Source organism: Heterodontus francisci, chromosome 37 (genome assembly GCF_036365525.1).
Source record: "Heterodontus francisci isolate sHetFra1 chromosome 37, sHetFra1.hap1, whole genome shotgun sequence".
In the NCBI taxonomy this organism is placed as follows: Eukaryota; Metazoa; Chordata; class Chondrichthyes; order Heterodontiformes; family Heterodontidae; genus Heterodontus; species Heterodontus francisci.
Window position 1 is genome coordinate 20790198 of NC_090407.1, and position 128564 is coordinate 20918761.

The 128564-nt window shown below is 44.4% G+C and overlaps 1 protein-coding gene and 1 long non-coding RNA gene across 5 annotated transcripts; one reads left to right on the plus strand and one right to left on the minus strand.

Annotated features, from left to right (window-relative positions):
* Positions 1–61521: 61521 nt before the first annotated feature.
* Positions 61522–101708, minus strand: LOC137352121 (uncharacterized). 2 transcript variants are annotated; one of them, XR_010969644.1, is made up of 3 exons: positions 101660–101708; positions 70895–71020; positions 61522–62198 (listed from the first exon to the last, which is right to left on the minus strand). It is a non-coding gene; the product is annotated as an uncharacterized lncRNA (long non-coding RNA). The 2 variants fall into 2 exon arrangements; XR_010969643.1 differs by lacking the exon at positions 101660–101708 and adding an exon at positions 79982–80157.
* Positions 100117–111619, plus strand: errfi1a (ERBB receptor feedback inhibitor 1a). 3 transcript variants are annotated; one of them, XM_068017234.1, is made up of 4 exons: positions 100117–100320; positions 106539–106730; positions 107741–107826; positions 108582–111619. In XM_068017234.1, the coding sequence occupies exons 2-4, from the start codon at positions 106609–106611 to the stop codon at positions 109745–109747; spliced, it is 1374 nt and encodes a 457-aa protein (XP_067873335.1). In that variant the 5' UTR covers positions 100117–100320; positions 106539–106608; the 3' UTR covers positions 109748–111619. The 3 variants fall into 3 exon arrangements, with proteins under 3 accessions (XP_067873335.1, XP_067873334.1, XP_067873336.1); XM_068017233.1 differs by having other exon boundaries at positions 100117–100316; XM_068017235.1 differs by lacking the exon at positions 100117–100320 and adding an exon at positions 105777–105925.
* The last annotated feature ends 16945 nt before the right edge of the window (positions 111620–128564 follow it).

A 128564-nucleotide genomic window follows, 5' to 3' on the forward strand; every position in this document is an offset into this window, starting at 1 on the left:
TTTCCTGTTTTCTCTCCCTCCCTTTTTAAATAGTGGGGTGACATTTGTGACCTTCCAATCTGCAGGAACCCTCCAGAATCTATAGAATTTTGGAAGATGATCACCAATGCATCCACTATCTCCATAGCTATCTCTTTCAACACTCTGAGATGTAGAATATCAGGTCCTGGGGACTTACCAACCTTCAGCCCCATTAATTTCTCCAATACAACCTTCTTACTAACATAATTTCCTTCAATTCCTCATTCTTTCTAATTGCTTGGATCTCTAATTCTGGGAGATTTCTTGTATCTTCCTCAGTGAAAACAGACACAAAGTAATCATTTAGCTTCTCTGCCATTTCTCTATTCCCCATTATAAATTCTCCTGATTCTGCCAGTAATGGACCCAAATTTGACTTAGCCAAACATTTCCTTTTTATGTATCTATAGAAGGTTTTACAGTCTGTTTTTATATTTTTTGCTAGCTTACATTCATATTCTATTCTCCCTTTGTGTAGCAGTTTCTTGGTTCTCCTTTGCTGTATTCTAAAATCCTCCCAATCCTCAGGTTTACTACTACTTCTGGCAACTTTATCGGCTTTTTCATTTAATCTTATATAATCCTTAACTTCCTTTATTATCCATGGTTGACTGCCTTTACTTTTGGGGTTTTTGTGCCTTGAAAGAATGTATAGTTGCTGTAAACTATGTAATATTTCTTTAAAGACTATCCATCGCCTATGTACTGTCATACCTTTTAATGTATTTTCCCAATCCACCTCAGTCAATTTGCCCCTCATACCTTCATAATTTCCTTTGCTTAAATTTAACACCCTGGCTTCAGATTGAACTACCTCACTTTCAAACATTATGTACAATTCTATCATATTATGGTCACTCATCCCTAAAGGTTCTTTTATAATAAGATTATTAATTAGCCCTTTCTCATTACATAATACTAGATCTAAAATAGCCTGTTCTTTAGTCAGTTCCTCAAAATACTGCTTTAGAAAACTATCCCAAACACACTCCAGAAACTCATCCTCCACAGCATTAGTGCTCATTAAGTTTACCCAGTCTATATGCAAGTTGAGGTCACCCATGATTACTGTATTACCTATGGTACATACATCTCTAATCTCCTGATTAATACCATGCCCCACACCACTACTACTGTTTAATAGCCTATAAACAACTCCTACCAATGTTTTCTGCCCCTTGCTGTTTCCTAGCTTCCCCCAAACAAATTCCACATTTTGTTCTCCGATCTGAGATCCTCCCTTACTAATGTACTGATCCCATCCCTTATTATCAGCGCAACACCACCTCCTTTTCCTTTTTGCCTGTCCTTCCTAAATGTCGAATATCCTTGAATATTCAGTTCCCAGTCTTGGTCACCCTGTAGCCACGTTTCCATTATGGCAATTAGATCATACCCATTTACCTCTTTTTGGGCCTTTAAATCATCTACCTTGTTGCGAGTGCTGCGTGCATTCAGGTAGAGTGCCCTTAACATTGTCTTCTTGACATTCTGCATTCTAAGCCTAGTTGACGCTCGCCATTGTTTCGCCTGCCTTCTAATGTCACTTGCTACTTTTCTACCTCCTGTTACCAGTTTTACTTCCTTCAATTTGAGCTTCCCCTCAGGTTCCCACCCCTGACAAGCTAGTTTCAACCCTCCGCAACTGCACTAGCAAGTCTCCCCGTGAGGATGTTAGTTCTGGTCCAGTTAAGGTGTCGCCCATCCATCTTGTACAGGTTCCACCTGCCCCAGAACCGGTCACAATGCCTCAGAAATCTGATGCCTTCCCTCCTACACCAATTCTTCAGCCACGTGTTCAATCGATCAATCCTCCTATTCTTCTGCTCACTAGCATGTGGCACTGGGAGTAATCCTGAGATTACTGCTTTGGAGGCCCTGCTTTTTAATTTCCTTCCTAACTCCCTAAAATCTACTCTCAGGACCTTATCCCTCTTCCTACCTCTGTCATTGGTACCAATGTGGACCATGACCCCTGGCTGTTCACCCTGCCCAGAAGGGTTACATTTGTGTCTACCAGGAACTGGACTGTAATTACCCCAGACTTCAACACAATTAGCAGAGAAGTGATTTGATCCCATCAGCCTGAGCTCTGCTCCAAACCCAGTCCCTGAGGTGAATGGGCTCTGCTCAAAGCCCTGTCCCAGAGGTGAATAGGCTTTGCTCTGCTCAAACCCATTTCCCCGCCCAGCTCACTCAATATTTCATTGAGACTGAAATCATTCGACTCGGTCACAAAGACTTCAGTGGGGCATCACCTGGTGTGAAGCGAGCAATCACATCACAGCCTTTATAAAGCGCATATGATGGATGTGATATTGCAATTTGGCTTCAAACGCAAAGGCGCTGTGTACTATAGCCACAGAGTGCCAATGCCAATGAATGGCAAGAGTAACATGCTTGCCAACCAAAAAGTCCTTAGTTTAAATCAGCTGCTTTTATAATCCACTCCAATTAAGTCAGTAACATATTTGAAGAGCCTGTAACTCACTCTCAGGCATCCATTATTATTATTATTTTTATGGGTATGTCGAACATTCCTTGTTCCAGTCCTGCTTAGGCCCCCTTCCCCAACTCTTTTTCCGTTACTTTAATGATTGTATCAGTGCCGCTTCCTGCTCTCTCCCTGAACTGGAAAATTTAATCAACTTTGCTTCCAATTTCCACCCTTTTCTCACCTTCACATGGTCTATCTCCAACACTTCCCTTCCCTTCCTCGATTTCTCTGTCTCCATTTCTGGGGATAGGCTGTCCACTAGTATTTATTATAAGCCCACTGACTCCCAGGCTACCTTGACTACACTTCCTCACACCCTGCCCCCTGTAAGAACACGTTCTCCCAGTTTCTTTGTCTCTGATGCATCTGTTCTGATGATGCAACCTTCCAGAACAGCGCCTCTAATATGTCTTCCTTTTTCCTCCACTGAGGATTCTTCCGCACCATGGTTGACCAGGCCCTCGACCGTTTCCGACCCATTTCTCACACTTCTGCCCTCACCCCTTCCCCTCCCTCCCAGAACTGTGACAGGGTTCCCCTTGTCCTCATTTTCCACCACCCTCCAGCCTCCACATCCAAAGGATCATCCTCCGCCATTTCCGCCACCTCCAGTATGATGCCACCACCAAACACATCTTCCCCTCCTCTCCCCTATCAGCATTCCGAAGGGACTGTTCCTTCCACAACACCCTGGTCTACTCCTTCATCACCGCCAACACCACGTCCCTTTCCCAAGGCACCTTCCCATGCAATCGGAATACCTGTCCATTTGCCTCCTCTCTCCTCATTACCCAAGGCTCCAAACACTCCTTCCCAGGTGAAGCAGTGATTTACTTGTACTTCTTTCAATTTAGTATACCGTATTCGCTGTTCACCGTGTGGTCTCGTCTACATTGGGGAGACCGAACACAGATTGAGTGACTGCTTTGCAAAACATGCCCGCTCGGTCCGCAAGCATGATCCCGAGCTTCCGGTTGCTTGCCATTTTAATTCACGACCTTGTTATCATGCACACATTTCTGTCCTTGGCCTGCTGCAGTGTTACAGTAAACATCAATCTCATCTTCCAATTAGGCACTCTACAGCCTTCTGGACTCAATACTGAGTTAAATAATTTCAGACCATGAGGCCCATTATTTTTTGTTTGTTTATTTTATTTTATATATATTTTCTTATTTTTTAATTATTCATTTTTTAACCATTTGCCAGTCTTAAACTTATTTTTCATGTTTTTGCTTTCGTACAGAGATGTTCATTATTCTGCCATTAGCGCTGTCTCTGGACTCATGCTTTGTCTTTCACTACAACTATTTAGCACTCCATTTGCATTCTGTTCCATGACATCTCTGTCATTTAATCTCTTTCCCCTCCATCCTATAATAGTCCTTCCTTCTTGTTCTTCTTCCCCCTCCCCCCTTTCACTTGCTCAAAGCCAGTTACATTTCTAACTTTTGCCAGTTCTGGTGAAGAGTCACAGACCTGAAATGTTAACACTGTTTCTCTCTACATTGATGCTGCCAGACCGGCTGAGTATTTCTGGCACTTTCTGTTCTCATTTCAGAGTTCCAGCATCCACAGTATTTTGCTCTTATCCATTATTCCATATGTAAACAACCTGAATACATTGATTGGATTCCAGCCTGTAACTCACTCTGTCCCTGTTATTCTTTACATAAATCATCAAATCACTCAATTAGATTTCAACCTGTAACTCACTTAATGTGCAATGAGAAAAGGTTAATCAACAATCTTGCAGTAAAGAGACCTCTTGGGAATAGTGATCATAATATAATAGAATTTTATATTGAGTTTGAAAGTGATTGAGTTAAGTCAGAAACTAGGGACTTAAATCTGAACAAAGAAAACTATGTAGTTATGAAGGGCGAGATGGCTAAGGTAGATTGAGAGGCTACATTAAAAGATATGTCAGTAGATAAGTAACGGCAAACATTTAAAGAATGAAATCATAATTTGCAATAAATACACATTCCCTGAAGGAATAAAAATCCCACAGGAAAGGTGGTCCAACCATGGCTAACAAGAGAAGTTAAAAATAGTATTAGGTTAAAGGAAGAGACTTTTACTGTTGCCAAGAAGAATAGTAAGCTTGAGGATTGGGAGGATTTTCGAAATCACCAAAGGATAACCAATAAATTGATAAAGAAAGAGAAAAGAGAATACGAGAGTAAGTTACCAAGAGAAACAAAAATAGATTGTAAAAGCTTCCATAGGTATGTAAAAAGGGAAAAAAACAACAAAAGTAAACATGGCAGAGGCAGGAGAAATTATAATGGGGAATAAGGAAATGGCAGAGACATTAAACAAATGCCTTGTATATATCTTCATGGTAGAAGATACAAATTCCAGAAATAGTGAGAAACCAACGGTCTTGTGAAAAATAATCCACTTTGGTAGAAAAATCAGAAAGACAGCATATTTTTTAAATGGTGAGAGGTTGGGAAGTGTTGATGTCCAAAGGGACCTGGGTATCCTTGTTCATGAGTCACTAAAGGCTAGTATGCAGGTGCAGCAATCAATTAGGAAGGCAAATGGTATGTTGGCCTTCATTGCAAGGGGATTTGAGTACAGGAGTAAATATGGCTTGCTGCAATTATATAAAGCCTTGGTGAGACCGCAGCTGGACTACTGCGTACAGTTTTGGTCTCCTTATCTAAGGAAGGATATACTTGCCATAAAGGGAGTGCAACAGAGGTTCACCAGAATAATCCCTGGGATGGTGGATCTCTTGCCCAAAACCTTAAATCTGTGTCCCCTTATCCTTGTACCATCAGTTAATGGGAAGTTTTTCCTTGTCTATCTTCTCTAAGCCTGTCATAATCTTGTACACCTTTATCAAATCTCCCCTCAATCTCCTTTCCTCCAGGGAGAACAACCCCAGCTTTTCCAACTTATCCTTGTATCTAAAATCCCCCATCCCTGGAACCATTCTGGTAAATCTCCTCTGCACCCTCTCAAGGACCCTCATATCCTTCCTAACGTGTGGTGACCTGAACTGGACGCAATACTCTAGTTGGGGCCTTACCAGAGTTTTATAAAGGTTCAGCATAACTTCCCTGCTTTTATACTCCATGTCTCTATTTATGAAGTCAAGATCTATATGCCTTGCTAACCACTCTTTCAATATGTCCTGCCACCTTCAAAGATCGATGCACATGCACCCCCAGGTCCCTCTGTTCCTGCACACTCTTTAGAACTGCGCCATTAAGTCTATATTGCCTCACCCTGTCATTTCTGCAAAATGCATCACCTCATACTTTTGCCAAATCACATCTCAGTTTAACAAAACTGGTCTTTTCCCACAGCTGTTTTGTAAGCAATAGCTGCTATCCTGCTTTCTTTTAATCTGTTTTTGGTTGAGGGATGATGTTGGCCTGGACACTGAGATAATTCCATGCTTTTCTTCAAAAAAAATGCCATGGGAAATTTTGGGAGTGAAATTGGTCTTGGGCAGATGGACGATAGAAAATTAGCAGCTCGATTCACACCATTTCCTTTTCCACTGAGGTCAACAGAAAACGAAATAAAAAGAAGTAAGATGTATAGTATATTGCCATGCGAAGGGCCCAAGATCATTTCAGTGGGAGAAGTGAGAAACAGCCAGTTAAGAATTCTGATAATATTATGTATTTTGTATTGAGAAAGTAAGGTGAAGGACCAAGGCCCACAGTGCACGACAGTAATCCGACTGGAAAGAGCAGGAGAGAAGGTAAGGCATAAAAACATAGAAAATAGGAGCAGGAATAGGCCATTCGGCACTTCGAGCCTGCTCCACCATTCATTATGATCATGGCTGATCATCCAACTCAGTAACCTGTTCCCGCTTTCACCCCATACCCTTTGATCCCTTTAGACCCAACAGCTATATCTAACTCCTTCTTGAAACATACAATGTTCTGGCCTCAACTGCTTTCTGTGGGAGCGAATTCCACAGGCTCACCACTCTCTGGGTGAAGAAATTTCTCCTCATCTCAGTCCTGAAAGGTTTACCCCGTATCCTGAGACTATGACCCCTGGTTCTGGACTCCCCCACCATCGGGAACATCCTTCCTGCATCTAACCTGTCAAGTCCTGTTAGAATTTTATAGGTTTCTATGAGATCCCCCCCCTCACTCTTCTGAACTCCAGCGAATATAATCCTAACCGACTCAATCTCTCCTCATACGTCAGTCCCGCCATCCCAGGAATCAGTCTGGTAAACCTTCGCTGCACTCCCTCTATAGCAAGAACATTCTTCCTCAGATAAAGAGACCAAAACAGCAGACAATGTTCCAGGTGTGGCCTCACCAAGACCATGTATAATTTCAGCAAGACATCCCTGCTCCTGTACTCAAATCCTCTTGCTATGAAGGCCAACATACCATTTGCCTTTTTTTACCGCCTGCAGCACCTGCATGCTTACCTTCAGCGACTGGTGCACGAGAACACTCGCTGCATATTCCCCTCTCTCAGTTTATAGCCGTTCAGATAATAATCTGCCTTCCTGTTTTTGCTACCAAAGTGAATAACCTCACATTTATCCACATTATACTGCATCTGCCATGGATTAGCCCACTCACTCAATTGTCCAAATCACCCTGAAGTCTCTCTGCATCCCCCTCACAACTCACCCTCCCACCCAGTTTTGTGTCATCTGCAAATTTGGAGATATTACATTTAGTTCCTTCATCTAAATCATTAATATATATTGTGAATAGCTGGGGTCCTCGCACCGATCCCTGCGGTACCCCACTAGTCACTGCCTGCCATTCGGGAAAAAGACCCATTTATCCCTACTCTTTGTTTCCTGTCTGCCAACCAATTTTCTATCCATCGCAATACACTACCCCTAATCCCATGTGCTTTAATATTACATGCTAATCTCTTATGTGGGACTTTGTCAAAAGCCTTCTGAAAGTCCAAATAAACTACATTCACTGGCTCCCCCTCATCAACTCTACCAGTTACATCCTCGAAGAATTCGAGTAGATTTGTCAAGCATGATTTCCCTTTCGTAAATCCATGCTGACTCTGCCCGATTCTACCACTGTTCTCTAAGTGCTCTGCTATAAAATCTTTGATAAAGGACTCTAGAATTTTCCCCACTACCGTCGTCAGGCTGATTGGTCTATAATTCCCTGTTTTCTCTCTACCTCCCTTTTTAAATAGTGGGGTTACATTAGCTACCCTCCAATCTGTAGGAACTGTTCCAGAGTCTTTAGAATCTTGGAAGATGACCACCAATGCATCCACTATTTGTAGGGCCACTTCCTTTAGTGCATCTGGGATGCATACCATCAGGCCCTGGGGATTTATCGGCCTTCAATCCCATCAATTTCCCCAACACCATTTCTCTACTAACACTGATTTCCTTCAGTTCCTCTCTCTCACTAAGCCCTGTGTTGCCCAACATTTCTGGTATGATATTTGTGTCCTCCTGAAGACAAAACCAAAGTATGCATTTAGTTTTTCAGCCATTTCTTTGATCTCCATAATAACTTCCCCTGTTTCTGACTGTAAGGGATCTACATTTGTCTTCACCAATCTTTTTCTCTTCACATACCTATAGAAACTTTTACAGTCAGTTTTTATGTTCCCCGCAAGCTTGCTCTCGTACTCTATTTTCCCCTTCTTAATCAATTCCTTGGTCCTCCTTTGCTGAATTCTTAACTGCTCCCAATCCGCACGTCTGTTGTTTTTTCTGGTGAATTTATATGCCTCTTCCTTGGATCTAATGCTATCTGTAATTTCCCTTGTAAGCCATGGTTTGGCTACCTTTCCCGTTTTACTTTTGCGCCAGACAGGGATAAACAATTGTTGCAGTTCATCCATGCGCTCTTTAAATGTTTGCCATTGCCTATCCACCGTCATCTCTTTAAGTAACGTTTCCCAATCCATCATAGCCAACTCGTGCCTCATACCTTCATAGTTTCCTTTACTAAGATTCAGGACCCTAGTCTCAGAATCAACTACGTCACTCGCCATCTTGATGAAGAATTCTATCATATTATGGTCGCTCATCCCCAAGGGGTCTCGCACCACTAGACTGTCAATTATTCCTCTCTCATTACACAATACCCAGTCTAGGATGGCCTGTTCTCTAGTTGGTTCCTCAACGTATTGGTCCAGAGAACCATCCTGTGTACACTCAAATAATTCCTCCTCTACGGTATTGTAACTAGTTTGATTTGCCCAATCTATATGCAGATCAAAGTCACCCATAATTACAGATGTTCCTTTATTGCATGCGTCTCTAATTTCCTGTTTAATGCCATTCCCAACATCACCACAGTTTGGGGGTCTATGTGCAACTCCCACTAACATTTTTTGCCCCTTGGTGTTTCTCAGCTCTACCCATACAGATTCCACATTGTCAAAGCTAATATCTTTCCTCACGATTGCGTTAATTTCCTCTTTAACCAGCAATGCAACTCCACTGCCTTTTGTTTTTTGTCTGTCCTTCCTAAATACTGAATACCCCTGGATGTTCATTTCCCATCCCTGGTCACCTTGCATCCATGCCTCCGTAATCCCGACTATATCATACCCGTTTACATCTATTGCGCGATTAATTCATCCACTTTATTGCGAATGCTCCGCGCATTAAGGCACAAAGCCTTGAGGCTAATCTTTTTAACATTACTGGTTCCCTTCCCACTATTTCTCAGTGGCCCTGTTGATTCCGGCCCTTGATCTCTCTCCCTAAGTTTTCTTATTCCCCTTACTGTCTTTTGTTCTTGTCTTTGATCCCCCCTCCTCTCACTCCTTGCAAAGGTTCCCATCACCCCTGCCATTTTACTTTAAACCCTCCCCAACCACTCTAGCAAATACTCCCCCTAGGACATCAGTCCTAGTCCTGCCCAGGTGTAACCCGTCCAGTTTGTACTTGTCCCACCTCCCCCAGAACTGGTCCCAATGTCCCAGGTATCTAAAACCCTCCCCATCACACCATTTCTTCATCCGATATATCCTGCTATTTCTACTCTGACTAGCACATGGCACTGGTAGTAATCCTGAGATCACTACCTTTGAGGTCCTACTTTTCAACTTACTTCCTAGCTCCCTATATTCTGCTTTTAGGACCTCATCCTTTTTTTTTTAACCTATGTCGTTTGTACCAATGTGTACCACAACCACTGGTCAAGAGGGTGTCTGCAATTACACAATTCAAAACAATGACAGCAAAAGGACTGGGAGAGATTGAAAATAGTAGCAAAAACAAAAAGTGCTGGAAATACTCAGCAGGTCCGGCAGCATCTGTGGAGAGAGAAGCAAAGTTAATGTTTCAGGTCAGTGACCTTTCATCAGAACTGGCAAAGGTTAAAAAAGAATTAGGTTTTAAGCAAGTAAAGGGGAGGGGGGTAGGGGAGAGAACAATGGGAAAGGTATTTGATAGGGCAGGAGCTTTAGTAGCACTGGGAGGTGTCAGAAGCAGAGTGAAATATGACATGTGTTGATGCCAAATACCAAAGCCAGCGGCTGGTCTGAAATTTTCGTGAAATTATGTGGACAATCCAGTTTCTGGAACTGACATTATTCGGAAGAGGAGCATGCATTGAGCAAAGAGGCTGCTGGGATAGAAACAATGAAAATATTCATCGGTTGGGTGTGTCTGAATTAGCGAGGGTGTGTATGGCAGGAACCTATCGATCTGACACTTTGACAGGTATGCCTTGTATGGAGCGCAGTTTATGGCATGTTTGTTCTAACCTTAGTTTTTCTTTTCTTTGTTTTCGCCTCTTTGAAGCTGCTGAATTTTATTTCTCCAGGTGCCCTCCTGTAGCTCACCCAAGTGGTATTCTTCTTGTGCAAGGCTTTGTTTTTACCATGGGGAGCATCACAGTTGAGCCCAATCATACTCTCACTCAATGTCCATACTTTCCAATAGGGTTCACTTGATAGTGACCAGGGTCAGGAACGCTGGCTAATCTTCCTTCACTAGCCCCAGGGAGCCGAGTCCATCTGTATCAACCCAATGCCACCTCAGCTGAGAATAGCTAACTCCACACCGACTGGAACCTTATTTCCAAAATTCATTTTCAGAATCTGGCCATCACTAATGAGTCCAATATTAATTGCTCGTCCCTTGTTGCTCCTGAGAAGGTGGTGGTGAACCACCGTCTTGAACTGCTGATGATGAATATGCTCCCACGAGTTGGGATTCCTTAGATTCTGACGCAGCGATGATATGTGCACAACTGTAACGTATATGCAAGACAGGATGGTATGTGACCTGGAGGGGAACTTGGAGGTGATGGTGCTTACATGTTCCTGCTGTCCTTGTCCTTCTAGGTAGTAGCAGCTGCTGGTATGGACGATGCTCTTTAAAAAACCATGGAGAGTTGCTGTCGTGTATCCTATAGATCAGGGTGTCCAACCTTTTCGCGTGGGGGGGGGGGCCACATTAAAATTTTTGTCTTCCATGGGGGCCAGTGAGACAATTTTGGAAAGATAAAGGCATTAAAAAGTTATCTTACTATTAATCAAAACAATAATAAATGCATTTTTGTGAAGAAGCTTTAAATGAGAAGATTAATTTATTGACTTACTTTCTCATCACTATGTTGGGCACTGATTTAGTGTGATATCTGACATTATTTTGCTTGCACAAGTAGTCAATGTCTGCCCGCACACTTGTAGCGATGTGGAGTATTCCAGATAGATATCCATCTGTCATGAGTAATCATGATCTCTTTCTCTCCCTGTGTTCCCTCCTCTTTGTGTTGTTTCCCCCTTCTCTGTGTTGTCATCGTTCTCCTGTGTCCTGCCCTCTGTCCCTCCTTTCTCTGCGCATCTCTCTTTCTGTCCCCCTCTCTCTGTGTCCCCTTCTCTCTCTCTGTCCTACCTCTCTCTGTCACCCCTCTCTCTCTCTCTGTTCTCCCCTCTCCCTCTCTCTGACAGTTGCAGGGAGCAGGAGCGCTCAGCACAGCAGCTTTGTGCTTGGTCTGTTTGTTTAAAAACATCTCGCTGTCAGTTTCACAGCTCATAGCTGCTGAAGCAGGAAACTGTCTGAAGTTGCAAAGCGTGTTCCTGCTTCAGCAGCTGTCAGCTGTGAAACTGATAGCACGATGCTTTTAAAAAGGCTGCTCTGCAAGAAGAAGACAAAGGGAAATTTCCCATCTCCAGTCATGGACCCCTGGTGAGGATGAGGAACGGCCCTGGGTACAGTTTACATCCGCATGCTGGATGGAAACCTTTGGCCGGCCGGATCCTGGCCCGCAGGCTGTATGTTGGACAAGCCTACTATAGATAGTATACACTGCCAGAAACAGATTGAACCCCAGTTTCCTGCCCCTCCCCCACTCCCACACTGCCAGATTTCTGCCCCTCAACACAGCACAATTTCCACGTTTTTATTCTAAGCAAGTAGTTATTTGGAGCACAATAATCAGTGAATATCCAAAATACAAACATGCAGATAGCATAAAGAAACTGAGAATATTCATAATGTGTTAATTACCCTTCTTAAGCTTCATATTTAGTTCATGGAGGTGAAATTCGCCTTGGACGTCTTGACTTCCACATCAAAGAATATCAGGTGTGGTGTAAGTTGAGCTTCTGATGCGCTATCACCCATTATAGGCAGCTACCCTAGATGAATTTCACTCCCTGTGTGTCTCTGTCTATTTGACAAAGTCCTTGATTTCAAACAGATCTAACCAAACAATATTCTTGCAACTTTCTGCTTAGAACAGGACATTGGTGTTGTGTTATTTATTTCTCAACCCAAACATACCAAACAATGAGGCTGAATGGTAAGTTGAATGAAGGGTTCTTTTTACAAAATTAGCAGTCTTACAGGAGAGCTTGAAGATACATGTGCTGACTGTTGACTAACACTGTTCCAACTGCTATATCACATATTGGCTTACATCACTTCCTGTGATGATGTATACTAAACTACTTACATATTAAACAGTATGTTAACTTATACTCAAACAGTTAAAGCAATATCACAACATCTCCCTTTCCTTAAATGGAAATGTCATAAATTATGAGTTATGTACATAATGAAGGTACCACATAAAAAGGTTATTGCGCAAAGTAGGAGCTCATTGTGTAGGGGGTAACATATTAGTATGGGTAGAAGATTGAATGGCAGGACGTGACGAATGGAGTCCCGCAGGGTCTGTGCTGAGGCTTCAACTTTTTACTATTTATATCAATGACTTAGATGAGGGAAGCGATGGCGTGGTAGATAAATTTGCAGATGACACAAAGATAGGTAGGAAAGTATGTTGTGAAGAGGACATAAGGAGCTTGCAGACCGATATAGATAGGTTGAGTGAGTGGGCAAAAATCTGGCAGATGGAGTATAATGTGGGAAAATGTGAAGTTGTTCACTTTTGTAGGAAGAATAAAAAAGCAGAGTATTTCTTAAACAGGGAACTACTGCAGAATTTCAAGGTGCAGAGGGATCTAGGTGTTCTAGTGCATGAGTCACAAAAAGTATGCAGAAACAGCAAGTAATAAAGAAGGCTAATGGAATGCTATCCTTTATTACGAGCGGAATTGAAAATAAAAGTAAGGATGTTATGCTTCAATTATACAGGGCATTGGTGAGACCACATCTCAAATACTGTGTGCAGTTTTGATCTCCTTATTTAAGGAAGGATGTGAATGTGTTGGAGGCAGTTCAGAGGAGGTTTACTAGATTGATACCTGGAATGAGTGGGTTGTCTTATGAGGAAAGGTTGGACAGACTGGGCTTGTTTTCACTGGAGTTCAGAAGAGTGAGGGGAGATTTGATTGAAGTATATAAGATTCTGAATGGTCTTGACAAGGTGGATGTGGACAGGATGTTTCCTCTTGCGGGTGAGTCCAGAATTAGGGGGCACTGTTTTAAAATTAGGACAGAGACGAAGAGAAATGTTTTCTCTCAGAGGGTTGTGCGACTTTGGAATTCTCTATCTCAGAAGGTTGTGCATGTCATTTACTTATTGTCATTCTTAGGATTTGAATATGAACGTGTTCTTGATGATACAGGAGTGTCAGGCATGATGTTGTTGACTAACACTCTCAGTTAACATCTATTCCATCTCAACGTTGCTCTGTTCGGTGTGGTTACTTCGTATGACTGTGGCTTGTTACAGATTTTTGACACTTCTGCAGGGAACCATGCTTTTCTTGTTGATGGATCACTCTCACCATTTGTAGGAGGTAATTCCACAACTGCATGCCTGTCATGTGTGATTTCCATCTTTTCCTGTCTCTCCAACAGTTTATCTTGGATTGACGATGATCTTATCAAGCGATGACTCGGAAGAGCTGTCTTGACTTGCCTTCTGAACATGATCTCTGCTGGGGATGGTAGTCCTGTGTCTAGAGGTGTTGCTCGTAGGTGCAACACTGCCACCTGGAAATCTTGATTAGTTTCTCTGCATTTCAGAATTAATGACTTTTGTTACTCAGGCATCCCTTTTGCCCTTTCTCTGGTTTGACTACAACAGAGTTTATCTTTTAAACACAGTGGTTTAACTTACCAACTCAGTGAGTACTTGCTCCTGTTACTCTAATTACAATTGCAAATGAACCAATCAGACAGGTTTTCTTGAGTTTAAACAAGAAAGATGTAAGTATATTAACCTTATCGCTCTAAACCGGTTAAAATTACTAAAATATGCAACGCATCCGCGCTCACATTCATACGAGAGGCACACACAGACACACAAATAGATACAGAGGGGAATAGATAGAGTTGGGAGGTTGACGTTAAGTCCGTAATAAATGGAATTCAAATACTGAGTTTGAATGTCCTTAGTTGAAATTAAAGTCTTAAAGCCCTTGCTGGGGCCACGTGCACAATTCAGGCTTGCTTCTCTAGTTCTGGAAGGCCGAAGAGAGGCTTTATCCATCTTCTTGGTTGTTGTCTGTAAGGTTATGTAGTCTTGAGGCTTAGTAGCTGCCACCGAGGTTTCCCTGGAACTTTGCTGGAGAGACAGGAGAGAGCGACGTTCCTTTTCTCTTTCTGAGGCACAATTCACAAAACTCAGTGTTACACCAGCGGGTATATCATGTGACCACCTCTTTGTTTGAAAACAGAAGTTTCTGGAAGGTTGTTTGAAATTCAAAGTTCTTCAGACATACTTGGTAGTGGGTGGTGGTGGTTGACTCTTTGAAAGTCAAAGGGTGTCGATGGCTTTTAATCACCACTATTGACAAAACCTTTCTTGTTAAGTGAATCAGGGAGCACCCCCATTGTTCCAGCTAGTCTGGGTGATTTACCACCATCTTCCAGCCAGCCTTTTGGCTTCTCATATGCAAAGGTGCGTGGCCATCTTTAGCTGTTCTGTTCTGCTTTTTAAAAAAAAAGTTGTTTGTGATAAAGTCCAGTAAAAAGTTCTAAGTTTCAGACTATGAAATTAATATTTTCCATTTGGCATGCGTGTTTTTCTGTCACACCTCCGTACCACACCGAATGAAATGCGACAATGGGGAGCATTTCATTTTAAGTTAAAAAGAAGAGAAAATACAGGAAAATACAGATGCATTTCTCTCATTCATTCAGAAATCTTAAAATTGTTGCAGCCTGTCTTTTCTCTGCAGCAGTACTGCTTTAAACTTCCTTTTTTCCATGAGGTGGGTCTGAGATGGTTAGGTGTTGCCCAATGGGTTTAACGTTTCTATAGTATCAGCATGTGATAAGCTGGGATTGAGCATCCCAATAAACATGTGGATTTTGGGGGAGCTTGGTGTCTGCAAATGTCCATAATTGTCTAGGGTGAGTTCTTCTTTGTGCACCAACTGTAACCAGCTGCTGTTTCTGCAACATGTGGTTCTAACTCTTTGGGTTCCAGTACCTTGTTAGTTTCTCTCCCCATGATAGTAGTGGGTAATAAATTCGTTTTAACCCCTGTGAGATGCTTGAGATTTCCTCTGGGTCTTTGTTCTTGTTGGGGTCTGCAGAGAGATTGTTGGATTTAATTAGCACTGGGCTTGAGCTCTGATCATGGGAGTCTGTAGTGGGTGGATCCACTCTGAACTCACTTTCAGTGTTCTGGTGAGTCATACGAGAGTTACTCACTTGAGGGCATTTTTGTTTCCCTTTTCTCCTGACTGTGGGGGTGGATTCTTTGCTAATCTCCCCTATGTCCCCTGCACCATTCCTGCCCACAGGCATCTGTCCAGATTCCACTGCATTCCCTGCTGCAGCACTTCGACTAGGTGAGGCATCACCCTCACTGTTGCTCTGCCCTTTTGGGGATTTTCTTTGTCCCTGCAGGTTTCTGCAAATGCTGTTTGCAGCCCTGGTATGGTGCTCCTTTTGTCTGTATTTACGTAGGAGGGAGTGGGGGTCTAATTTTTCCAACATTTCAGGGTTGGCTGACCGGACAGTAGGGGTATTCATTTGAGAATCCTCCTTTAACCTGTCCTCACTGTCCCCTTCCTCCCTAACCATCTGCCAGACCTGTGCTTGTCTGTACCCTTCTGTTCTCGGCAGGGTTACCTCACAATTCACCAGCCCTCCACTGGAGGGTTTCCCAGAAGCCAGTACAGGACTTAGGGGTGCAGATTTCACTGCAGGTTGGGGTATCCCCTCAACCTGGCACATGTGGCAACTCCTACAGTACTCCACTACATCTTTGTGGCGTTTTGGCCAGTCAAACTGCTGTCTTATGCGGGCTTTGGTTTCTCGTATACTGACATGTACAGCCACTGTAAGCTCATGAGCCATTCTTAATATTTCTCTCCGGTACCACTAACTGGTGAACTACTGTCCACTCTTTGTCCTCCAGTCTGTGAGGAGAGTTCCACTTCCTCATCAGTACCTCATTCTTTACATAGTAGGAATCAGGGACTCACTCTGCTTCAGTTTCAGTTTGGGCAGCCTGTGCTAACCTTCTTAATAATGGGTCAGCTTGCTGAGCCTCAACTAGGGAAGATTAATTTAATCCATTCCCTGAGTCCTTTAACCTTCCAAAGAACTAGACAGCATGATCATCTGTCTGCAGTGCCAGTTCAGTCTCCTCTGGGGGAACTGGTTTGGCCATGACCCGGGTCACTACATGTTCAGGGGAACTGCAAGGGACCATCTCCTACCACTTCCCTGTCTCTTTGACTTCCTTCGGTCTCTCTATCACTACTGGGCAAGCTACCACCTTCAGTACTCTGTCAGATCATTACCTAGGAGCAGGTCAACCCCATACACAGGCAAACTAGGGACAATCCCTACGGTCACCGGTCCCGAAACTAGATTGCACTCCAAGTGCACCTGATGTAAAGGTACACTGCCCTCTGATACCATTTACTATCATCCTTGCATTTACTGCACTTTCTGGGGGAAAGGTCATGCCTTTTCCCAGCAAAAGGAATCTGGTGGCCCCTGTATCCCTGAGTATGATGATCGGCTTGCTTGCCCCACTCGAGGGGTATGGGGTTACTTTCCCTTTGGACACAAAACCCTGATAACCTTCAGGGATCTCATTAAATTTTCCTGCACCCACAGCAGTATTTTTCCTGGGCCTTACTGCTGCTGCAGTTAAAGCCATGGCCTGTTGTGCTGTGCTTTCCATCAGGGTCCCTTCTCCTGCACTGAGCGATTTCCCCATAGTTTCCAGCAGTCAGCTTTGAGGTGACCTATCTTATTACAATGGAAGCACACAGGTCGCCGGATCTCAATCCTGCTTTCAGTACTATCTCTTTTGGCTTGAGGAAGGCCCCGTGTGTCCAATTTTTCTCTCTCTCCCAGGACTGTTTGGGCTCCTATCATCCTCCCACTTTTCCTTTTTGGTGTTGGAGAGTGACTAGGAAAGGTCTTTCCTTGGGGAACCGGCTTGTAAATGAGAGTGAACACATCAGCCAGAACTGCAATTTGCTTCGCTCTGTCACCTTTTGTTGCTCCACATGGGTCTTTATAGAGAGTGGGAGAGAGTTTTTTAATTCCTCGAAAAGAATGAACTCTTTGAGGTTCTTGTATGAGGGCTGTACTTTAAGGGCCATTACCCACTGGTCAAAAGCCAGCTGCTTACTTCTCTCAAACTCCAGGTAAGTTTGATCAGCTTGTTTCCGGAGGGTCCGGAATTTCTGGCGGTAGGCTTCTGGTACTAGCTCATATGCCACGAGGATTGCATTTTTAGTCAGTTTATAATTTAATAAACTTCTGTCTGCAACAAGGAATAAACCTCATGGGTTTTTCCTGTTAGCTTGTTTTGTAGCAGGAGGGTCCAGCTCTCAGCCGGCCATTTTAACTGTCAAGCAAGCTTTTCAAAAGTTACAGAAAATGCTCCTATGTCTCCCTCATTGAACTTTGGGATCAATTGGGAGAAGTTTTAAAGCTCAGCACATGGCCCTGAGTTAAGTGTAGCCTCCATATTGGCCATGCTTTTACTAAGGATTACTCGTCACCCCTAGCTAACTCAAGCCACCACAGTTCCCTTTCTACCTGCTCCTTCTGCAAAGTTCTTTCTCTCTCTGTTGTCTGCCAATTCAAGTTTCCTTTGTTCCAATTGTACCTTAGCTAACATTATCCTGTCTGACTCTAATTCCAACCCTGTCTCTGCCTATTCAGGTTCGAGGGAAAAATGGTTAGCCACAAGTCTTCAGAGTTCAGATTTCTTAGCTTTGGCACTGAAAGCTTGATTGGCACCTCATCCACAAACATTCACTCCCTCCACCACCGATGCACAGTGGCAGCAGCGTGTACCATCTTCAAGATGCACAGCAGCAACGCACCAAGGCTCCTTAGACAGCACCTTCCAAACCCACGACCTCTACTACCTAGAAAAACAAGGGCAGCAGATGCATGGGAACACCACCATATGCAAGCTCCCCTCCAAGCAACACATCATCCTGACTTGGAACTATATCGCCGTTCCTTCACTGTCGCTGGGTCAAAATCCTGGAATTCCCTTCCTAACAGCACTGTAGTTGTACCTACCCCACAGGGACTTCAGCGGTTCAAGAAGGCAGCTCACCAACACCTTCTCAAGGGCAATTAGGGATTGGTAATAAATGCTGGCCTAGCCAGCGATGCCCACATCCCAGGAACGAATAACAAAAAAGTGATCCCACATTGCCCAGCCATAGTCCTCAACTCTTGCATAGATAGTGCCTTTAACTTATCCCAAATTACTTCGCCCTAGCTTGGGTAGGTACTGGCTTCAGACACAGACATGTTAGTATTCTAGCAACACAAACCACAAGAAAACCTGTATTGAAATCTTTTCTTTCCTTTTTTGATTGGGATCAATTTGATTTCCCACTTCCAATTTCTCATTTGTCCGTGGGTCAAATGTCAGACTAGAGCCCCCAAATTTCTATTACGACCAGGTGAGGAAGGGGTCTCAGGCTCCCCTTTTGCCCCTTCTCTGGTTTGACCACAACAAGGTTTACTTTTAAACAGTGGTTTAACTTACCAATTCAGTGAGCACTTGCTCCTGTTACTCTAATTACAATTGCAAATGAACCAATCAGACACGTTTTCTTGAGTTTAAACAAGAAATATGTAAGTTTATTAACCTTATCACTCTAAGCCGGTTAAAATTACAAAAGTAGGCGATGCATCCACGCTCACATTCATACGAGAGGCACACACACACACAAATAGATTACAGAGGGGAAAAGATAGAGTTGGGAGGTGAAGTAAGGTCTGTAATAAATGGAATTCAAATACTGAGTTTGAATGTCCTTAGTTGAAGTTAAAGTTTTGAAGTCCTCGCTGGGGTCACGTGCACAATTCAGGCTTGCTTCTCTGGTTCTGGAAGGTCGAAGAGAGGCTTTATCCATTTTCTTGGTTATTGTCTGTAAGGTTCTGTAATCTTGATGCTTAGTAGCTGCCACCAAGGTTTCCCTGGGACTTTGCTGGAGAGACAGGAAAGAACGATGCTCCTTTCTTCTTCGAGTTCAGTTACTGTCTTTTTTGGCACAATTCACAAAACTCAGTGTTACACCAGTAGGTATGTCATGTCTCCACCTCAACTTGAAAACAGAAGTTTCTGGAAGGTTGTTTGAAATTCAAAGTTCTTCAGACATACTTGGTAGGGCATGTTAGTGGTTGGCCCTTTCAAAGTCAAAGGGTGTTGATGGCTTTTGATCACCACTATTGACAAAGCCATTCCTGTTAATTGAATCAGGGAGCACCCCCATTGTTCTCGCTAGACTGGGTAATTTACCTCTGTCTCCCAGCCAGCCTTTTGGCTTCGCATATGGAAGTGTGCGTGACCATCTTTAGCTGTTCTATTCTGCTTTTAAAAAAAAGTTACTTGTGATAATGTCCAGTAAAAAGTTCTAAGTTTCGTATGACAACATTAATATTTTCCATTTGGCACATGGGTTTTTCCTTCACACTTTACTATACGAGCCATCCTTTCTGCCAGGCCGTTTCACCTAGAGTAATGTAAGGATGATGAAACATGATTCACAGCCGACTTTGCGCATATGTCTTGAAATGGCTTACCAGTGTACTATGGACAGTTATCCGACACTATCTCCTCCAGGGAACTGAAGAGACTAAAGATTGCACTCATTGTGTTTGCTACCAATGTGCTTGGCAAATGCTAGGAAACTTGGAGATGTAATCGGTGATCAATAAGAATTGACACTTTTGACGGTAAATAGGTCAGTGGCTATTCTTGACCACGGATGTGATGGAACATCATGAAGTTGAAGTGGTTCTCTGTGTTGGCTTGGTTGATGCACTTGGCATAGATTGCACATCCTCACTGCTTGCTCTATGTCACCATTGATTCCTGGCCAGTAAACTGTCTCACATGCACGTCGTCTGGACTTTTCAATGTCCATGTGACTTTGATGCAGTTGTGTAAGGGTATCTTGATGAAGCATTTGCAGAATCAACATTTGTCTTCCTTTAAAAATAATGCCACTGGATAATGCAACTCATCCCGGTATGGCCAAAAGATTCTGAGATCTGTGGAAACCTCTTGCCACTGGATAATAAGCTGCTATAATGCCTTCCAAACAGGATCTTCGGAAGTTTCCTCTTGGAGCTCTTCACGTTTCTTCTGTCCAAGTTGCATTAGGTCAATATTGTACACATCTTCTAGCTCTATATTGATTTCATCTACTTGGACATCTAGCGGTATGTCTTCTTGCTTCTTGGGGTTGGGTAATCTGCTCAGTGTGCCAAACATAATCATGAGGTTTCCAGCTTTATATCGAATCTCAGTCATACCCTTGTACCTTAATTAATAGCCTTTGTAGTTAAGGTGGCGTGCTGTTGAGTGGTTTTTAGCCAAATCATTGCCAATGGCTTGTGATCTGTCTCGACAACAAAACATTTACCAAAAAGGTATGTATGAAACCTTGTAATGCCAAATACTAGTGCTCGCTTTTATCATTCTATGTTTAAATAGTTCACCTGAGTGGGTGACAAACTTTTGGAACCAAATGCAATTGATCTACCTTCTTGTAATAGACATGCCCCAAGACCCTTTTGCGAAGTATCTACTTCAAATGTAGTTTCTTTTCCTGGGACATAATATTGCAAACATGCTTCCGTAGAAAGAGGCCATTTCTGTAAATCGAATGCGTACTGTTAATCCTCATGCCACAAAAATGTTGCATCTTTCTTGAAAAACTCACACAGTGATGATGCTTTCTCAGCAAAACTCGAGATATATGGTACTAGAAAATTGAATAGACCTAAATGTCTCTGTAAATCTTCCTTGTCTTGAGTAGGCATTGATTGCACATCCTCAACTTTACTGGGATCAGGTCTTATCCCTGTATTAGAGTAGGCTGAGCCGAAAAAGTTGATGTGGCGCACATTAATAGCACATTTTTTGCTATTAAACACAAGTCTCTTCTGGCTGTTTCCATTAAGATGTGAAAACTCTTGTCGTGCTCTTGTTTAGTACTTCCCATGACTGCTATGTCATCTGCTATGCAAACACATCCAAGAATATTTTTAGTGATGTGATCCATATGCTGTTGGAACAGGTCTTGACTATTGACAGACCAAATGGTAAGCGTAAAAAGTAATACCTTCCAAAAGTTGTTAGCTCCTATGAATCTTCAGCAAGGTGAACCAACCAGTATCCATGTTTTGCGTCCAACTTCGAGAAAAACTTGGCTCTCGCAAATCTTGGATTTAACTCTTCCAAAGTAGGAATTTTGTGAGGACATCTTTTGAGTGTTCAGTTTAACCATCTCGGATCGAGACGTACTCTGATGGTACCGTCTTTCTTGATCACGGTGGTTATAGAGCTGCAACAATCAGTGTTGCTGAACACAGTGGGTGGCACAGTGGTTAGCACCGCAGCCTCACAGCTCCAGCAACCCGGGTTCGGTTCTAGGTATTGCCTGTGCGGAGTTTGCAAATTCTCCCTGTGACCGTGTGGGTTTCTGCCGGGTGCTCTGGTTTCCTCCCACAGCCAAAGACTTGCAGGTTGATAGGTAAATTGGCCATTGTAAATTGCCCCTAGTGTAGGTAGGTGGTAGGAAAATTGAGGGAAGGTGGGAATGTAGGATTAGTATAAATGGTGGTTTATGGTTGGCACAGACTCAGTGGACTGAAGGGCCTGTTTCAGTGCTGTATCACTCTATGACAGTGAATGATCCCGTGCTGTTCCATCATGTCCAGTTCAGCTTTTGGCTTGTCCTTGATGTGGACACTGCACTTCCAAAGTGGATCTACGGAGGGAAATGCACATTTTTCAAATGAAGAACAGCATCTCCTCTAAAACTGCCCACGGTATCAAATCTGTCTAGGTACTTCTGTTGTAAATCTTGAACGGACTCCATGGGGGTCACATTTGCCTTGGTTGTGTAGTGGTGGCACATTGCTGATCTTGTGAATGGTTATGATCTGGAGTAAACTGCATGTTGGTATTCCTGCTACCACTGGACCATTGGTGTCAACTACAGAGAAGACATGTGGTGATCATGCACAATTTCCATATCTACACTCCAACGTCAATCCTCCCACACAGCATATTGGCGAACCATTACATGCAGTGATTCTAGCTCTTGTTGGCTGCAGCATAGATTCCCATTTAGCCAGGTACTTATCCTTTAGAATCCGAAGAGGTAAAACATCGGTGCTTGCCCAGTATCAACCTTTAGCCACAGTTTGTGCTTGCCATTCTTGTTCGGGCATATGATTTTGATTGTAGTGAAGGCTTTCAGCTGTGTAACTGCACCAATGTGGTGTGCAACTGTCACCATGTTAAAGGCTTGTTCGCTTTCAGTGCCTTCTTTGCTATACAGGTCCTTACCTACCTCATGAACATGCTTGTGTTTTAAAATGGAATTTGCTGAACTCTTCTCTCTTTTTCCACGAGATGGTGTCTGTTTTGTATTGAGTTATGGCTTCGGATTGCTTCTTCATTGCCAGACCTTCTGCACAGTCTTGCCCAATAACCCTTTAGACCACACACCTTGCACGTATCCCTGAATGCAAGACAATTTCTTGGCTGGTGCATCAGACCACATTTGCCGTATGCCTTGCCTTGTCAAGGTGGCTTGGCTACCTCGCCTATGGTTGCTGCTGCTACAAGCGCATGTATGCAGTGCCTGATTGCAACTATGACTTCGTACTTCCTACCTTCCTTAAGGAGACTTTCGGTGTTGTATTCTTTTTTTTTGTCCAACAGGTCTTTTTGGAATGCCTCTATTGGGGTTGACACAATAACTAGCTCCCTTATCTTCTTGGACAATTCTGCATCTGGAAAATCACTGACTTTCCCTTTCTCCCAGCACTTGCTGACAAATTGATCAATGGTTTCTTTGGTCTGTTGGTCTGTGTGCCATCAGCTCCAATTGACAGATTTTGAAATTAACCTTGACCTTCAGTTGGTTTTCTAACATTGTCCACAGTTTCGATGAGTCCTTCTGGTCTGCTTCTGACAGTCCAGAAGTGTTGATGCAATGGAGTCCCTCGTTGCCAATTTCAATTTTTATCTTAATTGCTTGTTTGTGAAACTCTGTGCAGGCAAGATCCAAAAAGCACAACTCCATGCACTGTTTGAAAAGCTGGAACTTGTGGAGGAGATCTTGAACCTTCCAGTTTATCGCTGGGTATTTTGTGGTCATGGTGCCAAATTTATTGTATATAAGAATTCTCTGTTGGAGCTTTCCTCTTTAATTGCTTTCTTTTTTAAAACGCTTCCCTTGAAGGAAAAAGCAGTGCAGGTCTGCTGTGCCTGCAGTGTTGGACTTCTACCACGCCCTGAAGTCTTTGGCTGCAGCGTGGGCTTTCAGCCTGTGATCAGGGAAACTCCACCCACAAAGACTTTTTGATGGGAAAACGACGGGTAATGCTGGTGCCGTACCGCAGCCCCGACTCGAGCCGACACTCTTTCCATTTTGCGAGCCCAATTACTGCCTTTCCTGTCAGCTATCATTCGAACAAACTACCCCCTTTGTGTACTCACACTTTCCTGGAGTACCGATTTTTTTTGAGGATGATCTTCGAATTTGACCCTGTGTTGCACTGCCGCTGCTCCCTCCATTGATCCGCAGTGTCGTCCCAAGCTTTATGGCTTTCCACAGGAAAAAACATTGTCCACTGTTACGACCGAGGCAGGAGGAGTGCAGTGTTGGACTTCTGCCACGCCCTGAACTCTTTGGCTGCAGCGTGTTAATTCAGTCCCACTTCTCCACGGGTTACAGCATATCAATAAATTTTCCCATCTACTGAAAAACAGCCAATTATATACTCTATTTGTCTCCCAGAATAAAGCACACCAAACAGGTTTCTTTAAGCAACAAAATTAACTGTTTATTATAAAATTAAGTCTTAACCAATAATGAGGAAAATCTATATACGAAAAGCTCATTATTTCCCTAGCGCTCATGCACACACACGTACATTTTTAAAAAACGGTTAACCGGGGGAAAGAGATTTTAGTTTACAGCTGTTTCTTAGGAATAGAAGGAATAATAAAATAACTTTATTTGTCACTTTCTGGTAGGAAGTTCTTCGGTTGGGTAAGGTGTCTCAGAGTCGAATAGGCAGATGCCACTTGAAGTCTCTCCAGGCGAGGTTGATGAACAGTCTGTGATGGGTAGACATTCAAGGCAATTCAACTGCAGCAGGCTTCACATAGGTCTGTCATCAGGGGTGTAGCAACAGGTCTGCTTAGGTCTTACAGCGCAGGATAGCAGTAGAAGATTTCTTCAGATTTCAGGATTTCTTAAAAACACAAGAGGCAACAGGAACCACACTTGTTGCAGGGATTCTTCAGGGACAGGGGGCAATAAGTATCTGCCACCTTTGAAATATAGGATTTCTTCTCAAGAGATGCAGGATTCCTTTACAGAGAGAGGTAATACCTTTTTCTGAGTCTTCCTCTCTGATCTCCAGGCAGGTCAAAAACCAAATTTCAAATGCCTGCTCTTTGTCCAACTCACTGGGTTTTTAAAGGGTCCAAAGTGAAAGCAAAACCGTCCTGAACAGGTCACATGTCCAGACATAGAGTCTCCCTTGTAATTCAAAGAGTTGCTCTGAGGAGGTCAAACCCCTTGCTAGTTTCCTTGAAATTGCCTACTTTCCTGTCCTTGTATACAAAGTCAGCTTCCTTTCAAAACATCCTAAAATTTCAGCTATTTGCAGGTGTCAATGTCCACTGAAAAATCCTTTTTCAGTTTTTTAAAACACACAGCATTCTAAGTTTTTAATACAAAAATAAAAACCTTGTAACACTCGATGTCATGCTGGTGATCTCCGTCCCACGTTAAACACCGTTACTGGCATGCTGAGCACTTCTGCAATGCTGCTACTCTGTTGTGTTCTGCTGCCACCATATTGCATTATTGATTTATCAACACAAACGTACCAAACAATCTGAAGCTGAATGGTAAATTGAATGAAGGGTTCTTTATTACAAAATAACAGACTTACAGGAAGCTTTAAGATACACATGCTTACTGTTGCCTAACACTGCTCCAACTGCTTTATCACATGTTAGCTTACATGGCTTCCTGTAATGATGTGTACTAAACTACTTATATATCCAAAAGTATGTTAACTAATGCTCAAACAGTTAAATCAATATCACAACAATTGGTATAACAGATTAAATAATACTTTTGGGTTAAATTCATGCTCTGTCACAATAATCACACTTAGGTTATTACTGTTAAAATAGTGGAGAATTAAATCCATGCCCTTTAGCACATTCATTGCAATTATTGAACAATACTATTTATAATTAAACACAGGAGACAGATTTCACAAAATGCAAATCCTCATTTACAGGATGCCAGTGGAGAGATATGAACACTTTGCATGTCTGTGTCAAATGTATATGCTCTTACCATAGAACAACCTAGTCTTCAGATCAAAGGAACGATCTACCAATTAAATCACTAAACCAATCTGATCTAGGCTGTGAGGCAACCATTGAAGTTAAAGTCTGGCAACTAACAATTACAGTATCTGAAAGGAAAAAGGGTAGCTTGGTGTTTTGGAAATAGTACCACTCCTTCCATATTCCTGCCTGTCAGAATTGTGTTTTCATAATATACAGGAGTCCTAGAGATATGGGGTCAGTCAGTAACATTTCCCAGCAAGGTTTTCTCCGGGTGCTCCGGTTTCCTCCCACAAGCCAAAAGACTTGCAGGTTGATAGGTAAATTGGCCATTATAAATTGTCACTAGTATAGGTAGGTGGTAGGGACAGGTGGGGATGTTTGGTAGGAATATGGGATTAGTGTTGGATTAGTATAAATGGGTGGTTGATGTTCGGCACAGACTCGGTGGGCCGAAGGGCCTGTTTCAGTGCTGTATCTCTAATCTAATCTAATCTAAAAAGCTGCACATTCATCCCAAACCAAAGTATTTGAGCTGGACCAAAACTTTATTTGTCCTGTCCTTCTCCACACACTTTGCTCATGTCTTCTCCAGGATGTGTCAGTTACTAGGATAAAGTTTCCAAGTTCTTCTTCACAAAGAGTTAATAAGCGTTGGTCTCAGAGAATAAGAGTGCTACTAAATAAGCCGGGATGTTGCAATTGGATGCTGTCTTGGAGGCACTGCAGGGTAAACGAAAATTGGCTAAATGATCTTGCTCATCTGTATCAATCTTGTAAGCCCTTTCACTATCAGGACCAAGGCCAGTTTTAGCAGTCCAGACCAAGCCCCCAGGCTGAGATCAGTTCCATCAGCACAGACTAAGGAATAAGATCCAGGGGAACCCAGTTTGTACTCTAATGTTGACTGTAATTGACCTATTCAAAACCTCCTGCTCAAATATCAGGTGTGCTATCTCTGCTCCTCCCCAACTCTCGTCAGTCCATGCATACCATTTGGATCCAGTTGTTCAGCAATCAATTTGGCATGTCTTATGAATTTGTAACTTTCATACAATGATTTCTTTACAAACTCATGCACTCAGTTGAAGCTCAGTCATTGAATGATGCTTTCTGTGAGAGAGAAGTTGTACTCTGAATTCACCAGACCGTAGCCTGTGTCTTTGGGAATCAAAAATGAAAACATATGTTTCTAAATACCTGACTGATTTATCAAGCAAAGAGAAAAAAAAACACTCCTGCCTGAATCTTCTCACTGGAGGAGGTCCAGTTACAGGCCCAAAGAGTAGATGCACAGCAAAGCATATAAATGGGAGGGTGGGCAGGGAGAGAGAGGGTTGGCAGCTACAGGGAATACATTTGAGATTCATTTTGAGTTACAGGCTGCAATTCAATTGAGGGGTCAGGTGATATATATGGAAGTGAGCTAAAGGCTGGAATCTAATAGATGGGTTCTTTTGATCTATATATAGAGTAAAATCCCTGGGAGAGTATTACAGGCTGTAATCTAATCGAGGGGTTCAGGTGGTTTGTACACTGTGATGGAAACCCCACATGCCAAATGGAAATATTAATTTTATTGTGTGGAACTTTGCCTGAGACTTTTACTATACATTATTACAAATAACTTTAAAACAAAACAACTGGCGGCCAAGATGGCCACGCACAATTAACATACGAAAAAAGCTAAAGAATCAGACTGGAGAAAGATGTGATTCCCCAACCTAGCCAGAATAATGGGGGTGCTCTCTGATTCACTTATCTGAAATAGCTTTGTCAATATAGATCATCAAAAGCCATCGACACCCCTTGACTTTGAAAGAGCCAAGCCCCCCTGCCAAGTATGTCTGAACAGCTTTAAATTTCAAAGACCACTCCAGAAGATACTGTTTCAAACAAAGCGGTGGTCACATCACATGACTGCTTGTGTAACTCTGGGAGTTTGTGAATTGTGTCTCAGAAGGGAGACTGTAACTGTAAGCCAGCAAGAGAGCTGCAATCTCTCTCTCTCTCTCTCCCTCCCTCTCTCCAGTAAAGTTCCAGCGAAACCACAGCTGCAAACCTACAGCCCTGCACAGCCAGCAACCAGGGGACACAGATAAAGCCCCTCTTCTGCCTTCCGGAACCTGAGAAGCAAGGTTGAACTGTGTGTGGCCCAGTGAGGACTTCAAGACTACAACTTCAACTAAGGACTCTGGGACTAAACTTCAGTATTTAAATTCAATTTTTATTAAGGACTCTACTCCAACCTTCCAACTTTGTTTCTTCCCTCTGTAATCAATTTGTCTGTGTGTGTGTGTGTGTGCACGCCCGTGTGTGTGCCTCTCGTGTGAATGTGAGTGTGGATGTGTCACGTATTTTAGTCATTTTAACTGGTTTAGAATGATAAGGTTAATAAACTTACATCTTTCTTGTTTAAACCCAGGAAAACCTGCCTGATTGGTTCATTTGCAATTATATTTGAGGAACAGGAGCAAGTGCTCACTGAGGTGGTAAGCTAAATCACTGTGTTAAAAGAATAAACCCTGTTGCGGTCAAACCAGAGAAGGGGCGAAAGGGGAGCCTGAAATCCCTACCTCACCTGGTCATAAAAACACAGAATAGCAGATACCCAGAAGTAAACATAAAACCATAAGAAATAGCAGCAGGAATAGGCCATTTAGCCCTTCGAGCCTACATCACCATTCAGTAAGATCATGGCTGACTATCTACTTCAACTCCACCTTTCCACACAATCTCCATATCCCTTAATTCCTTTACTACCCCAAAACCTATCGCTCTCGGACTTGAATATACTCAATGATGGAGCATCCACAGATCTCTGGGGGAAAGATATGGCCTCAGAAGATTATGAAGTAGCATCAGTATGGGTGGAAATAAGGAATAGCAACAATCAGAAAACACTGGTGGGAGTAGTTTATGGGCCCCCTAACAGTAGTTATACCATTGGTAAGAGCATTAAACAAGAAATTATTGGAGCTTGTAACAAAGGTAATGTAATAATTGTGGGGGAGTTTAAACTTCATATCAACTGGGACAATGAAATTGGCAGCAGTGGTCTAGAAGATGAGTTTATAGAATGTTTTCGGGACAGTTTCTTCGAGCAATACATGTGCAGCCAACTAAGGATAAAGCTATCATAGATCTAGTATTGTATAATGAAGCAGGATTAATTAGTGATATCATAGTAAAAGATCCACTGGGAAATAGTGATCATAATACTATTGAATTCCATGTTACGTTTGAAAGTGACATGCTCTAATCACAAACAAGAATCTTAAACTTAAACAAAGCCAATTACATAGGCATGAGAGGAGAACTGGTTATGATTGGGTAAATAGACTAAAAGGTATGGCGGTAAATGAACAGTGGGAAACCTTTAATTGTATTGCTGAAAATAGAGACATTTTATCGAAGCTTTTTGTCTTGCATTCATCAGGACAATTCGCAAGAATAGCAATGTAAGGGAAAGCAATAAATTTATACTGTATGAGAAAAGAGGGCTGATTGGTTAGCTGGTCCACTCCTCCATTACCCTCAACACCTTGTCCCCTTCCCACAGCACCTTCCCATGCAATTGCAGGAGGTGTAATACCTGCACTTTTACGTCCTCTCTCCTCACTATCCAAGGCCCCAAACACTCCTTTCAGGTGAAGCAGCGATTTATTTGTACTTCTTTTATTTAGTATACTGCATTCGCTGCTAACAATGCTGTCTGCTCTACATTGGGGAAACCAAATGCAGATTGGGTTGACCGCTTTGCGGAACACCTCCGCTCAGTCTGTAAGCATGACCCCAAGCTTCTGGTTGCTTGCCATTTCAACAACCCACCCCCCTCCCCCCTGCTCTCATATCTATCCTGGGCTTGCTGCAGTGTTCCAGTGAACATCAAAGCAAGCTCCAGGAATAGCATCTCATTTACCGATTAGACACGTTACAGTCTGCCGGACTGAACATTGAGTTCAATAATTTCAGAGCATGACAGGCCCCCGCTTTTTATTTTCAATTATTTTTTTCTTTTTATTTTAGTTTGTTTCATCATTCATTTTTCTTACCATGTGCCTGCCCACTGTTTTTTTCATGTTTGTGCTTGGGGCCAGGGCTGTTCATTTTTCTGTCCATTAACACCCTCTCTGCACTAATGCTTTGTCTTTCAACACACCATTAACGTACCGTTTGCCTTTGCTCCGTGACCTTCTGGTCAGTTATTCTCTGTGACCTTGTCTTATGAACACCTTGCCTTTTGTTATCTCTTGCCCCACCCCTGCTTTATTTGCTTAAAACTTATTACATTTCTAACCTTTGCCAGTTCTGATGAAGGGTCACTGACCTGAAACATTAACTCTGCTTCTCTCTCCACAGATGCTGCCAGGTCTGCTGAGTATTTCCAGCATTTCTTGTTTTTATTTCAGATTTCCAGCATCTGCAGTATTTTGCTTTTATTGATCGGTTGGCAAGTGGACTGTGATTGGTAGAGGTGTTGCCATGGAGAATGCCTTGACCAATCAGAGTCAAGCTGCCTGGTTTAAATTTCAAACAAAGCTTGGCAGTTAATTGTCAGTCACCATAAACTGGTGCACTCATTTACATGCCAATACCCTCTGCTTAGTTACAATTCAGTCCTACCTGCCAGATTAAGTGAATGGCGAGCGCTATTCCCATGCCACAAGGTTCACATTTGTTTCACCATGACGTGCAACACTCGGATTTGTGCAGCTGAGTCTCAGGTCTGTGTTCTTCTCTTGTTAACTCATCGGCAAAACGAACGCCAGCATTGGAATGGATGTTTGGCTTCAGGCTCAGCACCAGCAAAGGTGATTCTTCTCAGGGGATGGCGGCAAAGGCATGGGGGTATCTGCATGGAGGTGCAGGGGAGGGAGGAATGGAGGACAAAGGTTGAGGTGATCGGGTGCATAGAGGAGCAGGGGAGATATTGCGCAGAAAACAAAGGATGGAGTGACTGGATGCATGGTGGAGCAGGGGACGGTACTCGGGGGGTCTGGGTGAGGTGATTGGGTGCATGGAGGAGCAGGAGAGGGTGGAGCGGAGCATCCAAGGTGTGTATTGGTTGCTATTGCTGCTGAAACTGGATGTGGACAGCTGCGGGGGTGGTGGGTTGATTAGAGTATTAGAGTCAGAAGATAGTCGGCAATGGCCTAAAGGGAGGGATGAGTGCTGTCAACGTCAGGGACCTGAGGACAAATTGAGAGTACTGGCTGGCAGAAGGAATGGTCACAGTCAATGGGGGCAAATTGATTCTGTAGGGAGAAAGGTCAAGACTTATGGTTAGGTATTCTACAACATCATAGGGAAGGGAATGGAACTCGGCAACAATATTCAGGCCGATTTGAAGTGGATCAAGGGTCAGAGTTGGCATGTCGATGGTAACTGGAGTAGGAATGGGGGGAAGATGGATGGCATGAATAAATTGACTATTACACTGTGCACGGTGATGGGGAAGGTTCAAAGGTAATGGAGGGAATCGGCAACAGTAACATTGGGTGGGTCAAGTGTGATGGGTCCAGGCTGGAAGGGTGCAGGAGGAGATTGGAAGGTGGGGAGACTTGCCCTGAATTCTAAATGCACCATTTTCTCCAAAGACAAACCATGTGGCCACTCAAGAATTGCAAGGAGAGTGGGAGGAGACAAACGATAGTGGGTGAGTCTTCCATCTGGCTGGAATTTTAAGACAGATATAAAGGAATTGCTCATTGCCTCAATGTTTTAGCTCACTCGCAACAGAGGGCTGAATTGTACGCTCTGCTTATTTACTGTTCAGAAAACTCTAACGACATGGGTCTCATACACCCAATTTGTCTAGTACTATGGGAAGAGGAGCAAAGGGAGAGACGAAGAGGGGTCTTTTCCCTTAACTCATGATGCCTGAGTGTCAGCAACAGGCAGAAGAAGAAGATGAGGATACTCCACATGATAACATCCAGGAATTGCATTATCGAAGACGGGCATTGGCACATCATCACATCCTCAAGACAAGGACAAATTACCTTCAAATGTCACAGAGGCAATGCCAGAGACGCCTAAGGATGTCACGTGAAATGGTCACAGAAACTTTTAGGAACCTACGGCATGACCTGCAACTGCTTGGGTTTGGTGGGAATCCCATGCCAGTTGCCCTCAAGGTGACTGCTGCACTCAATTAGTTTGCTAGCTGGTCCTTCCAGGGATCCACGGGCGACATATGTGGCATATCACAGTCTGCGACCCATAGGTACATCAAAGAGGTGACCAATTCCCTTCTTTGATGTGCCAATGATTTCATCTACTTACCTGTAGACGAGGACAGCAGACAGCAAGGTCTGTGGCCTTCGGCGCCATCGCTGGGTTCCCCAGAGTGAAAGGGGTGATTGACTGTACTCATGTGACCATTAGAGATTCCTGGGACCAGGTTGCTTTATTTGTGAATCGCAAAGGCTTCCACTCTTTAAATGTACAATTAGTTTGTGACCTCAAATCTAAATTGGGGGACATAATCACTGACCAACGCAAACAGATGGACCGCTGGGTTGAGCACTACCTAGAACTGTACTCCAGGGAGAATGCTGTCACTGAGACTGCCCTCAATGCAGCCCAGCCTCTACCAGTCATGGATGAGCTGGACATACAGCCAACCAAATCGGAACTCAGTGATGCCATTGATTCCCTAGCCAGCGGAAAAGCCCCTGGGAAGGACAGCATTACCCCTGAAATAATCAAGAGTGCCAAGCCTGCTACACTCTCAGCACTACATGAACTGCTATGCCTGTGCTGGGACGAGGGAGCAGTACCCCAGGACATGCGCGATGCCAACATCATCACCCTCTATAAAAACAAAGGTGACCGCGGTGACTGCAACAACTACCGTGGAATCTCCCTGCTCAGCATAGTGGGAAAAGTCTTTGCTCGAGTCGCTCTGAACAGGCTCCAGAAGCTGGCCGAGCGCGTCTACCCTGAGGCACAGTGTGGCTTTCGTGCAGAGAGATCGACTATTGACATGCTGTTCTCCCTTCGTCAGATACAGGAGAAATGCCGTGAACAACAGATGCCCCTCTACATTGCTTTCATTGATCTCACCAAAGCCTTTGACCTCGTCAGCAGACGTGGTCTCTTCAGACTACTAGAAAAGATCGGATGTCCACCAAAGCTACTAAGTATCATCACCTCATTCCATGACAATATGAAAGGCACAATTCAACATGGTGGCTCCTCATCAGAGCCCTTTCCTATCCTGAGTGGTGTGAAACAGGGCTGTGTTCTCGCACCCACACTTTTTGGGATTTTCTTCTCCCTGCTGCTTTCACATGTGTTCAAATCCTCTGAAGAAGGAATTTTCCTCCACACAAGATCAGGGGGCAGGTTGTTCAACCTTGCCCGTCTAAGAGCGAAGTCCAAAGTACGGAAAGTCCTCATCAGAGAACTCCTCTTTGCTGACGATGCTGCTTTAACATCTCACACTGAAGAATGCCTGCAGAGTCTCATCGACAGGTTTGCGTCTGCCTGCAATGAATTTGGCCTAACCATCAGCCTCAAGAAAACGAACATCATGGGGCAGGATGTCAGAAATGCTCCATCCATCAATATTGGCGACCACGCTCTGGAAGTGGTTCAAGAGTTCACCTACCTAGGCTCAACTATCACCAGTAACCTGTCTCTAGATGCAGAAATCAACAAGCGCATGGGTAAGGCTTCCACTGCTATGTTCAGACTGGCCAAGAGAGTGTGGGAAAATGGCGCACTGACACGGAACACAAAAGTCCGAGTGTATCAGGCCTGTGTCCTCAGTACCTTGCTCTACGGCAGCGAGGCCTGGACAACGTATGCCAGCCAAGAGCGACGTCTCAATTCATTCCATCTTCGCTGCCTTCGGAGAATACTTGGCATCAGGTGGCAGGACTATATCTCCAACACAGAAGTCCTTGAAGCGGCCAACATCCCCAGCTTATACACACTACTGAGTCAGCGGCGCTTGAGATGGCTTGGCCATGTGAGCCGCATGGAAGATGGCAGGATCCCCAAAGACACATTGTACAGCGAGCTCGCCACTGGTATCAGACCCACCGGCCGTCCATGTCTCCGTTATAAAGACGTCTGCAAACGCGACATGAAATCGTGTGACATTGATCACAAGTCGTGGGAGTCAGTTGCCAGCATTCGCCAGAGCTGGCGGGCAGCCATAAAGACAGGGCTAAATTGTGGCGAGTCGAAGAGACTTAGTAGTTGGCAGGAAAAAAGACAGAGGCGCAAGGGGAGAGCCAACTGTGCAACAGCCCCAACAAACAAATTTCTCTGCAGCACCTGTGGAAGAGCCTGTCACTCCAGAATTGGCCTTTATAGCCACTCCAGGCGCTGCTTCACAAACCACTGACCACCTCCAGGCGCGTATCCATTGTCTCTCGAGATAAGGAGGCCCAAAAAGAAAAAGACAGGAGAAGAATCATACATGTTTGTGCACATTTCCCAGGGAGCTGTCATGACTCCTACATTTTGAGGAACTCACAGCTGCCAGACGTTTTTGAGGAACCAGACGAAGTGGATGGCTGGATCGGGGGTAACAAGGGTACATGGTTGAAGACATCAATGCGATATCCCCAAAGTGCTGCTGGAGAGGTACAATGCTACTTACGCATCCACCAGTGCCATCAGTGAACACATCATTGGCATGCTGAAAATGCGATTTCGCTGCCTTGACTGGTCTGGAGGGGCTCTTCAGTATGTGCCACAGAGGGTGTCACAAATAATGGTTGTTTGCTGTGCCTTGCACAACCTGGTAATCAGACGCGGCAACATTCTGCAGGCGGAGGGACAGCAGTCCTCCTCAGATGAGAAAGACTATGAAGAGGGTAAGGAGGAGGACAACAATGTCATTATAGATATGAGGGTCATGGAAAGACATGCAAGGGAAATCAGGGAGAACCTCATATTTGCACGTTTCATCCAACAATAAGCCACTTCATCAAGAGAGTTGGTAGGAGAAACATTAAAATTCTCCATGTATATTCAGATACGCCTGAGGTCTTATTCATTGCTGTAATCTAAAAGAAGTTTTGCTGCACTTTGATGTGACCGGCAGATGAAATTTTCTATGGGCTACGATGGAATCGAATACACACCATTGCATGCATAATTAAGTTGTGACTGCAAAACCACAAATGTAAGGCATATCAGTAGTGAAAAAAATGAATAATCAGCAAACGCGAAACAGCCAACATTGAAGACTGAAGGCTCAAATAGCAATGAAAGATGGATACTGGAAATTTCCTGAGATGCTTTGCAATCATCAGTGCACTCCTGCCGTAGGCCTCCAATGAACATTTTCATTTTCATTTAAAACCAAGCAAATGATTTATAAGAGTCCACCAAATGTTAAAGTAAATAAAGATGTATTTAAACTTATTGAAGAGTTGCACAATATTTACTGCACCCGTGCCACCTTCGTGCTCAGAAATGTTTCTTTTTTCATTTTCTCCCGCTACGTCTAGTTGCTCCACAACATTAGCAACTGAGGTGGAGGCAGTCTGCTCAGTGGAGGCAGCCTGTTGCTGTGGATGACCGTGGTGGGCATCCTCTGGAGGAACAGAGCCTTGTTGGCTCCATCTACTGAGGGTCTGCAGCAACGGTGCTTGAGTATCCCCCTTGTGCTCACCTGCTGGAGGTAAGGGGGTCAATGTCAGGAGGGAGGACGAGACACTGCTTACTCTGGGGGTGTCCTGACAGGAAGGCCCCGGGGCAGCTGGCATGAGGTTCTCCTCCATCTGGGTGCATGTTGGCACCTGTCTGTCTCCTTGAGGGGAAGGAGCACCTGTACGGAGGTTCCACGTTCTCCTCTCGCTTAGACTCTGCTGCATGAATCCCATGGCAGCAGAGTGCAGGTCAGATCACATATGGCTTGAGTGCTCAGCCAGACTCACCATGGAGCTCGCCAAACTCTCAATGGAGGAAGCTGTACACTCAAATGACTGGGACATGGCAGATATCATGGCCTGCATGGACTCCTCCATGGCACACGCAAAGCCACACATAACCTCAGGCATCTGACATATTTTCTACCTGGCTTTGCTGCATATCCAGCAGACTTCCCGTAGTGACAAACAGAGGATCATCATGAGCGAGGGGCTGAGCAGGGGCCTGGTCCCCAGCAGTCCTCTAATTGTCTGGGGAACTGGCTGGCACATGCTCGCTCAGCTGCTGGAACGTGCCTGTGTCATGACCACCAGATTGTGAGCCAGATTCTAATCTTAAACCACCGTGGACCATGTGGATGTATCTGTGCTGGTGGAGGTGGAAGAAGCCTTTCTCTTCCTCCACAGAGGAGGAGTCTTGGGCCTTGCAGCTTTCAGACACTTGAGTGCGAGCACCTGCAGTGGAGACACAAACAGAGGCACATTAAAAATCAGTTGCGAATGAGTTTTTACATATGAAATCACATGTGAAACAGGAAAATGGCAGAAGCCGAAGTTATGCCAACTTATGGTTCTGCTGTTGCGAACACCGCAGGGCTCATAAAATCCCGGTTTTAGTGTAGTTATGGAAAACTGAAGATAGATTAAGAGTAAAAACTTTAAATTGAGGGAGGCCCTATTTTACTAAGCTGAGATGTGATTTGGTAAACACGGACTGTAAACAGCTACTTCAAGGTAAATTCATGTCAGAGCAGTGGGAGGTATTTATGGAGGAGATAGAGAAGGTTCAGAACGAATATCTTCCCACTAAGAAAAAGGGTGGGACTTCCAAATCTAGACACCCCCAGATGTCAAAGAGCATACAGAGTAGAATAAGGGAAAAAAGGGAAACATATATCAGATGCCAAGAGCTCAATATTGCAGAAAGCCTGGAGAAGTATAGAAAGTGCAGGAGTGAAATTAAGAAGCAAATTAGAAAACAAAGAGAGGGAATGAAATGCAAGGAAAATCAAAGTAGTTATTTTATAAATACATGAAGAGCAAGTGGATAACTCAAGAAACAGTAGGGCTGATTAGCTTTTATGTGGAGGTGGAAGACGTGAAAATGGTTCTTAATGAATATTTTGGGGGGAATTTTATGCTGTCCCCTGTGGCGGGGACAGCATAAAATCAGGTAGAATGGTGGCCGGGGGAGACCCCGCTTCCTTCCTGCCTCTGCAAAAATTAAGTCGGGCAGGAAGGCCTGTCAACAGCAGGACTTCCGTTGCTGGGTTCCTTAATCTCATGGAAGGCCCGCCACTGTCCACCTAAGTGCCTAATTGGTACTTGATTCAGTGGGCTTTCCACAGAAGAGGCGACATGGGGTCCTTGATGTCACTTTGTCCGGATGTCGAGACCCCTGTCGCGAGCATCAAATCCTGGCCCTTGCGTCTGTTTTCACAAGAAAGATGAAGCAGACATCGTGGGCTGGACTTCACAGCCCCCCTGACGTCGGGGGTCGTGGCAGGGGGGACTGGAAAATGCCTCCTGCAGAGGCCCACTATAGGTCGACGTTGGGAAGGCCCGGCCCGATATTGCCAGCGGCGGCGAGGCCTCGTGGCAGCCCCCCAATGACAGGAGCAGAATTTACATATTTAAAAAATGCAAATAAATGCATTAATCACTTACCCGCTCCCGCCATCCATCCCGCTCTGATATTGGTGCCGGTGACCGGCGCTCCCGCATCTTCGGATCTCCATCTGGAGATCCGAAGATGCGGGACACTGGTGAGGAGGGGGGAGCAGGTAAATATTTCAGTTCAGGTGTGGGAGGGAGCGGGATCAAACTAATCTGATTGGTGTAGGGGATGGTGGGAAGGGGTAAAGTTAAAAGTTTATGAACTCGGTGGGGGTGGGGGGGAAGGTCAGGTACACAAGCTAAGTATTTTGTGTGGGGAGAGGGTAAGGAATGAATTGTATGGTTATTGGAGGTGTGGGAGAGGGGCTAGAAACATTTATTTAAATTTTTAAAATAAATTTTAAATGACTATCTCTTTAAATATTTAAACTAAACGGAAGGGCTCAAAGTCCTTTAAAAATAGTGTCAGTGCCTGTGCAGTGGCGCATGACGCCATTGCCGGGGATGGACTGCCCGCCCCCTCCATGTCATTGTGGGGGCGGTCTGCCCCGGCCATTTAAATGAGCCGCTGCGTCTAATATCACGGCAGCTCCGCGAAGTGCTGCCCGCCATTGTTTATGGCTGCTGCCAATTTCGCCGGCGTGAATGTAAAATCTGGTCCTGTGGTTAAGGAAGAGGAGTGTGCAATATTGGATGGGATAAACACTGTGAGGGAGGAAATATTAAGGTGTTCAGCATCCTTGAAAGCAGATAAATCACCTGGCCCAAATGAAATGTATCCCAGGCTGCTAATAGAAGCAAGGGAATAAATAGCGGGGGCTCTGATCATTATTTTGCAATCCTCTCTACCCACAGGTGTGGTGCTGGAGGTGCTTTTGTTTAAAAAGGGATAGCTTGAGTAGTTACAGGCCAGTCTGCCTAACCTCAGTGGTGAGCAAATTATTGGAAAAATTCTTTCGTTTACAAAGACATGGTTGAATTAAGGACAATCAGCATGGATATGTTAAGTGAAAGTCATGTCTGGCTAACTTGATTGAATTTTTTGGGGTGATAACAATGAGGATAGAGCTTCTGATGTTGCCTACATGGATTTTAATGAGACAACAGCAATTGTTGTTTTTGTATTTTAACAAAGCTTTTGACAAGGTCCCACATTGCAGGTTGGTCAGAAAAATAAAGGCTCATTGGATTCAAGGCAGAGTGGCAAGTTGGATCCAAAATTGGTGGACAAAATGGTGTGTGGAAATTTCTTTGTGGATCAGTAGTCACTGTCATGCAGGCCCCCACCTGCCAAGCATGAGGCATATTAATTTCGCCACATGGACATTATATTTCAAACTGTTATTGAAGTGAAGAAAGGACTTGCTGTAAAAAGAATTGCCAGATTTTGGCTGGAAAGCCATTTGCATATTAACAGTTGGCGTTTGGAAAGACAAAGCGGCCATTCCCTGACACATTCAACCCACAATGGACTTGTGATCACCAGACGTTGAAGGTGGGGGAGCTTGCCTTCCAGGTTGACTGCGAAGATGACCAAATATACCAACAAACATGGTCAAATCAGCTAGTCACATGACTAACCTGCTGGGCAACCTGAGTTTTTCTAAATTGTACAAACAGTTTGAACTCAGAGAGAGTATCTGTTTGCTCCTGGACTGAGAAGATCTCTCCTGTCTGCTCCCATCTCTTTCTCACAAGCCTCTGAATCCATTGAAGACACATGAACCCCAAGAGAGAAAAGTCTCCTACAGCGAACAAGGTTTAAGAAGAATACTGGGCCCCAACGAAAAGCAAGATCTACCTGCAATCAAGGACTCTACAGTGAGCTCGAAGAACCGTAACAAAAATTCTTCAGATATTGCCTCAAACTTTTCCACTTTATTTTTCTTCTGCTCTTTTCTGTCTCTATTTGCATGTATCGCATATGCACGCTAGCATAGGCGCATTGTGTATCAGTAGGAGTCAACCAAATTAGAGTTTAAGTTTAATAAGTTTCAATTTTTCTGCTTTAAACTTAAGAAAGCCTGTTTGTGCTGGTTTCCTTGCCTTATAATTGGAAAGCGGTGAACAAGGATTCACCAAGGGGGAGCTAAAACACAGTGTGTTTAAAAATAAAACCCTGTTACAGTAAGACCAGGTGAAGGCTGAAAGGGATCCCAAGACCTCTTTTTCACCTGGTCATAACATCACAATGCCGACCATTCAGGAACCCCAATTTTCTGAGGTGCAGGTGATAGTTGAGCAAGCCAGGGCCAGGAAGAAGGTCTTGTTTCCCTCAGATGATAAACAGGTGCTTCGCCAAGTAAGTCATCAGGCATGGGGAGAGATAGCTGGACAGGTCAGTGCCAGCAGCATCATTCCCAAGACCTGGTTGCAGTGTTGCAAAAAAATGTAATGACCTAACCAGGACTCCTCTTCACATCTCTATTACTCTGAATGCAACCCTGAAACACTGCGCAGTTCCCCCAGCATTACTAATCCCTTCCCCTCCAATTGTAAAGGGACATTTCACTACACCTCCTCTACTCACAATCGACACCTGCTTTGTCCCCAAAACTGGCACAAACATCATTCTGCTTTTATCTTGTTTGGACCAGGATTTCTTCTCCTTTATTTGTTGTTCTTTCATACCTCATACTGTAAACACTTGCTTTCATTCAATAGTGTCCCCCTCTTGCTGCCTCTCCCTTTCACTAAGCTATGCTCCCCACACATCTTCACAGCCCTTTCACAGGGCAGACACTCATCCACTCTCCTGTTTCTCACAGTACCACTTGGCACACAACAAAAGGAAGATGGCAAGAACCAGGGAGATACAACCATGTTGCAAACTCTCCCTCCAATGGAGGACATCGCCACGATTATTGGCAGATGGAGGACAGGCAGTGCTGGAGATGGTGAAGCTAGAGACCATGATCATTCTACCTTCCTTTACTTTCAACACACAAGATATAAATACAGCATGGCACCCTGAGGCAGCATTCTGATGCCACTCATCTACTACCTGCTTACCCATGTCTCCTTTAAGAGGAGCAGGCTAGCTTTAAGAAGTGGCAGGCCCGTTGGATTTCCTACCCTCCCAAATGGCGAGCTGCCCATTAGTTTTAAAGTTAATCAGGCCACATGACACCATCACTGGGAGGGATACACGGATGAAAATTAAAATTGATCCCCTTATGTGGCACTGAGCCTCATATGGTGGACTTTTCTAGGTTCAATCTCTAATCTGCGCTGAGTTAGTTAATCTCATCTGGGGCCACGGCAATGGCTACAATTAACCTCAGTGCCCTTGTGTTAGAAAGGAGAAAAACAACCACTGTTCATTGACACCTGCTAGTGTGTGGACATCGAGTGAGAACAAGTTCAGGCTTGGCTGTGATGCCCTCAGTGGTTAAATAGATCACCTAATCCAGGACGGAGGCACCTTTCCTGGTCCATTTGCCTTAGTAGCAGTCTGGGCCAAGCATTTACTCCATGATCCATCAAGGCAGCTGAGCCATTCAGATCTGGTGGTTATTTCAGAATTTTTTCAAAGGAGGCCAGAATTTACCAAAGAGTGAAGAATATCTATGTGAGTGAAACTGCTAAACTTATGACTCAGGGCCTGGCTCCTTGTGGATGAACAAAGGAAGTAAAATACAAGTTAAACAGCAAGGATGCAATAAATTTGTTGGCTTCATCCAGTAACAGTTTGTCATCTATTTGGCTGATGCTGATTCTTTTTTAATTTCATCAACCTAAGCTTGTGTGATATGAGTGCTCAGCAGCAAGTGATGTGTCACTCCATCTCAATACAAATAGACTCAAAGGAAACTGTACTGTTGTAGGAAGCAAAAAGCAAACAACTGCAAGTATGGGATTGTGGAAACTTCAAAGCCGTATATAGTTCAATCAGGCACAGCATGCTAACTGCTAAGGTTGCTGGTGCCACAAGTGTGTTTTCTCTGACATCTTACCTTTCCTTTACATATGTCAGATTTATCACTATTTAAATCCATATGATTGATTACTTCAAAAATGGAGTGCCTAGTATGGGTATCCAACATTCCCAAGGCAGGTACAGCATGAGTTATATACAGAGTAAATGGCGGCACAGTGGTTAGCACCGCAGCCTCACAGCTACAGTGACCCGGGTTCGATTCCGGGTACTGCCTGTGTGGAGTTTGCAAGTTCTCCCTGTGTCTGCGTGGGTTTTCTCCGGGTGCTCCGGTTTCCTCCCACAAGCCAAAAGACTTGCAGGTTGATAGGTAAATTGGCCATTATAAATTGTCACTAGTATAGGTAGGTGGTAGGGAATATATAGGGACAGGTGGGGATGTTTGGTAGGAATATGGGATTAGTGTAAGATTAGTATAAATGGGTGGTTGATGTTCGGCACAGACTCGATGGGCCGAAGGGCCTGTTTCAGTGCTGTATCTCTAATCTAAAGTTCCCTCTACACTGTCCCCTCAAACAATCCCAGGGCTAATAGACAAATCCCCAGGATCTTATGGTTTCCATCCCAGAAAATAAATAGGTAGTGAAATTGTAGATGAGTTACTAATAATCTTCCAAAGCCCTCTTGATTCGGGTATTACACTGTTGAATTATAAATTTGATAACATCACTCCGCTATTTAAGAAGGGTGGGAGAGAGAACCCAGGTAACTACAGACCTGTCAGTCTAATGTCAGTTGTGAGGAAGTCACGAGAATCTGTCATTAGGGACAGAGTGACTGAGAATTTGGATATGTTTGAGCTGATTAGAGACATGGATTTATAAAGGATTTTTAAATATATTCATTCTTGAGATGTTAGGATCGCTGGCAAAACCAGCAATTATTGTCCATCCTAATTGCAGCTGAGAAGGTAGTGTGAGCTGCCTTCTTGAATCGCTGCAGGCCATGTGGTGTAGGTACTCTCACAGTGCTGTTAGTGAGGGAGTTCCAGGATTTTAAGCCAGTGACAGTGAAGGAATGGCGATATATTTCCAGAATGGTGTGTGACTTGGAGAAGACCTTGCAGGTGGTGGTGCTCCCATGCATCTGCTGCTCTTGTCCTTCTAGGTGATAGAAGTCGTGGGTTTGGAAGGTGCTGTCAAAGGAAGCTTTGTGCTCCCTTTCCCAAATCTCTCATTTTGTCTGATTGTTCAGAATCTAGGCTTCAAACCACCAGTTTGTTATGGACAGGTGGTAAGGGTTGTGGGTGGTTCCCACTGTTCATCACCCAAATGACTGCAATCATGATTTCTTAAAATGATGCTTTAATCCATGAGTGTCTTTAGGGTCAAATAAACAGACAAATGACAGGTTTTCTCGTAGGTAAAAAAAAATATTTTTAAACAAATCCCAAAATGATCGCAACCTCACTCACTCACACATTCACCCACACATACATACACCAGAATAGATAAATAGAGAGAAAAAAGGTAACAGGTAGTTTAAATCCCAAGTGAGGTTAAGTTTGTGATTTGCAGATTATTGAGTCTTCAATAGCTCAAATCTGGTGGTGTGTAGTTTGATACCTTCACAGATGGTTAGTCTCAAATTCACTTTGATGTCTGTGCTGTGGTGGTGGTTCTTGGTCAGCAGGGTTCATTGCTTGCCTGCTGGATCCTTCTGACAGGCTTTCTGTGATGTTGGCTTCATCTCCTCTCTCTCCAGACAGCTACCTTTTTAAGGTCAAAATCTATCACATTGGAGCTTCTGTTAGGAGACGCATGGCCCTCTCCCCTGTTATGACTACACAAGGGCCAGGATGCTAACCATGGCCATCATTTGATGTTTGAATGGGAATTATTGTTATGATGTTGCTTCACACATTATTCATCTTGGTTTGGCTATGAGTTAGACTGTCTCCAACATCCTCTGTTAGTTCATTCATGTCAATCAGTGTCATTAATGTACAATAGCTGCTTTCAATTTCAAAGGGGTTTGCCCCAGAGCTATTTCAGATGAGGTTAATGAGCCTCATCTTTGCAGGCGAGTTTGTGGATTTTCAGTACAGTAGGGGTCACATGGCCACTACTCCATTTTAACTGTATATATGTGTCCATTTTTTTGTGATTTTGTTTAGCACTTGACTTTTTAAATTCATAATTATCTAACTTCATTGTTTATTTCATAGCTCCTTCATGCATAACATTGGTGAGTTGCTGCAGTACATCTTGTATATGATACACACTGCTTACACTGGTGGAGGGAGTGAATGTTTAAGGTGGTGGATGGGGTGCCGATCAAGGGGCTGCTTTTACTTGAATGGTATTGAGCTTCTTGAGTGTTGTTGGATCTGCACTCGTCCAGGCAAGTGGAGAGTATTCCATCACACTCCTGACTTGTGCCTTGTAGACAGTGGACAGGCATTGGGGAGTCTGCAGGTGAACTACTTGCCACCGAATTCCCAGCCTCTGGCTGCTCTTGTAGCCACAGCTGGCCCAGTTAAGTTTCTGGTCAATGATAACGCCCAGGATGCTGGTGGTTGGGGATTCAGCAATGGTAATGCCAAGGGGAGATGATTAGATTCTCTCTTAATGGAGAGGGTCATTCCCTGGCACTTGTGTGGCACGAATTTATAAAGGGTAAGTCATATTTGACTAATGTAGCTAATTTTTTGAGGAGGTGACTAACACGGTGGATATTGTCTACATGGACATCCTGAAGGCATCTAATAAGGTTCTGAACAAGAGATTATTAGAAAAAATGAAAATGCACAGAATTGGAGGCAATCTAGATTGGAAATTGGTTGGGAGGTAGAAAACAGAAAGTAAAGTTAAAGGGCTGAATTTTCACAGCCCCGGGTGGTGGGTTTGGAGGTTGTTGCAAGGGTGGCTGGAATAATAGTGGGAAGCCAAGTCAGGATGGCTCGCCGACGCATTCTTGCTGCCTGGGAAACAGATCGGCTGCCAGCTGAATGGTGGTGGGCAACCAATGTGCATATTTAAGGCCCCAATTGGGGAGATTTAGAGGGCTCACCATCATTTTGCCAATGGTGGAGTGCCCCCCCCCCCGATAAATATGGAGGCCACCAGCTGTGGAGGCTGTGACCATCAGAGGCTCCATTCTCCAAAGAGGGGACCACCAGCAGCAAAGGCTGCACCCGTGGCCCAAATGCTGTCGCCGCAGGGATTTTCCCTCTGCTCGAAGGGGCCTACCTGCTTGGCCCCTCTGAATTTTTCATTTAAATTTATGCCACGGAGGGTGCCTCCATTTTGAGGTGCCTTTGAGGTCTTTCTACCTGCCTCAGCAGTGCCCACCTCGCCCAGTTGGGTTGCTGAGGCTCTAGAGATGCCGACTCTGTGATTGGGCTGACAGTATCGGGAACCCACCGCCATCCTTAATAGGAAGGTGAGCGCGGAGCAGCCAATTAGGAGGCCGCCTCCAGGAAAATAGCTCCCCCAGTCTGGCTCCTAGTTCTTTGGCCTCCTTGTCTCGAGTGACAATGGGTAAGCGCCTGGAGGTGGTCAGTGGTTTGTGCAGCAGCGCCTGGAGTGGCTATAAAGGCCAATTCTAGAGTGACAGACTCTTCCACAGGTGCTGCAGATAAAGACCCCCATTTAGTCCCGACACCAGGGTCCAAAGCCCATGGGAAAATTCTGCCCAAAGGGTACTTACGCTGATTAGTGGTATGACAAGTGGTGATCTGTATTGGGTCTCACTTTTTCACCATATGTATCAATGACTTGGATGAAGGAATAGAGAGTTGCATGTATAAGTCTGCAAGTCACACTAAGTTGAGAGGGATAGCAACTAGTGCAGATGGGAATAGAAAGTTACAAATGGTCAGATAGATTGGGCTGATTTTGGAGGTGGGCAGAATGCAAACTTGGTGCTCCCAATTTACTTGATTGCAGCATAGGGCCAAGTGGGTTCCTTGCTGCTGAGTGCCTCTTCGCACTGCCAGCTGCCTCAGCACTCCGCATGGGACCAAACTGTGTTGTGCAGAGAGCCTGTGGTGCAGCCAGCTGTCTCTTCTTAAAGGCAGTCTATCCCTCTTAAAGGGAAGCTGCACTGAATAATGTTGCTGAAACTTAAAACATGGAAAATAGAACACCAGGACAGAGAGAGAGTTCCAGGGTGATGGATGCGGTGCTGGAGGTATTAGTGGTGGAGGTAGGCAGGAGGAGAGATGTCATAATTCTGCAGGAGCCCAGGAGGCCCTCAAGGACTACCATCGGAAAGGGATAGGGAGCAAGTGGTCAGGGAGGTCAACTCCCAGAGTATGGACCCAGGGACCTGGCAGCAGTGCCACAAGAAGTCTAATGACATCACTCGGGTGGTCAAGGTCGGTGAATGAATCTTCACATGACATCTCCTACCCACCACAAACCAACCTCTCTCGCTGCTCAATACACCATACCCTTATCACTCACCCAACAGCGCTCTCTGGCACTCAGAACTCACGCCTAATATCCAGATACTCCACCTCACCTTCTCTTACTTCCCACCCTACCCGCCCCCCCCCCCCACTTTCCCTAACCTTCTCCTCCTGATTTCTTGCTTTCAGACACCCAAGAACTGCACCTGCCTAGCCACTGCATGCCCACGGAGGGAGAGAGAGCGCAACAGTACGGCCATAATGAACAGACCTCATCACTTAGTCTAACACTCGCAGCCACCAACCCAGACACTGCACTTATCTCGAAGACAAGTGTACAGTAGGATCAGCGCATAGTGAATCATCCAGGCATGAGAGGACTGCAGCAAGCCGGGGGAAAGGATGAATTGTTTACCAGCTCACTGGAGGATGAGATTGCAGATAAGTTCTGCTGCAGAAGACTCAGATGAGGATCTCAATGGGGTGGCATACAGGAAAGCAAAGTTGAGAGGCATGCACACTGAGATGCTGTGCATTGGCTGACCTGACAGACAGCCTCCTGTCACTGTCAAGGTGTGTAGAAGGGTAAGGCTCAAGTTGGCAGAGGGCATTGCGCAGAGCTTGCCCTCTGTAGCCTCTGCTTCATCTCCCTTTCATGCTGCAGACCCACAGGCACTGCCACTGCTGCCCCCACATCTGTGGCAGCCTTTGTGTGGGCAGGCCAACTACTCACCAGCCAGTCCTGTGAGGATGCAGCAACACTCTGGCAAATCAAAGAACTTACCAGAGAATCAAAGCAAATCAAAGAACACCTCCATAAACATTTCACAGTACTTTCAGACATTTCGCAATAGCAGAAGTTCTTAAAAATGACCTTACCTGCAATTCGGGTGTGTGGCCATTTAAGGAACACTAGTGCAGTGCCCATCTTCAGCTTAGCATTTGTTGTTTGAAGGGTGACAGCAAATATGGTGCCTGGAACTATGCAATCCAAATTTGGTATCCTGCTGTTACATCAGCCGGTTAGGCTGAGTGATGTCAGGGTATTTCTCCTTTGTAGCCTTCTGGCATACAGTGGGGATGCCGGTGTGGGTGCCCTTCTCAAGAGGGCACATCACAGTGCGCATACCCCAGCAAAATGGTGCTGGGCCTCTGCAGCACCACCTCCAGCAGTGCTATGGAGTTGAATTTCTCACCCAGTAAGCGATGGTCAAGACTGTAGTAAAAGATGCATCTTTCTCTAGTTTCTCTCCTGTCTCCCCTCAAGCCTTCTCTGGGCTCATCTTGTCCATGCGATCCATCTCCTGTTCACTCAACATTATTCCCTCTAATCTGCTAACAACCTAAACTTCCGTTCATGGCTCCCATGTTAGCTGACACTGTTAATGGTTCCTTCTCCTCCGGTACTGTCCGCCTTCCCTTCAAATCTGCCAACCTCAACCCTCTCCTAAAAAAAAAACCTTTGACCACTCTGTCCTTGCAAACTACTGCCCCATCTCCAATCTCTCTTTCTTCGCCAAAGTCCTTGTACATGCTGTCACCTCCCAAATCTGTGCCCATCTTTCTTGGAATTCCATGTTTGAATCCTACAATCAGGTTCCACCCCTGACATAGTTCCAAAACAGCTCTTATCAACGTCACAAATGACATACTATGTGAATGTGACAAAGGTAAACTAGCCCTCCTCGTCCTTCTTGACCTGTCTGCAGTCTTTGACTTGGTTGACCATACCATCCACCTCCAAAGCCTCTGTCATCTAGCTAGGCATGACTGCACTTGCTTGGTTCTTATGTATCCAGCCATTGGCAGAGAATCACCTGCAATGGCATCTCTCCCCGCTCCTGCACCGTTACCTTTGGTGTCCCCACAGATCTGCCCTTGGCTTTCCCCATTTCTCATCTCCAGCCTCAGTGACATCATCTGAAAACACGGCATCAATTTCCACATGTACAGTGACAACACCCAGTTCTACATCACTGCCACTTCTGACCACTCCACTTCTGTCTATAAAGTGTCTGATTGCTTGTCCGACATCCTGTATGGGATGAGCTGAAATGTCCTCCAACTAAATATTGGGAAGACAGAAGTCATTGGGCTGAATTATGTCAGCCCTTTGGGGACAAGCTGGGAGGATGGAAGGCTGGCAAAATGATGCAGAAAGGCATCGGGGGTGCCTGGCGTCCTTCTGCCACCATGCCATTTTGCAAGCAGCAGGAAAGATGGCAGAATAGGCACCCAATGGAGCCACTTAAGTGTACAATTAAGGACCACTTCCCAACTCTGCAGGTATTTTGCCCACGTCAGGAGGGTCTGCTGCCACATGGGAGACTGTCAGGTAAACCTTGGCAGCCTCCCAGTGGGCTCTGGGATTGGACCCTCCTTTAGGAGCACTCCATGGCCCACAGAGAGGCCCGCCAGTGGCAATGGCTGCCCCCACCACAATGGCGCTGCCTGTCCTCAGCAACACCACCCCTCCAGGCCCCAATCGTCAGGGCCTGCCTCCCCCAATGACCCCCGCTAGTGGTGGCGCTGCTGAGCTGCCGGCCCTCTGTTTCAGCCACTCCGGGGTCCCACCGCCAGCTGAAAGGAGATTGGTTCCCGCTTTTGGCCCCAGTGGCAGGACTGCTGCCTCCACCGAAAAATTTGGTTCATTGTCTTTCATCCCTGCCACAAACTCCGTTCCCTAACTACCGACTACATCCCTTTTCTCGGCAACTGTCTGAGGCTGAACCTGATTGTTCATAACTTTGGTGTTGTATATGACCCCGAGATGAGCTTCTGATCACAAATCTGCGCCATCTTTGAGACTGCCAATTTCCACCTCTGTAACATTGCCTGCCTCTGCCCCTGCCCCAGATTATCTACTGCTGAAACCCTTATCCAAGGTTTTGTTTCCTCTAGACTTGATAATTCCAACACACTTGTTACAACCAGGTGAGAAGGTCTAGGAGCTCCCTCTCAGCCTTTGCCTGGTTTAATCGTAACAGAGTTAAAAAATTTTTTTAAACCCCTTGTTTTAGCTCCCCCTTAATGAATCCTTGTTCACCGCTTTCCAATTGTAAGGCAAAGAAATCAATTCAGACAGGTTTTCTTAGATTTTAAACAAGAAAGGTAGAAGTTTATTAATCTTAAACTCTAATCCGGTTACCGACTACGAATATGCGACGCGACCACGTTAACATGCACACGCAATAAACACAAGAAGATAGAAAAGTAGAAAAGAATAAAGGGGAAAAGTTCGAGGCAATAGATGTGTTTCTATTTTACTGTCCTTTGAGTTTGCTGTGAAGTCTTTGGTTGCCAGTCAGACTTGCAACACGTTGAGGCCCAGTGCACGCTTCAACTTGTTTCGAGGTTGGAGTCTTTTCTCTCTTGAGGTTTACCTGTCTTCCGTGGATCCGGTCAGTGGCTTGGGAGAAAGCGAGGGAGAGAGACAGTCAGGCGAGAGACTTGCTTGTTTCAGCTTCAAACTGCCTTCTGCATTCAAACAGTGCTGTGGCTATTTCAAAAAAACCTGGGTCAGCCAGTTAGTCATGTGACAGCTAGTTTAACCAGTCCTGGCTCCGTGGATTGTATCATCTTAGCAGAGCCTGGAATGCGCTTCCTTGCCTTCAATGTCTGGTGACCAAAATCCATTTGGGTTAATTGGTGCAGGGAATAGTCCTTTGTCTCCACAAGCACTGTCTGTTAGTATGCAAATGTTTTTCCAGCCAAGTGTCCAGTGATATTTTTTAACAAGTCCTGTCTTCACTCCAGCAACAGTTTAAAATCAATGTTCATATGACAAAATTAATGCCTCATTCTTGGCAGGTGGGGGTCTTCATGACACCTCCACATCCAGCAGAATGAAATGTGATTTTTTTAAAACAGTATTTCATTAAAAGGGACCAGAGAGAAGATAAGGACAGGAACACACATATGCATCTCTCTCATTCATTCAGAACCCTAACAATTGTTACAGCCTGTCTTTTCCTGGTGACAGTGCTGCTTTAAATGGCCCTTTCTGGCACCCTAATAATCATGCGGTTTTTGGGGCAGTTTTTTTTGGTTTGCACATTTCCATGCCTAAGGGGCCTTTGTTCTTGTTGAGGTTTGCTGGGGGAGGGGGGTGGTAGGGGGTTGGAGGTTAGTTTTAATTAGCCATAGGTGGGAGTTCTGCTCGGGTGGTGGCAGTGGGCGGGCGGTTCCACTCTGAACTCTCTTTCAGTGCCTTGATGAGTCACCTCAGGGAATGGCTGGTTCCCTTTTTTCCTGACTGTGGGGGTGAATTCTTTGCTAATCCTCCCTTTGTCCTCTGGGTCACTCCTGCTTGCCGGTATTAGTCCAGGTTCTACTGCACTCCACTGCAGCACTTCGACTAAGTGAGGCCTCACCCTCACGGTTTCTCTGCCCTCTTGAGGACTTTCTTTGTCTCTGCAGGTGCCTGTAAATGCTGTTAGCAACACTGGGGGTGGGGGGGGCGGCGGCATGGGAGGTGTTTCTAGTGTCTGCATTTATAGGAGGATGTGGGGCCTAATTTTTCAAACATTTCGTGATTGGCTGACGAGAAAGTGAGGGTTTTCATCCGGAATTCTTCCCAGACTTCCTTTAACCTGCCCTTTTGGTCACTTTTTCCCCTTCCTTTCTAACCTGTTGCCAGCCTTGTGCCTGCCTGTCCCCTTTTGTGTTCGGCAGGAGTCCCTTACAGTTCACTAGCCCTCGGCTGGAGGGTCCTCCAAACACTGATACAGGAGTTAGGGGTGCAGACTTCATTGTAGGTTGGGGTTTCCCCTCAACCTGGCACATCTGGCAACTCCTACAGTACTCCACATCTTTGTGGAATTTTGGCCAGTCAAACTGCTGTCTTATGCGGGCTTTGGTTTTTCGTATACCGACATGTGCAGCCACTGCAGTGTCATGGGCCATTCTTACTATTTCTCTCTGCAGCACCACTAACTGGTGAACCACCGTCCACTCCTTGCTCTCAGGTCTGTGAGGAGAACTCCATTTCCTCATCAGTACCTCATTCTTTAAGTAGTAGCAATCAGGGACTCCCTCTGCTTCACTTTCAGACTAGGCAGCCTGTGCTAACTCTCACAATACTGGGTCAGCTCGCTGAGCTTCAGCTAGGGAAAATCCATTTAACTCATTCCCTGGATCTCCTAACTTTCCAAAGAAAGTCTCAGACAGACAGACCTCATGGTAATCTGCCTGCAGTGCCAATTCAGTCTCCTCCGGGGGAGCTGGTTTGATCATGGCCTGATTCATTACACATTCAGGGAAACTACAGGGGACCGTCTCCTGCCACCGCCCTGTTTCTCTGACCTCCTGCGGTCTTTCTTTCACTACTGGGGAAGCTACCACCTTCATCCCCGCCAGATCATTACCTAGGAGCAGGTCAACCCCATCCACAGGCAAACTAGGGACAATCCCTATGATCACTGGTCCTGAAACTAGGTCACACTCCAAGTGCACCCGGTGTAAAGGTACAGTTATACACTGCCTTCCAGTACCATTCCCCACCATTCTGGAGTTTACTGCACTCTCTGGGGGAAAGGTCAGGCCTTGCTTGCCCCACTCGAGGGGTATGGGGTTACTCTCCCCTCAGACACAAAACTCTGATAACCTTCAGGAATCCTATTAAATTTTCCTCCACTTGCAGCTGTAAGCTTCCTGGGTCTCACTCTTACTGCAGTTAAAGCCACAGCTTGTTCATAGCTGAGCTGTACCTTAAGAGACCTCAGCCACTGGTCAAAAGCCAGCTGTTTATTTTTCTCAAACTCCAGGTAAGTTTGATCAACTTGCTTCTTGAGGGTTCTAAACTTTTGGCGATAGGCTTCCAGTACTAACTCATATGCCCCAAGGATAGCATTTTGGTCAGTTCATAATTTGATGAACTCTCAACTGGCAACATGGTATAAACCTCATGGGCTTTTCCTACTAATTTACTCTGTAACAACAGAAATCAGGCCTCAGCTGGCCACTTTAACTGCATTGCCAGTTTTTCAAAATACACAAAAAATGCTTCCACGTCTCCCTCACTGAATTTTGGGATCAGTTGGGAAAGTTTTAACAATTCTGTACCCAGCCCTGAATTACGCTCCTCCATATTGGCTATGCTTTCACTGGGGTTACTCTGTTGCCCCCTAGGTAACTCAAGCCGCCTTAGCTCTCTTTCTTCGAATTCTTCTTGGAAGGTTCTTTCTCTTTCTCTCTCTCTTTCTCAGTCTTCTAATTCAAGTTTCCTCTGTTCCAATATGCTAGCAATACCATGTCAGAGTCTACTTCTAAGACTGTTTCTGCTTCTTCAGATTCAAGGGAAAAATGGTTGACCACTAGTCTTAGGAGTTCAGGCTTCCTAGCCTTGCCACGTACAATAATCCCACATTTTTCTCAACTCCTCCATAGACAAGTGTTTTTAACTTATTCCAAGTTACTTCACCCTGGCTTGGGGAGCTACTAGCTTCAGTCGCAGACATGTTAGTATTCTAGCACACATAACCACAAGAAAACCTGTATTGATATCTTTTCTCTTTTTTGATCGGAAACAATTTGGCTTCCCACTTCCAATTTCTCGTTTGTCTGTGCGTAAAATTCTGGACGGTAGCCCCAAAATTTCTGTTACGACCAGGTGAGAAGGTCTAGGGGCTCCCTCTCAGCCTTTGCCTGGTTTAACCGTAACAGAGTTTAATTTTTTTAAAAACACTGTGTTTTGTCTCTCCCTTAATGAATCCTTGTTCACCGCTTTCCAATTGTAAGGCAAAGAAATCAATTCAGACAGGTTTTCTTAGATTTTAAACAAGAAAGGTAGAAGTTTATTAATCTTAAACTTTAATCCGGTTACCGACTACGAATATGCGACGCGACCACACTAGCATGCATATGCAATAAACACGCACGCAGACAGAGACAGAAAAGAATAAAGGGGGAAAAGTTTGAGGCAATTGATAGGTTTTTATTTTACTGTCCTTTGAGTTTGCTGTGAAGTCTTTGTTTGCCGGTCAGACTTGCAATACGTTGGGGCCCAGTGTATGCTTCAACTTGTTTTGAGGTCGGAGTTTATTCTCTCTTGAGGTTTACGTGTCTTCCGTGGGTCCGGTGGCTTAGGAGAAAGCGAGAGAGAGAGCCAGGCAAGAGACTTGCTTGTTTTAGCTTCAGTTTCAAACTGCCTTCTCCATTCAAACAGTCCTGTGGCTAGTTCAAAAAACCTAGGCCAGTCAGTCAGTCATGTGACCAGCTGGTTTAACCAGTCCTGGCTCTGTGGATTGTATCATCTTAGCAGGGCCTGGAATGTGCTTCCTTGCCTTCAATGTCTGATGATCAAAATTCATTTGGGTTAATTGGAGCAGGGATTAGTCCTTTGTCTCCACAAGCACTGTCTGTTAGTATGCAAATGTTTTTCCAGCCAAGTGTCTGGTGATTTTTTTCACAACTCCTTTCTGCATTCCAGCAACAGTTTAAAACCAATGTTCATATGACAAAATTAATACGCCTCATTCTTGGCAGGTGGGAGTTTGCATGACACACTCCTGGCAGGTCTCCCATCTTCAACCCCCATAAATTTAAGCTCATCCAAAATGCTACTGCCCATATCAGAACTCCCGCCAAGTCTGGTTCACCCATCAGCTTGTTCTCACTAACCTACATTGGCTTCAGTTAAACAATGTCTTGATCTTAAAATTTTGATCCTTCTTTCAAATCGCTCTGCAACCTCCTCCAGCCCCACAACCCTCTGAGATATGTGTGTCCCTCCAATTCTGACGTCTTGCGCTCCCTGATTTTAATTGCTCCTCCACTGGCGGCCGTGCTTTCAGTTGCCTAGGCCTTAAGCTCTGGAATTTGCACCCTAAACCTCTCTCCCTCTAACTCTCTTTCCTCCTTTAAGGCGCTTCTTAAAACCTACCTCTTCGACCAAGCTTTTTGTCATCTGCCTTAATATCATCTTATGTAGCTTGGTATCAAATTTTGTTCCTTAAGGCTCCTGTAAAGCACCTCGGTACATTTTACTACATTAAAGGCGCAATATAAATGCAAATGTTGTAATAAATGAAGTTCAATTTGGGGAAGTCATTCACTTTGGATTCAAGAAAGAAAGAAAGACCAGGTTATTTCTTAAATAGGAACTGCGGATGAACAAAGAGATTTAGGTGTCCATGAACAGAAATCACTAAAAGCTAATGGACAGGTACAAAGATTTTTGTATCTCAAGGGACTTGGAATACAAAGAGAAGGAAGCTATGATTCAGTTGTACAGAGCCCTGGTCAAACTGAATCTGGAGTACTACATTCAGGTTTTGGCACTGCACCCCAGAAGGCCTTGAAGGTAGTGCAGCGCAGGTTCACCAAAATTATACCAGGGTTTAAATGGTTAAATTATGAGGACAAGTTTCATAAACTTGGCTTGTATTCCCTTTTAGAAGATTGAAAGGTGATCTAATCAAGGTGTTTAAAATCATAAAAGGACTTGATAGGGTAGATAAGGAGAAACTATTTCCTCTGGTGGGGAATCCATTAGAGCTAGGCTGTTCAGGAGTGAAATCAGGAAGTACTTCTATGTACAAAATAGCTATCTGGAACTCTCTCCCCTAAAAGGCTGTGAATATTGTGCGTCAACTGAAACTTTCATGACTAAATTGGATAGACATTTGTCACGTAAGGGGATCAAGGGATTAGGAGTAAAGAATGGTAAATGGGGTTGAGGTAGATTAATCATGATGTAACTGAATGCCAAACAGGCTCAAAGGGCTGAATAGATTACTGAGAAAAGCTCTCTCTGCGTTGTCCCATCAATGACACTGTGTGTCGCTGGGTAAATTGATATTAAAAGCTAACATCTGAATGAAATTCCTGTTATCTTTTTCCATTATAAATTCCTAGGACCACATTTAATATGGAAAGTACCTGTTTAAGTTTGTCACACTGTAAATAAACCCATCTCCCCACTCTGGAGGCTCTGAATGACCACCATTGACACCAGGGTTTTGTTATATGACAACACTCCATATTCTACTAGATATAGTATAATGTGGGAAAATATGAAATTGTCCATTTTGGCAAGAGGAATAAAAAAGCATATTATCTAAATGGTGAGAGATTGCAGAGCTCTGAGATGCAGAAGGATCTGGGTGTCCTAGTGCATGAATCACAAAAGGTTAGTATGCAGGTTCAGCAAGTAATTCGGAAAGCTAATAGAATGTTATTGTTTATTGCGAGGGGAACTGAATACAAAAGTCTTCAGTTATGTTGGTGCTGCACTCATCCAGGCAAGTGGAGAGTATTCCATCACACTCCTGACTTGTGCCTTGTAGATGGTGGAAAAGCTTTGGGAAGTCAGGAGGTGAGTCATCTCAGCCCCAGGACATAGCTGTCGGAGTTCTTCAGGGCACTGTTTTAGGCCCAACCATCTTCAGCTGCTTCATCAATGACCTTCTCTCCATCATAAGACCAGAAGTGGGGATGTTTGATGATTGCATTGTATTCAGTTCCATTTGCAACTACTCAGATCATGAAGCAGATCGTGCCCGCATGCAGTAAGAACTGGACAACATTCAGACTGGGCTAATAATTGGCACCACAGAATACCCAGCCTCTGACCTGCTCTTGTAGCCACAGTATTTATATGGCTGGTCCAGTTAAACTTCTGGTCAATGGTGATCCCCAGGATGTTGATAGTGGGGAACACAACCATTGAATGTCAAGGGGAAGTGGTTAGAGACTGTCTTGTTGGAGATGGTCATTGCCTGCCACTTGTGTGGTGCCAATTATTAGCCCAATCTGAATGTTGTCCAGGTCTTATTGCATGCGGGCACGATCTGCTCCAATTTCTGAGTAGTTGCAAATGGAACTGAATACAGTGCAATCGTCAGCAAACATCCCCACTTATGATGGAGGGAAGGTCATTGATGAAGCAGCTGAAGATGGTTGGGCCTAAAACAGTGCCCTGAGGAACTCCAACAGCTATGTCCTTGGGCTGAGATGATTGTTCTCCAACAAACACGACCACAACCAACTTCTTTTGTGCTAGGTATGATTCCAGCCAGTGAAAAACTTTCCCCGATTCCCATTGACTTCAATTTTACTAGGGCTCCTTAATGGCACACTCTGTCAAATGCTGCCTTGATGTCAAGGGCAGTCACTCTCAGCTCACCTCTGGAATTTAGCTCTTTTGTCCATGTTTGGAACAAAGCTGTAATGAGGTCTGGTGCCCAGTGGTCTTGGTGGAACCCAAACTGTGCATCAGTGAGCAGGTTATTGGTGTGTAAGTGTTGCTTGATAGCACTGTCGATGACCCTATCCATCACTTTGCTGTTGATTAACAGTAGGCTAATGGGCTGGTAATTAGCTGGATTGGATTTGTCCTGCACGTATTTTTGTCAGGTAGATGCCAGTGTTGTAGCTGTACTGGAACAACTTGGCTAGAGATGCAGCTAGTTATGGAGCACAAGTTTTCAGTACTGCAGCAAGGATTATGCCTGGGCCCATGGATTTTGCTGTATCGAGTGTGTTAAGGAGGAGGCCAAGAGGATCACCCTACTTGGCACTTCTACCTGAAGACATTTGCAAACGCATCGGCCTTGTCTTTTGCGCTAACATGGTTGGCTCCACCATCATGGAGGATGGGGATATTCATGGAGCCTCCTCCGTTAGTTGTTTAATTGTCCACCAGCATTCATGACTGGGTGTGATAGGACTGCAGAGCTTGGATCTTTTGATCCGTTGGTCGTGGGATCACTTATCTTTGACTATAGAATGCTGCTTCTGCTGTTTAGCATCCATGTAGTCCTGTGTTGTAGATTCGCTAGGTTGGCACCTCATTTGATACACCTGATGCTGCTCCTGGCATGCTCTTCTACACTCCTCATTGAACCAGGGTTGGTCCCTTGGTTTGATGTTAATGGCAGAATGAGGAATATGCCGGGCCATGAGGGTACATATTGTGGTGGAGTACAATTCTGCTACTGTTGATGGCCCTCAGTGCCTCATGGATGCACAGTTTTGAGCTGCTAGATATGCTCTGAATCTATCCCATTTATCACAGTGGTAGTGCCACACAACATGATGCAGAATGTCCTCAGTGTGAAGACATCACAATGACTGTGTGGTGGCCAGTTGTACCAATACTGTCAAAGACAGATGCATCTGCAACAGGTAGATCAGTGAGGATGAAGTCAAGTAGGTTTTTCCTTCATGTTGGTGCACACATCACCTGCAGCAGACCTAGTCTGGCAGCATTGTCCTCCAGGACTCAGCCAGCTGGTCGGTCAGTTGTGTTGCTACCGAGCCACTCTCGGTGATGGACATTGAAGTCCGCCACCGACAGTACATTCTATGCCTTTGCTGAATCCAAGGTTGATGCCAGGTAGTCCGTCCAGTTTTATTCTTATTATACTGTGTCGTAGCAGTTTGGTATCACTGAGTAGCTTGTCAGACCATTTCAGAGGGCAGTTAAGAGTCAAACACATTGCTGTGGGTCTGGAGTCACATATAGGAGAGATCGGGTATGAATGGCAGAATTCCTTCTCTAAAGGATGTTAGTGAATGGGTGTTTATGACAAACCAGTAGTTACACAGTCACCATTACTAATACTAGCTTTGTATTCCAGATGTATTTAATTGAATGAATTTAAATTCCCCAGCTGCCATTTTGGAATTTGAACTCATGTCTCTAAATCATTAATTTAGGCCTCTGGATTACTAATCCAGTAACATAACCACTATGCTACTGTTCCTGGTGAAGATATATAACACACTGAGACTCACTGGATCTAACACTCCTGTATACAACACTGCATGGATCCGCCTCTGTATCAGGAATTCATGCACAATCCGCCTACATTTTCCAACCATTAAAGTTAATGGGTGGAAACGATGGGGTTGGGAGAGCATATGCACAGCACTGTACTTGGAGAGCCCATGCATAAAATTTATCCTTCCATGCTCAATCAAATTCAGGTATCTCTTCAGTATAGGGGCATGATCTCCAAGCTACGTCCTGAGCTGATCTACCCAGGAACAAGCTCCTCCAGATTATTCCAGAAAGATTTTGAGGATTGAGATGAAACAGGATCCATAAATAAAGTAAGAACAAACAGTCCCTCTGACTCATCCAATCTGTGTCATTTCTTCTTTTACTTCCTCTTTCATTTGTTTGTGAACTTATTTTTCTCCCTTATTTTATCTCATTGTTTCTCTTTTTCCTCTTTCCATCTTTCTTTTCTCTCATTTTCTAACTCTTTTCTTCCTTCTTTTCTCTCAATCCCCAACCGCCCCTACCCCCATTTGCTGTATATGAGACACTGAACCAATTCTAACCCACCCCTCCCTCCCCACCTCTTTCTGGGGGAAGTATTTCCTCCTCTGAGACCGGTGTCCTATTTTAGTTCTGTTTGCTCCAACTCCCCTGCAAACCACTGTGGGTCTTGCGTAACACTCATCTATCACTGCCAAGTCATGCTCCTGCTATTCTCTGACGCTCAGTTATTTTCCTGACTGCAATTCTATGAAAAACAGGTAATTCCCTGACAGGAAATGAGTGAGCTGAAGCATTAATGAGGATTCTAAGTCTGTTTGATTTTTAAAATGATTCTGAAATTGGCCCCACTCACAACAGTGTTGTTATAGCTGATTTAGCCCAACTTGGCAAATGAGTAAAATTATTCAGGATCACAACCAGTGCAGTTGGGACAAGACAAGGTGGCACTCTAACTGAAATCTAATGAGTGACAGGGAGAGGGAATGGGAGTGTCATTGACTGAGGGAGTGGCATTGCACGAGGAAGTGATTGGGAGAGGGAGTGGCAGTGGGAGGAGTGAGAATGGGATTGGGAGTGTGAGAGAGTTGGGTAAGGAATGGGAAGAGGAGTGGCTTAGGAAGTGAGGGAGAGGGAATGGGATTGAGAGAGGGAGTAGGTGAGGGTGTTAGGAATATAAATGCAGCATTTTCAGGAGAGGAGGGAACCTGAACACCAGTAAGAGTCAGCACCTTCAGGAGGGGAGGGGACCTACACCCCAGGGAGAGCAGCTTCAGGAGAGGAATCTGCACCCCAGTGAGAGTCAGCACCTTCAGGAGAGGAGGGGACCTGAACACCAGTGAGAGTCAGCACCCTCAAGAGGGGAGGAGTCCTGCACCCCAGTGGGAGTCTGCACCTTCAGGAGGGAAGGGGACCTGCAGCCCAGTGAGAGTCAGTACCTTCAGGAGAGGAAAGAAAGAAAAGGAAGCTGTTTTGTAATCTGTGAATTCATAAATTCATTTAAGGCAGCAGCTGGTAATGCCCTTAGGCATTTTGCTCCTGTCTCCTGTTTACACTGTCAATTCAGTTTAACACCAACCAATTAAAACATGAGAACAGCAGCAACTGAGGAGACAATGAAGAATAAACAGGAACCAACATCCTCAAAAAATAAGTAAATAAATCAAGAGAATGAAAACATGCTATGAGTTCCATCTGCTCTGAGTCAAATCACTGAGTGCAGATAGAATCCAAACAAGAAGGCTGGGGTAAATCAGTACAGTGAGTAAGTTATTAGTCACTGTAGGGCTCAGCTCACCCACAACAAGCCCTCCTGACTGAGATATATGTCATCTGTGAGCCTCATTTAATTGAATGTCTCAACTTACCAGATAATTATTGCAACAAACCTGCTCGGTGACTTCACTGTATATTGGCGACAGGGACTACAGGTACTGTGTAAATTGGGCCCTGACACATCAGGGGACGGCAGCAAGACTACCGACACAGGGTACACTTTGGTCAGTGTGAAATGCTGAGTAGTTAATGTCAGTTGTGGCTCAGAGGTAATAAAGGCATGAATGATAGTTTTAGCAGCAGATGAGCTGAGACGGGGCAAAGTCGGGTGACTCTCAACCAACACCTAAATAAACAGAATATAGAACCATACAGCACAGAAGGATGCCATTTGGTCCATCGTGCCTGTGTCGGCTCTTTGAAAGATCTATCTAATTAGTCCCACACCCCTGTTCCTTCCTCATAGCCCTGCAAATTTCTCCTTTTCAAGTTTCTATCCAATCTTTTTGAAAGCTACCATTGAATCTGCTTCAACCATTCTTTCAGGCAGTGGATTCCAGATTATAACAACTCACTGTATTAAAAAAATCTCATTATTTTCCAGGATGTTTTGCCAAATATCTTTAATCTGTGTCCTCTGGCAACTGATTCTGTCACTGGAAACCATTTCTTACCATCTACTCTATCAAAACCCCTCATAATTTTGAAAACCACTATTAAAACCTCACTGCCATTACCCACTGACACCAGTCAGTGCCATTAGCCACTGCCATTACCCACTCCTATCCTTCAGTGTTGCCATCCATTGCCATCATTTAGTACTGGTGACAGCGGCCTGGTGGTAATGTCACTGAGCTAGTAATTCAGAGGCCCAGGTTATTGCCCTGGGGACACTGGTTCAAATCCCACTAAGGCAGCTGGTGGAATTTAAATTCAATTAATTAATAAAATCTGAAATCGATGGTGCCATGAAACGATCATCGATTGTTGTAAAAGTCCATTTGGATCACTAATGCCCTTTAGGGAAGGAAATCTGCTGTCTTTACCTGGTCTGGCCTACATGTGACTCCAGACCCACAGCAATGTGGTTAATTTTTAACTGCCTGTTGAACTGGTCTAGCAAGCCACTCAGTTCAAGGGTAATTAGGGATGGGCAACAAATGCTGGCCTTGCCAGTGATGCCAACATCCAATGAAAGAATAAATAAAACATCAGTGTTACCCACTGCTGTTATTCACTGCTATCATTCAGTCTCATCACCCATTGCCATTACTCAGTGCCATCACCCACTGCCACCAAATATTCAAAGCGAAGAAAACTCAACAAGGTGACGTTGTAAATTGGTGGTGTCAGGAAAACCCTACATGCCAAATGAGACATATTAATTTCATTGTTTGGAAACTTACCTTAGACTTTTAATGAAAAAAACCCTACAAGTAACTTTAAAAAAAACTAGCAGCCAAGAGGGCCACTGCCATTTATATCTGAAATACCTGTAGATTGCACTGCGGCAGAAAAGTCGAACAAGGAGCCCAGCCAGGACAATGGCTTGTTCTAAGTGATTGAATTACCTAGAATAGCTTCATTAGCATGACAGTCAAGGCCATCCCCACCCACTGACTTTGAAAGAGTCAACCCCCTCCAAGTGTGAATGGACATCCTGGGGCATGTAGAACCTTGAATTTAATTAGAAGATTCCAGAAAAACCTCATTAGAAACAAAGGGGATTGAGAAGAACCATGTGACTCTGAAGAAACAAGTTTCATTACACAGACAAGCAGGAACCGTGTGGAAAGCGGCTGAGAAGGCTGCTGATCCTGTTTCTCTCTTCTCTCTCTCACTCCAAAAAACATCAAGTGAAAACCGTCTGCGACTGGGGGACCCTCCAAGCCTACAGATTGCTACAGCCAGCGAAAAGGGGAAGAGAGCCAACTGCAATTCTGCCTTCAAGTGGGGTAGTCTTGATAGACCTGCTGATCTTTTCCTACCAGTCGTTTTCAAATGTTGGTACGTCCTTCCTTATGTACAGAGATCAAAACTGTACACAGTACTCCAGGTATGGTCTTACCAAAGCCTTGTACAATTGCATCAAGACTTCCTTACTCTTGTACTCCAAACCACTTGAAAAAAGGCCAATATATCATTTGTCTTCCTAATTGCTTTCTGTACCAGCAAGTTAACTTTCTGTCATCCATCAATAAGGACAACCAAATCCCACTGAACACCAGCATTTAATAGTTTCTCACTGTTATGACCCAGTGAGAAAGAGGTCGAGGGTCCCTTTCAGCCTTCACCTGGTCTTACCGTAACAAGGTTTAATTTTAAACACACTGTGTTTTTAGCTCCCCCTTGATGAATCCTTATTCACCACTTTCCAATTATAAGGCAAAGAAACCAGCACAAACAGGCTTTCTTAGGTTTAAAGAAGAAAAGTTGAAATTTATTAAACTTAAACTTAAATTCTAATTCAGTTAATGCAAACGGATACACGACGCACCCACACTAGCATGCATATGCGATACACACATGCAAATAGAGACAGAAAAGAGCAGAAGAAAAATAAAGTGGAAAAGTTTGAAGCAATATCCAAATAGTTTTTGTTACGGTTCTTCGAGCTCACTGTAGAGTCCTTGATTGTTGGTAGATCTTGCTTTTCGTTGGGGCGCAGTATTCTTCTTAAACCTTGTTCGCTGTCGGAGACTTTTCTCTCTTGGGGTTCATGCGGTACAAGTGGATTCAGAGGCTTGTGAGAAAGAGATGGGAGCAGGCAGACAGGAGAGACTGTGATGAGCCAGCCAGGAGAGATCTTCTCAGTCCAGCAGCATTCTGCTTTCTACTCAAACTGTTTGTACAAATTTTTTAAAAATCAGGTTGCCCAGCAGGTTGGTCATGTGACTAGCTGGTTTGACCATGTCAATCTGTAATGCGAGCTCCCCCACTTTCAACATCTGGTGATCAAAAGTCCATCATGGGTTGAATGTGTCAGGGAATGGTCCTTTGTCCTTTCCAAGCACTGTCTGGTAATATGCAAATGTCTTTCCAGCCAAGGCTCCATTGTGGGTTGAATGCGTCAGGGAATACCTGCATTGTCCTTCCAAACACTGTTAATATGCAAATATCTTTTCCAGCCACGGTTGATCTGTTTAACAAGTCCTTTCTTCACTCCTGTAACAGTTTAAAATCAATGTTCACGACAAAATTAATGTGCCTCATTCTTGGGAGGTGGGGGCCTTGCATGACTCACTATTTAAAAAACATTCATTGTTTTTCTATCCTTCCAATTAAAGTCAACAACCTCACATTTCCCCACATTATATATACTCCGTCTGTCACCTTCTTGCCCACTCACTTGACTATCCATATCCCTTTGTGTCCTCCTCACAGCTTACTTTCCCACCTAGTTTTGTATCATCGGCAAACTTGAATACATTATAAAAACAAGAAATGCTGGAACCACTCAGCAGGTCTGGCAGCATCTGTGGAAAGAGAAGCAGAGTTAACGTTTCGGGTCAGTGACCCTTCTTCGGAACTGACAAATATTAAAAATGTCACAGGTTATAAGCAAGTGAGGTGGGGGTGGGGCAAGAGATAACAAAGGAGAAGGTGCAGATTGGACAAGGCCACATAGCTGACCAAAAGGTCATGGAGCAAAGGCAAACAATATGTTAATGGTGTGTTGAAAGACAAAGCATTAGTACAGAATAGGTATCAACGGACTGAATATTGAACAGCAGCAAGTGCAAACATGAAAAAAAACAGTGGGTAAGCAAACTGAACAAACAAAGATGAAATGAAATAAATGCAAAAAAAGGTTGTAAAAAAGAAAAAACAACTAAAAATGAAAGTAAAATGGGGGGCTGTCATGCTCTGAAATTATTGAACTCAATGTTCAGTCCGGCAGGCTGTAGTGTGCCTAATCGGTAGATTCATTGAAAACTGTCGGCGAGACATTGGTCATCTCAATTTCTCTGCCCCCCTCACTCACTCTAACCTGTCCCCCTCTGAACTTGAGGCACTCTGTTCTCTCAGGTCTAACCCCGACATGGTCATCAAACCTGCAGACAAGGGTGCTGCTGTTGTTGTATGGCGTACCAACCTCTACCTTGCAGAAGCTCAACGCCAACTCACAGACACTTCTTCCTTCCTCCCTCTGGACCATGACCCCACCACCGAACATCAAGCCACCGTCCAAAGGACTGTCACAGACCTCATCTCTCCTGGAGATCTTCCCCCCACAGCTTCCAACCTCATAGTCCCGCAACACCGGACAGCCCGCTTCTACCTCCTTCCCAAAATCCACAAACGGGACTGTCCCGGCAGACCCATTGTGTCAGCCTGCTCCTGCCCCACTGAACTTATTTCTTCCTATCTTGACTCTATCTTTTCTCCGCTGGTCCAGTCTCTTCCCACCTACATCCGTGACTCTTCTGACGCCCTACGTCATTTTGACAATTTCCAGTTTCCTGGTCCCAACCGCCTCCTCTTCACTATGGACGTCCAATCGCTCTACACCTCCATCCCCCACCAGGATAGTTTGAGGGCTCTCCGCTTCTTCCTGGAACAGAGGCCGAACCAGTCCCCATCCACCACCACCCTCCTCCGCCTGGTTGAACTTGTTCTCACATTGAACAACTTCTCCTTCAACACACACTTCCTTCAAGTAAAAGGTGTCGCCATGGGTACCCGCATGGGTCCTAGTTATGCCTGTCTTTTTGTGGGATATGTCGAGCATTCTTTGTTCCAGTCCTACTCAGGCCCCCTCCCCCAACTCTTTTTCCGGTACATTGATGACTGTATCGGTGCCGTTTCCTGCTCCCGCCCCGAACTGGAAAACTTTATCAACTTTGCTTCCAATTTCCACCTTTCTCTCACCTTTACATGGTCCATCTCTGACATATCCTTCCCTTCTTCGACTTCTCTGTCTCCACCTCTGGGGATTGGTTGTCTACTAATATCCATTATAAGCCCACCGACTCCCACAGCTACCTCGACCACACTTCTTCACACCCTACCTCCTGTAAGGACTCCATTCCATTCTCCCAGTTCTCCGTCTTCGACGCATCTGCTCTGATGATGCAACCTTCCATGACGGTGCTTCTGGTATGACCTCCATTTTCCTCAACCGAGGATTCCCCCCCACTGTTGTTGACATGGCCCTCAACCGTGTCTGGGCCATTTCCCGTACCTCTGCCCTCAACCCTTCCCCTCCCTCCCAGAACCGTGACAGGGTTCCCCTTGTCCTCACTTTCCACCCCATCAGCCTCCATATCCAAAGGATCATCCTCCGCCATTTCTGCCACCTCCAGCGTAATGCCACTACCAAACGCATCTTCCCCTCTCTTCCCCTGTCAGCATTCCAAAGGGATCGTGGACCCTGAGCTTCCGGTTGCTTGCCATTTCAACACTCCCCCCTGCTCTCATCTCTGTCCTGGGATTGCTGCAGTGTTCCAGTGAACATCAACGCAAGCTCGAGGAACAGCATCTCATCTACCGATTAGGCACACTACAGCCTGCCGGACTGAACATTGAGTTCAATAATTTCAGAGCATGACAGCCCCCGATTTCACTTTCATTTTTAGTTGTTTTTTCTTTTTTACAACCCTTTTTTGCATTTATTTCATTTCATCTTAGTTTGTTCAGTTTGCTTACCCACTGTTTTTTTTCATGTTTGCACTTGCTGCTGTTCAATATTCAGTCCGTTAACACCTATTCTGTACTAATGCTTTGTCTTTCAACACACCATTAACATATTGTTTGCCTTTGCTACATGACCTTTTGGTCAGCTATGTGGCCTTGTCCAATCTGCACCTTCTCCTTTGTTATCTCTTGCCCCACCCCCACCTCACTTGCTTATAACCTGTGACATTTTTAATATTTGTCAGTTCCGAAGAAGGGTCACTGACCCGAAATGTTAACTCTGCTTCTCTTTCCACAGATGCTGCCAGACCTGCTGAGTGGTTCCAGCATTTCTTGTTTATATTTCAGATTTCCAGCATCTGCAGTATTTTGCTTTTATTTGAATACATTATATTTGTTCTCTTCATCTAATTGTAATTGTAAATAGCTGAGGCCCCAGTGGTGATCTTTGCAGCACCCCACTAGCAACAGGCTGCCAACCTGAAAATGACCTATTTATTCTTACTCTCTGTCTTCAGTCAGTTAACCAATCCTCTATCCATGCTAATATATTACCCCCAATCCAATGAGCCCTTATCTTGTGCAACTAATAGAATTGTCAAACACGATTTCATTTTCATAACACCATGTTGATGCTGCCCAAGCATATTATGATTTTCTAAATGCCCTGTTACCACTTCCTTAATAATGGATTCCAGCATTTTCTGGATGACCGATATCAGGTTAACTCTCTTCCCTCCTTTCTTGAAAAGCAGTTTTACATTTGATATCTTCCAATTCAGTGCAACCTTTCCAGAATCTAGTGAACTTTGGAAGATCACAACACATGCACTATCTCTGCAGCCACCTCTTTTTGAACTGTAGGATGTAGGCCATCAGTTCCAGGGGGATTTGTTGGCTTTTAATCCCATTAATTCCTCCAGCACTTTTTCTTTACTTGTATTAATTACTTTAAATTCCTCACTCTTACTGGAGCCCTGGTTCCCATTATTTCTGGTATGTGGTTTGTGTCTTCTTCTGTGAAAACAGATACAAAATATTTGTTTAGTATCTCTGCCAATTTTCGTATTCACCATTATAATTTCTCCTGTCTCAGCCTCTAAGGGACCCACGTCTTAGACCCACTAGACTGATTTCTGGGATGAGAGAATTGGCCTATAACAGAAGATTGAGTAGAATGAGCCGATATTCTCTGGAGTTTAGAAGAATGAGAAGCAATCTCATTGAAATAGATGAGTTTCTGAGAGAACTTGACCGGGTAATTGCTGAGAGTCTCTTTCCCCTGGCTGAGGAGTCTAGAGATGGGGGCATAGTCTCAGAATAAGGGATTGGCCATTTAGGACTATGATGTGGAGAATTTTCTTCATTCAGAGGGTTGTGAATCTTTGGAATTCTCCACCCCAGAAGGGTATATATTGAGTATATTCAAGGCTGAAATCGATAGATTTTTGGACTCTATAGGAATCATGAGATATGGGGATGAGGTGGGAAAGTGGAGTTGACGTTGAAGATCAGCCATGATATTATATGGTGGAGCAGGCTTGAGGGGCCATATGGCCTATTCTGCTCTCGTTTCTTAAGTTCTTATTCATATATGCAGACTGGAAATAAGACCAAAACAAATGTAATTAAAAATGTTTCCTTTCACCAAGTCTGTGTATCTGGTCTGCACAAGGTCCTGTGCAAAGTTTGAAAATAATTATTAAACCGTGGAAGTGAGTGGTTTGGAGCACCGTACCCTGACCAGCCCCTGATTCCAGTCTCTTGCTCTGACCCCTGTGTCTGCCTGTGACTCTTGTGTCACCCCTGTCTCTTGTCCCTCATTCTGTCCCCTGCGTCTCCCCATGACTCTGACCCCTATGTCTCCTCCTGAATCTGGTCCTTCACTCTGACCTCTGTGACTTCCCATCTCGGGATCCTCGCTCTGAATGATACAGAGCTATGCTGCTGCTACCAGGTGTAAAAGTAAAAGACATTTTCTGAGCCATCTCTCACAGCAATACTGCCACCTTCTGCAGCTGATGCAACCCTTTGACCAGTAAGTTCCATTGTATTTGTAAACATGTAGGGTGAGGAATTGGGATTGTTAGCGCCCGTTTTTGGGTGCTATAAGTGCCCTTAGAACTCCAAAATGTCGTCAGAGGCAAGCACACATATTTTTGAGGCAAATCACACTGGACACCATATTGGTGCAGGCATTAGCATATGTGAAGTGAATGCCCGCCAGAAGTATGCAGAGCAAGCAGATCATGACACCAATCAGTGTGCAATGCTGATTTGATGCCATCGGTGCCATTTTGGAGGTCAACGTTCCAGCCAACACTTATCCTCACACAGCTGAACACTCATTCAACTGCAGGAAGAACTCCCTATCAGTCCTATTTAAAGGGATCATCAGCTGCTTACAGGTTAGTTGCTGGTTGATTTCTTCTGGCTGTTCCTACAATTCTACAAGTGTTTGGTGCTTTCTACTGCTGTTTCAAGTTGCTGGTATGGCAGGTGCTGAAAGACATTTTGCTGACCGCAAGGCTTCTGCACAAACTAGTTGCTCCAGATATGGATGCACTCGTAAACATTTCCCTTGGTATACAGCATCACAGAGACTGAACAGAGTAGGACAAGCTGCTGGAAGAGGAGGAGGAGGAGGAGGGTAAGAAGGGCTCTGAGCAGGAGGCCACATCTGCACAGGGAGTTCAGGGAGCAATTCTCCTACCTCAACCTCAGCGAGGAACAAAGTGAGACATCTGAACCTCAGTAAGGATGTCCTCACTGAACTCTGCCGTCTGCTGCAGCCACAATTGTAACTTCAGAGCAAGAGAAGGACCGCATTGCCAGTGGTTGTGAAGGTGACTGTGGCAATGAACTTTTTCGCGTATGACTCCTTCCAGTCTGGAGCTGGAGATATCTGCAACATCTCATGATTTGGCATCCACTGTTGCATAAGGGAGCTGACTAAAAGTCTCTATTTAAAAAGAGCTAACTGCATTTCATTCTCTTACAAGAGACAAGCAGATAGAACGAGCATGCAGTTTCTCTAGGATTGCAGGGTGCAATTGATTGCACATATATTGCTTTGTGGGCCTCGCATGTCAACTGAAACTGTAACTGAAAGGGATTCCACTCCCTCAAGCTGTTGGCCATAGGCATCAAATTCCAGATGTCAATGCCCTGTATTCCGGCAGCAGTCATAATGCCTTAATTCTGTGGCAGTCTGCTGTGGCTGCTGCATTTGAGCCACGTTCAGCAAACCAAATGGTGGCTAGTGGGCTTCAAGGGCTATCTGCTGACGACATGTCTGATGGCTCCAGTGCGCAATCCACTGCATGCATATAATGAAAACCATTCTGCCACATGAGATGTGATAGTGCAGACCATTTTTTTTTATTTGTTACATGGGATGTAAGCATCACTGGCAAGGCCAGCATTTGTTGCCCATCCCTAATTGCCCTTGAGAAAGTGGTGTTGGGATGCCTTCTTGAACCACTGCAGTCCATCTGGTGCGGGTATACCCACAGTGTTGTCAGGGAGGGAGTTCCAGGATTTTGATCCAGCAACAGTGAAGGAACGGTGATATATTTCCAAGTCAGGATGGTGTCTGGCTTGCAGGGGAACTTGCAGATGGTAGTGTTCCCACGCTTTTGCTGTCCTTGTTCTTCTAGGTGGAGTGGTAAGTTGTTGTAGTGCATCTTGTATATGGAACACACTGTTGCCACTGTGTGGTGGAGGGAGTGAATGTTTAAGGTGGCAGATGGGGTGCCGATCAAGTGGGCTGCTTTGTCCTGGATGGTGTCAAGCTGCCTGAATGTTGTGGGAGCTGTACCCATCCAGGCAAGTGGACAGTATTCCATCATACTCCAGACTTCTGCCTTGTCGATGGTGGTCAGGCTTTGGGGAGTCAGGAGGTGGGTTACTCGGTGCAGAATTCCCAGCCTCTGACCTGCTCTTACAGCCACAGTATTTACGTGGCTGCTCCAGTTCAGTTTCTGGTCAATGGTCGTTGATAGTGGGGGATTCAGCGATGGTAATGCCATTGAATGTCATGGGAAGATGGTGAGATTCTCTCTTGTTGGAGATGGTCATTGCCTGGTACTTGTGTGGCACAAATGTTGCTTGACATTTATCAGCCCAAGCCTAAATGTTGTTTAGGTCTTGCTGCATATGGATATGGACTGCTTCAGTATCTGAGGAGTTGCGAATAGTACTGAACATCATACCAACATCAGCGAACATACTCACTTCTCACCTTATGATAGTGGGAGGGTCATTGATGAAGCAGCTGAAGATGGTTGGATCTAGGACACTGCCCTAAGGAACTTCTGCAGCAACGTCCTGGGGCTGAGATGACTGGCCTCCAACAACCACAACCATCTTCCTTTGTGCTCGGTATGACTCCAATCAGTGGAGAGATTTCTCCCGATTCCCACTGACTTCAAGGGCTGGATTTTATAAGCTCTCCCCCCCGCCCCCCCAATAACCATACAATTCATTCCTTGCCCTCTCCCCCTCCCAAAATACTTAGCTTGTGTACTTGATCTTCCCCCACCCCAAAATTCATAAACTTTTAACTTCACCCCTTCCTACCATCCCCTACACCAATCAGATTAGTTTGATCCCGCTCCCCTGACTCCCACACTCAAATACTTACCTGCTCCCCACTCCCCAGCAATGTCCCGCATCGGATCTCCGAAGGCATGGGAATGCCAGCCACCAGCAGCAATATCACTGCCGAGCGGAAGGCGGGAGTGGGTAAATACTTAATTCATTTATTTTAATAAATTCACATATTTAGATTTGGCTCCTGCTGCCACTGGCAATATCAGGCTCGGCCTTTCCGGCATCGAGGCCCATTTGGGCCTCTCCTGGAGACATTTTCCGGCCCACCCCACCTAACGGCCCAATGACCCCTGACATCGGTGGGGTCGGGGGGGGGGAGTTGGGGAGAGCTGTAAAATCCAGCCCCACTGTCATGCTGAAACAACTCTTCCTCTGCCTCGAGCACACTGGAGGTGCCCTGCAGTACTTGGCAGAGCACGTGTCAAGATCATAGTGGGCTGCTGCATACTGCATGACCTCGCCATCATGAGGGGACATCCCTTGCCACCAGCTATATGGCAAGCAGCTGAGAAGTGAGGAAGAGGTAGAGGACGCAGTGGAAGGAAGGAGCTTACCTAGACAGTACCTAGATCTAGGGCTGTCCATGAAGAACTTATCTGAGTGCTATACCGTTAATGCAACCCCGATTCCCCATTCACCAACAGTCCCACACTCTACCTTCCCTTTGTCACAGGCTATCACAACATCTGCTCAGCCACAATGCAAAAATAAAAGCCACCACAAAATAAATTTTCAAAACCAATTTATCAATCAAATCATGATATACTGCATCAATCCCTTAGTGCCTGTCTTTCATGCGCCTTTGCCTGTCCTACTGCTCCTATGCAGTGTTACCCAAGTGGCTGCAGCATGGCTGGCAGAAGACCACTGACTTTCAGTGGTGGAGACTACAGATGACCTTGGAAGACGACCTTGAAAAGTTCTGGATCTAGAAGGCCCGTTGCGTACTGCATCATCTTGGTATTGGTGGTAGCAGTCTGGGCTAACTGCCTGACAGGGAACAGTAAGGGCACTGGCAGACTGGCATGGGTGGCCTCAGCAATCCTAGCAATTACTTGGAGGATAGATTTCAGGACTGTTCCCTGCAAACTCCTTTCATACTGTATTCTACAGTCCTGATGGCAGTAGTCTGAGCTTACATGGCAGCAAGCCTACCTTGCATGACTGTAGTCTGAGCTTCCACTGCAGCACTCAGATGTTGGATTGCTGCTGCTTGTGCTGGAACATTGGTCATCAAATGCAGCATCATGGTTGGGTCCACAAGTGTGTGAATGGAGTTCGCCACCACTTCATGCTGGAAAGTTCCAAGCTCTGTGCAAAGCCCTGTGTCAAATTGAAGTTGGGCTACTCCATGCTCCTTAACACTGACTGCAGACCTTCTGGCAGGGTACTCAATGCACCAAGCATTTCATTGCATATCCTCATCAACATTCTTCAGTAGGCTGCCCCATCAAAGTCCTCATCTGAGTCCTCTGCAGCGAAACCCATGTGCAACCTCACCCTCCGGCAAGCTGGCATCTATACTATCCTTGCCCCCTGCACTATTTGCAGCCTACTCGTACCCGGTGTCTCACCATTTGCAGATCCTGCCTCTAATCTAAGATACATACCGTGTCAATATCTGAGCTGGTGGCTGCGTATGTGAAATCAAGAATCAAGTGACGGTGCTGCATCTTCATCATCATTCTCTTCCTGATGTTCCTGGACTGCCTGACCATGTTGCACCACTTGGACATCTGAAAGGAGAAAAGCACATGGGTAAGGTCGTGTGTGAGGAGGGGAGAAAGTAAGAGGTACATGCTTACACCATCTGCAGCTTGTAAATCAGAAGAGAGTGTGGGATGAGGGGGAAGTGGAATGTAAGAAGGAAGATTAGATATGAGGATATTGTCATCTTTGGTTTGAGCCCCGCCACTGGCCATGGCCTCAGCAATGGACATCCCAATAATGGCCAGCACCATCTCCATAAGGGTTAGGACAGGTAGACGGACCTGCCCCTTCGGTTGTATGCCACGTTATCCTGCAAGAGAATGGGAAATGTGTCAGTGAGTGTAGTGCAATCTGTTTGGCTGATGTGGCTGTCACGGTTGAATAGCTGGCAGTGTGTGCAACCTGTGAGTGTGAAGCTTGCACCAGTGCTAAGCATGTGAGGGTGAAGTGAAGTATATGAATGTTAGGTATGAGGCCTGATTGATACAGATTGTTGGTAGGTGAGTGATGGGGGGTGTGGTGATTTGAGCAGTGTGTGAGGCTACTGGTGCAGTTGGATGCATATGACATTTGAAGATACCATTCATTGCTCTTGACGAGAACTTCTTGCGACATTGCATTCGATTCTTAGGGTTTGACTACTGGCACTGACCACAGCTATCTTCTCCCACTGCCTTTTTAACACTTGTCTGGGGGCCTCCATCCCCCATGAGGATACAGGACACCTCTCCTCCTTTCAACCTCCTTCACCAAGACTGCCAGTGGAGTGCCTGAAAACCTTGGAGCCCACTCTCACCCCATTGTGCCATTCCTTACTCTTCAACCACGACTCCCAGAACCTGTTCCAGGCACAATGCACCTCTCCTTTAAGAGGTGCAAGCTAGCTTTAAATGCTGCTATCCACTCATGATATTGACCCTCTGCTGGATGCAGACAATGATTATTCATGACAACCTCTGTGGCGCGTACTGAAGAGTCCCTCCAGACTGGTCAAGGCAACGGAATTGCATTTTCAGCATGCCAATGATGTGCTCAATGATGGCTCTGGTGGATGCCTGAGTGACACTGTACCTCTCTTCAGCAGCGCTTTGGGGATGACATACTGGTGGCATCAACCATGTACAAAGAGAGTAACCCTGATCACCCAGGATCCATCCATCCACTTCGGCTGATTCCTCGAAAACTGCTGGCAGCTGAGAGTTCCTCAAAATGTAGGAGTCAGGACAGCTCCCTGGGAAACGTGCGCAAACTTGTATGATTCTTTTCATGTGGTCACAAACCAGTTGCACGTTTAAAGAGTGCAAGCCTTTGCAATTAACCAAGACAGCCAGCTGGTCCCAGGGAGCTCTAATGGCCACAGGAGTATAAGTGATCACCCCCTACACTCTAGGAACCCAGCGATGGTGCCAAAGGCTGCAGACCTTGCTGCCTGGTGAGTAGGTGAAATCATTGACAGGTTGAAAAAGGGCATTGATAACTTCTTTGCACCTGTGGGTTGCAGACTGCAAGATGCCACATATGTTGCCCGTTGATCCCTGGTAGCAAAGAGATTGAGTGCAATAGTAACCTTGAGGTTAAGTGGCATGGTGTTCCCAACGAAAACAAGTGGTTACAGGCAAGGTTGAAGGATTGTACACATTTCTGTCGCCATTGTAAGTCACATCCTCATGCTTCCCTGGCATTGCCTGACATCTGAAGATAATATGTCCTTGTCCTGAGGATGTGATGACACACCAATGCCCATCTTCGATAACGCCTTTCCTGGATGGCTTCATTTTGAATAGCCTCACCCTCTTGTGCTGCTTGCTCCTCCTGTTGAGGCATCATTCATTGATCGCCAAGATCCCTCCTCCGTCTCTTCCTCTGCAATTGTTTGCATGTTAGAGGACAAATTGCGTGTGAGACTCATGTCTTTGCAGCTTTTCAACTGTTCAGATGAGAAGAGTGTTGTAAAACCGTCCTTCTTCTGCCATTCAGCAGAACCATGAAAGTCATGAGCAGATCGCTGTTATGTGCCTTACATTTGCATACAGCAGGAGATCCCACTCATCATCATTTGTCTCCTCCCAAATGATATGCATTCCTTGATTGGACATGCAGTTTGCATTCTTCTTCCAGAAAATGTTGTGATATTAGGCAATAAAAGCAAAATACTGCAGATGCTGGAAATCTAAAATAAAAACAAGAAATACTGGAAATACTCAGCAGGTCTGGGAGCATCTGTGGAGAGAGAAGCTGAGTTAACGTTTCAGGTCAGTGACTCTTCTTCAGAACTGGCAAATATTAGAAATGTGAAAGGTTATAAGCAAGTAAAGCTAGGGTGGACCAAGAGATAACAAAGGAGGCGTAGGTAGGACAAGGTCACAAGGTCAAGGCCATTTCAACACTCCCCCCTGCTCTCATACTCACATCTCTGTCCTGGGATTGCTGCAGTGTTCCAGTGAACATCAACGCAAGCTCGAGGAACAGCATCTCATTTACTGATTAGCACACTACAGCCTGCCGGACTGAACATTGAGTTCAATCATTTCAGAGCATGACGGGCCCCCCATTTTACTTTTATTTTTAGTTATTTTTTTCTTTTTCCTTTTTTAAATATTTTTTTAATGTTTATTTTATTTCATTTCATCTTACTTTGTTCAATTTGCTTACCCACTGTTTTTTTTCATGTTTGTACTTGCGACTGTTCAATTTTCAGTCCGTTACCACCCTATCTGTACTAATGCTTTGTCTTTCAACACATCATTAACATATTATTTGCCTTTGCTCCATGACCTTCTGGTCAGCTATTCTGTGACCTTGTCCTATCTACACCTTCTCCTTTGTTATCTCTTGCCCTACCCCCGCTTTACTTGCTTATAACCTTTTACATTTCTAATATTAGCCTGTTCTGAAGAAGGGTCACTGACCCGAATCGTTAACTCTGCTTCTCTCTCCAGTGATACTGGGCAAGTTTGCCCACCTTCCAACCTCCTCCTGCCATCTTCCAGACTGCACCCATCATCTTTAACCCATCTTAACCTCCACCCTTGCCCTGTTATCAAAGAACCTCCCCAGTACCGTTGACCGGCTCATCATCAATATACACATGCCATCCCTCCCCCACCCCCCATCCCTACTCCCATCACCATCCAACTGCCGATTCTCATCCTTGAACCTCCAAGAATTCACCTCATATAGTTACAGATTTCCAATCCCCTCCCTATGATGACCTCAAATATCCAGCCCTAAGTCTTGACCTTCCCCCCCACTCCCACCCCAACTATATGCAATTGTCCCCTGTGACTGCGACCGTATCTTCTGCCAGCTCATGTGGACACACAGGACTCCAACGACAGCGATCCTCCTTCCTTAAGCCTCTCAGGACCATCAGTTTTCTGACAGGAACATATCAACCCACCACCCCCTGCAACCACGCACAGCCAACTTCATCGTCAAAATCAGTCACTACACACACTGGGCTCTGCCCTCCATCCTCCCCTGCTCCTCCATTCACCCAAGACCCCACCTTGTCCTCCCTGACTACCCTCCCCTGCTCCTCCATGCACCCGAGACCCCACCCTGTCCTCACTGACTACCCTCCCCTGCTCCTCCATGTAGTCCCCACCATGCCGTCGCCGCCATCCCCCGAGATGATTCACCCTTGTTAGTGCCAGGCCTGGAGAAAAACATTCATTCTAATGCTGGCATTAGTTTAGCAGCTGAGTGAAAGAGAGAAGAGCACACTGCTGAGACGCAACTACACAAATCCGACCGTTGCACACCACATTGAAACGTTCGTGAACTGGGTGGCACGGAAATATCACTCGTCTATCAGTTAATCTGGCAGGTAGGACTAAATCTCAACTATGCAAAGGGTAATGAGTATTCATGCCATGTGAATGAAAGCAAAGCTGCAATTTGCCACCGCGCTGGGGGAACCCCAGAATGGCGCAAACCTGCCGACAACTTAATTCCTCTAAAATATCCTGCCATCGGGAATCCAAAAAAAAACCTCCAGTCTAATTATATCGCCTTGCACACCACCAGATCCGTCGTGGCAGATTGCATAAAATTCCCCCCAAGTAGTTGTGCATGCTACTAATATTTGGGACTTTTTTTTTTCATTCATGGGATGTGGGCATCGCTGGCTAGGCCAGCATTTATTGTCCATCCCTAATTGCCCTTGAGAAGGTGGTGGTGAGATGCCTTCATGAACCGCTGCAGTCCATGTGCGGTAGGTACACCCACAGTGCTGTTAGGAAGGGAGTTCCAGGATTTTGACCCAGCAACAGTGAAGGAACAGCGATATCGTTCCAAGTCAGGATGGTGCATGGTTTGGAGTGGAACTTGCAGGTGGTGGTGTTCCCATGCATCTGCTGCCCTTGACCATCTAGGTGGTAGAGGTCGCGGGTTTGGAAGGTGCTGTCTAAGGAGCCTTGGTGCATTGCTGCAGTGCATCTTGTATATGGTACACACTGCTGCCACTGTGCATCGGTGGTGGAGGGAGTGAACGTTTGTGGATGGGGTGCCAATCAAGCGGGCTGCTTTGTCCTGGATGGTGCCAAGCTTCTTGAGTAGGAGCTGCACCCATCCAGGCAAGTGAACAGTATTCCATCACACTCCTGACGTGTGCCTTGTAGATGGTGGACAGGCTTTGGGGAGGCAGGAGGTGAGTTACTCGCCGCAGGATTCCCAGCCTCTGACCTGCTCTTGTAGCCACGGTATTTATATGTCCACTCCAGTTCAGTTTCTGGTCAATGGTAACCCCCAGGAAATTGATAGTGGGGGGATTCTACGATCATAATGCCATTGAATGGCAAGGGGAGATGGTTAGATTCTCTCTTGTTGGAGATGGTCATTGCCTGGCACTTGTGTGGCATGAATGTTACTTGCCACTTATCAGCCTAAGCCTAGATATTGTCCAGGTCTTGCAGCATTACTACAAGGACGGCTCCAGTATCTGAGGAGTCACAAATGGTGCTGAACATTGTGCAATCATCAGCGAACATCCCCACTTCTGACCTTATGATTGAAGGAAGGTCATTGATGAAGCAGCTGAAGATGGTTGGGGCTTGGACACTACCCTGAGGAACTCCTGCAGTGATGTCTTGAAGCTCAGATGATTGACCTCCAACAACCACAACCATCTTCCTTTGTGCTAGGTATGACCTCCAACAACCACAACCAGCTTCCTTTGCGCTAGGTATGACCCCCAACTAGCGGAGAGTTTTCCCACTGATTCCCATTGACTCCAGTTTTGCTAGGGCTCCTTGATGCCATACTCGGTCAAATGCTGCCTTGATGTCAAGGGCAGTCACTCTCACCTCACCTCGAGTTCAGCTCTTTCGTCCATGTTTGAACCAAGGCTGTAATGAGGTCAGGAACTGAGTGGCCCTGGAGGAATCCAAACTGAGCGTCACTGAGCAGGTTATTGCTAAGCAAGTGCCGCTTGATAGACAACACCTTACATCACTTTACTGATGATCGAGAGTAAACTGATGGGGTGGTAATTGGCTGGGTTGGACTTGTCCTGCTTTTTTGTACAGGACATACCTGGGCAATTTTCCACATTGCCAGTGTTGTAGCTGTACTGGAACAGCTTGGCGTGAGGCGCGGAAAGTTTTGGAGCACAGGTCTTCAATACTATTGCCGGAATGTTGTCAGGGCCCATAGCCTTTGAAGTATCCAGTGTCTTCAGTCATTTCTTGATATCACGTGGAGTGAATCGAATTGGCTGAAGGCTGGCATGTGATGCTGGGAACTTCAGAAGGAGGCCGAGATGGGGATCATCACTCAGCACTTCTGGCTGAAGACTGCTGCAAATGCTTCAGCCTTATTTTTTGCACTGTTGTACTGGGCTTCCCCATCATTGAGGATGGGGATATATGTGGAGCCACCTCCTCCAGTTGTTTAATTGTCCACCACCATTCACAACTGGATGTGGCAGGACTGCAGAGCTTAGATTTGATATGTTGGTTATGGGATCACTTAGCTCTGTCTATCGCACGCTGCTTACGCTCTTTGGCACGCAAGTAGTCCTGGGTTGTAGCTTCACCAGGTTGACATCTCGTTTTGAGGTATGCCTGCTGCTGCTCCAGCATGCCCTCCTGCACTCTTCAACGAACCAGGGTTGGTCCCCCGGCTTCATGGTAATGGTAGAGTGGAGGATATGCCTGGCCATGAGGTTACAGGTTGTAGTCGAGTACAATTCTGCTGCTGCTGATGGCCCACAGCGCCTCATGGATGTCCAGTTTTGCATTGCTAGATCTGTTTGAAATCTATCCCATTTAGTACAGTGGTAGTGCCACACAACACGATGGAGAGTATCCTCAATGTGAAAACGGGACTTTGTCTCCACAAGTACTGTGTACTCCTAGCAATACTGTCATGGACAGATGCATCTGCGAGAGGCAGATTGGTGAGGACGACATGTTTATTTTTCCCTCTTGTTGGTTCCCTCACCACCTGCTGCAGGCCCAGTCTAGCAGCTATGTCCTTCAGGATTCAGCCTGCTCGGTTAGTAGTGGTGCTACCAAGCCACTCACATTGAAATCTCCCACCCTGGTGAAGCTACAACACAGGACTACTTGCGTGCCAAACAGCGCCCTTGCCACCCTCAGTGCTTCCTCCAAGTGCTGTTCAACATGGAGGAGTACTGATTCATCAGCTATGGCGGGGAGTGGGGGGGATGTGTTTGGTGGTAATCACCAGGAGGTTTCCTTGCCCATGTTTGCCCTGATGCCATGAGACTTCATGCGGTCTGGAATCAATGTTCAGGATTCCTAGGGCAACTTCCTCCTGACTGTATACCACTGTACTGCAGCCACCTCTGCTGCGTCTGTCCTGCCAGTGGACAGGACATACCCGGGGATGGTGATGGCAGTGTCTGGAACATTGTCTGTAAGGTATGATACAGTGAATATGACTATGTCAGGCTGTTGCTTGACTAGTCTGAGGGACAGCTCTCTCAACTTTGGCACAAGCCCCCGGATGTTAGTAAGGAGGACATTGCAGGGTTGACAGGGCTGGGGGTTTTGCCTTTGTCACTGCCGGTGCCTAAGTCGATGCCAGGTGGTCCGTCCGGTTTCATTCCTTATTGACTTCGTAGCAGTTAGATACAACTGAGTGGCTTGCTAGGCCATTTTAGAGGGCATTTAAGAGTCACATGTAGACCAGACCACATCAGGACAGCAGATCTCCTTCCCTAAAGGACATTAGCGAAGCAGATGGGTTATTACAACAAACGACAATGGTTTCATGACCAACATTAGACTAGCTTTTAATTCCAGATTTATTAATTGAATTCAAATTCCACCTTCTGGCGTGGTGGGATTCAAACCCTTGTCCCCCAGAGCAATACCCTGGGTCTCCGGGTTACTAGTCCGGTGACAATACCACTACGCCACCACCTCCCCGACCAAGCCACTGCCTCCCCACTATGCCACCGCCTCCCCACATTTCAGTATATTGACTGATATTGCAGTATATTGACTGGTACTGCAGTATATTGACTAATATTACAGTCGACAGAGCTGGCGGGCAGCCATAAAGGCGGGGCTAAAGTGTGGCGAGTCGAAGAGACTTAGCAGTTGGCAGGAAAAAAGACAGAAGCGCAAGGGGAGAGCCAACTGCGAAATAGCCCTGACAACCAATTTTATCTGCAGCACCTGTGGAAGAGTCTGTCACTCTAGTATTGGCCTTTATAGCCACTCCAGGCGCTGCTCCGCAAACCACTGACCACCTCCAGGCGCTTACCCATTGTCTCCCGAGACAAGGAGGCCAAAGAAGAATTACAGTCGACTGGTACTAAAGTACTCTGACTGATATTAATGTAGGCTGATTGATAATACATATTATTAACTGATATCACAGTATCATGATTAATATTAAACAGTATCCTGACTGACATTACAGTAGACTTATTAACATTATAGCCTGATTAATATGACAGTATCATGACTATTACGTATCTTGACTGACAGTATAGTAGATTTATCGGAGATTTCCTCGCACTGGACCAGGGATGAGGGACTTAAATTATGCGAAGAGACTGGAAAAACTGAAGTTGTTGTCCTTAAAACAGAGAAAGTTAAGAGGTGATTTAATCAAGGTTTCAAAATCATGAAAGGTTTTGATCAACTAAATAAGGAGAAACTGTTTCCAGTGGCAGAAGGGTCAGTAACCAGAGGATACAGATTTAAGGCAATTGGCAAAAAAACACTTGAGGCCACATGAGAACACTTTTTTACAGTGACTTGTGATCTCGAATGCACGGCCTGAAAGGATGGTAGAAGCAGATTCAATGGTAACTACCATTCAAAAGAGAATTGGATAAATATTTGAGGGAATAGATTTACAAGGATATGGAGAAGGAGCAGAGGAGTGGGATTAACTGGATAGCTCTAACAAAGATACAGACACGAACGGTCGACTGGCCTCCTTCTGTGCCATTTCATTCTATGATTACGATATGCTAACTGATAACAAAGAAACCTGACTAATATGAGAGTGCTGGCTGATTTTATGCATGGATATTACCATATCCTGATTAACATTACAATAGGCTGATTGATAATATAGTAGCCTGATTGATATTACAGACTATTGACTGATATCACAGTATCCTGACTGATATTACAGTAACATGATCAATATTACAGTATACTGACTGATATTACAGTAGCCTGAACAATACAGTATACTGACTAATATAACTGTATATTGATTAATATTTCATATTACCATATAATATTACTATTACAATAGTCTTAGTGGTATTACAGCCTGAATAATATTGCATTAATCTGACTAATGTTACAATCGTCTGATTTCTATTATAGTATCCTGACTAATATTACAGTATTCTAAGTGATATTACAGTGTTGAATATGTCCTGGTTGTTAAGGAGGATGAGATGCACAACACGTGCGCCAGCTGCAGTTATGGATTATCAGGGTAAAGAGCTGTCAGACACCAATCTAAATCAAATCAGTAAGATTACTGACCTTTGTGACTGCACACACCACAGACCTCCTCTTATTCAGTGTTTAAACAAATAAAGGCAGCGATTTTGTAATATTATGACAGTCATCCAATCTGCCCAGCTGTGACGCACCAGCAGACAGGGAACGTGCTGAGCTGCAAGTCACTCATTTGAGCCTATTCAATGCTCTGTTTAATACAGTCTGTTGCAGCCTGACATACTCTGCACAATCCCCCTATTGTGTCAAATCAACAACTGGCAGTGGGTCTTCTTCAAATAATATATATAATTTCAGTTCCACCCTGACACACGATTATCCCGTTATAGGTCAGGGAATGGAATGTGAACCAACAGCAAGCACCAGATGCAAATTCAATTTACAAAGATAGCCCTATTTGTGGGTTGTTTGACACCAGCTGTGTATGCAAGCATGCACTGCCAAATTTGATATTTAAGGTATAAATATTGGCAAGCTGAGTCTGTAAAGAGCACTGCTACTGGACTTTGACAGACTGCACTACAATGAGGCAGATGCCATGATCTTAGAGGGAAGGCCAGTGGAACTGAAGGGAGATTTGTGTTCCTACATCTCACTCAGCTAACCCTTTGAGTAACTGATTATCCCAAGTAAGGAACCTGATCTTTCTTGACCACCTCATATAAATTTCCCCAAAGTAGATATCTGGACAGGTAAACAAGGTCCATTCTTATGGTGTTCTCTGGGGAACACTGTTCATCATGTCTTTCTAACTTTCCTGCTGATTGAGCACTTTGGAATATTTTACTACCTATGCTAATGCATATTGTTTTTGTCAACTAAAATCCGTTGAGTTTATTTTACCATGTCAGATTAGTTCTCCTCTTTGTACTAATCTGACTTTCTGTCTTGGTGTCTCTCTTATCCTTCTTGCATTTGTCTATCTGCTGTTTCCATCTTACCTCAATCTTTATTTCAATCTTCTCTCTCTCTCTCAGCCTCTATATCTCTCAATCTTTCCTTTCCACTAGTTTTCCTTGTCTTATATTTACCTTTCTCCCTCTGTCTCTTTCTCTGATATTTCCCTTCTCTGTCACTCTCCCTTTTTCTAACATTTTCTCTTTTCTCTCTGTCTCTCTTTCTGATATTTCCCCTACTGTCTCCCTTCTCTCTTTCTCTGATATTTTCCCTTCTCACTGTTTCCGCCCATTCTCTGATTTTCCCTTCTTTCTATTATTTTCCCCTTCTCCCTCTGGTTCTCTCTCTCTAATGTGCTTTCTCTGGCTCTCTTAGCGATATTTTCCCTTTGTTTCTATCTCTAGCTCCTATCAGCCTTTCCTCTCCCTAAACCAGTTGTACAAGTCCACTCCCTTCCCTGCCTTCGAACTGCCCCAAGCAAAACCCAGTTCCAGCCTCACACCTTCCCTTTTGTTAAGACACACTGTTCTGTTCTGTTTTGGTTGGGTTTGTTCTCAAAGTATTCAGCAAAGTATTCAGTTGGCTTCATCTCAACAGACTAAAATCAGTTTTCTGCAGCAAGTCTTTCTCAATTTTTGGCTCTCAACTGCAATGTGACACAAGTGAGGCATTAACCCTTTTGCTGCTGGAGTTCATGTAGGCTGATTTCAGTCACACTTTTTATTCCACCAGGGGTATGTGATCCTGCCTGTTTTAAACCTGCGCTTTACAACAAGAACCTACACCCCCATCTCTGTGAGCTACAATATTTGTAAAATACAAAACAGCTGCAGAGTAAAAGCTGGAACTCCAATGAAACATTTTTTTACCAGAGCCACACAAAACAGCTGTGAATTCCCATCAAAATTCCTAGAGGGCCTGGCAGCCCGAGTGTGGGAAAAGGTAATCAATCCCTCAATTACAATGTGGAGAGCTGTAGAAAGAAGGACTGAATCCCCCACCCCCACTCGGACCTGTGGCTAGGTTGGGCTGACCATCTGGAAGAAAAAAGAAAGAGAAAGAGAGAAGGAAGATATATTGTGTTTTTCATGACCTCAGGACATCCCAAAGCTCTTTACAACCAATAAAGTATGTTTGAAATATATTGACAGTTGTAATGTAAGAAGAATGTGCATTGTCAAACATATTTAGCGACTGCGTACACACATGTGTTTGACCAAACAAAAAGACCAGCTCAGCCAGAGTTCCTTCATCTGCATTGTATCTTATAAGTTGTTTTACTCTGGGCAAATCCAAGTGAAGGCCCAAGGATATTCAGCAACACCAAGATTGAAAACAGCAGGAGAGACGATGAGGTCAATCGGGAAATATTTGTTAGTTGATGCCTGCAGATTGTAGTGAAATGAGTCTTGGACAGTATGGGATGGTCTCAACCCTACTGAGGATGGGCTCATGGCATAGAAACTGCTCTGAATTCATGATTAATTACCAATCTCATTCAGAGAAGCCACAAAGATGTGTGGGTAGGAAATGAAAATGCCACACTGGCACCATATATAGTGATCTGATAAAATTAAGTATAAAACACATTTGTGAGGGAAAGAATGAGAAAATGGAGCATCTAACCCGAGATGTGCCTGCCCTTGAAGGGCTTGATGATAGTAAAGTGGCCCATCCTCCAGGAGTGACACCCGTTACTTAGATGAAAACGAACAGAACTCCCCTTTAGAAATATTCTGATGATCTGTGGTTCTGTGAACTATAATGTCACAGCACTAACCTATGATTCAGTTTGTGGCCGCTGTACATATATGTGGCTGTTGTTCCTGTTCAGTCTCACCCTTCACAACCAAGATGGCAGACCCCAACCTTTCCTGAGTCAAACTTACTGAGATAAGGCCCCTCAAGGATTGCTCTTTATCTTTCTCAAAGGGAAAACAGGGTCTCCAATCAACACTTCTCCCTGGCTGAGGTGATTCAGATTGGTTACATGGCATGGGGAGGGATTGGCAGTGGACCATCGAACTGGGACACCAAACTATTTCTCTGCCCACTGCACTATTTGGGGCAGATCCCCTTTTAGGTGCCTACAGCTTCTGCTGCTCTATATATACCAACTCTATCGTTGTATTCAGGTGTTGGTCAGACTCGTTCTGGAAGGCTGTGTCCAGCTCCAGTCACATTCATTGGAAGGAGGCTTGAGGCCTGGGGAGGGACCTGAGGGACAAAAGAAGAATGATGTTGAGTACCAGGAATTTAGAGAGAGAAATGATTGAGAGATATGGTGAGAAGATGGATAGGTGGGGTTGAGGAATAATGGGAGATGTGGGCCAGTGGGTTTGACCTATTAAAAAGGGGTGAGCTTCTTCCTGTTTTTATGTTCCAACACAATGAAGTCCAGACAAATACATTCCTGTAATAGACTACAGCTCCAAACCCAACATTCCTACTGACAGACTCACAACCTTACAGTCTCAATATCTAGAATTCCAGTCAGATAAATCACTTCCCATTTTGTGGAATTCTTGATCAATGCATAAACTATTGCTTAATAATAGATGTTTTAATGCCTCAGCACCTGACAACCAGTTGCACACCAGAGGCTGAATTTTACAGTGTCCCCCGCCCCCCAACGTCAGGTGTCGTGGCGGAGGGGCTGGAAAATGCCTCCGGCAAAGGCCCGCCATGGGTCTCGATGCCAGGAAGGCCCGGCCAAATATTGCCGCTGGCAGCAAGGCCTCATGCCGGCCCCCCAGCCACTCGGCAATGTGAGCAAAATTTGCAAATGTTAATTCATTAAAATAAATGAATTGATTACTTACCCACTCCCGCCACCCATTCCGGGGAGATATTGGTGCTGGTGGCCGGCATTCCAGCGTCTTCAGAACTCCATCTGGAGAACCGAGGCAGAACACTGGTGGGGAGGGGGGGGGCATAAGTTTCTCTGTGTGGGGGTGTGGGGAGCGGCATCAGAGTAATTTAATTGGTCTAGGTGATGGTGAAATGGGGTAAAGTTTAAAGGTAATTGACTTTGGGGGTGGGGGGGAAAGGTCAGGTGCACCAGGTAAATGTTAGGGGGGACGGGGGTGGAGGGAGGGCAGGTACTTAATTCTATGGTTATTGGGGGAGGGGGGGTGGGAGAGGGTCAGGATCAAGTTATTTAATTTTTTAAAATAAAAAATGTCCCTTTAAATTTTAAATGGCAATGTAGGGCTTGAAGCCCTTTAAAAATGGCATTGGCACCTGTGCAATGGTGTCTTATGCCATTGCCAGGGACAGACCGCCCGTCCCCTCCACATCATCGTGGGGGGTCCACCCCGGCCATTTAAATGAGCCGCTACGTTTAATATCATGCCGCTCTGCGAAGTGCGGCCCGCGAGTGTGGGCTACCATTGTTTACGGCAGCGGCAATGTAAAATCCAGCCCCAGGTGCGCAAATGCCTACTGAGCCAATGAGCACTTGTTAAAAATTTCCCTGCTGATATACCTGCAGTAAGTCTGCTTGATCGGCAACCCATCCACTGGCTTAAACATTCACTCCCTCCACCATTGGCTCATCTGGCTGTAGTGTAACTACAGAATGCAACTCACCAAGACTTCTTCAACAGCACCTTCCAAACCCGCGGCTGACACCACCTACAGGACAAGGGCAGCAGGTATATGAGAACACCACCATCTGCAAGTTTCCCTCCAAGAACCATAGAAAAATTACGACACAGAAGGAGGCCATTCAGCCTGTCGTGTCCGTGCCGGTTGAAAAAAAACTAACCGCCCAATCTAATCCCACCTTCCAGCACCTGGTCCATAGCCTTCAGGGTTACAGCACTTCAGGTGCATGTCCAGGTACCTTTTCAAAGAATTGAGGGTTTCTGCCTCTACCACCCTTCCTGGCAGTGAATTCCTGACACCCACCACCCTCTGGGTGAAAACATTTTTCCTCATGTCCCCTCTAATCCTTCTACCAATCACCTTAAATCTGCGCCCCCTAGTAATTGACCTCTCCACTAGGGGAAACAGGTCCTTCCTATCTACTCTATCTAGGCCCCTCATAATCTTGTACATCTCTATTAAGTCACCCCTCAGCCTCCTCTGTTCTAAGGAAAATAACCATAGCCTATCCAATCTTTCCTCATAGCTGCAACTTTTGAGCCCTGGCAACGTTCTTGTAAATCTCCTCTGTACTCTCTCCAGAGCAATTATGTCCTTTCTGTAATATGGTGACCAGAACTGTACGCAATACTCCAACTGTGGCCTAGCCAGCGTTTTATACAGTTCCAGCATTACATCCCTGCTTTTGAATTGTATACCTCGGCCAATAAAGGAAAGCATTCCATATGCCTTTTTCACCACTGTATCTACCTGTCCTGCCACCTTCAGGGACCTGAGGACATGCACTCCAAGGTCTATCACTTCTTCCAGCCCTCTCAATATCCTCCCATTTATTGTGTATTCCCTCGCTTTATTTGCCCTCCCCAAATACATTACTTCACACTTTTCTGGATTGAATTCCATTTGCCACTTTTCCGCCCACTCAACCAAACCATTGATATCTTTCTGGAGTCTACAGCTATCCTCTTCACTATCAACTACACGGCCAATTTTTGTGTCATCAGCAAATTTCCCAATCATGCCTCCCATATTTAAATCCAACTCATTAATATATACCACAAACAGCAAGGGACCCAATACTGAGCCCTGTGGAACACCACTGGAAACAGTTTTCCATTCACAAAAGCATCCGTCGACTACTACCCTTTGTTTCCTGGCCCTGAGCCAATTCCGGATCCAACCTGCCACATTCCCCTGTATCCCTTGCGCTTTCATTTTACTGACCAGTCTGCCATGTGGGACCTTGTCAAATGCCTTACTAACGTGCATGTGGACTACATCCACTGCACTACCTTCATCAATCCTTCTTGTTACTTCCTCAAAAAACTCAATTAAGTTAGTAAGACATGACCTTCCCTTAACAAATCCATGCTGACTATTCCTGATTAATCCGTGCCTTTCGAAGTGGCAGTTTATCCCGTCCCTCAGAATAGATTCTAACAATTTACCTACCAAGGTCAGACAGTCCGGCCTATAATTATTTGGCCTATCCCTCACACCCTTTTTAAACAATGGTACAATATTCGCAGACCTCCAATCGTCTGGTACATCTCCTGTATCTAATGAGGATTTGAAGATGATCCTCAGCACATCTGCTATTTCCTCCCTGGCTTCCTTTAACAAGCTGGGATGCAATCCATCCGGCCCTGATGATTTATCCACTTTCAAGGATGTCAGACCCTTTAGTACTTCCTCTCTCATTATGCTGATCGTATCTAATATTTCACACTCCTCCTCTTTAACTATGTCTACATCAACCCTCTCCTTTGCGAAGACAGAGACAAAAATCTCATTAAGAATCCTGCCCACATCTTCTGCATCCACGCATAAGTTCCCTCGTACATCTCTGATAGGTCCTACCCTTTCTTTAGTTATTCTCTTGTTCTTAATGTACTGATAAAACATCTTTAGGTTTTCCTTGATTTTACCTGCCAATAATTTTTCATGTCCTCTCTTTGCTTTTCTAGTTTACTTTTTTATTTCACCCCTGCACTTTCTACACTCCTCTAGGCTTTCTAAAGTATTAAGATTTTTGTGATCGTCATAAGCTTTTTTTTTCTGCTTTAACTTACCCTGTAACTTCTAGGTAACCAGGGGACTCCAGATTTGGCAGTACTACCCTTTATCTTTGTAGGGACATGCCTACACTGTGCCTGTAGTATTTGAATGCCTCCCACTGGTTTGCTACTGATTTTCCTTCAAGTAGCTGTATCCAGTCCACTTTCGCCAGGTCACCTCTTAAGTTTCTTTAAATTTGCCTTTCCCCAATTTAGAACTTTTACTTTTGTCCTTTTCCATGATTATGCTAAAACTTACTGTATTATGGTCAGTATCTCCAAAATGGTCACCCACTGTTACTTCCTCCACTTGCTCAGCCTCATTACTGAAGACTAAATCTAGAATTACGCCCCCTCTCGTTGGGTTTGTTACGTGCTGGCTAAAAAAGTTCTCTTGAACGTGGTTCAAGAATTTTGTTCCCTCTGTGCCCTTCACACTGTTTGTATCCCAGTTGATATTGGGGTAGTTGAAATCCCCAACTATTATTGTCCTAGAGTTTTAACACTCTGAAATTTGCCTACATATTTGTTCTTCTACCTCCCTCTCACTATTTGGGGGTCTTTTTGGGTGACTCCTAGTAGTGTGGCTGCCCCTTTTTTATTTCTGAGCTCCACCCATATGGCCTCATTTGATGATTCATTTAGCATATCATCGCTCCTCGAAGTTGTTGTTGATTCCTTAACTAATAATGCTACATCCCCTCCTTTTTTATCGCCCTCTCTATCCCACCTGAAAACTCTATATCCAGGGATGTTGAGTTGCCATTCTTGCCCCTCCTTAAGCCAAGTTTCCGTTATAGCAACGATATCATGTTGCCAAGCTACACACCATCCTGACTTGGGACACATATCACTATTGCTTCATCGTCACTGGATCAAAATCCTGAAACTTCCTACCTAACAGCACTGTGGGAGCAACTTCACCACATGGACTGCAGTGGTTCAGGAAGGCAGCTCACCACCACCTTTTTAAGGGCAACTAGGGATGGACAATAAATGTTGGCGCTGCGAGTGACATCCATAGCCCAAGAATGAATACTTTAAAATGTGAACTCGCTATGTTTTTTTCTATAATAAAAGCAAAATACTGCGAACGCTGGATATCTGAAATTCAAACAGTAAGTGCTGGAAATACCTCTCTGATGTTCTCATCCTTCAGTATGTCAAGGTTTAAGTGATTGCATTTTTTTTTTTAGTATTTTCAGTTTCATTTTAATTTTTGCCACAAAGAGGCAATGATCTGAATTTATATCCATGCCGAGATTTGTATGAATGTTCTCTATACTGTTTCTAAAACGTTGTTTCACATCACATAATCTATTTGATTTCTATACACATCGCCTGGACTTCTCCAAGTGTAGTCTTCTTTTTGGTTGCTTAGAAAAGGTGTTTGCCACCATCAGATAATTTTCTTGACAAAATTGTATCAGTCTCTCTTTTTCATTTCTCGATCCAAGGCCATATTGACCGACATGCGTTCCTGATGTTCCTTCACCGACTTTAACATTGAAGTCACCCATTACCACATCAGTTGATGTAACTTGATCACAACACTTCAGGATGTCACCATAAAATACCTCTATTTCCTTCTCGCTGTGATCTTGTGTTGGTGCATAAATTTGTATGACAACCAGATCAAAAGCCTTTCCTTCGATCTTGATCATGATCACTCTTTCTGAAATTGGCCAGTAACATTGAACTTAAAGTTAAAAAAAAGTATGAATCTCTCAGGATTGAGGAAACAGAATAAACAGAGGTCTCAGAACAATAAATAGAAAACAAATGGAAAAATATGTATATGCATATATAACATGCTGCAAAGGAAATATTATCTGAACAGAAAAGAAAAAGAGACAAGGAGTGGATAACAGAGGTGATATAAGCAATGATGATTGAAAGGGAAAGAGGAGAAACACACCTGTGTATGATGAAATTGAAAAGAAAATAAAGAATGCATGTAGGCAGGCTAAAGAGAAATGGTATAATGAGATGTGTGATAAAGTATTGGAGCTGGGAAGAAATCAAATGAGAATTATGCACCAGGTGAAATCTTTGACAGATAGAAAGAAAGGGATAACAACAGATAGTGGGTGCATAAAAGACAAAGATGGTAAAATATTGTTTGAACGGGATGCAGTAGCAAAAAGATGGACAAATATATATGAATTGTGTGATGATCCAAATCGAGGGAGCCGTCAAGATATAGAGGCAAAGGAAGGACCAAACATTATGATATCAGAGGTAAAGAATGCTACGATATTGATGAATACAGGAAAAGCTCCAGGCATAGATGAAGTAACAACAGAACATCTAAAAGTCCTCGGAGAAACCAAATGAGAAGTGATAACAGAAATTTGTGATCTAATATATATCAAGGCTACATTCCAAATGACTTGAGACATTAATTATTCGTTAAGATGAAGGATATGTAACAACAAGAAAGTTCAAGCTTTTAACAAGGAAAAAACTCTTAAGATGCTATATTCAATCCACTTTCCTGTATGCCTCAGAAACCTGGACAATAAGTAAAGCTGTGGAAGAAAATAGAGGCCTTTGAAACATGAATGCTAAGACATCTACTTAAAATTCCTTATACAGACCATAAGACAAATAAAGAGGTGCTTGAAATTGCAAGAGCAAAAAGAACTCTAAAAAGTGACATCCAGAAAAAAAAATGTCAGTATTATGGCCATTTGATCAGAGCTGAAAAGCTACAGAGATAGGTTCTAGAGGGCAAAGTGGAGGGCAGCAGAAAGACCTAGGTATAGTTGGATGATGGACATCACAGAGCAGTTGCAGATGAACTACAGTGGATGTGTGAGAATGGCGCAAGGTAGACGAGCATGACATACCATGACAGCAGATGTCCTAGGAGTAGCTACAGGCAGCAGCAGCAGCAGCTGGAAATACTTAGCAGGTCTGGCAGCATCTGTAGAGAGAGAAACAGAGTTTCCAGATGAGGCCCGCCACGGACCTTGACACTGTGAGGGCCCAGCCCAATCTTCCCGGCTGCGGCGAGGCTCCTTGGCGGTCCTCCGCGCGGCTGGGCGACAGGACCTCAATTAAAACATTTAAATCAATAAAACAAATACATTTAAATAGACTTGAGCTTGAGGGCCTGCCACGATCTTCGGCGCGGTGGCCGGCACTTCAGCGCCTTCAAATCCCCGTCTGGGGAAGCTTGGCGCCACACTGGTGGGGAGGGGGGGAAAAGGTGAGATATTTAGTGCGGATGGGGGAGCGATGGGGTCAAATAAACGTAATGGGTGTACGGGATGGTGGGAAGGGTTGACCTTTAAACCTTGTGCAGTTTAGGGGGGGCTCAGATGTAAAAGGTCGTGGTTTGGGCTGTGGGGGGGGGGGGGAGAGGGCAAATAGTTGCTGTAATTGTTATTGGGGGGGTGGGAAAGGGGTGTTATACATTTATTTATTTAATTTTGGGGGCAGGGGTTACTTCTTTAAAAATTGAAATATACCAGCAAGACTGGCTGTCCTTTAAAAATGCCACCAGCACCTGTGCACAGGCAGCTGACACCATTGCCAGGGACGGACAGCCCGACCACTCCACGTGATTGGGGGGTGGGGGGGGGGGTGGGGAGGAGGGAAGGCCGCCCCAGCCATTTAAATGAGCCACCACGCGGGAGATTGCAGCAACGCGGGCCTATCCAGCCCAATGTTTCAGGTCGATGGCCTTTCATCAGAACAGAACTGCTGAATTTTCTTCAGTTTTGATTGAAATGTTGAAATACCTTGTGCCAACTCCCCCGACGGTTTAGCATGTTAATACATCATCCAATACGACTCTGATCTGCGTAGACCAGCTGCCAATTTCACAGCAGGCTGCTTCAGAGATATAACTTGTCTTATAAGAGTCTGTTAGCCACAGTTGAAGCCCAAGGAATTGAAGGCAAGTTATTGACCTGGTTAGGAAATTGGCTGAGCGGCAGGAGACAGAGAGTAGGGATAATGGGCAGGTATCTTAATTGGCAGGATATGGCGAGTGGTGTCCTACAAGAACCTGTGTTGGGGTCTCAATCAATCACCGTATTTATGATCAATTTAGATGAAGGGATAGAAAGCCTCATATCCAAATTTGCCGATGACACAAAGATAGGCAGCATTTTAAGCAGTGTAGATGAAGCATTGCAAAGAATTGCAAAGAGATGTTCATAGATTAAGTAAATGGGCAACATCTTGGCAATTGGATTTCAATGGAGGCAAATGTGAGGGTATCCACTTTGGACCTAAAAAGGACAGAGCAAAGTATTTTCCAAATGGTGAAAAACTAGAAATAGTGGAGGCCCAAAGAGACTTGGAGGTCCAGGTACATAGATCACTAAAATGTCAATGACAGTTACAGAAAATATTCAAAACAGTTAATGGAATGCCTTTATATCTAGAGGACTAGAATACAAGGGGGTAGAAGTCATGCATCAACTTTACAAAGCCCTAGTTGGACCACACCTGGAGTACTGTGAGCAGTACTGGACACCACACCTTATGAAGAATATATTAGACTTGGAGGGAGTGTAGCGTAGATTTACCAGAATGATACCTGTTTTCCAAGGGTTAAATTATGAGGATTACACAAACTAGGGTTGTATTCCCTGGAATTTAGAGGGTTCCCTCCTTTCCCCAAGACAAAGGGTGATGAATGAATCTTCCCTGCCCACATTTTTCTCCCCTCCTGTCCAGGAGGCACTGACTCTCGCTGGGATTACAGGTGCCAGCTGCCTCTCGTATTTGACCCAGGAGACCATCCTTCTTGTGTAAGCCTAAACAGTGGGTACCAGCAGGGTATTTGGTCAAAGGAGCAGCACCACCGACGCTGATCCTGTGCTGCTCACCTGATGCCCACCCATATGCACTTAGATTAACTAACTCGCACAGATCACAGAAGGAACCTAGGACCTATGATCCATATGGCTCCATATCACACAGGATAGGGCTTTTACACACTGAGCCACTAGGAAAATTAAACTCAAAGCAAATCCATTTCTAGTTTTACTTTCCTTTTGTTATTTCCCTACTTTGCCACTGCATCTTACACTGCAACTTGTAACAGAGTTCCTAGACACACAAGTGTACAATTAAAATACATGAATGGATATACACGCATGAATGCACAAATGCATACATAGATGCACCAAAGCTGATGTGCACACATATTTAGAGGGTTGGACAGAGCAGTTCCATCAAACTGGCATTTATGTCACTTCATAGAATCCTGCCTGTAACTTTTGCGGCCTGCTTGAGCTCATGCTTCACATCTGCATAGAGCATGAGGCACTGCAGCTCCTGCTTCACTATTTGAAAGGGTTACTCCTCAAACTTCTGGCTCCACTTCAATCCCACGCGCCTAATCTCTGACCACCCAGTGGGGAAGGGGACGAGCAATTTGGAGGATCTTCTCATGGGTTTGCTCCTGGGCCTAGCCAAGGTGGAAATCCTCAGGTCCAGGTTGAGTGAAGCCCATGGGGGCGGTTGCTCTGGCTGCCTGCCTCTTTCTGCTGTCTATCTGCGGCCAGGTGGTCCTGGAGAGGGAACATGTGGTGTCTGCTGGGATTATGTTTGGTGGTTAGAAAAAATTATATTACTATTTAAATTATAAGTTTCCTTTGTTTTCATTTAAATTTCTTATTAGTTATGCTCCTCTAAAAAGGGGTACTTCTGTTAGGTTTTTCTCATTTGATGACGCTGCACAACATTAAAGAAAAGGCACACATATTTTTATCAACTCATACCCAGATACATCAATGCTCAGACACACACAGAGACATATGTGTTGGCATCCATCAATCTACGTAAGTTGATGGACATGCAGCAAACAATCCACCTAGGTGGGCTGTCTTCTCTTGGTGCACCTTTGCTGATGGCTGTGACGACCAATTCTTGAGAGGCAGGTTCTGCTACAAGTGAAACTTGTGAAACTGCCAAGTGACGCTGTGAGTTGTTGTTTTCGGCATTGGCGCCTGTTGCCAAGTTGCTGTGGCCACTGGTCGTTGAGGTAGTACATGCCAGTCCACAGGATGTGTCACTATTTCCCTCTTTCACCAGCTAGTGACTCCCAGGTGCGATAGTCAACATTTAGGGCCTTCACGTCACGCTTGCAAGCATCCCTGAAGTGCAGCTTTGGGGGCCCCACTGGTCGTCTGGCCCCTGCTACCTCACTATACAGAAGGTCCTCAGGTATGCAACCATCTTCCACCCTGTTCAATTCACCGAGGTCACCTCTGTTTGATTCGTGCCAATGCACTTGGGAGCTCTGCCTTTGAGAGGACTACCGCAATTGAGATTTTGTCCTGCCAGGATATACCCAAGCTGATGGTTTGTAAGGCCCGTATTGTCAGCACCTTGCTGTATTGCTGTGAAACATGGGCAACTTACAGCTACCAGGAAAAGAAGCTCAATAATTTCCTTCTTCACTGTCTATATACATATATACACACACACAGATATATATACAGACACACACACTTACAATAACAACATGCATTTATTTAACGCCTTTAACATACTACTATGTCCCAAGGAGATTCACAAGAGAAGTATCAAACAAAATGTGATAACGAACTACAAAAGGAGATATTAGAGGTAGATTCTAAGGATCGTCTTAAAGGATTAGAGAGAGTTAGAGAGGTGGAGAGGCTTAGGAATGGAATTCCAGAGCTAGGGACCCAGACAGCTGAAGGCACAGTGGAGCGATTAACACCCAGGATGCGCAAGAGGCCAGAATTGGAGAAGTACAGAGATTGCAAACGGTTGTGGGGTTGGAGGAGATTACAGAGATAAGGAGGAGCAAGGTCATGGAGGGATTTGAAAACAAGGATGAGAATTTTAAAATCGAGGTGTTGCTGGACCTGCAGCAAATGTAGATCAGCAAGCACAGGGATGATGGGTGAATGGGACTTGTTGCAAATTAGGATATAAGCCGCATAGTTTTGGATGAGTTCAAGTTTATGGAGCTTGGAAGATGGGAAGCTGGGCAGGACAGCATTGGAATAGACAAGTTCAGAGGTAACAAAGGCATGAATGAGGGTTTCAGCAGCAGATGAGCTGAGTTAGGGGTGGAGACGGTGAAGTTATAGAGGTAGAAATAGGTGGTCTTGGTGATAGAGTGGATATGTAGTCCATAGCTCATCTCAGGGTTTTTTTCGGACGCCAAGGTTGCAAATAGCCCAGTTCAGCCTCAGATAGTGACCAGGGCGAGTGACGGAGTCGGTGGCTAGGGAATGGGTTTTTTGGCAGGGACTGAAGACAATGGCTTCAGTCTCCCCAATATTTAGTTGGAAGAAATTTCTGCTCATCCAGAACTGAATGTTGGACAAGTGTGACAAATCAGATACAGTGGTGGGGTTGAGAGAGGTGATGGCGTCATATAGCTGGGTGTCGTCAGCGTACATATGGAACCTGAACTGAGGCTATGTTTTTGGATTATAATGTCGAGCGGCGGCATGTAGATGAGAAATAGGCGGGAGGCAAGGGTAGATCCTTGGCGAAGACCAGGGTGGGAAGAAAAGCTATCGTAGGTGATTCTCTGGCTATGAATGGATAGATAAGAATGGATACAAGTGAGAGCAGTCCCACCCACCTGAACGACGGTGAAGAGATGTAGGAGGAGCATGGTATGATCAACCGTGTGAAAGGCTGCACAGGTCAAGGATGAGGAGAGATAGTTTACCATGGTCACAGTCACATAGGATGTTATTTGTGACTTTGATAAAGGCCTCATCAGTGCTTTGGCAGGGGAAGAAATCTGAGTGAAGAAGTTCAAACGTGTAACTCCAGGAAAGATGGGCACAGATTTGGGAGGTGGCATGTTCAACAACTTAAGAGAGTAAAGGGAGGTTAGAGATGGGGAGTAGTTGTAAGGACAGAGTGGTCAAGGGTGTTTTTTTTTCAGCAGAGAACTGATGACAGCAGATTTGATGGAAAGGGGAACAGTACTTGGGGAAAGGGAAACATCAGCAGTATCAGCTATTATGGCGGCCAGAAAGAGAACTTGACCGGTCAGCAGTTTGGTGAGAATAGGGTCCAGGGAGCAGGACGTGGGCCTCATCGGCCCGGTGAGCTTGGAAAGGGCATAAGGATGGTTAGGAGAGAAGCTAGAGAAAGATGTGAGTTCAGGGCTAGGGCAGGGGGACCCCTAAGGAGAGGTTTGGCTTGGTGGGTTAGGGGAAAGAAGTGAAGCAGCAGAGACACCTGAATGGATGGTGTCAATCTTAGTGACAAAGACATCCATGAGCTCCTCATACTTGTTGGAGGAGGCTTGGGGAAGGGTTTTAGAAGATGGAATAGTGAACAGTTTTGGCTGATCTGGTCCAGCCAAATCAGGGCTTGAACAGCTAAACCAGTTTATTTAGAGATACAGCACTGAAACAGGCCCTTCGGCCCACCGAGTCTGTGCCGACCAACAACCACCCATTTATACTAACCCTACAGTCATCCCATATTCCTTACCACCTACCTACACTAGGGGCAATTTATAATGGCCAATTTACCTATCACCTGCAAGTCTTTGGCTGTGGGAGGAAACCAGAGCACCCAGCGAAAACCCACGCAGTCACAGGGAGAACTTGCAAACTCCACACAGGCAGTACCCAGAATTGAACCCGGGTCCCTGGAGCTGTGAGACTGCGGTGCTAACCACTGCGCCACTGTGCAGCCCAAACTGAAAATGGTGCAGCATCTTAGAGAGGTACAGCACTGAAACAGGCCCTTCGGCCCACCAAGTCTGTGCCAACCGTCAACCACCCATTTATACTAATCCTACATTAATCCTATATTCCCTATCACATCCCCTCCTACATTAATCCCATATTCCCTACCATTCTCCTACCTACACTAGGGGCAATTTACAATGGCCAATTTACCTATCAACCTGCAAGTCTTTGGCGGTGGGAGGAAACCAGAGCACCCAGCGGAAACCCACGCAGTCACAGGGAGAATTTGCAAACTCCACACAGGCAGTACCCAGAACCAAACCCGGGTCGCTGGAGCTGTGAGGCTGCGGTGCTAACCACTGCGCCACTGTGCAGCCCAAACTGAAAATGGTGCAGCATCTTAGAGAGGTACAGCACTGAAACAGGCCCTTCGGCCCACCAAGTCTGTGCCAACCGTCAACCACCCATTTATACTAATCCTACATTAATCCTATATTCCCTATCACATCCCCTCCTACATTAATCCCATATTCCCTACCATTCTCCTACCTACACTAGGGGCAATTTACAATGGCCAATTTACCTATCAACCTGCAAGTCTTTGGCGGTGGGAGGAAACCAGAGCACCCAGCGGAAACCCACGCAGTCACAGGGAGAATTTGCAAACTCCACACAGGCAGTACCCAGAACCAAACCCGGGTCGCTGGAGCTGTGAGGCTGTGGTGCTAACCACTGCGCCACTGTGCCGCCACCACACTCTCAGGTCGTGCATTCCTGATCCTAACCACTCGCTGCATAAAAAAGTTTTGTCGCATGTCACTTTTGGTTCTTTTGCCATTCACCTTAAATCGGAAAAATGGGAAGTTTCTCCCTAGCTACTCTGTCCAGACCCATCATGATATTGAACACCTCTATCAAATCTCTTCTCAACCTTCTCTTCTCTAAGGAGAACAGCCCAGCTTCTCCAATCTATCGTTGCAACTGAAGTCCTTCATCCCTGGAACTATCCTTGTTAATCTTTTCTGCACCCTTTCTAATGCCTTCACATCCTTTCTAAAGTGTGGTGCTATAATTGGACACAATACTCCATTTGAAGCCAAACCAATGTTTTATAAAGGCTCACCATAATCTCCTTGCTTTTGTACTCTGTGCCTCTATTTATAAAGCCCAGGATCCCGTATGCCATATTAACCACTTTCTCAACCTGCCCTGCCACCTTCAACGATTTGTGCACATATACTTCCAGGTCCCTCTGCTGCTGCACCACCTTAAGAACTGTATCCCTTATTTTATATTGCCTCTCCTCATTCTTCCTCTGAAAATGTATCACGAGAAAGCAGGCACTGCTAGACCTGGTTCTTGGGAATGAAGTGGGCCAAGTGGGTCAAGTGTCAGTAGGAGACCATTTAGGAGACTGTGATCATCGTATCATAAGGTTTAGATTGACTATGGACAAGGACAAAGAACAATCCAATGTAAGAATAATTAACTGGGGGAAACCAAACTTCAATGGGGTGAGAATGGATCTGGACCAAATAAATTGAAATCAAAGGTTGGCAGGAAAAACAGTACCTGAACAATAGACTACCTTCAAAGAAGAGATATTTTGGGCACAGTCAAGATACACGAAAGAAAAATAGGAGTAACAAATCCAGAGCTCCCTGGATGACAAAAGAGTTAGAGATTGAGATAAAGAAGAGATGTGCTTATGACAGATGTCGGGCAGATAATACAATGGAGAAGGTTCAGAGAGGAAGTGAAAAAGCAAATAAGAGAAGAAAAGAGAAAATATGAAAAGAGACTGGTAGCTAACATAAAAGGGAATGCCAAAGTCTTCTATAGGCATAGAAATAGTAAAAGAGTGGTAAAAGGATGAGTGGAGCCGATTTGGGACCAAAAAGGGGATCTACGCTGGAGGCAGGAAGCATAGCTGAGATATTAAATGAATACTTTGCAACTGTCTTTACCAAAGAAGAAGATATGGCCCAGGTCACGGTGAAAGAGGAGGTAATTAATACACTAGAAGGCTTTAAAATTGATAAGGAGGAGATATTGGATAGGCTGTCTGTACTTAGTTGATAAGGCACCGGAACCAGATGAGATGCATCCAAGGATATTGAGGGAAGAGAGAGTGGAAATTGCGGAGGCACTGGCCATAATTCTCCAGTCTTCCTTAGACCCAGGGTGGTGCCAGAGGACTGGAAAATTGCGAATGTTACACTCTTGTTCAAAAAAAAGGGTATAAAGATAAGCCCAGCAACTATAGGCCTGTCAGTTTAACTTGGGTGGTGGGGAAACTTCTAGAAACAGTAACTCAGGACAAAACAAGTAGTCACTTGGACAAATACGAGTTAATTAAGGAAAGCCAGCATGGATTTGTTAAGGGAAAATTGTGTTTAACTAGTTTGCTGGAGGTAACCGAGAGGGTTGATGAGGGTAATGCTGTTGATGTGGTGTACATGGACATCAAAAAGGCATTTGATACAGAACACACAACAGACTTGTGAGCAAAGTTATAGCTCGTGGAATAAAAGGGACAGTAGCAACATGGTTACAAAACTGGCTGAGTGATAGGAAACAGAGAGTAGTGGTTAATGGATGTTTTTCAGACTGGAGGAAGGTTTGTAGTGGAGTTCCCCAGGATCAGTGTTGGGACTCTTGCTCTTCCTGGCACAATTTCAAAACTTGCGGATGATACAAAACTTGGAAACATTGTGAACTGTGCGGAAGATAGTGTGGAACTTCAAAAGGAATGGGCGGCCAGGTGACAGATGAAGTTCAATGTGGAGAAGTTTAAGGTGATTCATTTTGGTAGGAAGAACATAGAGACAATATAAAATAAAGGGTACAACTTTAAAGGGGATGGAGGAGCAGAGGGACCTGGGTGGATATGTGCATAAGTTATTGAAGGTGGCAGGACAGTTTGAGAGAGCGGTTTATAAAGCATATGGTATCCTAGGCTTTATTAATAGGGGCATAGAGTGCAAGAGCAGGGAGGTATGGTTAACTTGTATAAAACACTGGTTCAGCCTCAACTGTATTGCGTCCAGTTCTGGGTGCTGCATTTGAGGAAAGATGTGAAGGCATTGGACAGAATGCAGAAAAGATTCACGAGAATGGTTCCAGGGATGAGGAACTTCACTTATGAAGATAGATTGGAGAAATTGGGACTGTTTTCCTTGGAAAAGAGAAGACTAAGGGGAGATTTGATAGAGGTATTCAAAATCATGAGGAGTCTGGACAGAGTAAATAGGTAAACACTTCATGAAAGGATCAAGACCAAGAGGGCACAGATTTAAGGTAATTGGCAAAAGAAGCAATGGCGACATGATGAAAGACTTTTTTAAACATCGAGTGGTTAGGATCTGGAATGCTCTGGCAGAGAGTGTAGTGGAGGCAGGTTCAATTGAGGCATTCAAAAGGGAATTAGATAGTTATCCGAAAAGGAAGAATGTGCAGGGTTATGGAGAGAAGGTGGGGGAATGGCACTAAGTGAATTTCTCACTTGGACAGCTGGTGCAGACACGATGGGCCGAATGGCCTCTTTCTGTGCTGTAACAATTCTGTGATTCACACTTTACTGCATTAAATTTCATCTGCTACATGTCCATCCATTCCACCAGCCTGTCTATGTCCTCTTGAAGACCATACCACAGTGAATGACCAGGATGAGAAAGAGTAATGGTTTTAGTGGGAACAAGGGCATCAAAAGAAAGACTTGCATTTACACACAGCCTTTAGCGAACAAGTACATCCCTTTACTGCTTTACTGCAAAAGAAGTATTTTTGAAGTTTAATCACTGTTGCTATGTAGAAAATGCAATTGCCAATTTGTACATAGCAAGCTCCCACAAACAACAGTGTGATAATACCAGGTAATTTTTTTTGTGATGTTGATTGAGGAATAAATATTAGCCAGAATACCATAGATGACTCCGCTCCTCTTCTTCAAGCTAGTGCCATGGGATCTTTTACATCCATCTGAGTGGGTAGATAGAGCCTCAGTTTAACATATTATTTGAAAGACAGTATCTGTGACAGTATAGCACTTCTTCAGTACTACACTGGAGTGTTAGCTTAAATTTTTTCTGCTTAATTCCTGGAACAGGCCTTGAATTCATAATCTTTTAAATCAGAGGCAAGAGCACTACCAATGGTTGCTAGTAAGAAATAGAGGTGAGGGTATAATTGAGCAAGTCAGTAGCTACAGAAAGGTCATGGTGAATAGAGGGCTAAAAGCTAGACAGTTGAGAATTTGAAAGTGCAGTGGGGAGTGGGACTTGGGGAGTGTTTTTTTCCAGGGAAAATAGAAAATAAATTAGAAAATAGAAAACAGAAATAAATTGGGTTTGGGAGGGGAAGGGTGGGATGTGACTGGAGACACAGATATGTACAAACACACATGAATACGTGTAAGTTCACATACGTTCCTCAGCAATACTGAATCTAGCTTTTAAATCTTTTTGAACTAATTTCTCACATCTTGAATTTAAAGTAACATTTTATGGTGAATCAATACTTTAGCCCAGCTATCCAAACACAAGGTTGGGAAATCATTTAATGCATTTCACAGCACTGAATGTTAAGTGAGTTATGTAGCAATCTGGGAACAGGCACAAGACATGGCAACTCTCATGTTTTTGTGTTCTGGATTTGATTCTACAAGCTTTAAACTGCTATGACGGATGTTGGTGGGCCCCACCAAATACTAAAAAAACTGCATTCACTCATCTCCTCCCTCCGATGCTCTCAAATAGAGAACTTAAAAAAGTTCCCTGATATATATAAAAAATGAAGACGAGTTGTTGCCGATTTAAATTTGAAGTGTTGATCTCCGGCTGTTTGTGGATGTTCCCCTTTAAGGCAGAGGTAAGTAAGTGTGCTGACTGTAGGCTGTGGGCGGGGAGATATGTTGATCTTATTGCATAGTGACATCAGGATTCAGAGCCCGCCTTATTAACTAAACTGCGGGGCACATTGCAACAGAGAAACATTTAATTAGAGTCAGGAGCTAGAGCAAGTAGGGAAGATAGACTGCAGTTTGGAGAAATGCTGTTGTATTCACCGCTGCACTAAATCGGGGCAGTTGGAGAATTTGCGCCGGATTTCCTGTCTCGTGAAACTGAACAGGAGGTAGGTGAGGTAGTGCTCGCTGTTCTATGCACGCTCTCCTCTCACCCGACTAATGCTTTTGTATATTTTTCCCAAACTTTTATTTTTTTGTTTCTTTTCTCATCATTGTTACTCCTCTCTAAACCCTTCCTGTTTCTGCTCACTTCTTCGTTATAACTACAAATTTTCTCCAAGAAACTTGATATCATGTTTATTGTGGTGCTGGATGAACAAAACCCTTATAAATTATTAGCCGTGGGCCACTCCGACCAGTTTAATGTATAACCTGAACTACAGCAAGAGTTTTACACCACTTCAAAACTTTTGCAAAACTCTTTCCAAAGTAAAGAACCTAATTTGCAAAAAAGTAGTGATTTTTATTTCCGGGGTTTTAAATTAGATTTGTTTTCTTCTTGGTTCTGCTTCGTTTATCGCCGATCTTAAACTTTGTAGCTGAGTGTGGTCTGCGATTGGTTCTTGAATCAGTGTGTGAAGTGACTAAATTGTTACCAGGAGCTGGGCAGACATTCACCTGCAGGTTGAACGCAGGGGGCTGCCCAGCCCATCCAATCCAGTATGTCTCCGGTTCCCTCCACAGATGGCTTTAAATCAGTTCTATCGCGAAACACTCAACTTTGCCCGAGCGTCTGCTAATCGTTTTAAATAAGGTGTCTTTTTGGGAAATATTAAATCGCCTCCCATTTGGAGAGTTCTTTTAAAAGCTATGGGACGTCTATCAGTGGTCGTGATTGCTATAGGCTTCCGTGTTTAAAGGATTACTGAAGTCAGGGCTGACGCTCTGGAGAAAATTAGATTTGTATCTTTCCTTTTTTAGTTTCTTCAACGTAAACCAGTTTACCTCTTCAGTCAATTGTAAAGGTGACCAAGACTGCTCTAAAACTGTTTAATGACCGACGATTTAAAGCGGCTTACTCTACCTGTTTCCTGCAGCTGCCCAGTTTTCTAACGTCTGTTTACAGGAGCCGAACGATACAGTTGTGCTGTTACAGGACGTGTTCCAAAATACCCCAGTAAATTCCATTTTAAGATCAATTTCTAAGCCTGTGAAGAACATGGCTCTAGTAAATTTTAAAAACTCGTGACACCATATATGGAGATCCCGGGCTCCCCAGAGAAAAGGCTCCAACAATGGATAAGACACAGAGCCTAATCGTCCTACAAACTTCTGACCCAGCTTCCTCCCTCATCCTCTACTGTTGAATGCAGTCCCACTGTTGTTTACTGCCCCTTTCCCCGCTATTCCAACTGAGTAGCCGTTCATCATGTGGGAACAAAGCGAATATCAACATGTTCCATCGCCCCAATAGTTGAAGTATCGCAACAAAATCTGATCCTGGCCTCACCTGATATCTGCGAGTACCTCTAGAAGGGGTGACTGGATAGTGATCAACAGGAACACTGTCTGATTTTAAACCACGCCTCCTGAACACAGGGGCATTATGGTAATATAGTGGTTATGTTACTGGGCTAATAATCCAGAGAATAAGAGTTCAAATTTCTCTTTCCTCCTCCACCCCTCCTCTCATGGCAGTTTGAGAAATTGAATTGTTAAAATCTGAAAGCTCTCCTTTAAAAAGAAACTTGACACTACAATAAATAATAGCATACTACAGTTCTTAAAGAGCTGTGTTTAATTTGGCAGCATGGGCTGAGTGCCATTGAATCCTAGAATTTTACAATACAGAAAGAGGCCATTCAGTCCATCATGCCTGTGTCGGTTCTTTGAGCTATCCAGTTAGTCCCACTCCCCTGATCTTTCCTTATAGCCATGTAAATGTTCCTTTTGCAAGTATCTATCCAATTTTCTTTTGTTATTGCATCTGCTTCTGCTGCTCTTTCAGGATACAGTAGATTGTTGGACCATCCTTTTCGAAAAGGAAGTTTCACTATTGACACATTAAGCAGCCCTGAGCTTGTGTGATCAGGTAGCCCTGAGCTTGTGTGATCAGGTTTTGTTTTTCCTGCTAGTATCAATAAACTGCAACACCCACATCGGAAATGTAAAACATTATTGGTGTTATTACTCACACTGTTATTGCTTCATCAAGGCCAGTCACAGAAAGCACTGCTCAGCCAACATAATGGAGATTATAAAGATGTGCTCAACACTTTAAAAAATGAAATCGCAAGCCTTCTGCTTCTCCCAGGTGTGACAGACCTGCTATCAGCAGTCACTGCACTTTTTTTCTCATCTGATGGTTCATTTTTTTTTGAGTCTGAAATAATGAAGACAGCCCCCAGTGCAAATGTTGAGGGTGACTGGGCCGAACCACTATCTATGCCTTTATAGATTTTGGCACCAAGGTATTTCAAACCCCTTCCCTTGCTAACATTTCAGAGGTTTGTTTTTTTTTTTTTTTTGAAGCTATAATTGGTGGTTTAAGTCCTTTTGCTGCCAATATGTCTGACAGAAAATAAGCATCGGATATTTTGCCTGTGACCCTATTTGTAAAAATGACTAACTACAGCCAGTACTGGACCTCCGTTTCCAGTCAGTTAGGTTGTACTGACCTTGGTGAGTTAGGTGGGACAGGACGGTCTGGGCCAAAGACATATCCAGTATTAAGGTCTGTTCTAGTGATTTTTGGCATGTATAAGGAGGGATACAGCACTTGGCCAGTTTTAAGATACTCATTTACATCTTTCAGTTCAGGATCCTTCTTGTGGTTTGTGTTCGGCCCTTGTGAGACTCTTTTCCTCACCCTTTTTGTCTCCTGCAGGTGCGGACACTTGCCCACTCCCCTCTGGCACCTCACCCAAGTAGCCATTCTCCATGTGAGCTTAGACACTAAGTGTTGGGAAGCTATTTTATCATGATGGGCATCACAGTGGAGCATGATTGTATTCTCACCCAACATCAGTAGGAGTCACCAGATAATCCCTTACCTAACTGACACTGTTCATTGTTCCCCAAACAGTATCCCTCCCACCTCCACCAGCAGACAGCATTGGATATTTAAAGTGTAATTGAGGTAACAGGCAGTTGGTACAAAGCCAGGTTGCAAGAAATGTGTAGGAATGATGTCCTTATTTGGATTGCAGACAGCTGGAGAGAACCATGTAACCTTATTTACACTCCCTAGTGTGGTGTGCCCACTAGCACAGCGCCTGTGCTTTCTCTAAGATCTCAGGACAACTCTGGATGGGTAATAAATGTTGGCCTTGCCAGTGATGCCCACATCCCAAGAATGAATTTATTTTTAAATAAACATTTGCAAGCTGCCTGAATTTGCAGCTGATTCCCCTTGTTTAAAGTCTTTAAATTTCACCCATTTCCACAATCTTGCAGTATAAAACTGTGAATCAATCAGACCATGCCCTGATATTGTCCAGAAAGACCAGTGTGTCATAATTAAACAGTTGTCATGGCAGAGCCAAGTGAAGTATGTGCACATATTCCCCAATGTGAAGCAGATTCTGAACATCACTATGATCCCAAACCATTGCTTCTGTCTGACTATATTGAACTGACATTTTTGTGTATTACAAACTTTTTTTTTTAGAGATACAGCACTGAAACAGGCCCTTCGGCCCACCGAGTCTGTGCCGACCATCAACCACCCATTTATACTAATCCTACACTAATTCCATATTCCTACCACATTCCCACCTGTCCCTATATTTCCCTACTACCTACCTATACTAGGGACAATTTATAATGGCCAATTCACCTATCAACCTGCAAGTCTTTTGGCATGTGGGAGGAAACCGGAGCACCCGGAGGAAACCCACGCAGACACAGGGAGAACTTGCAAACTCCACACAGGCAGTACCCAGAATTGAACCCGGGTCGCTGGAGCTGTGAGGCTGCAGTGCTAACCACTGCGCCACTGTGCCGCCCGTTTTACCTCTATCCTCAACCGAGGGTTCAGAATCTTTGCAATTCAACGACATCGCCGCCATTCCCCCTCACCTCTGGCATCCCCTCATGATGGCTCAATAGGTAAACGTGCATCACCTGTGTTATCAGCAGGCCTCAGTCTCAGGTTCTGTTCTATCACCAGTCCGAGGTGAATTGGCTTCAGTCTCAGCTTGAGAAACATTAGGAACGCTCAGTGCATCCTGGCTAGGATGAGGCAAAAAGTAAGCCAAGGTGGATGCCAGATAAGGACAGGATCAGGTCTGGCAGTGATGCCCCACACAGTCAAATTGACACTCTGGTTTACGTTTCAGCAGTTGGAGAGCCTTGCTGATGCTGCAGGTTGTACCAGCTATGTGGGATAACCTTCACAGACATATGCTATTCTTTCTGTATTTCCTGATCGTTCTGCCACTCATGCTCTGTGTCTCGGAAATCTCCAGAACTCCTAGCTGGTTATGTACAATGACCAGGAGGTTTGGGTTCCTGGTCCCTGCGCTAATTGCAAATAGCTGATTAGAAGGTAGAAACATTCTGCTGGATTAACCTCCCAAGTAAAAGTACTTTCTGATCCCTCCATCCCACCTTCTCACTGTATCCCTCAACCCCACCTTTTCCCTCCCACCTTTTCTCTATTTCTTTCTCCACTAACACTTTAATTGTCTCTCGATCCCAGTTATACTGTCGTCTAATGTCCTGTCTTATTCCATGACTCAATTTTCCCCTTCTCTGAATGTTCCTCCTTTTTTGCTCAACATCCTAATTTTTCCTGTTTTAATTGTCATGTCAGTGCAGCTGACAGGAAATGAGGTCACTTCTCCAGTGGAACAGACTGCTGAGTAGTGTCACAGTAATGTGCCACTCCCTCCAACATCATTCATTGCCCTCTCCACCAAAAGGTTACACTCACTGTCTTGTTGAATTCAGAATATTGAAATTTGTGTCCCTATCTTACAATGAAGGCCTGCTACTTTTGGTCAGTGAGGTTCCTTTAAAGCCTCACCAGCAGTACAAATGATCAGGTATCAGACAAATAAAGAAACCTATAAAATTAGTTATGTAAAATAAGTGGCAGTCTGACTGCTTCAACCATTAATATCAGGGTTGAAAGATTCAGTTGAAGAGCAGTCTGCATTGTGAATACACCTGGTGTCACACCATGAAAGGAACCAGTAATACCCCTTGCCTCCAACCTCTCTATCTTTCTCTTTTTCTATTATATACATATCGTTGTGGTCCGTGTTCCTTTCCACTTTCATCTCTTATTCCTCTCGAGAATCTAATCCACTGTCCTACACGCGCACTCTTCCTCCTCCCTGTGTTGAAATCAAGCCTCATTGTGTTGTCTCTGGAACTTGACCCCTTTCTTTTGTGGTGGGGATGTTTATATACTAGTTGGTAATTCAAAGGGGTGGATGCTGGATGTCAGCATGAAGCTTTACTCCAGAACGAGTTCTGGTCCATCAAATAGTTTACTGTTCCTCTCTTCTGACTTTAACTCATCTGCATTTTCCAATTTTTGAAATAAGCGATGATTAACATAACTATTTTTATCCTCCGAATGTTCTCTGCTCTTCAATGCTCAACATCGGGAGGTGCAGTGGTTAGCACCGCAGCCACACAGCTCCAGCGATCTGGGTTCGATTCTGGGTACTGCCTGTGCGGAGTTCGCAAGTTCTCCCTGTGACCGCGTGGGTTTCCGCTGGATGCTTCAGTTTCCTCCCACAGCCAAAGACTTGCAGGTTGATAGGTAAATTGGCCATTGTAAATTGCTCCTAGTGTAGGTAGGTGGTAGGAGAATGGTGGGGATGTGGTAGGGAATGTAGGATTAGTATGAATGGGTAGTTGTTGGTCGGCACAGACTCGGTGGGCCAAAGGGCCTGTTTCAGTGCTGTATTTCTCTAAATCGTACTTGGTCAGAAGAGCACCATAGTGCACCTCGTAAAGCACCTTTCCCATCAAAGGCACTCATCGGTCAGCACACCAAATGACATTCGAAGAAAGCTTCCACTCCCCGCCCCTCCCAATAACACAGCAGGGTGTGGTTGTTGAATTCTATCCCCAAGGGACCCACCTATCCAATTTGATCTTGTTTGAGTGTAAATGTCAAGTTCACAGCCTGTCAAATGAAACAGAGACTTCTGAAAACGCATGGCAGGTTAGTCAGTACTAGTAAAGAGAAAATGATGTATTTTAGATGCTTAACTTTTGATCAGAAGCCAGCTGTGGTATCCTAGCTAAAGGGGAGCTTCACCAACTGATACCCCACCCCATCAAGTCCTACAGTCTGTTAGCTGTGACATTACTGAAGGAGAATAAATTGATGAATAATTCAAGAATCCCCTCTCTCTCTCTTTATCAAGGAATGCAATACCCCATTAACTTGAGAACAGAAAGGCTTTAAAGGATTGGTGCATTCCCAAAATTGTCAACATGTCGAGCGCTGGACTGGCAGCACAGGAGATCCGCAATCCACTGAGTAACTGCTTCATGCACGGCAGTCATGGTGTCATCAATACCAAAAGTTGCTGGAATCAATCAAATGCCTTGGACAGGTGAGTATGACCAACACAGCACTACTTGGAATTGGGAGGGGGCACCTTGATGAGGGAGACCATGTAGTAGTGTAGCATGACTTCCAAAAAACTTTAGAAGTAATAAGTGAGATGTCTTAAATTTAAAGCCAGTGAATATCCAGGATAAGACACTGACGTGGTGGTGGTGCTGGTGCTGGGTCAGTGCTGGGACCCCCTCCTATTCTTGAGTGGTTTAGGGGATCTTTGAGATAACCGTTTCAATGCAAGATGGTTACATTCATGTGTAACCTTAAAAATAAGGGACTCCGTAGAGATGGCCACGGGGTCTTGTGCAAATGAAATGCTCAACTGGGTTTGCATCTGGGCTAATCCAAGGCAAATAAAGTTCAGTGAAGACAACTGCAGGTATTGCATCCCAGGGGAATGAAAAGGAACCACATACACTACACAGCTGGAGTAAAATTTAGCAAGAGGAAAGCAGAGAGCTGTGTTGATTCATTTCATCACTTTGTTTAGACCTGATGAACAGGGAGCTGCTAAATATTGCCACATCAGTTCAGTCTATTATCTACAGGAGCCATGCTGACACTGTAAAGGACCCTTGTCAGGACCCATTTAGAGTGCTGGGATCAGTTCAATTTATGCGTGTAACATCAGGGGCTCCTGCAGTATATAGCAAAATAACTGAGCTGATCCCTGGAATCAAAGGGGATTAGCTCTGAAGATAAACTTGGACACTCAAGCCTTTAAAAAGAGAACACTCCAAGGGTAGAGAAGTAAACTAATATCAGGAACCACAGGGTCAGGAAGTATTGCTTTATGTGGAATAATTGAGACCACCAGGTGCAGCCAGGACACTAGGCTTGTTTGAGAAGTAATTTGATTTTGTATAGGGAGAGGTGTGTTGGAATTGGTTTCCTGGATGGATGGGATCAAAGGGGCTGAAAGGCCTTTTGTTATCTGAACTGTTTTAATAATTGGCTGTTCACCCAGACATTGTGATAAACAGTGTTTTTCTCTGATTTCAGCATCTATTATACAGACCCCACAGCCATGACCTGCACTTTGAATGCTGCTCCCCATCAACAGCCTTGTATTGTAACTTCAACCAAACGTATGTATTCCACCCCATTGGGGTACACTCATCAAACTTGAGAATCAGAATTCTTTTGTTTTTAAAAAGAAGCTGGTATCAGTAGAAGTGACCACAAAGCTATTGGATTGTCGTAAAAATCCAACTGGTTCACTAATGTGCTTTAGGGAAGGAAACCTGCTGTCCTTGCCTGGAATGGCCTATAATATGGCTACAGTACCACACCAATGTGGTTGACTTAACTGCCTTTTGAAGTAGCCTAGCATGCCACTCAGTTGTATCAAACACTGCTACCAATGGTTCAAGAAGAACCCACCACAAATATCTTGGGACAACCAGCATTGCACAATAAATAACAGCCTTGCAAGTGCTGTCCAGATCACAAGACTGAATGTTAAAGTTTTTAAAAATTGTATATTTAAATAACTTTTGTTCCTTGATGCCTCTGAGTAAATCCTCTACCTGCTGTGATACTCAGCCATATAGATTGGGAAAGTCTCGGGCTCTGTCCCTGGTCTAGCTAAGTTAGCTAATCTCCACCGGGCTTTACTATTGGCATTTGTGCTTCAGGCAAGGGCTCCTGCTAATGATTGCTGTCCAGTGATTCATTAAACCTCATCTGAATACCATTCTGGCACTCTTGGCCAGGCCCGCACAGGAAGAATGGTCGCTTACGGCCAGCAGCTTTGGAGCCCAGAACCCAGAAAGAGCCTGAGTCTTTGGAAGGGGAGGAAAATAATTGGTGTAAATTTTAAAATTATTTTTTCCTCCTTCAGGACACGAAATGGAGCCACTTGGGTTGAACAGTCACTGCTGTTTTGGGAGTTGCCTCAGATCATCCTTCCACAAGCTGCGACCACCTTCTCTGAAAATGCCCAATAGCGAGGAGCCATTTGTACAGTTGGAGAAAGATCAGCTGCTCTCCCCATTTAAGAGACTCTCTGTGAACAGCACTGCACTGTCACCACCGCAAATGCTGGTGAAAGGGGCAACTCCACCAACTAATTCTGGGTGTGCCACTGACCGAAGCTCTAAGCCACTCCCTCCACTGCCTGTCACTGGTGATGTGTCCTTCGATGACGTGGACAGTGAAGTTGAGTCCATTACAAGCTCTGAAACTGACTCTCTCTTGCAGGACTGCAGGCCGCTGAGCTTCAGGTACGGTACTCCAAGCAGAAGAAGCTTCCGTGGGTGTGGGCAGACCAACTACGCCTACTCGGAGGGTGCCAATAGGGCGAAGTTGCCAGAGAGTAGTCACGTGGTAGCTGACACGAACCTGGAAAGCATAGAGGCCACTGAGAAACCTGCTCAGCCTCACCGAAAATTACGACGTTCGCATTCAGGTCCAGCTGGATCTTACAACAAACCTGTTGTGTTGAAAAATGGAAGCTGCTTATCATGCTCGTCACCAAACTCCAGCGAGGTGAAGCCTGAGGTCCCTCCTCGAGTCCCTATACCCCCACGGCTGGTGAAACACGACTACCGGAGATGGTCGACAGAGGTGATGTCTGGAATGTACTGTGATGAGGAAAGACCACCAAAAGTTCCTCCACGGGAACCTGTGTCCAGAAATAATTCGCGCACCCCAAGTCCCAAAAGCCTCCCGGCCTACCTCAATGGAGTGATGCCACCCACACGAAGCTTCGCACCTGATCCCAAATACGTCAGCAACAAAATTCTGCAGCGGCAGAACAGTGATGGGGTGGCCACACGGGTGCCGTGCATTTTACCAATCATGGAAGATGGGAGAAAGGTGAGCTCCACACACTACTACCTGCTCCCTGAGCGGCCTCCCTACCTGGACAAGTTTCAGAAATACTTTGTGGAGGCTCAGAGCATGTGGGAGTCGAATGATTGCACAGCAGAGAGCTTAAAAACATTTGCATTGACCAAGCCGGAAACAGTAAAACGGAAACCTGTTGCCTATGTAGAGTCTCCTTAGATTTTAATGTCCCTCAGAGAGCCAGCAAAAAAAAAGAAACGGGAAGAGACAGTCCCAGGATCAAGACCATTGATTTGCAGTTTCCACTGAAATATAAGATGGAATCTCAGAATGTGACCCCAAAATCAGCAGAAACCTAATGTAATAAAAGTGGAATTTAACTTATCAGTCACTAAACCAGAGGTCCTTGAACTAGGCAGTGTCCGGGATGCCCAGTTGGGTTGCCTGTATAGTAGTTTTACAATAGACCTTTTCACCAAGACATCTCATGATTTGGTGGTTTTTATTGCACTTTATCTACTTTTTGGAACTTTGCAACAAACAGTGAACCAGACACAACATGTTGGGCAGAATGCCCTATGATACCTCTGAGAAAGTACAACATCCATTTTGGACATGGGGGGCCCTTCCCAGGCAGTGAATCTCATGTGAAACGAGATCAAAAAGTTGAGACTATGTTTTATGACCGAAACGTTTGTGATTTATTTTCAAACTGTCCAAAGACTCTCATAAGGGAGAAAGTACAGCATTTGTTACTGGACAGTGTACAGACAATCATGTATAATATCAATCCAGCTCAGGGATGCTCAATGAAGGTCACCTCTCACTTAACTATTTTAAGTGAAAAGTATTATGCTAAAGTGAAGGGATTTGATTAAAAGTTTATAAGCAGAGAAACTGCCACAAGTTTATGTCTCTGCCTCTCTTTTTCTTCCCCCTCCCCAACAATTCATGCCATTTGTATCGGAGAGGTGGAGCAGCCTAAGGGTCAGTGGGAATGGAGTCAGTGATCCATTTTGTTTAGGTTAACAATCTTCTCACTGTTGTTCTTCCTCAACCCTTGAGGGCGTGCTCCCTTCCTGTTTTAAATGGAACTGAAGTGATACAGCTGTGAAAGTGGCAGGGGGGAATGTGCTAGTCACACTGGCTATCCACTCAATCTGCCATTCACTGCTTGTCAGCACTAGTATTTTTACCTTTTTTTTTAAAGTAACACCCAAAACATGATCTGCATCTTTTAATATATACCCACAAAAGGCTGCAGACCGTCACCAGACTTTTAACAGGAGATAATGCAGTGGAGACCTTTTTGAGCAGGAGATTGTTGGCATCGTGTCTTCCACTGGCTGCTCTTGGATACTGTACCCAACAGTCCATTCTTCATGTGATTGTGGATAATTGATCATCAGGCCATCACAGTTTAGCACTGAGGTCCACAGTAGCCAGCAACTACTTTCAAGGAGTTCCATCACTATTACTGTTTGGGGATGGATATGGTTTAGTCAATATTTGTGCCTTTGGCTCACGTGCTGCCCTTGAGCCCGTAGATAATCCAAGCCGTGGCCTTCCCCAAGTCGGCACTAAGTATCACTCCAAGAGCTAAGAGTAGGAGTGTGAGGGAGGAGAGACAAGAAAAATCATTCAGAAAAGAGGTGACTAAGATAGTGTTGGGTCCTCCCATCCCAACATAAAGCTCCCCACCAATTGGCACTGAAATGCAAAGCAGTTTCAGCTGCAGACTGTCTTAGAAATCAAACAGCCTTCTTGTAAACATGAACAATTGGCTACTACAATAGGGTGAGTGAAGGGCAGCATGGCGAGAGGCTCAGTACTAACCTGCAGACTAGTTTACATATAGATGACAAGGGACCTACATGAAGAATCAGTGCAGTTGCTTCTGTTTGAGAATAGTTTTACATGTTAGTGATGCAATTAACTGCATGTAACATAAATGAAGGCCTATACTTCCACTCTTGTATCACCGGCTGTAATATTATTTCTATCATATTTGTTGAAAATCTGCAGAACTGTTTGTTCCTGTAGTCTGTGCAGTATTATTGGGATATCATTAATTACATTATTGTAAAGAAACTTCCCTATGTCTATTTTTATTAAGTTGTTTTGAGTGTTTGTTTTGATCCAGTGCTGTCTGTAAAGGACTTAACTCTCCCAACAAAATTTTATGGTATTCTCGCTACTGTGATAATCTTGCTAACATAAATCCAATGTACGATGAACAATTTACCTACCCGCTGTTTCAACCTTAGAGTTGACCCATAGTGACAAAGGATAAATATCTGCCCTGTATGTGTTATAGAATTTCTGTTCTCTTGTAAGCTAATTGGTGAGAGCAAGTACTGTAAAGTGTTACTGATGTGTAGTAGGGTGGGCCCCTTAACATGGACAAGCTACACAGTATCCAACAGAAGTGAATTGTTCCCTTTTACAGGGTGTCTACAGATGTACAGGAACTGAGACTGAAGCATGCACATGAGCCATACAGTACTGGACAAGAATGAATTGTTCCCTTTACCCAGTGTGTACTAGGAGGGAGACGAGTTGCTCTAACCTGTATTGCTGAAGAAATCTAAACTACAGGGTCAGGCTGAGTGCAGTCCTGAGGAGTGTATGTAATAAAATCCAGCAATGTTTACTACACCAGTGAAACTGAAGATATCTTCAGAATATAATACATTCTTAGTAACTAAATGCCCAGGGGTCTAGTAAACCAGTCCCTTTTTCATAGCTAAACTCTATCACTTTTGGCTTAACTACACTTTCTCACCATATCATTTAACCCCACCTTCTGTTTCCAGTCTATACTGTTCATTCACCAAGCAATTAATATCTAATTGATCAAAGACTCTGCTTACTTAACAACAATTAAGTCTTAAAGGACACAGCTTCATCTTAGCAACAACTTGAATTTATATTATAGCCTGATTACAAATAGCAGCAGAGTAATACGTTGAGCATTATATGCACTAACACTCCTTCCCCCAAAACAGCCTCTCATCTGACTTATTGGAGATCATTGCTTGTTTACAAGAGAATATTTCCTCTGTTTCGCCTATCCCTCTTGTCTATTTTCTACCTCAGTGTAAAGGTAGCAATACCCAACTAGCTTCTGTCTGTGTTCCCTGGGAAGCAGTGAACTAGATCAGAGATACCCTCTAACTTCCATTTGTGTCTGTCTAACTCCCACTCTCTCCCTTACCACTTCACCCCACCCCCCCAACCACTTCACCCCAATTCAATGGTGCTCATACCAGGAACTCAAGGTGTGGTGAATATGGTAGTTTGACTTAGGTGGTCACACACCCCTCTGGGATCTCATCTAAGTAGCCATCTCTCATGTTAAACAGCATGTTCAACCATGATGGGCATCCAGTAGAATCTAATTCTTTCCCAACCTCTACATGAGCGAAGAATCATCAGAATAGACAGCAGAGACCATTTGCTGATGCTAGCTCTTCAAGCGGAGCTGTCTAATCTTAATTCTGTGCCCTTTCCCTTCAGCTGGTGTCACTGGATAATGAGGGGAGTGAGCTCTGACTGATTAACTCACCCCCCCCCCCCCCCCCCACCCAACCTTAGAGCACTGAGGCCAACTGTCGCTCTTGCCAGCATGCGTCAGGGAAGCCACCTAGTCCGTTCCTGCTATGCATAGCCCACCTACCTGCTGTTTTCACCATGAGCTCTGCCAGAGGATATTGAGAGTGTCCTGCTGTAATAGTAGCTGAACTTTGAGTGTACAGTTGCAGTGTTGTTGGTCCAAGGTTTCGCTGGCAGAAGATGATGTAGATGAATAAACCTCTTGAGGCAGCCATCATGGATGGCACTGATCATTAAGAATCTACAACTTTTCAGCAACTGAGTCCCAAAACAGTAATCAACAAGTTCCAATGTGCTGGGGCCGACTGAGATTCAAAAGTTACAGGAAATGTCATGTAATGAGCAAAGCAGGATCGCCTTATCTAAAACCAATGTCATTGGAAAGTGCTGAGCGAAAACTGGTTCAACCGACAGCTGAGTTGAATATCCAGCCCTGTAACTGGAATCCAGTGTGGCAGAATCTGGACACACTTACGCAGATACAGACACTCACAGGTCACACACTCACAGACACACAAACTCATGGACAAAATGTTTTGCAAGTAAATTAAGAAAAAGAGGGTAGCTAAAGGTATTGTGGGCCCCTTAAAGACAAACACAGGAGATATTTTAATTGAAAATAAGGAAATGGCAGACTTGCTAAATAATAATATAAAATAAAAACCAGAAATGCTGGAAATACTCAGCAGGTCTGGCAACATCTGTGGAGAGAGAAGCAGAGTTAACGTTTCAGGTCAGTGACCCTTCTTCAGAACTGACAAATATTAGAAATGTAAAAGGTTTTAAGCAAGTAAAGCAGGGGTGGGGCAAGAGATAACAGAAGAGAAGGTGTTGATAGGGCAAAGTCACAGAGAATAACTGACCAGAAGGTCATGGAACAAAGGCAAATGGTATGTTAATGGTGCGCTGAAAGACAAAGCGTTAGGACAGAGAGGGTGTGAATTGATTGTAAAGCACAAAGCACTCTAAGCACAAACATTAAAAAAAATTTTTTTAAACAGAAACAGTGGGTAGGCACAGTAGAAACAAACTAACCAAACTAAAACAAAATAACCAAATAAAAAATAACTAAACATAAAAACGGCAGGCCCTGTCATGCTCTGAAATTATTGAATTCAATGTTCAATCCAGCAGGCTGTAGTGTGCCTAATGGGTAAATGAGATGCTGTTCCTCGAGCTTGAGTTGATGTTCGCTGCAACACTGTAGCAATCCCAGGATAGAGATGTGAGCATGAGAGGGGGGGGGGGGGGGGGGGTGCGGGTTTGCTCAATAATTATTTGTGTTGGTCTTCACAGCAGCTGAAGAGATTAAAGTAGCAAAGATACAAGGGAAACTTAAAATTTAAGGGAGGAACTTACTAAATTTAATACATTAAAATAAGTTAATGGAGAAAATAATGAGACTGAAGATTGACAAATCTCCAGGATCTGATTCAGTAATTATACCCTTGGCTTGGAAAACTGCCAATGTCACTCCATTATTTAAGAAGGTGGTAGAGAAGAACCAGTATAGACATATCAAGCTTGAGAGCACATTTGATAGAGGTGTTCAAAATTACGAGGGGCCTGGACTGAGTAGATAGGGAGAAACTGTTCCTATTGGGGGAAGGGTCGAGAACCAGAGGACACTGATTTCAGGTGAATGGCAAAAGAACCAAAGGCGACGTGAGGAAAAACATTTTTACGCAGCGAGTGGTTAGGATCTGGAATGCACTGCCTGAGATTGTGATGGAGACAGATTCAATTGTGGCTTTCAAAAGGGAATTGAATAATTATCTGGAGAAAAATCAGCAGGGAAGTGGGACTAGCTGAGTTGCTCTTGCAGACGGCTGGCATAGATTGGATGGGCCGAATGGCCTCCTTCTGTGCTGTAACCATTTTATGATTGCATTAGTCTAACATCTATTGGGGGAACACAGTGACTGAACACTTGGACAAATATGAACTGATTAGAGAAAGCCTAGATTTGTAAAGAATAAGTCATGCCTACCTAACCTAGTTGAATTTTTTGAGGAGGTTATTAATTTGGTAGATAAGGGAGTGTGATATTATTTATATGATCTATAGAAAGCATTCACTAAGGTTCCATACAAGATAATCTTAGTAAAAATTAAAATGTGTGAAAATGGAGCAACCTATTGACATGGGTAGGGAATTGGTTAGGAGGTATGAGAGAGAGTAGTGATAATAGGTACATACTCAAATTGGTAGGATGTGATTTTTGATGTTCCCTAGGGATCTATACAAAGGTCTCCACTTTTCACAATATTTATCAATGACTTAAGACAGAGGAAGAGAGCCATACATCCAAGTTTGCTGATGACACTAAGTTAGGTGGTACAATAAATAGTGTATATGGGCACAGGAAGTTGCCATGGGTTATTGATAAATTAAGTAAGTGGGCAAAACTGTGGCAGATAGTGTTCAGTGTGGGGAAGAGTGAGGCCATCCACTTTGTACATAAACATAGATCAGAGTATTTTCAAAATTTTAAGCAGAAATGTAGTGAACTGGTACAAAAAATGATTAAAACCTAATGGAATGTTACCCTGTATCTTGAGGGGACTGAAACATAAACAGAGGAAGTTATGCTACTGTTGTATAAAGCTCTGGTTCGACACCATCTGGGCTCCTGCATTCATTTCTGGGCACTCCATCTCAGGAAGAATATATTCATGCATCCTACATGCTTTCCTACATTACAACAGTTACTACGATTCAACGAAAAGCGCTTCATTGATTGTAAAGTGCTTTGGGACATCCTGAAGTAGTGAAAGGCTTTCTTTATTGGCCTTGGATGGGATACAGTGCAAATTCACTAGAATGATACCGGGACTATAAGTATGAGGGCAGGTTGCATGGATTAGGCTTGTACTCCCTTGAGTACAGAAGATTGAGGGTGATCTAATCGAGGTGTTTTGAGATAACTAAAGGAGTTGATAGGGTAGTTAGAGAAGCTATTTCCTCTGGTGAGGAAGTTCAGAACAAGGGAACATAATCTTAAAATTAGAGCAAGGCTGTTCAGGGGTGATGTCAAGAAGCACTTCTTCAAAGAAAGGTTAGTGTAAATTTGGGACTCTGTCCCCCAAAAATCTGTTGAGGCTAGATCAATTGCAAATGTCAAAATTACATTTTTGTTAGATTGGGATATGGAATTAAGGTGAGTAAATGGAATTAAGATACAGATTAGCTAGGATATAATTCATGGCAGAACAGGCTCTAGGAGCTAAATAGCCTACTCCTGTCCCTATGTTCCACACACATACACATGCAAACACACATACACACTCAGACAAACACACAGACACTCTTCTCTTGCACCCCTTTACCTCAGCTCGCCCCTTTAATCACCCAACACTGGCCATCCACTCCTCTGTTTCATGATTGAGGATCTGGTCTTCAGTCTCGCTCTCTGGAGCTCCCATTCCTCCTTGTTGCCCCTCTCTACCCTCAAGAGCCTCCTCAAAAGCTATTCCTTAGAGCATTCCCTTGATTACATCACTTAATTCTACTCCCCTAAGTTCCTGCGTGGAGCTTGCCCCCATCCTAGTCCTGTGAAGCACCTTGGAATGCTTTGCTGCACTAAGGGTACACTTTACAAGTGCAAGATGCTTGTACGCTAGAGTTTGGTCTATTGCAGCTCCTTATGACCCTGATATAATTTATTGGGTCCACCATCCCAGCTGAATTTAAAATCTATTTGCTGGGTGCAGCTGACTCCTTGATCCATTAAAAATGGCAATTTAGCCAGTTTATTTTGCTTGTATGCCTCATCTTTAACAGAAAAAGCAATGCGTTTAGGCAACACAATTCACACAGGGCCTTGAGGGGGTGGCAATGTACAGAAGCCTCTAATGCAGGGAAGTAATGCTACAATAATGTGTCACCTGCATTTGGATACTGCCTATTCCAGCCCTTCATATTACTGATCCTTTGTTATTCAATGATAAAGTCCTCAACTCATCAGCAATCGCACAGAATCTGGTTCCTGCTGGGCTTACATATTCCTGGAGGAACTCCAGTAAATTACATGTGGAGAGAAGGTATAAAGAGAGCCAAGAGGTTGCAGGCGTGTGGATGCTCTCTTCCCACTCTGTCACATCCCTATGCTACATCCCCTCACTCTGTACTGCACCCTCACTGTAGGCGCAAAGCATCAAACTAGCACCACAAGCTTGTCAAAATGTGTCACCTCCGTGCACCCCTCCCCCCCCATAACCTATAAATAGATTGAAACAAGGCACCCTCAGGTGCCATTAACCTGGTTCCAGCCCTTTTCTTATTCATTCACAATCCACAGGAATCCCGACTGACAGGTGTTCTTTGAAGAAACAAGTTGGTCTGGTAGCTGCGCACATCATGGCCTGTTGCTTACCCAATCAGGTCACTGATGTTTTTTTCTGTTGCTAAGCAAGTGGTGTCATACAGGTTAGCGAGCTATTGATATAAATATTCCCGCTTTCCATTTTCCTTTGTTTATAAACATTTATCTGTGCTGTGACATCTAAATATCACTCTTGCTTTCAGGATTTCTGTCTATATCTCTGGGGGAAAGATCTTTGGGTAATATGTTAAAACTGCTACTATTTGAGCTAATTTTTGCTCTCAAGGGATTACATTCACAGGGCAGCATGATTAGGAGATGCAGATTAGTATTCAGATGGGGTGCCTGAACTAGCATACTTCAGACAGTGAGAGTTAGTTTGGACATTTCTGCGATCATTCAAGCTTGTTCTGGTTGAGATGACTTGACTCATTTAAACTTAGCAGGGGTATTTTCCAGTGCCGTCAAGTGCTTCCTGTAATCAGAATTGACAAAATGGAGGAAAAAGCTCACATTTCATGTCAGTCAGGGCTAACATAGGCTTAGAAGGCAGGTCTAGGCCTCAGCCACGAATTAAGATACAGATGAGTTAAAAGGAAATAAAATAAAAAGTGAATATGTTATCTGCTTTTCGGAAAACCGTAGCATGGTTCTTTGTTTGTATTGTTACAGGAAGCAGTGCAGGAGAAGCTTAAAAATAACTAGGATTGGTCAATTTGTTCAGTTACATGTATTCTGCAAAATAAACCAGCTCTTTGATTCATCATTAACCTCATCTCTCCAGAGTAGTCATTAGTTCAGCCTATCATAGGATTGGAGAGGTGCAAGTTGGGACACGTGCATGTTTACAGTGTCTAATTCATATACCAGAGCAGATACATCGTTACAAGTAGATACTGGGCAATCTGAGTCAGATGCGGAATGTAAAGGACGTGGAATCCATTTATAGGAGGACTGATGCCACTGAACCAAGGGGGTATCTAGACTTATATCAGCCACCTATTCCAGAAATTTTCTCAGGGCTTCTGCTGTTACTCCAATATGGCAACACCTAGTTTCCATTATCCGCACCATAACATCCTAACATCACCGAATGTCCATCATCTACATTGTAACAGCACCCTAGTGTTTATTATTGCAAAGCAACTTCTGTCTCTGAAGCACATTTAATATTAAAAAAATGACTCTAGGCACAAAAGCATAACCAGACAAAACTGGACACTGAGGCAAAAAGGGCTATTAGGAGGGATGACCAAAAGTTTGGTTACAGATGACCCTTAAAGGAGGAAAATGAGGAGGAAAGGCAGAGGTTTAGGGAGGGAATTCCAGAGCACTTAGTTCATTATCTGTACTGTGGCACTGTAGCATTGTCGAGTTTCCAGTATCTGAAATGTGACATCACCTGGTGTCCTTTAGTGGCACCAGGACATTGTGGCATCACCCAGCATCAATTAACTGCACCCTGATATTGTAGCATCCCCTAGTGTCCATTATCTATACTCAGACATTGTAGCATCATCTAGTGTCTATTATCTATACTTGACATCATAGTATCTCCTGTGTCCATTATCTGCACGGTGATGTTGTAGTGTCCCCTAGAGTCAGTTAGCTATACCCTGACACTCCCTAATATATATTATTATACCCTGACATCACAGTATCCCCCAGTGTCTATTATCTATATCCTGACAACATAGTGTTCCCTGGTGCCCATTATTTATACCCTGGCATGGTAGTATTCTCAGTGTCCATTATTTATACCATGGGTGTTAAGCTGAATTTTTATGGTGGGTCTAATTCCATATCCTAGCACTCGCGTGAGTCAAATTCAGCAACAATTATTAAAATAGAAATAAATGAAGATAAAATATTGGTACTACTCACATTTAGATTTGATTTACTGCTACTGCTCCTTTGATGCCTGACACCTCTTAGCTTGAACCGTTATGTCAACATTTGGAGCAAACGACTGGGCTGAAGCCTGTCCTGGATAAAAAAACATGAGGACCACTTGTCACTACAGAACTTTGTGCCCCAACCGTCAAGCCTGCAAGTGAATTCCACAACCTCACAATTTTGTGTAAAGAAGCTTTTACATGTAATCATGTATCTACGGCTGCTCATCATGGCCACTCAAGCGCTGAAAACAGCCTGCTCCTATCTATCCCATCCCATCTTTCATAATTTTAAACATTTATATCATGTCTCCCTGGAATATGAGTTGAATATGAGGATAGTTGTAATAGTAAAGGTACATGGTCAGAATGGGTCTGAGACTGAGACTGAGCACCTTTCTGACAGGAATCTACCTGTCTGACTTCCTGTACTCCTGATCTGGTATACAAACACAAATGGCTGTGGAAGTGATCATTAGCTATAAGCCACAAGCACATAACATTCTGCTGCACACACCTTGTCAGCATTATCTTTGGATCCACCCAGTGGAGGGGAAAACTGCAAAAAGAGGAAAATAGGAGCTCGTTCCTTCCCATGATAATCTGTGTGGTTTACTCTTTAACTTTTACTGTTCAAATAAAGAATCTTCTTCTGGCTTTCTTCAAGGTTTCTCCCATCCTTGAAGTGGTCTCTGGATTTGGTCTGAGTGCAAGTAGTGTGTCTGGTTCATTCTGTCAGTTCGTAATGCTCTTGGCTCTGGGTCCAGAAGATTGTGTTCAAGTCTCACTTGACCATGACCATGGCTTGACCATGAAAACCAAGTACTGCACTGTTGGAGGTGCTGTCTTTTGGATGAGATGTTAAACTGAGGCCCCTTCTGCCCTCTCAGGTGGATGGAAAGGATCCCATGGCACTCTTTTGAAGTTCACAGGAGTTCTCCCTGGTACACTTACCCCTCCATCAACATCACAAAAACAGGTTACCTAGTCATTAACACACTTACTGTTAGCGGACGCTTGCTGTGGCCAAATTGGCTATCACGTTCCCTACAGAACAACAGTGACTGCACTTCAAAAGTGTTTCATTGCCTGCAAAGCGCTTTGGGACATCCTGCGGTCGTGAAAGGCACTTTATAAATGCAAATTTTCTCTTTCCTTTTGGATTTGGTCTCACAGTGTAAGTGGGTAAGTGGTTTGTAATAGTAAAATATAATCTAAATATTACAACTCGCTGCCACCGCCTCCCCTTCCCACTTCACTCACCGATTTTTGATCTTTTTTGCTGTTTTTCTTAATTTTTTATTTTCAGTGTTTTCCCCTTTAAATGCAGGATGAAGCTGGTCCTCTCCACGTGGAACACCCTCTGTTTCCCCATTTCCCTACTCCACCTTTTATTATCAGATATAACTCATTGTAAAGGGTATCTAACTGTAGCTCAGAGGTCCCGCAGCAGAACCAGAATCGGCGGTTGAAGAACAGGCGCGAGACGAACTCAAACCCCAACCGTCACAGCGCGAGGGGCCGGAGAGCGGGGAAAGGTGAGGCTGTGATTGGAGGAGCAGCGAGCACGCGCGGGAGAGAGGGGCTGAGCGCCCAACAGATGCTGTACGGAACTGAACGATGCAAGAGCAACGAGAGGTGATGAGCTTGAGATAGACCGGCTTTCAAAGTTTAGAGCGCTCCGAATTCCACGATGGCCCGTCCGCCTTGCGGTTGTATCGGCCCCTGAACCGTACCCTGACAGTGTCGGGTGTCCCAGTGACCATTATCTGCTCCGTGACATAATGTCACCTAATATCTATTATCTTCCTTGCAGTCGTCCCCCTTCATCTCAAAACACCTAGTCTCGCTCAGTTATGAGTTCCATGAACAATGATGTTACCTCCAGTTTTCAGTCATAATAGTATCGATAAATCAAAAACAGGGCTGTTAAAATAAGTTGAAGTCAAGCACTAAGACAATCTTGCCTCCAGTTTATCTAGCAAACTGGTATTAGCGTCAATTTCTGATTCTCATTTTCCCTCTCATTCTCAATATCTGTCTCTCTCGTTCTTACTCTCACTTTTCCTATAGTGTTTCTAATTCTTATTCGCCCTGTCATCTTGCTCTAATTCTCATCATTTCTCACTCATGCTCATTCTTGTTCACACGAGCTCACTTCTCATTCTTACTGTTGTTATCTCAGTCTTGTTCTCAATATCTTTCCCTTCAATTATACTCTTCTCTGCAGTAGCCCTTTTCGGACAATAACCAGCCCCTGGATAGACAGCGTATCATGCAGATGTATTAGGGCACAATCCTAATGACTGGTTCATGGGAAATGGAGCTGGAGCAGAAGTGTAAACACATTAACATGTTTATCATGTGAGATACAGTAAACCATTGATTAACCAAAGCCAAATTTCTCCAGTGCCATAAATAAACTCCCTCTTATGTGATGTTACATCTCACCCAGGATGAAAGGTCAAATCTTAGACCCAATAAAAATAATGGCAGTTTTTCTACTAAGGTTCCTCCCCTCTCCCCGAAGAAGCTTGTAGTATAAGGGGTTGAAAGGGTTAATGTTTGAGACAGTGTGAGGAATATCTCCCACCATGATGATGTAAGGAATCACATGTGAAAGACTGGAGGGAGAAGCAGCATGCCTTCAGACGTCACAGAATTATGTAAAGCTGTATATAGTTAAAATGTAATAAATGAGTTAATGTTAAAATTACTGAAGACTCAGTAATCTAGCTAGACTAACCAAATATCACAGAGAATCACAGAATTGTTACAGCGCAGATGGAGGCCATTCAGCCCATCATGTCTGCACCGGTTCTCCTAATGGGCCACTTAGTGCCACTCACCCACCTTCTGCCCTTAACCCTGCCTTTTCATTTAACTGTCTAATTCCCTTTTGAGTGCCTCAGTTGAACTTGCCTCCACCACACTGTCAGGCAGTGCATTCCAGATCTCAACCACAAGCTACGTGAAAAAGTTTTTCCTCATGTCACTTTTGCTTCTTGGCCAATTACTTTAAATCTGTGCCCTTTCATGAGTAGGAACAGTTTCTCCCTATCTACTCTATCCAGACCCATCATGATTTTTAATACCTCTATCAAATTTCCTCTCAGCTTTCTCTTCTCCAAGGTAAACAGCCCCAACTTCTCCAATCTATCTTCATAACTGAAGTTCCTCATCCCTGGAATCATTCTTGTGAATCTTTTCTGCATCTTCTCGAACACCTTCACATCTTTCCTAAAGCACTGCACCCAAAACTGGGTGCAATACTCCAGCTGAGGCCGAACTAGTGTCTTGCACAAGTTCAACATAACCTCCTTGCTCTTGTACTCTATGCCCCTATTAATAAAGCCCAGGATACTGTATGCTTTATTAACTGCTCCTTCAACCTGTCCTGCAACCTTCAATGACTTGTGTACAGACATACCCAGGTCCCTCTGCTTCTGCACCCCCTTTAGAATTGTAGCCTTTATTTTATGTTGTCTTTCCATGTTCTTCCTACCAAAATGTATCACTTTACATTACTACGCATTGAACTTCATCTGCCACCTGTCCGCCCATTTCACCAACATGTCTATGTCCTTTTGAAGCTCTACACTATCCTCCTCACAGTTCACAATGCTTCCAAGTTTTTTATCATCTGCAAACTTTGAAATTGTGCCCTGTACACCAAGGTCTAGGTCATTAATATATTGTTATGACCGAGGCTGGAGGAGTGCACTGTCTTTCTCTAGTTCCTCCATGGGTCACAACATTTATTTAAATGTTTTACCCAGTTACTGATATGGCCAATTATATACTCTTTTTATTTTGGAATAAAATCCACCAACGAGGTGTCTTTAATAAACAGCAAAAATATTAACTTCTTATAAAACAAGGCTTATTCTAAAGGCCTGCGACCCAACCCAGACCCAACGGGACACGACGACATGTGTCAGGTTCAGGTCGGGTTGGGTCGCTCTTCCGGGTCCAGCTTTCAGGCTCGGGTTGGGTCGAGCCGGGTCCGGGTCGGGCCGGGTCCAGTTCGAACACACACAGTAAGTATTGCTCTGCTGGGAAGTTGAGTTTAGTAAATGTCAAAAGTTGAAAAGCCTATCTGAGCTGGGAGTCCGGGACGTCGAGGAGGGAAACTTGAGTCTGCGCAGTGAGCGAGTGAGCGTCTCTATGATGTCATCGTGCTCATGCTGCAGCTTCCTGCAGATTCGGAATCGGAAGGTTAGGTAAATTGAACATTCTGGTGGTCGGGCCGGGTCAGGTCGGGTTGGGTCAGGAAAAATTGGAGTGACTCGGGCCGGGTCGGGCTTGGGTCCGATGTGGTTCTGTCGGGCTTGGGTCGGATTTTTTTTTCCTGACCTGAGCAGGCCTTTAACTTATTCAACAAAGATGCAAAGATTAACACACAGGTTGAAATATGAAGGTTCCCTCCACACACACACTGGTTTAAAAAAAAAGAAGTTTTCTCTGCAGTGATCTCTTTACAAAAAGGAGAAGAAAAATACTTTGGCCAAATACTTGTTAATTCTTGAAGGAAAAAGGGATAAGATATGCGATGTTCTCCGCAGGCCCTTTCAGTCTGGCATCCAGATACTCCTAGACAGCTACAAACCCTTCTCCAGCCTGAAAAACATCCATTAACCATTGCTTTTTGTTTCCTGTCACACAGCCAATTCAGTATCCATGTTGCTACTGTCCGTTTATTCCATGAGCTATAGGTCTGCTCACAAGTCTGTTGTGTGGCACTGTATCAAATGCCTTTTAGAAGTGCATGTACACCACATCAACTGCATTGCCCTCATCAACCCTCTCTGTTACCTCTTCAAAAAAAACTCCAGCAGGTTAGCTAAACATGATTTTTCCTTAAGAAATCCATGCTGGCTTTCTTTAATTTCCCCACATTTGTCCATGTGACAATTAATTTTGTCCCAAATTATTCTTTCTACAGTTTTCCCCACCACCAAAGTTAAACTGTAGTTGCTGGGCTTATCTTTGCACCCTTCTTTGAACAAAGGTGTAGCCTTTACAGTTCTCCAGTCCTCTGGCACCACCCCTGAATCTAAGAAAGACTGAAAAATTATGGCCAGTGCCTCCGCAATTTCCATTCTCACTTCTCTCAGTATCCTTGGATGCATCTCATCCAGTCCTGGTGTCTTATCCATTTCAAGTACAGACAGCCTATCCAATAGCTCCTCTTTATCAATTTTAAACCCTTGTAGTGTCTGAATTACCTCCTTTTTCACCATTGCCTGGGTTGCATCTTCTTCCTTGGTAAAGGCAGGGATAAAGTATTCATTTAATACCTCAGCTATGCCCTCTGCCTCCATGCGTAAATCCCCTTTTTAGTCCCTAATAGACCCCACTCCTCCTTTGCCACCCTGTTCCTATTTATACATCAATAGAAAACTTGGGGATTCCCTTTAATGTTATCTGCCAGTCTCTTTTCATACTCTCTCTTTGCTTCGCTTATTTGCTTTTTCACTTCCCCTCTGAACCTTTTTTATTCAGCCTCGTTCTCAATAGTATTTTCTATCTGGCATCTGTCATAAGCACACTTTTTCTTCTTTATTTTAATCTATATCTCTTTTGTCATCCAGGGAGCTCTGGATTTGTTTACCCTACCTTTCCCCTCCGAGGGAACATACCTTGACTGTGCCTGAACTATCGCTTCTTTGAAGGTGGCCCATTGTTCAGCTACCATTTTTCCTGCCAACCTTTGACTCCAATTTATTCATCCCAGATCCTTTCTTACCCCATTGAAGTTGGCTTTCCCCCAGTTAGTTATTCTTATTCTGAATCATTCTTTGTCCTTTTCCATAGTCAGCCTAAACCTTATGATACAATGATCACTGTCCCCTAAATGTTTTCCTACTGACACTTGGCCCACCTCATTTCCATAGGTCTCCGTTATAGCCACAACATCTTATTTTCACATGAGAATCTGTGCCTGTAATTAACCAATCTTATTAGCAAACAGTGGCAGACTAACCAAACATATAACTTGGTGAACAGTGATGGTTCTCACCTTACAACACCCAGAAGAATTTGAAAAATACTCGAAAGAAAGCTGACCTGGAAAAAGGCACCAGAACTGCAGAACTCAAGAAGAGGCAGTGAGAAAGCTCCAGAGCTGCTCCGTGGATGAAGGAGGCAGGGAGAGTCAGGGAATTGGCTTGTAGAGGCATTCAGGCTGCACCACAGAGGCGGGTAGTCTGTGAAAAAATTACGGTCCAGCGATTGCAGGCTTCGAGTCGGAGAACCAAGCAATGGACGGGATCTAGTGAGCAGCTCGTAAAGAAGGTAAAAAAATTTGGTCCTAATGGCACTAGGCAGGCAGCACTGAGGAAACCAAAAGGCCTTAGCGAGGTCGGATCCAAGGTCCGCGCCATTACGCTTGGCGACCGCAAGGCAGAAAAAAAACAAAGAGGCTGAAAATACTCTACGCCAAGTGAAGGGAATAAAAAGAGTATTAAAAAAATGCTGCAAAACTTTGTTTAAAGAAAGAAAGAAATTCAGAGTCTAGCAGCGAGAGTTCACTGGGAGAAACGGTGACCATAGCGGGAGTCAGCATGAGGCTGAAAAGCATAGGAAATTTCTGACACAGGAGGGAAAATTTTAAAAAGAAAGTAAACCAAATAGAAAACCATGGATCTTAAATTCACAATACCAGAGAGGTTTGGACACATGGAAGGACCAAATCAAACTCAAAATTGGTCACTCTCATGAAAAGATTTTTGAGATACAGAATTGCTTCCAAATTAGATAGCTAGTCTGAAGCAGAGCAAGTTAACACATTGCTGTATTCCATTGGAGCAATAGCAGACAATGTTATTGCAAGACAAGGCATTAATGAGACATCAGACAAATTTGATGAAGTTTTAAAAGCCTTTGATAATTATTTCAACCTGAAGAGCAATAAGATTCTGGAAAGGGCAAAATTTAATGGTAGGGTCCAGAAACCAGGTGAAACAGTTGATGCTTTTATTAATAACCTTTACAGACTAGCTAAAGGATGCAAATATGGAGACCTAAAAGCAGAATTAATAAGAGACTGCATTGTAGTAGGTATTGCTGATGAATCCCTATCAGACTTATTGCAGCTGAAGGAAGACCTCACCCTAGACAAAGCAATTCAGCTGGTGAGACAAGCATAGGTCCGGAAGAAGAACAGATCAATTCTGAGAGGTGAAGGAAGACCTTGGTTCAGAAAACCTCCAGCGACCGTACAGTTCCTTAATCACAGGGCTGTAAAAGAAGCACCAGAAAAAGAAGGTACATTGGGGAGGGGGATGGGGGGAGAGTGTAAGATGCCATGAAACCCTGCCAATGCTGTGGCGCCAAAAAGACCCACAGGCACCGCAGAAGGTGTGAACAGTGTCCTGCAAACAAAGCAGAATGCTTCCACTGTAAGAAAATAGGTCATTTTGGGAAGATGTGCCGAAGTAAAATCTCTACTCCCACAGGTTCAAAAGAAAAAGTCTTCAAGCATAGAGCTGTAAATGAAGTTGAACAATCTCCATCAGGAGGGAAATCAGAAAACTTCCTTAGTAAGATCAATGACCCTAATCAGGCATTCTGCTCTGCAGATATGTAGGTCAATGGGCATATCACTAATTTTAAACTAGACACGGGGCTGAATTTGGCGAGCTTCAAAAACAGCGGGGCGCATGCGCAAGGTTCATTCTGCAGAGCCGCCTTGATACTTAGTGTGGCGGCTCATTTAAATGGACGGGGTGGACCCCCCACCACCCTACCCAATGAAGTGGAGGGGGTGGGCACTCTGTCCCCAGCAATGGCGTCTGGCGCCATTTTTAAAGGGCTTCAAGCCCTTCAACTTCATTTACATTTTTAAAGTTGTATACATTTTAAAATTACAATGAAAAATTTACTAAAAGATTCAAGACCCTCTCCCAGCAACCCCCCACAATGACTAAACAATTTATTAATTGCCCTCTCCCCCCAAAAAAACTTACCTTGCGATCCCAACTTTCTCCCCCAGAACTTTATTACCTTATACGTTCAACCCCTTCCCACCATCCCCTCTACCAATCGCAATATGGTGATCCGAAGGCGCCGGAGTCCTGGCATCCAGCCAGAATATGGCAGTAGGATGGCCGGCGCAACGAACTAAATAGTAATTCTTAAATTTACATGCATTAACATCTTTTAATTATGTTTCCGTTGTCGAGTGGTGGGGATGGCCACTACGAGGCCTTGCTGCCACCAGTAATATGGGGCGGGACCTTCCCGGCGTTGAGCCCCATGGCGGGCCTCCCCGGAGGTACTTTCCAGGACCCCTGCCATGACCCTTGACGCCAGGGGCACGGTAAAATTCACCCTGGAGTAAGTGTAATGGTTTTATCAGACAACAAATCGTAGTTATCAACACATTACCTGCAACCAACAGAAATTCAGTTCCATGGCCCAGGAGGGATTGAACTGACAGTCAGGGGAAAACTACAGGCAATGCTCCAGTACAAGGGAAAGCAGATATTGGAAACACTATATGTTCTACGGAATCAGGAATTCTCCCTCAAGTAGAAAAGCTTGTATTGACCTTCTTCTTATAAGAAAAGTGAAAGCAATTAAGCAACAAATGACAGCAGATGTATTGTCCAGAGCTACTGTTGACCATCCTACACAACAGGATGTTAACTGTATTAATGAAATTGAGTCATATTCTCAGTTCACTGCATCACAATGGCCGGCAAGTTCAAAAAAGCTCCAAGAAATTCGTCATGCTATGATGCAAGATGAGGAATGCATCTGTATCAGCCAATATTGTACTGCAAGGTTGGCCACAGCAGCGTCCCAGTGGTAAGAAGATGAAAATCTTCTTCGAACACAGGAGGCACTTTACTGTTGTGAATGCTTTGCTGGTATATGATGATTTAGATTTTAGATTTAGAGATACAGCACTGAAACAGGCCCTTCGGCCCACCGAGTCTGTGCTGACCATTAACCACCCATTTATACTAATCCTACACTAATCCCATATTCCTACCACATCCTCACCTGTCCCTACATTCCCCTACCACCTACCTATACTAGTGGCAATTTATAATGGCCAATTCACCTATCAACCTGCAAGTCTTTTGGCTGTGGGAGGAAACCGGAGCACCCGGAGGAAACCCATGCAGACACAGGGAGAACTTGCAAACTCCACACAGGCAGTACCCAGAATTGAACCCGGGTCGCTGGAGCT

Excerpts from the sequence above, each read along its gene's own strand:
- errfi1a (XM_068017234.1), top strand. The coding sequence starts at position 106,609 with ATGTCGAGCGCTGGACTGGCAGCACAGGAGATCCGCAATCCACTGAGT. Across the intron at positions 106,731-107,740 it reads CAATCAAATGCCTTGGACAG|CATCTATTATACAGACCCCA; the intron begins GTGAGTATGACC and ends CTCTGATTTCAG. Across the intron at positions 107,827-108,581 it reads TATTGTAACTTCAACCAAAC|GACACGAAATGGAGCCACTT; the intron begins GTATGTATTCCA and ends TTCCTCCTTCAG.